Below are 144,179 nucleotides of genomic sequence, written 5' to 3' on the forward strand. Positions count from 1 at the left end.
ATGGTTACTGTACTGGTAACTCCCCAAAAGAATCTGGATTGTGGTGAGGGAACAGAGAAAAAAGCTCATTTAGGACCTGCACTTACGAAGGGGGTAGGCAGCTGTATATCAGGGAGTAAACCTTCTGAGAATAAAAGCAGCTGGAGCTTGTAAGGTAATTACACGGGGAAAAGGTTAATGTACTGGGAACTCCTCAGAAGAATCTGATTTGTGGTGAGGGGAGAGAGATAAGAGCTCATTTAAGAAAGACAGGACATGCTGCGTAGGTAGATGTTTATCAGTAAATAGCTCCACTGAGATTAAGAAAAGCAGTAGCTTAATAAATTAAGTACTTCCTGGTATGGTTACTGTACAGGTAACTCCCGAAAAGAATCTGGATTGTGTTTGAGGGAACAGAGAAAAAGCTCATTTAAGACCTGCACTTACAAAGGGGGTAGGCAGCTGTATATCAGGGAGTAAAACTTCTGAGAATAAAGACAGCTGGAGCTTGTTAAGGTAATTACACAGGGGAAAGGATAATGTACTGGGAACTCCTCAGAAGAATCTGATTTGTGGTGAGGGGAGAGAGATAAAAGCTCATTTAGGAACGACATGAACATGCTGAGTAGTTAGCAGTTTATCAATAAATATCTCCACTGAGATTAAGAATAGCAGCAGCTTAAAAATTAAGTACTTCCTGGTATGGTTACTGTACTGGTAACTCTCCAAAAGAATCTGGATTGTGGTGAGGGAACAGAGAAATAAGCTCATTTAGGACCTGCCACTTACGAAGAGGGTAGGCAGCTGTATATCAGGGAGTATCCCATCTGAGAATAAAAACAGATGGAGATTGTTAAGGTAATTACACAGGCGAAAGGATTATGTACTGGGAACTCCTCAGAACAATCTGATTTGTGGTGAGGGAGAGAGATGAAAGCTCATTTAGGTATGACATGAAAATGCTGCATAGGTAGCTGTTTATCAGTAAATATCTCCACTGAGATTAAGAAAAGCAGTAGCTTAATAAATTAAATACTTCCTGGTATGGTTACTGTACTGGTAACTCCCCAAAGAATCTGGATTGTGGTGAGGGAACAGAGAAAAAAGCTCATTTAGGACCTGCACTTACGAAGGGGGTAGGCAGCTGTATATCAGGGAGTAAACCTTCTGAGAATAAAAACAGCTGGAGCTTGTTAAGGTAATTACACAGGAAAAGGTTAATGTACTGGGAACTCCTCAGAACAATCTGATTTGTGGTGACGGGAGAGAGATAAGAGCTCATTTAGGAACGACAGGAACATGCTGCGTAGGTAGCTGTTTATCAGTAAATATCTCCACTGAGATTAAGGAAAGCAGTAGCTTAATAAATTAAGTACTTCCTGGTATAGTTACTGTACTGGTAACTCCCCAAAAGAATCTGGATTGTGATGAGGGAACAGAGAAAAAAGCTCATTTAGGACCTGCACTTACGAAGGGGGTATGCAGCTGTATATCAGGGAGTTTCCTTCTGAGAATAAAAACAGCTGGAGCTTGTTAAGGTAATTACACAGGGGAAAGGATAATGGACTGGGAACTCCTCAGAAGAATCTGATTTGCGGTGATGGGAGAGAGATAAAATCTCATTTAGGAACGACATGAACATGCTGCGTAGGTAGCTGTTTATCGGTAAATATCTCCACTGAGATTAAGAAAAGCAGTAGCTTAATAAATTATCTCCTGGTATGGTTACTGTACTGGTAACTCCCCAAGAGAATCTGGATTGTGGTGAGGGAACAGAGAAAAAAGCTCATTAAGACCTGCTCTTAAGAAGGGGGTAGGCAGCTGTATATCAGGGAATATCCCTTCTGAGAATAAAAACAGCTGGAGCTTGTTAAGGTAATCACACAGGGGAAAGGATAATGTACTGGGAACTCATCAGAAGAATCTGATTTGTGGTGAGGGAAGACAGAAAAAAGCTAATTTAGGAACGACATGAAAATGCTGCATAGGTAGCTTTTTATCAGTAAATATCTCCACTGAGATTAAGAAAAGCAGTAGCTTAATGAATTAAGTACTTCCTGGTATGGTTACTGTACTGGTAACTCCCCAAAAGAATCTGGATTGGGGTGAGGGAACAGAGAAAAAAGCTCATTTAAGACCTGCACTTACGAAGGGGGTAGGCAGCTGTATATCAGGGAGTACACCTTCTGAGAATAAAAACAGCTGGAGCTTGTTTTCTCTGTTCCCTCACCACACAATCCAGATTCTTTGGGGAGTTACCAGTACAGTAACCATGCCAGGAAGTACTTAATTTATTAAGCTACTGCTTTTCTTAATCTCAGTGGTGATATTTACTGATAAAGAGCTACCTACGCAGCATGTTCATGTCGTTCCTAAATGAGCTTTTATCTCTCTCCCCTCACCACAAATCAGATTTTTCTGAGGAGTTCCCAGTACATTATCCTTTCCCCTGTGTAATTACCTTAACAAGCTCCAGCTGTTTTTATCCCAGAAGGTTTACTCCCTGATACAACTGCCTACCCCCTTCGTAAGTGGAGGTCCTAAATGAGCTTTTTTCTCTGTTTCCTCACCACAATCCAGATTCTTTTGGGGAGTTACCAGTACACTAACCATACCAGGAAGTTCTTAATTTATTAAGCTACTGCTTTTCTTAATCTCAGTGGAGATATTTACTGACAAACAGCTACCTATGCAGCATTTTCACGTCGTTCCTAAATGAGCTTTTATCTCTCTCCCCACACCACAAATCAGATTCTTCTGAGGAGTTCCCAGTACACTATCCTTTCCACTGTGTAATTACCTTAACAAGCTCCAGCGGTTTTTATTCTCAGAAGGGATACTCCCTGATATACAGCTGCCTACCCCTTCGTAAGTGCAGGTCCTAAATGAGATTTTTTCTCTGTTCCCTCACCACAATCAGATTCTTTTGGGGAGTTACCAGTACAGTAACCATACCAGGAAGTACTTAATTTATTAAGCTACTGATTTTCTTAATCTCAGTGGAGATATTTACTGATAAACAGCTACCTTCGCAACATGTTCATGTCGTTCCTAAATGAGCTTTTATCTCTCTCCCCTCACCACAAATCAAATTCTTCTGAGGAGTTCCCAGTACATTATCCTTTCCCCTGTGTAATTACCATAACAAGCTCCAGCTGTTTTTATTCTCAGAAGGTTTACTCCCTGATATACAGCTGCCTACCCCCTTCGTAAGTGCAGGACCTAAATGAGCCATTTTCTCTGTTCCCTCACCACAATCCAGATTCTTTGGGGAGTTACCAGTACAGTAACCATCCCAGGAAGTACTTAATTTATTAAGCTACTCCTTCTCTTAATCTCAGTGGAGATATTTACTGATAAACAGCTACCTTCGCAGCATTTTTCATGTCGTTCCTAAATGAGCTTTTATCTCTCTCCCCTCACCACAAATCAGATTCTTCTGAGGAGTTCCCAGTACATTATCCTTTCCCCTGTGTAATTACCTTAACAAGCTCCAGCTGTTTTTATTCTCAGAAGGGATACTCCCTGATATATAGCTGCCTACCCCCTTCGTAAGTGCAGGTCCTAAATGAGCGTTTTTCTCTGTTCCTCAACACAATCCAGATTCCTTTGGGGAGATACCAATACAGTAACCCTACCAGGAAGTACTTAATTTATTAAGTTACTGCTTTTCTTAATCTCAGTGGAGATATTTACTGATAAACAGCTTCCTATACAGCATGTTCATGTCGTTCTTAAAAGAGCTTTTTTCTCTCTCCCCTCACCACAAATCAGATTCTTCTGAGGAGTTCCAGTACATTATCCTTTCCCCTGTGTAATTACTTTAACAAGCTCCAGCTGTATTTATTTTCAGAAGGTTTACTCCCTGATATACAGCTGCCTACCCCCTTCGTAAGTGCAGGTCCTAAATGAGCTTTTTTCTCTGTTTCCTAACCACAATGGAGTTACCAGTACAGTAACCATACCAGGAAGTACTTAATTTATTAAGCTACTGTTTTCTTAATCTCAGCGGAGATATTTACTGATAAACAGCTACCTATGCAGCATTTTCACGTCGTTCCTAAATGAGCTTTTATCTCTCTCCCCTCACCACAAATCAGATTCTTCTGAGGAGTTCCAAGTACATTATCCTTTCCCCTGTGTAATTACCTTAACAAGCTCCAGCTGTTTTTATTCTCAGAAGGTTTACTCCCTGATATACAGCTGCCTACCCCCTTCGTAAGTGCAGGTCCTAAATGAGCTTTTTTCTCTGTTCCCTCACCACAATCCAGATTCTTTTGGGAGTTACCAGTACACTAACCATACCAGGAAGTACTTAATTTATTAAGCTACTGCTTTTCTTAATCTCAGTGGAGATATTTACTGATAAACAGCTACCTTCGCAGCATTTTCATGTCGTTCCTAAATGAGCTTTTATCTCTCTCCCCTCACCACGAATCAGATTTCTTCTGAGGAGTTCCCAGTAAATTATCCGTTCCCCTGTGTAATTACCTTAACAAGCTCCAGCTGTTTTTATTCGCAGAAGGGATACTCCCTGATATACAGCTGCCTACCCCCTTTGTAAGTGCAGGTCCTAAATGAGCTTTTTTCTCTGTTCCCTCACCACAATCCAGATTCTTTTGGGGAGTTACCAGTACAGTAACCATACCAGGAGTACATAATTTATTAAGCTACTGCTTTTCTTAATCTCAGTGGAGATATTTACTGATAAACAGCTACCTACGCAGCATGTTCATGTCGTTCCTAAATGAGCTTATATCTCTCTCCCCTCACCACCAATCAGATTCTTCTGAGGAGTTCCCAGTACATTATCCTTTCCTCTGTGTAATTACCTTAACAAGCTCCAGCTGCTTTTATTCTCAGAAGGTTTACTCCCTGATATACAGCTGCCTACCCCCTTAGTAAGTGCAGGTCCTAAATGAGCTTTTTTCTCTGTTCCCTCACCACAATCCAGATTCTTTGGGGAGTTACCAGTACATTATCCTTTCCCCTGTGTAATTACCTTAACCAGCTCCAGCTGTTTTTATTCTCAGAATGGATACTCCCTGATATATAGCTGCCTACCCCCTTCGTAAGTGCAGGTCCTAAATGAGCTTTTTTCTCTGTTCCCTCACCACAACCCAGATTCTTTTGGGGAGTTACCAGTACAGTAACCATACCAGGAATTACTTAATTTATTAAGCTACTGCTTTTCTTAATCTCAGTGCAGATATTTGCTGATAAACAGCTACCTATGCAGCATTTTCATGCCGTTCCTAAATGAGCTTTTTTTCTCTGTTCCCTCACCACAAATCAGATTCTTCTGAGGAGTTCCCAGTACATTATCCTTTACCCCTGTGTAATTACCTTAACAATCTCCAGCTGTTTTTATTCTCAGAAGGTTTACTCCCTGATATACAGCTGCCTACCCCCTTCGTAAGTGCAGGTCCTAAATGAGCTTTTTTCTCTGTTCCCTCACCACAATCTGGATTCTTTTGGGGAGTTACCAGTACAGTAACCATACTAGGAAGTACTTAATTTATTAAGCTACTGCTTTTCTTAATCTCAGTGGAGATATTTACTGATAAACAGCTACCTATGCAGCACTTTCATGTCGTTCCTAAATGAGCTTTTATCTCTCTCCCCTCACCACAAATCAGATTCTTCTGAGGAGTTCCCAGTACATTATCCTTTCCCCTGTGTAATTACCTTAACAAGCTCCAGCTGTTTTTATCTCAGAAGGTTTACTCCCTGATATACAGCTGCCTACCCCCTTGGTAAGTGCAGGTCCTAAATGAGCTTTTTTCTCTGTTCCCTCACCACAATCCAGATTCTTTTGGGGAGTTACCAGTAGAGTAACCATACCAGGAAGTACTTAATTTATTAAGCTACTGCTTTTCTTAATCCAGTGGAGATATTTACTGATAAACAGCTACCTATGCAGCATGTTCATGTCGTTCCTAAATGAGCTTTTATCTCTCTCCCCTCACCACAAATCAGATTCTTCTGAGGAGTTCCCAGTACATTATCCTTTCCCTGTGTAATTACCTTAACAAGCTCCAGCTGTTTTTATTCTCAGAAGGTTTACTTCCTGATATACAGCTGCCTACCCCCTTCGTAAGTGCATGTCCTAAATGAGCTTTTTTCTCTGTTCCCTCACCACAATCCAGATTCTTTTGGGGAGTTACCAGTACAGTAACCATACCAGGAAGTACTTAATTTATTAAGCTACTGCTTTTCTTAATCTCAGTGGAGATATTTACTGATAAACAGCTACCTACGCAGCATGTTCATGTCGTTCCTAAATGAGCTTTTATCTCTCACCCCTCACCACAAATCAGATTCTTCTGAGGAGTTCCCAGTACATTATCCTTTCCCCTGTATAATTACCTTAACAAGCTCCAGCTGTCTTTATTCTCTGAAGGGATACTCCATGATATACAGCTGCCTAACCCCTTCGTAAGTGCAGGTCCTAATGAGCTTTTTTCTCTGTTCCCTCACCACAATCCAGATTCTTTTGGGGAGTTACCACTACAGTAACCATACCAGAAGTACTTAATTTATTAAGCTACTGCTTTTTTTAATCTTAGTGGAGATATTTATTAATAAACAGCTACCTAAGCAGCATGTTCATGTCGTTCCTAAATGAGCTTTTATCTCTCTCCCCTCACCACAAATTAGAATCTCCTGAGGAGTTCCCATTACATAATCCTTTCCCCTGTGTAATTACCTTAACAAGCTCCAGCTGTTTTTATTCTCAGAAGGGATACTCCCTGATATATAGCTGCCTACCCCTTTCATAAGTGCAGGTCCTAAATGACATTTTTCTCTGTTCCCTCACCACAATCCAGATTCTTTTGGGGAGTTAACAGTACAGTAACCATACCAGGAAGTAATTTATTAAGCTACTGCTTTTCTTAATCTCAGTGGAGATATTTACTGATAACAGCTACCTACGCAGCATTTTCCTATCGTTCCTAAATGAGCTTCTATCTCTCTCCCCTCACCACAAATCAGATGCTCCTGAGGAGTTCCCAGTACATTATCCTTTCCCCTGTGTAATTACCTTTACAAGCTCCAGCTGTTTTTATTCTCAGAAGAGATACTCCCTGATATACAGCTGCCTACCCCCTTCGTAAGTGCAGGTCCTAAATGAGCTTTTTTCTCTGTTCCCTCACCACAATCCAGATTCTTTTGGGGAGTTACCAGTACAGTAACCATACCAGGAAGTACTTAATTATTAAGCTACTGCTTTTCTTAATCTCACTGGAGATATTTACTGATAAACAGCTACCTACGCAGCATGTTCATGTCGTTCCTAAATGAGCTTTTATCTCTCTCCCCTCACCACAAATCAGATTCTTGTGAGGAGTTCCCTGTACATTAACAAATCCAAGAAGTACTTACTTTACTAAGCTACTTCTATTCTTATTCTCAGAGTAGATATTTACTGATATACACTACCCTAACCAGTATGTTCATGTAGTTCCTAAAATGGCTTTTTTCTCTCTTCACTCACCACAAAGAAGATTCATTTGAGGAGTTTCCAGTACATTAAACTTTCCATGATCTACTTACCTTAACAAACATCAGCTGTTCTTAATCTAGAAAGGATATTCCCTGATATACACCTGCCAACCCCGTTCATAATTGTAGTTCCTAAATGAGATTTCATCTCTCTTCACTCACCACAAAGCAGATTCTTTTGAGGAGTTTCCAGTACATTAACCATTGCAAGAAGTACTTAATTTACTAAGCTACTGCTTTCTTATTGTCAGAGGACATATTTACTGATATACAGTTACCCACCCAGTATGTTCATGGTGTTCCTAAAATCGCTTTTTTCTCTCTTCCCCCAACACAACCTTTCCACGAACCACTTACCTTAACATGCAACAGCTGTTCTTAATCTAGAAGGCATATTCCCTGATAAACAGCTGCCATCGAGATTCGTAAGTGTCGTTCCAAAATGAGCTTTCATCTCTCTTCCCTCACCACAAAACAGATTCTTTTGAGGAGTTTCCTGTACTTTAACAATTCCAGGAAGTACTTAATTTACTAAGCTACTGCTATTCTTATTCTCTGTAGGCATATTGCCTGATATACAGCTGCAAACCCCGTTCGTTAGTGTAGTTCCTAAATGAACTTTCAGCTCTCTTCCCTCACCAAAAAACAGATTCTTTTGAGGAGTTTCCAGTACATTATCCTTTCCCAGAACTAATTTCCTTAACAAGCTACAGCTGTTCTTATTCTCAGAAGTGATATTCCCTGATATACAGCTGCCTACCGCCTTCGTAAGTTAAGTTCTTATATGAGGTTTTTCTTTCTACCCTGACCACAATGTAGATTCTTTGAGGAGTTTAAAGTACATTAACCATTCCAAGAAGTACTTAATTTACTAAGCTACTGCTATTCTTATGCTCAGGGGAGATATTTACTGATATACTGTTCCCTACCTAGTTTGTTCATGTGGTTCCTAAAATCGCTTTTTTCTCTCTTCCCTCACCACAAAGCAGATTCTTTTGTGGAGTTTCCAGTACATTAACCTTTCCATGAACTACATACCTTAACAATCTACAGCTGTTTTTAATCTAGAAGTGATGTTCCCTGACATACAGCTGCCAACCCAGTTCGTAAGTGTAGTTTCTAAATGAACTTTCATCTCTCTTCCCTGACCACAAACCACATTCTTTGAGGAGGTTCCAGTACATTAACCATTCCAAGAAGTACTTAATTTACTAAGCTACTGCTATTCTTATTCTCAGAGGATATATTTACTGATATAGAGTTACCTACCCAGTATGTTCATGTAGTTCCTAAAATCGCTTTTTTCTCTCTTCCCTCACCACAAAGGTGATTCTTTCGAGGTGTTTCCAGTACATTAACCATTCCAAGAAGTACTTAATTTAGGGGCTGGGATTATGGCCTAGTGGCAAGAGTGCTTGCCTCATATACATGAGGCCCTGGGTTTGATTTCTCAGCTCCACATATACAGAAAATGGCCAGAAGTATCGCTGTGGCTCAAGTGGCCTAGTGCTAGCCTTGAGCAAAAAGAAGCCAGGGACTGTGTTCAGGCCGAGTTCATGGACTAGGACTGGCCAAAAAAAAAAGTACTTAAGTTACTAAGCTACTGCTATTCTTATTCTCAGAGGAGATATTTACTGATATACAGTTACCTACACAGTATGTTCATGAAGTTCCTAAAATCGCTTTTCCTCTCTTCCCTCACCACAAAGTTGATTCTTTGAGAAGTTTCCAGTACATTAACCATTCCAACAAGTATGTAATTTACTAAGCTACTGCTATTCTTATTCTCAGAGGAGATATTTACTGATATACAGTTACCTACACTGTATGTTCATGTAGTTCCTAAAATCGCTTTGTTCTCTACTCCCTCACCACAAAACAGATTCTTTTGAGGAGATTCCTGTACATTCACCATTCCAAGAAGTAGTTAATTTACTTAGCTACTGCTATTCTTATTCTCAGTGGAGATATTACTGATATACAGTTACCTACCCAGTATGTTCATGTAGTTCCGAAATGAGCTTTCATCTCTCTTCCCTCAAAACAAACGAGATTCCTTTGAGGCGTTCCCAGTACATTACCCTTTCCACGAACTTCTTACCTCAAAAAGCAACAGCTGTTCTTAATCTAGAATGGATATTCCCTGATATACAGCTGCCAACCCCTTTCGTAAGTGTAGTTCCTAAATGAGCTTTCATCTCTCTTACCTCACCACAAACCGGATTCTTCTGAGGTGTTTCCAGTACATTAACTATTCCAAGAAGTACTTAATTTACTAAGCTACTGCCATTCTTATTCTCAGAGGAGATATTTACTGATATACACTTACATACCCAATATGTACTTGTAGTTGCTAAAGTCGCTTTTTCTCTCTTCCCTCACCACAAAGCTGATTCTTTCGAGGTGTTTCCAGTACATTAACCATTCCAAGAAATACTTAATTTACTAAGCTACTGCTGTTCTTCTTCTCAGAGGAGATATTTACTGATATACATTTACCTACACAGTATGTTCATGTAGTTCCTAAAATCGCTTTTTCTCTATTCCCTCACCACAAAACAGATTCTTTTGAGGAGATTGCAGTACATTCACCATTCCAAGAAGTAGTTAATTTACTTAGCTACTGCTGTTCTTATTCTCAGTGGAGATATTTACTGATATACAGTTACCCACCAGTATGTTCATGTAGTTCCTAAAATCGCTTTTTTCTCTCTTCCCTCACTACAAAGCAGATTCTTTGGAGGAGTTTCCAGTACATTATCCATTCCAAGAAGTATTTAATTTACTAAGCTACTGCTATTCTTATTCTCAGAGTAGATATTTACTGATATACAGTTACCTACCCAATATGTTCATGTAGTTCATAAAATCGCTTTTTTCTCTCTGCCCTCACCACAAACCAGATTCTTTTGAGGAATTCCCAGTACATTAACCTTTCCATGAAGTACTTAATTTACTAAGCTACTGCTATTCTTATTCTCAGAGGTGATATTTGCTGATATCTAGTTACATACCCAGTACGTTCATGCAGTTCTTAAAATCGGTTTTTTTTCTCTTCCCTCCTCACAAAGCAGATTCTTTTGAGGAGTTTCCAGTACATTAACTTTTGGTGATTCAGTTTCAGCCATGAAGGAGGAAGGGCACAGAGCCCCCAAGACGCTGACCTTCCCCGCCAGCTCTGGGGTAGTGTAGGAGGAAGTTCCTCCCACCTTCTGGCCTCCACCGGATAAGAAAGCCTCCGCCCCTGGGAGGTGAACACGTGGGTGCCACCATGATGGGGTTGTCCCGCCCACAAAGGAAGTTTCGTGATATCACTTGATGGACATGGTCCTTAGCCTATGACTGGCCCTTTGGCCAGCCCCCTTTCTTTCCCGCCATTGCCTCTATATAAATGCCTTTCCCTATTAAAGTTTTTGAGATGCATCCCACCACCGCAGCGTTTCCCTGATGCCTCTGTTCCGCCCCCGGTAACATGTGATGGGACTGGGGGTGGGGGAGGCTTCAACAACCTTTCCTCAACTTAGTGCAAGTTCATGATAGTGTGCCTTTGGCATTCTGTCTTCGTAAGGCAAGGCCGAGTGCTGTTTCATAGATTTTGGGGTTCACCATTCTCCCCCGGAGATCGGGGAGAAGGGGATCATTCAGATCCCGACGTCTGGCGCCCAATCGCGGTGCGAATCACACGGCCGGGAATTTCGGGGTACAATATCCCCACAGATTGTGTTAAGTAGGATTTTAGAGGAGGGTCCTGCCCATCCAGATGGGGCAAAAGTATGGAGAAGGCAGGCCAGGCATGGGCTCACAGGACGCAGTGCCAGAGAGAGTTTCCCCGCCGTAGCGATTTGGCGCCTGGCGGGGGAAGGAACAGGGCGTGCCTCCCTTGGAAACATGTCAGTGGAGCAGTGGGGCTGGAGCAAGAGGACGGCGACTCCGGGCTGGGGTCAGTCCTGCGCTGCCTGCCCCAGGCCAGACAGCTCGGCCCCACAGCGGGTGGCAGAGCGCCGGAGCGGTTTGGCTGTGGGCAGCGCAGTGGGAGTCATGTGGTGGGCTGAGCGTGGAGTACAGTCTGGGCTCCGCGTAGCCCTGGGTTTGCGAGCTGCGTGCGCTGGGGCCCACGTGGCCACGGGCGGCACCAGGCGTCTAGTGGGGTAGTGTTTGGACAGCTGAGCGTGGCGGGCTGAGCACGGCGCGGCAGGAGCGCGATTCCGCCACGTGGGAAAACGCGGCATGGCGGCGGCAGAGCTTTCAGGAGATCACTGCTTTTTGACCAGGTTGAGGTGCTTATAGTGGCTGGTCAGATCCAGCAGCCTGCCTGCGGCCCCAGCCTGCGGATGGAGTTAAAATAAAATAAAAAAAGAGGAGTTAATGTTAAAGGAGTTAATGTTAAGTTTTCTCTCGCTGGTCAATGGACACAGTGGGCAGCGTTGAGTGGGGCTTCGCCCCTGGGAAACAGCGCTGGGAAGTCATGTTGCGGGCTAGGCGTGGCATGCAGTCTAGGCTCTGCAGGGCCAGTGGGTGGCAGCAGCAGCGGCAGCAGCCCGGAGTGGCTGTACCTGCTGCAGCCCAGCGACCGTGGTTTGGGGCGGAAACTGCTTTGTGCCCGCTGATGGTCGTTAAGCTCAGAAATTCGGGTGAGTTGGATGAATCCTGATTTCTCTGACTGAACACACACGTGTAGAGCAATGGGGTCTCCCATATTGAAGGCGGCGTCCCACCCATTCCCCCCAGGTGAGGGGCGTGCCAGACTCCCCTGGGATGGGTGGGGACTCGGACTTAACAAGCCTCCAGCGATTGTGATAACTGATGGGAGGGGCTAGCACCCTGCCTGCTTGCCTGCATGTTTTCTCTCTGTGTCTTATGGCTGCAGGCGGGGTTAAAGCCAGGGAAAGCTTCAAATTGGGAACCAAAACAAAATATCAAAGGGAAAAACAAAGTTTTGATAGGGCAATAGGTAATTTGATTGAACTTCCATGTTTACCAGTTCAAAGATACAAAATCAACCAGAGTTTTTCTGAATGGATAAAAGGGTTTGCTTGTCCACTGTGATTTAAAAATTGTCATGTTGGGAGTATGTAATTCATAGAGGTTTCCTTTTTGTTTTTTTATTCAACCACGTGGTTCTATTATGGGCAAATTAATACCATTTGCAGCTGGAATTCCAGAAAATTTAAATGGCCAATCAAAGCAATTTTAAGAGCGCTCAGGTATTTGTGTGTGTGTGTGTGCGCGCGCGCGTGTGTGGTTGTTGGTAAGATTTAAAGCAAGACAAATGGGTTTTCAGCCCAATGTTCGATGCAAACAAAGGTGTCTATAAAAAAAATTCCATAAGGTTCAAATATGCAACATGTGGTAAAATTACAATGGTAGAAAACCAGTGTGTTATTTTATATTCAGTGTGTTAAAAGTTAAGTGTGCATCTAGTCTTAACTCTTTGGCATAAATTAAGATTTTACCTTCCCATTTTTCTCTCCTGTGTTCTCATAAACTCTCAAGATCAAGGAATTGGGATTGCTTCATACAAATGTGACTATTAACCTCAACTTTCCTGACCCAGGATTAATATATTGCTTTATAGGATACAGGTGGACAGATGTGCTAGCCGCATGGACGGTGGCAGCCCGTGGGTACAGGAAGCTGCCACCACAGTCTGTTCCCAAACTGCCTGGTTTCACTACTAACGATCCTTTCCTCTCTCTCCCATTGGAAGCTGCTCGAATGATTTATGAGCCTTGTGAGGATGTGAATAGTCCCATCCTAACAGTTACTCCAGGTTAAATCACCATAGTTATGTTAGTGGTCACAGAGCTAGCCAAGTGAATTTTGTGATTAAGAAAGTCTTTTCGCCCTGCTTAAACCAGAAGGGCATCAATGTACCAGAGCCAGAAGTGCTGGAAAAAATTTTTAAACACCCTAACCAATCTATATAGAAATTTTGCAGGCAACCCAGAGCGAGATGTGACAGTCTATCCAGAGATGCCACTGCAGCCTTGCCTAGATTTCTCCATCGCATGGCATGGAACTTGCTAAATGGGGATGAGGGACGCAGCCACTGCCGAGACTGAGGATTCCACACTGCTATAACACTTTGCCCTTGGTTATCATTTATCTGTATTCTCTTTCACTTCCCAGTGGGGTTAAATGGCGTGATTCAAGTTGATGGCATATAAATCTCATGTTCTCTAACTGTTATAGCAAAACCTTAACAAGCAGTTTTTGGTCAGTCTCAACGAGTTACAAATGGATTATCTCTGTTGTTTTTTCCTTGTTGCTCAATTGGAGATAAAAAAAAGTGCATGTATGACTACGACTCCCTGGATAGTTCAAAGCCAGCCCAGGCAAAAGGAAAAAAATCTCTCCACAATCCCACCTCCCAGTTAAACAGCAAAGAGCCAGATTGAGAGCTCAACCACAGAGAACGAGCAAAAGGCTGAAGCAGCACCGTGACTCAAGTGGTAGAGCACTAGCTTTAAACAAAAGTGCTCAGGGACAGTGCTCAGGCCCCGAGTTCAAACACGGATGGGAAAATGCAATTCCAGCCACAAATGTTGAAATTCCTGGGACTTAGCCAGTCCAGGAGACGGAAAGGTGGAGTGGAGTGAGAGGAGAATTGTGTCATATTATCCTAAAGGGAGCTGCCTTGTTTCACCCTTTCAAAATGGATCAGAGCCGGGAAATCAAGATATATGACTGGCTATGCCAAACCAGTTTTCTATCATTAAACACTTCTTTCAGTCATTTCTCCTTACCTGTTCACTTTACAATTGGGTTTATGCTCCAAAAGGAACCGTTCCTGGCTTATGCCCAGGGTGTGTTCTATGCCATTCATGCCAACAAGCTCTGAGAACTTGTCAATACTTTGCCTGACCTTTTCAAAAGTGTCTTTTGACAGAATAATATCTCTTGCTGAGATCACCAATTGGGAATTTGCCATTCACAGCCGTCACCCTAACACAGGCCTGAACCCTGGAGGCACTAGCCTTGGAAACTTCTGTGTATGCCCAAAATGCAGGAGGGGCTAGAGGAAACCATAGCGCTCTCTGGCCCCAGTGACCATCCTCATGGTAATGATGGGAACTTTTGCCAGCCACACTGGCAAGCTGATTCTTTCGAGGTGTTTCCAGTACATTAACCATTCCAAGAAATACTTAATTTACTAAGCTACTGCTGTTCTTCTTCTCAGAGGAGATATTTACTGATATACAGTTACCTACCTAGTATGTTCATATAGTTCTTAATAGAGCTTTTATCTCTCTTCCCTCACCAAAAAGCATATTCTTTTGAGGAGTTTCCAGTACATTAACCTTTGCACGAACTACTTACCTTAACATGCAAGAGCTGTTCTGAATATAGAAGGCATAATCCCTGTTATACAGCTGGCAAGCCGGTTCGGAAGTGTAGTTCCTAAATGACCTTTTATCTCTTCCCTCACCACAAAGCAGATTCTTTTGAGGAGTTTCCAGTATATTAACCATTCCAAGGAGTACTTAATATAGTAAGCTATGCTATTCTTATTCTCAGAGGAGATATTTACTGATATACAGTTACCTTTCCAGTATGTACAAGTAGTGCCTAAAATCGCATTTTTCTCTCTTCCCTCACCACAAAGAAGATTCTTTTGAGGAGTTTCCAGTACATTAACCTTTACACGAAGTACTTAGTTTACTAAGATACTGCTATTCTTATTCTCAGAGGAGATATTTACTGATACACATTTACCTACTCAGTATGTTCATATACTCCCAAAAATCGCATATTTCTCTCTTCCCTCACCAGAGGCATATTCTTTTAGGAGTTTCTAGTACATTAACCATTCCAAGTACTTACGTTACTACGCTACTGCTACTCTTATTTCTCAGAGGAGATATTTATTGACATACAGTTATCTACCCAGTATGTTCATGTAGTTCTTAAAATCGCTTTTGTCTCTCTTCCCTTACCACAAACCAGATTATTTTGAGCAGTTTCTAATACATTAACCTTTCCAGGAACTACTTACCTTAATAAGCTACAGCTGTTCTTTGTCTCAGAAGAGGTATTGACTGATATACAGCTGCCTACCACCTAGGTAATTGTAGTTCTTAAATGAGCTTTCTTCTCTCTTCCCTCACCACAAAGCAGATTCTTTTGAGGAGTTTCCAGTACATTAATCATTCCAAGAAATACTTAATTTACTAAGCTACTGCTATTCTTATTCTCAGAGGAGATATTTACTGATATACAGTTACCTACCCAGTATGTTCATGTATTTCCTAAAATCGAGTTTTTCACTCTTCCCTCGCCACAAAGCTGATTCTTTTGAGGAGTTTCCAGTACATAATCCTTTCCATGAACTACGTACCTTAACAAGCAATAGCTGTTCTAAATCTAGAGGGATATTCCCTGATATAGAGCTGCGAACCAAGTTCGTAATTGTAGTTCATAAATGAGCTTTCATCTCTCTTCCCTCACCACAATCGAGAAACTATTGAGGAGTTTCCCGTATATTAACCATTCCAAGAAGTACTTAATTTACTAAGCTACTGCTATTTTTAAACTCAGAGGAGATATATAGTGATATTGAGTTACCTACCCATTATGTTCACTTAGTTCCTAAAATCGCTTTTTTCCATCTTCCTTCAAGACAAAGCAGATTCTTTAGAGTAGTTTCCAGTACACTAACATTTCAAGAAAGTATTTACCTTATCGAGCAACAGCTGTTCTACTAGGGATATTCCCTGATATACAGCTGCCAACTCCGTTCGTAAGGGTAGTTCATAAATGAGCTTTCCTCTCTCTTCCCTCACCACAAACCAGATTCTTTTGAGGAGTTTCCAGTACATTAACCATTCCAAGAAGTACTTAATTTACTAAGCTTCTTCTATTCTTATTCTCAGAGGAGGTATTTACTGATATACAGTTACCTACCCAGTATGTTCATGTAGTTCCTAAAATCGCTTTTTTCTCTGTTCCCTCACCCCAAAGCAGATTCTTTTGAGGAGTTTCCAGTACATTAACCATTCCAAAAAGTACTTAATCTACTAAGTTACTGCTATTCTTACTCTCAGAGGAGATATTTACTGATACACTGTTACCTACCCAGTATGTTCATGTACTTCCTAAAGTCGCTTTTTTCATTATTCCCTCACCACAAAGCAGCTTCTTTTGAGGAGTTTCCAGTACATTAACCATTCCAAGAAGTACTTAATTTACTAACCTGCTGCTATTTTTATTCTCTGAGGATAAATTTACTGATATACAGTTACCTACCAACTATGTTCATGTAATCCCTAAAATCGCTTGTTTCTCTCTTCTCTCACCACAAACCAGATTCTTTTGAGGAGTTTCCAGTCCGTTAACCTTTCCACAAAGTACTTACTTTACTAAGCTACTGCGATTCTTATTCTCAGATGAGATATTTACTGATATACAGTTAACTACCCAGTATGCTCATGTAGTTCCTAAAATCGCTTTTTTCTCTCTTCCCTCACCACAAAGCAGATTATTTTGAGGAGTCTCCAGTACATTAACCTTTCCACCTACTACATACCTTAACAAGCAACAGCTGTTATTAATCTACAAAGGATCTTCCCTGATATACTGCTGCCAACCCCGTTCGTAAGTGTACTTCCTAAATGAGCTTTCATCTCTCTTCCCTCACCACAAACCAGATTCTTTTGCTGAGTTTCCAGTACATTAAACATTCCAAGAAGTACTTAATTTACTAAGCTACTGCCATTCTTATTTTCAGAGGGGATATTTATTGATATACAGTCACCTACCCAGTATGTTCATATAGTTCATAAATTCGCTTTTTTCTCTATTCCCTCACTACGAAGCAGATTCTTCTGAGAAGTTTCCAGTACATTAACCTTTAAACGAACTACTTACCTTAACAAGCAACAGCTGATCTACATCTAGAAGGAATATTCCCTGATATACAGCTGCCAACCCCGTTCGTAAGTGTAGTTCCTAAAGGAGCTTTCATCTCTCTTCCCTCACCACAAAGCAGATTCTTTTGAGGAGTTGCAGGTACATTAACCATTCCAAGAAGTACTTATTTTACTAAGCTACTGCTATTCTAATTCTCAGAGGAGATATCTACTGATATAGAGTTACATACCCAGTATGTTCATATACTTCATATAATCGCTTTTACCTCTCTTCCCTGACCAACAAGCAGATTCTTTTGAGGAGTTTCCAGTATATTAACCATTCTAAGTAGTACTTAATTTACTAAGCTATTGCTATTCTTATTCTAAGAGTAGATATTTACTGATATACAGTTACCTACCCAGTATGTTCATTTAGTTTCTAAAATCGCTTTTTTCCCTCTTCCCTCACTATAAAGCAGATTGCATTTAGGAATTTCCAGTACATTAACCTTTCCACGAACTACATACCTTAACAAGCAACAGCTGTTCTTAATCTAGAAGGGATATTCCCTGATATACAGCTGCCAACCCAGTTCATAAATATAGTTCCTAAAATCGCTTTTTCTCTCTTCCCTCATCACAAACGAGATTCTTTTTAGGAGTTTATAGTACATTAATCGTTACAAGAAGTACTTAATTTACGAAACTACTGCTATTCTTATTCTCAGAGGAGATATTTACTGCTATACCATTACCTATCCAGGATGTTCATATAGTTCCTAAAATCGCTTTTTTTCTCACTTCCCTCACCAGCTAGCAGATGCTTTGAGGAGTTTTCAGTACATTAAACTTTCCAAAAACTGCTTACCTTAACAAGCAACAGCTGTTCTTAATCTAGAAGGGATATTCCCTGATATACACCAGCCAACGACGTTCATAAGTGTAGTTCCTAAATGACCTTTCATCTCTCTTTCCTCACCACAAACCAGATTCTTTTGAGGAGTTTCCAGTACATCAACCATTCCAATAAGTACTTAACTTACTAAGCTACTGCTATTCTTTTTCAAAGAGGAGATATTTACTGATATGCAGTTACCTACCCAGTATGTTCATGTAGTCCCTAAAATCGCTTTTTTCTCTCTTTCCTCACCACAACGAAGATTCGTTTGAGGATTTTTCAGTACACTAACCATTCCAAGAAGTACTTAATTTACTAAGCTACTGCTATTCTTACTCTCAGAGTAGATATTTACTGATATACAGTTACCTACCCAGTATGTTCTTGTAGTTCTAAAATCGCTTTTTCCTCTCTTCTCTCACCACAAAGCAGATTCTTTTGAGGAGTTTCCAATACATTAACCTTTCCACGAACTTCTTACCCTAAGAAGCTACAGCTGCTCTTATTCTCAGGAGGGCTATTGCCTGATATACAGCTACCTACCACCTTGGTAAGTGTAGTTCAAAAATGAGCTTTCATCTATCTTCACTCAGCACAAAGCAGTTTCTTTTGAGGAGTTTCCATGACATCAACTTCTCCAAGAGCTACTTACCTTAAAAAGCAACAGCTGTTCTTAATCTAGAAGAGACATTCCCTGATATACTGCTGCCAACCCCGTTCGTAAGTGTAGTTCCTAAATGAGCTTTCATCTCTCTTCCCTGAAAACAAACCAGATTCTTTTGCGGAGTTTACAGTACATTAACCATTCCAAGAAATACTTAATTTACTAAGCTACTGCAATTCTTATTCTCAGAGGGGATATTTATTGATATACAGTTACCTACCTAGTATGTTCAGGTAGTTCCTAAAATCGCTTTTTTCGCTCTTCCCTCACCACAATCCAGACTAATTTGAGGAGTTTCCAGTACATTAACCATTCCAAGAACTACTTAATTTACTAAGTACTGCTATTTTTTTTCTCAGAGGAGATATTTACTGATATACAGTTACCTACCCAGTATGTTCATATAGTTTCTAAAATCGCTTTTATCTCTCTTCTCTGACCACCAAGCAGATTCCTTTGAGGAGTTTCCAGGACATTAACCATTTTAAGTAGTACTTAATTTACTAAGCTACTGCTATTCTTATTCTAAGAGGATAAATATACTGATATACCGTTACCTACCCAGGATGTACATGTAGTTCCTAAAATCGCTTTTCTCCCTCTTCCCTCACCAGATAGCAGATGCTTTTGAGGAGTTTTCAGTACATTAAACTTTCCCAAACCTACTTACCTTAACAAGCAACAGCTGTTCTTAATCTAGAAGTGATATTCCATGATATACAGATGCCAACCCCGTTCCTTAGTGTAGTTTCTAAATGAGCTTACATCTCTCTTCCCTCACCACAAATCAGATTCTTTTGAGGAGATTACATTATCCATTCCAAGAAGTACTCAATTTACTAAGCTACTGCTATTCTTATTCTCCGAGGAGATATTTACTGATATACAGATACATAAATAGTATGTTCATGTAGTTCCTAAAATAGCTTTTTTCTCTCTTCCCTCACCACATACCAGATTCTTTTGAGGCGTTTCCAGTACATTAACCATTTCTTGAAGTACTTAATTTACAAAGCTACTGCTATTCTCATGCTCAGAGGAGATATTTACTGATATACAATTACCTACCCAGTATGTTCATGTAGTTCCTAAAATCGCTTTTTTCTCTCTTCCCTCACCACAAAGCAGATTCTTTTGAGGATATTCCAGTACATTAACCATTCCAAAAATTATTTAATTTTCTAAGCTACTGCTATTCTTACTCTCAGAGTAGATATTTACTGAAATACAGTTACCTACCCAGTATGTTCATGTAGTTCATAAAATCGCTTACTTCCCTCTTCCCTCACCATAAAGCAGATTACATTGAGTAGATGCTAGTACATTAACCTTTCGACGACCTACTTACCTTAACGAGCAACAGCTGTTCCTAATCTAGGAACGAAATTCCCTGATCTACAGCTGCCAACCCCGTTCGTAAGTATAGTTCCTAAAATCGCTTTTTTCTCTCTTTCCTCACCACGAACCAGAATCTTTCTAGGAGTTTCCAGTACATTAACCGTTACAAGAAGTACTTCATTTACTAAGCTACTGCTATTCTTATTCTCAGAGGAGACATTTACTGATATATCGTTACCTAACCAATATGTTCATGTAGTTCCTGAAATCGCATTTTTCTCTCTTCCCTCACCACCATGCAGATACTTTTGAGGAGTTTTCAGTACATTAAACTTTCCAAAAACTACTTACCTTAACAAGTTACAGCTGTTCTTAATCTAGAAGGGATCTTCCCTGATATACAGCAGCCAACCCTGTTTGTAAGGGTAGTTCCTAAATGACCTTTCATGTCTCTTTCCTCACCACAAACCAGATTGTTTTGAGAATTTTCCAGTACATTAACCGTTCCAAGAAGTACTTAGTTTACTAACCTACAGCTATTCTTATTCAAAGAGGAGATATTTACTGATATACAGTTACCTACCCAGTATGTTCATGTAGTTCCTAAAATCTCTTTTTTCTCACTTCCCTCACAACAAAGCAGATTCTTTTGAGAATTTTCGAGTACATTAACCATTCCATGAAGTACTTTATTTACTAAGCTCCTGCTATTCTTATTCTCAGAGGAGATATTTACTGATATACAGGTACATATTCAGTATGTACATGTAGTTCCTAAAATCGCTTTTTTCTCTCTTACCTCACCACAAATCAGATTCTTTTGAGTAGTTTCCATTTCATTAACCATTCCAAGAAGTACGTAATTTATTAAGATACTGCTATTCTTATTCTCAGAGGAGATATTTACTGATATACAGTTACCTACACAGTATTTTCATGTAGTTCATAAAATCGCTTATTTCCCTCTTCTCTCACAATAAAGCAGATTACATTGAGGAGTTTCCAGTACATTAACCTTTCCACGAACAAGTTACCTTAACGAGCAACAGCTGTTCTTAATCTAGAAGGGATATTCCCTGAAATACAGCAGCCAACCCGTTCGTAAGGGTAGTTCCTAAATGACCTTTCATCTCTCTTTCATCACCACAAAGCAGATTCTTTGAGGATTTTTCCAGTACATTAACCATTCCAAGAAGTACTTACTTTACTAAGCTACTGCTATTCTTACTCTCAGAGTAGATATTTACAGATATACAGTTACCTACCCAGTATGTTCATGTCGTTCCTAAAATCACTTTTTTCTTTCTTCCCTCACCACAAAACAGATTCTTTTGAGGAGTTTTCAGCACATTAACCTTTCCAAGCACTACTTACCTTAACAAGCTACAGCTGGTCTTATTCTCAGAAGTGATATTTCCTGATATACTGCTGCCTACAACCTTGGTAAGTATCGTTTGTAAATGAGCTTTTATCTCTCTTCCCTCACCAAAAACCAGATTCTTTTGAGGAGTTTCCATTACATTAACCTTTCCATGAAGTACTTATCTTAACAAGCAACAGCTGTTCTTAATCTATAAGGGACATTCCCTGATATACAGCTGCCAACCACTTTCGTAAGTGTAGTTCCTAAAAGAACTTTCATCTCTCTTCCCTCCCCACAAACCAGATTCTTTTGTGGAGTTTCCAGTACATTAGCCATTCCAAGAAGTATTTAATTTACTAAGCTACAGCTATTCTTATTCTCAGAGGATGTATTTACTGATATAAAGGTACATACCCAGTATGTTCATGTAGTTCCTAAAATCGCTTTTTTCTCTCTTACCTCACCACAAATCAGATTCGTTTGAGGAGTTTCCAGTACATTAACCATTCCAAGAAGTACTTAATTTATTAATCTACTGCTATTGTTATTCTCAGAGGAGATATTTACTGATATACAGTTACCTACACAGTATGTTCATGTAGTTCATAAAATCGCTTTTTCCCTCTTCCTTCACCATAAAGCAGATTACATTGAGGAGTTTCCAGTACATTAACCTTTCCACGAACTACTTACCTTAACGAGCAACAGTTCTTTTTAATCTAGAAAGGATATTCCCTGATATACAGCTGCCAACCCCGTTCCTAAGTAAAGTTCCTAAAATCGCTTTTTTCTCTCTTCCCTCACCACAAACCAGATTCTTTTTAGGAGTTTCTAGTTCATTAACCATTACAAGAAGTACTTAACTTGCTAAGCTACTGCTATTCTTATTCTCAGAGGAGATATTTACTGATATACCGTTACCTACCCAGGATGTTCATGTAGTTCCTAAAATCGCTTTTTTCTCTCTTCCCTCAAAACCAAGCAGATGCTTTTGAGGAGTTTTCATTACATTAAACTTTCCAAATCTACCTACCTTAACAAGCAACAGCTGTTCTTAATCTAGAGGAGATATTCCCTGATACACAGCAGCCAACCCTGTTCGTAAGTGTAGTTCCAAAATGACCTCTCATCTCTCTTTCCTCACCACAAACCAGATTCTTTTGAGGAGTTTCCAGTACATTAACCATTCCAAGAAGTACGTAATTAACCAAGCTACTGCTATTCTTATTCAAAGAGGAGATATTTACTGATATACACTTACCTACCCAGTATGTTCATGTGGTTCCTAAAATCGCTTCTTTCTCTCTTCTCTTAACACAAAGCAGATTCTTTTGAGGATTTTCCAGTACATTAACCATTCCAAGAAGTACTTAATTTACAAAGCTACTGCTATTCTTACTCTCAGAGCAGATATTTACTGATATACAGTTACCTACCCAGTATTTTCATGTCGTTCCTAAAATCGCTTTTTTCTCTCTTCCGTCACCACAAAACAGATTCTTTTGAGGAGTTTTCAGTACATTAACCTTTCCCAGCACTACATACATTAAAAACCTACAGCTGGTCTTATTCTCAGAAGTGATATTGCCTGATATACAGCTGCCTACAACTTTGGTAAATATCGTTTATAAATGAGCTATTATCTCTCTTCCCTCACCACAAACCAGATTCTTTTGAGGAGTTTCCAGTACCTTAACCTTTCCACGAACTACATACCTTAACAAGCAACAGCTGTTCTTAATCTTGAAGTGATATTCCCTGATATACAGCTGCCAACCCCGTTCGTAAGGGTAGTTCCTAAATGACCTTTCATCTCTCTTCCCTCACTACAAAGCAGATTCTTTTGAGGAGTGTCCAGTACATTAACCATTGCAAGATGTACTTAATTTACTAAGTTCCTGCTATTCTTATACTCAGAGGAGATATTTACTGATATACAGTTACCTACCCAGTATGTTCATGTAATACCAAAAATCACTTTTTTCCTTCTACCCTCACCATAAAGCAGATTCTTCTGAGGAGTTTCCAGTACATTAACCATTGCAAGACGTAGTTAATTTACTAAGCTACTGCTACTCTTATTCTCAGAGTAGATATTTACTGATATACAGATACCTACCCAGTATGTTCATGTGGTTTCTAAAATCGCTTTTTTCTCTCGTCCCTTACCACAAAACAGATTCATTTGAGGAGTTTTCAGTACATTAACCTTTCCACAAACTACTTACCTTAAAAAGTAACAGGTGGAAAAAATACTCAATGCTGTTAGGGCAAAGAAAACAATAAAATATAAAGGAAAACAATCAGAATTATCCCAGACTTCTCAGCAGAGACCATGAAAGCAAGGAGAGCCTGGAATGAAGTATACCAAACTCTAAATAAAAATAACGACCAACCAAGAATTCTGTACCCAGCTAAACTCTCCTTCATAGCCGAAGGTCAAATAAAAGTTTTCCACAATAAGGAAAAACTGAAACAATATATCTCCACCAAACTAGCTTTACACAAAATCCTTAAAGATATACTATACAAGGAAAATAATCAAGATCCCAATACAGAGAGAGAAATGAACCCTAATTAGTAAACATCAGATCAAGAAATGGGAAGACACACCTTTAAACAAGACAGTGTAATGAAAGGAACAAATGATCATCTCTCAATCCTAACTGTCAACATTAATGGACTTAATTCTCCAATCAAACTACATAGGCTCATAACTTGGATCAAAAATCAAGATCCATCTTTCTGCTGCCTCCAAGAGACACATCTATCCAGCAAAAGTAAACATCTTCTAAAAGTGAAAGGCTGGAAACAAATCTATCAAGCAAATGGCCCCCATAAGCAGGCTGGAGATGCAATCCTAGTATCAGAAAAAATTGACTTCAAATTAAAAAAGATAAGAAGAGACAAAGAAGGTTACTACATACTAGTAAAAGGATCTCTCCTACAGGAAGAAATAACCATTCTAAATATCTACACACCAAATGCAGGAGCACCCAACTTCATCAAACAAACACTACTGGCTCTAAAAGCACTCATAGACCCAAACACATTGATAGTTGAGGACTTTAACACTCCACTATCACCTCTGGACAGATCAACACGCCAAAAACTGAACAAAGAAACCACAGAAATAACAATTGCATAGGCCAACTAGACTTAATCGACATCTACAGCATATTCTACGCAGAAAGGACAGAATACATATTCTTTTCGGCAGTACATGGAACATTCTCTAAAATAGATCACATCTTAGGGCACAAAGAAAATCTGTTCAAATTCAGAAGTATCAAAACCATTCCCTGCATTCTCTCAGACCACAATGGAATAAAATTAGAGCTCAACTCAACCAGCCACCAGAAATTGCTAAAATTCATGGAGACTAAACAACACACTGCTGAACCATCAGAGGGTCGTTGAAGAAATTAAAACGGAAATTCAAATGTTTATGGACTTCAACCAAGTTGAGGACACAAAGTACCAGCTCCTTTGGGACACAGCAAAGGCAGTAATCAGAGGAAAATTTATATCTCTGAGTGCATACATCAACAAATTAGAGAAACCGCAACTCAATAATTTAAGGAACCACCTTACTTTCCTTGAGAGAGAACAACAAGCCAAACCCCAAGTCAATAGAAGGAAGCAAATAATTAAAATCAAATCAGAAATAAATCAATTAGAGACGAAAAAAACCATCGAAAGAATCAACAAAACAAAGAGTTGGTTCTTTGAAAAAATCAACAAGATAGACAGACCCCTGGAAAACTTGACCAAACAACAAAGGCAGCACGCTCAAATAAACAAGATAAGAGATAAAACAGGTAACATCACCACAGAAATAACCGAAATTCAGAAAATAATAAGGGACTATTTTGCAAACCTTTATGCCAACAAATTCGAGAACTTGGAAGAAATGGACGATTTCCTAGAAAAAATTCATATCCCCAAACTGAACCATGAAGATTTAAACCTAGTAAACAGACCCATATCCACTATTGAAATAGAAACGGCAGTAAAGGATCTCCCATCCAAGAAAAGCCCAGGTCCAGAAGGATTCACTGTAGAATTCTACAAGACCTTCAAAACAGAACTCACACCAATATTTCTCAAACTCTTCAATGAAATTGAAAGAGAACGTTCACTTCAAGACTCATTCTATGAAGCCAGTATAACCCTCATCCCAAAACCAAGCAGGGACTCAACACGGAAAGAGGACTATAAACCGATCTCCCTGATGAACATAGACGCAAAAATTCTCAACAAAATTCTGGCCAATCGACTTCAACAGGTCATCAAAAAAACATACACCACGATCAAACTGGATTCATCCCAGGGATGCAAAGTTGGTTCAATATACGCAAGTAAATTAATGTAATCCATCACATCAACCGCAGCAAGCTAAAGAACCACATGGTTATATCTCTGGATGCGGAAAAAGCGTTTGATAAAATCCAGCACCCATTTATGCTAAAAGCCCTGGAAAAACTGGGATTCCAGGGAACATTCCAGAATATAAGCAAGGCAGTTTATGAAAAACCAACAGCAAGCATAAATCTAAATGGTGAAAAACTAAAGACATTCCCTTTAAAATCAGGAAAAAGGAAGGGATGTCCACTCTCTCCCCTGCTCTTCAACATAGTACTTGAATTCCTAGCCAGAGCAATCAGACAAGAAGAAAATATAAAGAGGATCCAAGTTGGTAAAGATGAAGTTAAACTCTCTCTCTTCACAGATGACATGATCCTATACCTAAAAAATCCCATAGACTCTACCCCCAAACTACTAGAGCTGATTCAAAACTTTGGCAAAGTTGCAGGATATAAAATAAACCCTCAAAAATCAATGGCCTTTCTGTATGCTATCGACCCGAAGACCGAGGCTGATATCAGGAAAGCAACCCCCTTTGCAATAGCGTCCAAAAACATAAAATACCTAGGAATAACCTTAACCAAAGAAGTGAAAGACCTCCTTGAGGAGAACATTAAAACCTTGAAAAACAAAATTAAGTCAGAACTACGGAAATGGAAAAACCTCCCATGCTCCTGGATTGGGAGGATTAATATAATCAAAATGGCAATATTGCCAAGGCCTATCTACAAATTCAATGCAATACCCATTAATATCCCAACACCATTCTTTGATGAAATAGAGGAAGCAATCCAGAAATTCATATGGAATAATAAAAGACCTAGAATAGCAAAAACAATCCTAAGCAGAAAGAACTGTGCTGGAGGAATTACAATACCCAACTTCAAGCTGTATTGTAAAGCTATAGTAAAAAAAACAGCTTGGTATTGGCACCGGAACAGGCCTGAAGACCAATGGAACAGAATTGAAGACCCGGGAATGAACCCACAGAACTATGCCTACTTCATCTTTGATAAAGGGGCTAAAACAATAGTTTGGAAGAAAGATAGCCTCTTTAACAAATTGTGATGGAAAAACTGGCTCAACACATGCAACAAACTAAAACTAGATCCTTATATATCACCCTGCACCAAAATCAATTCCAAATGGATTAAAGACCTCAAAATCAAAACAGACACCCTGAAAACACTAAAGGAAGAAGTAGGAGAAACACTTGGCGCAGGACGGAACTTCCTGAACAAAGACCCAGAAAGGCTACAAATCAAAGAACGGTTGGGCAAATGGGACTGCATCAAACTGCAGAGCTTCTGCACGGCAAAGGACATAGCTTGCAAGATAAACAGAAAGCCCACAGACTGGGAGAAGATCTTTACCTGCCATTCAACGGACAAAGGCCTCATATCTAAAATACATGCAGAACTAAAAAAATTACCTTCTTCCAAAACAAAACCGCAAAGAACTAATACCCCCTCATCGAGTGGGCTAAAGAACTACAGAGACTTCTCTGATGAGGAAATGAGAATGGCCAAGAGACATATGAAAAAGTGCTCTACATCACTGGCCATAAAGGAAATGCAAATCAAAACAACATTGAGATTCCATCTCACCCCAGAAAGAATGTCATATATCAAGAAAACTAACAATAACAGTTGTTGGAGGGGATGTGGCCAAAAGGCAACCCTACTTCATTGTTTGTGGGAATGTAAACTGGTTCAGCCACTCTGGCAAGCAGAATGGAGAGTCCTCAGAAGGCTAAATGTAGAACTCCCCTATGACCCACCAACCCCACTTTTGGGTATTTATCCAAAAAAAAATCACAGTAAAGCCACCAGCACAATGTTCATTGCAGGGCAATTTGTCATAGCGAGAATCTGGAACCAACCCAGATGCCCCTCCATAGATGAATGGATCAGGAAAATGAGGTACATATACACAATGGAATTTTATGCCTCTATCAGAAAGAATGACATTGCCCCATTTGTAAGGAAATGGAAGGACTTGGAAAAAATTATACTAAGTGAAGTGAGCCAGACCCAAAGAAACATGGACTCTATGGTCTCCCTTATTGGGAATAATTAGCACAGGTTTAGGCAAGTCACAGCAGAAGATCACAAGAGCCCAATAGCTATACCCTTATGATCACATAAGATGATGCTAAGTGAAATGAACTCCATTTTATGAAAATGATTGTTATATCAAAGTTGTAACTACTTTCATCATCCCATGTGTATCTGTAGTTTCTACTATTGATGATGTTCGTGTATCACCTTCTTGTGATTGTACCTACACTATCTCTGTAATCTTATCTGAGTGAATGGGAAACAGTGTGTACTGGTAATAGAATTAGGAAATTCAAAGGAAATACCAAAATTGAGAGACATGGGGAAAAATAACAGAAACAACAACAAAAGCAATTCTTGCAAAACTGTTTGGTGTAAGCGAACTGAACAACGAAGGGGGGAAAGGGGAGGGGGGAGGGGGCATGAGGAACAAGGTAACAAACAGTACAAGAAAAGTATCCAATGCCGAACGTATAAACTGTAACCTCTCTGTACATCACTTTTATAATGAAAACTTAAAAAATAAGCAAGAGCTGTTCTTAATCTAGAAGGGATATTCCCTGATATACAGCTGCCAACCCCATTCGTAAGTGTAGTTCCTAAATGAGCTTTCATCTCTCTTCCCTCACCAGAAACCAGATTCTTTTGAGGAGTTTCCAGTACATTAAACATTCCAAGAAGTACTTAATTTACTTAACAACTGCTATTCTTGTTCTCAGAGGAAAAACTTACTGATATACATTTACATACCCAGTACGTACATGTAGTTCCTAAAATCGCTTTTTTCTCTCTTCCCTCACCACAAAGCAGATTCTTTTGAGGAGTTTCAAGTACATTAACCATTCCAAGAAGTACTTAATTTACTAAGCTATTGCCATTCTTATTCTCAGAAGAGATATTTAGTGATATACAGTTTCCTACCCAGTATGTTCATGTAGTTCTTAAAATAACTTTTTGCTCTCTTCCCTCGCCACAAAGCAGATTCTTTTGAGGAGTTTCCAATACATTAACATTTCCACGAACTACTTACCTTAACAAGCAACAGCTGTTCTTAATCTAGAAGGGATATTCCCTGATATACAGCTCTCAACCCAGTTCGTAAGTTTAGTTACAAAATGAGCTTTCAACTCTTTTCCTCACTACAAACCAGATTCTTTTCAGGAGTTTCCAGTACATTATCCATTCCAAGACGTACTTAATTTACTAAGCTACTGCTATTCTTATTCTCAGAGGAGATATTTACTCATATTCAGTTACCTACTCAGTATGTTCATGTAGTTACTTGAATTTTTTTCTCTCTTCCCTCACCACAAAGCAGATTCTTTTGAGGAGTTTCCAGTACATTAACCTTTCCACGAACTACTTAACTTAACAAGCTACAGCTGTTCTTATTCTTAGTAGGGATATTGCCAGATATAGAGCTGCGTACCACCTTGGTATGTGTAGTTCCTAAATGGGCTTTCATCTCTCTTCCCTCCCCACAAAGCAGATTGTTTTGAGGATTTTCCACGACATTAACCATTCCAAGAAATACTTAATTTACTAAGCTACTGCTATTCTTATTCTCAGAGGAGATATTTACTGATATGCAGTTACCTACCCAGTATGTTCATGTAGTTCCTAAAATTGCTAGTTTCTCTCTTCACTCACCACAAAGCATATTCTTTTGAGGAGTTTCCAGTACATTAACCTTTCCCTGAACTACTTACTTAAACAAGCAACAGCTGTTCTTAATCTAGAAAGTATATTCCGATATACAGCTGAAAAACTCTTTCGTAAGTGTAGTTCCTAAATGAGCTTTCATCTATCTTCCCTCAACACAAAGCAGATACTTTTGAGAAGTTTCCAGTACATTAACCTTTCCAAGAACTAGTTACCTTAACAATCTACAGCTGTTCTTATTCTCAGATGGGATATTGCCTGATATACAACTGCCTACCTCCTTGGTAAGTGTATTTCATAAATGAGCTTTTATCTCTCTTCCCCCAACACGAAGCAGATTCTTTTGAGTAGTATCCAGTACATTAACCATTCCAAGAAGTACTTAATTTACTAAGCTACTGCTTATTCTCAGAGGAGATATTCACTGATATACATTTACTTAAGCAGTATGTTCATGTAGTTCCTCAAATCGCTTTTTGCTCTCTTCGCTCACCACAAACCAGATTATTTTGAAGAGTTTCTAGTACATTAACCTTTACAGGAAGTACTTAATTTACTAAGCTACTGCTATTGTTATTCTCAGAGGAGATTTTTACTTATATACAGTCACCTACCAAGTATGTTCATGTAGTTCCTAAAATCGCTATTTTTCTCTTCCCTCACCACAAAGCAGATTCTTTTCAGGAGTTACCAGTACATTAACCTTTCCGTGAACTACTTCCCTTAACACGCAACAGCTGTTCTTAATCTAGAAGGGATATTCCCTGATATACAGCTGCCAACTCCGTTCGGATGTGTAGTTCCTAAATCAGCTTTCATCTCTCTTCCCTCACCAAAAACCAGATTCTTTTGAGAGTTTCCACTACATTAACCTTTCCACGAAGTACTTAATTTACTAAGCTACTGCTATTCTTATTCTCAGGGGAGATATTTACTGATAAACAGCTGCCTACCCCGTTCGTAAGTGTACTTCCTAAAATCGCTTTTTTCTCTCTTCCCTCACCACAAAGAAGATTCTTTTGAGGAGTTTCCAGCACATTAACCTTTCCACGAACTACTTACCTCATCAAACAACAGCTGTTCTTAATCTAGAAGGGATATTCCCTGATATACACCTGCCAACCCCATTCGTAAGTGTAGTTCCTTTAATCGCTTTTTCCTCTCTTCCCTCACCACAAACCAGATTCTGGAGCAGTTTACAGTACATTAACCATTCCACGAAGTACTTAATTTACTAAGCTACTGCTATTCTTATTCTACGAGGAGATATTTACTGATATAAAGTTACCTACCCAGTATTTTCATGTAGTGCCTAAATGAGCTTTCATCTCTCTTCCCTCACCACAAAGCAGATTCTTTTGAGGAGTTTCCACCACAGTAACTATTCCAAGAATTACCTAATTTACTAAGCTACTGATATTCTTATTCTCAGAGGAGAGATTTACTGATATACAGTTACCTACCCAGTATGTTCATGTAGTTCATAAAATCTTTTTTTTCTCTCTTCCCTCAACACAAAGCAGATTCTTTTGAGGCGTTTCCAATACATTATCCTTTCCACGAAATACTTACCTTAACAAGCAACAGCTGTTCCTAATCTAGAAGGGATATTCCCTGATATACAGCTGCCAACCCTGTTCGTAACAGTAGTTCTTAAATGAGCTTTCATCTCTCTTCCCTCACCACAAACCAGATTCTTTTGAGGAGTTTCCAGTACATTAACCATTCCACGAAGTACTTCATTTACTAAGCTACTGCTATTCTTATGCTCAGAGGAGATATTTACTGAAATACAATTACCTACCCAGTATGTTCATGTATTTCCTAAAATCGCTTTTTTCTCTCTTCCCACAACACAAAGCAGATTCTTTTGAGGATTTTCCAGCACATTAACCTTTCCACGAACTACTTACCTTAACAAGCAACAGCTGTTCCTAATCTAGAAGGGATATTCGCTGATATACAGCTGCCAACCCCTTTTGAAAGTGTAATTTCTAAATGAGCTTTCATCTCTCTTCCCTCACCACAAACCAGATTCTTTTGAGGAGTTTCCAGTACATTAAGCTTTCCACGAACTAATTACCTTACCATGCTATAGCTGTTCTTATTCTCAGAAGGGATATAAACTGATATACAGCTGCCAACGCCGTTCGTAAGTGTAGTTCCTAAAATCGCTTTTTTCTCTCTTCCCTCACCGCGAAGCAGATTCTTTTGAGGAGTTTCCAGTACATTATCCATTCCAAGAAGTACTTAATTTACTAACCTGCTGCTATTCTTATTCTCAGAGGAGATATTTACTGATATACAGTTACCTACCCAGTATGTTTGTGTAATTCCTAAATGAGCTTTCGTCTCTCTTCTCTCACCACAAAGAGATTCTTTTGAGGAGTTTCCAGTACATTAACTATTCCAAGAAGTACTTAATTTACTAAGCTACTGCTATTCTTATTCTCAGAGGAGATATTTACTGATATACAGTTACCTACCCAGTATGTTCATGTAGTTCTTAAAATCGTTTTTTTCTCTCTTCCCTCACCACAAAGCAGATTCTTTTGAGGCATTTCCAGTACATTAACCTTTCCATGAACTACTTAACTTAACAAGGAACAGCTGTTATTAATCTAGAAGGGATATTCCCTGAGATACAGCTGCCAATCCTGTTCGTAACTGTAGTTCCTAAATGAGCTTTCATCTCTCTTCCCTCACCAAAAACCATTTTATTTTGAGGAGTTTCCAGTATATTAACCATTCCACGAACTAATTACATTAACAAGCTACAGCTGTTCTTATTCTCAGAGGGGATATTCCCTGATATACAACTCCCTACCACCTTCATAAGTATAGTTCCTAAATGAGCTTTTTTCTCTCTTCCCTCACCACAAACCAGATCCTTTTGAAAAGTTTCCGGTACATTAACCATTCCAAGAAGTATTTAATTTACTAAGCTACTGCTATTCTTATTCTCAGGGGAGATATTTACTGATATACAGTTACCTACCCAGTATATTCATGTAGTTAATAAATGACATTTCATCTCTCTTCCCTCATCAAATAGCAGATTCTTTTGAGGAGTTTCTAGTACATTAACCTTTCCATGAACTACTTACCTTAACAAGCAAAAGCTGTTTTTAATCTAGAAGGGGTATTCCCTGATGTACAGCTGCCAACCCCGTACGTAAGTGTAGTTCCTAAATGAGCTTTCATCTCTCTTCCCTCAGCACAAACCAGATTCTTTTGAGGGATTTCCAGTACATTAACCATTCCAAGAAGTACTTAATTTACTAAGCTACTGCTATCCTTATTCTCAGAGGAGATATTTACTTATATACAGTTACCTACGCAGTATGTTCATGTAGGTCTTAAGGAGCTTTGTTCTCTCTTCCCTCACCACCAAGCAGATTCTTTTGAGGAGTTTCCAGTACATTACCCATGCCAAGAAGTACTTAATTTACTAAGCTACTGCTATTCTTATTCTAAGAGGAGATATTTACTGATATACAGTTACCTACCCAGTGCGTTCATGTAGTTCATAAATGAGCTTTCATGTCTCTTCCCTCACCAAAAAGCAGATTCTTTTGTGGACTTTCCAGTACATTAACCATTCCAAGAAGTGCTTAATTACTAAGCAACTGTTATTCTCATTCTCAGAGGAGATATTTACTGATATACAGTTACCTACCCAGTACGTTCATGCAGTTGCTAAAAGAGCTGTTTTCGATCTTCTATCACCACAAAGCTGATTCTTTTGAGAAGTGTCCAGTAGATTAACCTTTCCATGTACTACTTAGCGTAACAAGCTACAGCTGTTCTTATTCTCAGAGGGGATATTCCCTGATATACTTCTGCCTACCACCTTCGAAAGTGTAGTTCCTTGTTGTGAGTCGAGCTAGCAGCTAAGCTCATCCTGACCTCTGGCCGTGCGGATGTCGCCACGATGTCGGCAGCCAAACTTGCGGCTAAATTCATTCTTACCTCTGGCTGTGCTGTTATCGCTAGGATGTGTTAGATTCAAGGACATTTGTTCAGATCCACTATCCGGAATTGCTTTGCTATATCCGCACCTTGCTATGTCCACTGGAGTAGATTCCTATGTTAATCAACTTTGTCTTGTGTTTACTGCAATCAAATGTTGTAAACTTCAAAGCCTCTTTATGTTCTGGCATTTTAACAATCCTATGCTATTCCCTGGTTCCAAAACTGCATATAAGCTGGGAGTTGGAATAAACTTGGCTGCAGTCTGGAGGTTCAACCATGCGGCTGCAGACCTCCCTTAACCCATCTTTGTCTCTTGTCTTTTTTCTCTTGCCTTATTTTTCCTTTTCCTTAATACTCGCCGCCCTCAGTCAGGATTCCCGTTTCACTGCCGGCTGGCCCGGCAGGTTTGGGGCCTGGAACAGGAACCTGAAAGCCTGGGATCGAAGGCGGAGGACCCCCGCTCAGGTAAGGACGTCCGAGTACTTGGGAAGGAGAGCAGGAGGAGAGAGTATTGTCTGGAGTAAGAAATTATGGGACAAGGTAATAGCCGCATGCTATACGTGCAGGCCCTCATAGGCATTCTACATACCCGGGGAGTGAAAATTGGCCAAAGTCAGTTAGAACGTTTCTTTCATTTTGTTGAGGAAGCATGCCCCTGGTTCCCGGAAGAAGGAACCATTAACTTAGAAACTTGGCGAAAAATAGGAAAAAGGATTCAGGAGTATTATGATGTAAATGGCCCTGAGAAAACCCCAGTGGATTCCTTTATTCTCTGGAATCTGGTCCGAGATTGTTTGGATCCTAGACATGAACGGGTTAGATTCGATCAGTCAATCAGAGAAACTGAACAGGGGCCTGATGAACATCACCCAACCCCCGGAGCTTATGCAGCTGCCCGGGAAGTGCTGAGAAAATTAGCAAGATCTGAACCCACGGGGCTAGATATTAAGAAAGACTCAGATGGCTCAGACTCTGAGAAGAAATTATGCAATGAGCCTACTGTAGATAGATTAACCCATGTTGAGAAAATGCTGGAATCAACCATAACCCTGTTGTCGCAGCTTCAGCCAGGACAACAAGCTCCTGCAAAGTTAGAAACTTGTGGGCACCCGCCCACAATCTTGGCAAACTTTGATCCTTTCCCACCACCCCCACCGCCTGCTATTGTCTCACCGCCAGTACCATCTCAGCCAGCGCTGTTAAAGGCGCCGGGCCCTCTTAGTGGTGAACTCCTTTTTGGGTCAAGTCCTAATCCTTCCCCTAAGCGTAGTGCCCTGCAACTCTTCCTGGTGCAGGCTGCTCATGAGGGGAGGACATTTCTGGTTTTCAATTATTCCCGGTAAGGAGGACTGAAAAGAACGAAGCAGTCCACCAGCCTTTGCCATTTAAACAAATAAGTGATCTAAAGAATGCTTGTGCTCAATACGGCCCTACAGCACCATTTACTCAAGTCATTCTTGATTCCTTGGCTGCTAAAACTTTATGCCCAGGGGCTGGGGATATAGCCTAGTGGCAAGAGTGCTTGCCTCGGATACACGAGGCCCTAGGTTCGATTCCCCAGCACCACATATACAGAAAACGGCCAGAAGCGGCGCTGTGGCTCAAGTGGCAGAGTGCTAGCCTTGAGCGGGAAGAAGCCAGGGACAGTGCTCAGGCCCTGAGTCCAAGGCCCAGGACTGGACAAAAAAAAAAAAAAAAAAAAAAACTTTATGCCCAAATGATTGGAAACAGTTAGCTAAGGCTTGTCTTAGTGGAGGAGATTACTTATTATGGAAGTATGAATTTGTAGATCAGTGTCAGGCAACAGCAGAGACCAACAGAGCAAATAATGTGCCCGCTTCATTTGCGGAGCTCGCTGGGGAAGGTGCTTATGCTAGCACCCAGACCCAGTTAGATTATGCCCCGGATGTTTATGGTCAGATAAGTGCTGTCGCTAAACGTGCCTGGAGTAGACTCCCTAACTCTAGTAAGACTGAAGACCTTTCCAAAATTAGACAGGGGTCAGATGAACCTTATCAAGACTTTGTCTCTCGATTATTGGAGGCAACAAGCCGTCTGATTCGAGATGAGGGTGCCGGCAAGATCCTTGTACAACAATTGGCATATGAGAATGCTAATGCAGCCTGCCAAGCAGCCATCAGGCCTATTAAGAGAAAGGGAGAAATAACTGACTATGTACGGCTTTGTGCAGACATTGGTCCATCCTATATGCAGGGTCTCACGCTGGCTGCAGCGCTCCAGGGGCAGACTGTAACTGAGTTCTTGCGCACCCCCCGCACAGGGGAAAAAGGAAAGGGACATCTGTGCACAGCTGGGCCTCCTGGCAGCTGTTTTCCCTGCGGACAAATGGGCCACTTAATGGCTCTCTGCCCTAATCAGGGTAGGAGAGCAAAGCCTGGAACTATTCCCCGTTGTAATAAAGGGAAGCATTGGGATAAGAATTGTAGATCTACTTTTGTTAACCCTGGCCACCCGATTTCGGGAAACTGGCAGAGGGGCCAGCCCCTGGCCCCACAGAGAAATTTTGGGGTGGCTCCTCCTTCCCCCAACCTCAGGCCCATCCCCCGACAGCTCGCAGCTACAATCAGTTTCCTGTATCCTCCGAGCAATGCCAGGGAGTGCAGAACTTGACCTCTGCTCCTCCACCAGTGCAGTACTGACTCTGGAGATGGGAGTCCAGGCCTTCCCTACAGGAGTCATTGGCCCCCCTACCGAGGGGATCCGTTGGCTTACTGTTAGGCCGCAGTAGCTCTGCACTGAGAGGCCTGCATATTATTCCAGGAGTGATAGATCAGGACTATACTGGAGAAATAAAAATCATGGCTTCAGCGCCTGCTAGTGTTATCTCTATCCCTGCAGGACAAAGAATTGCTCAGCTCGTCCTTGTTCCTTTAATTTCAGTTGGTGCATCAGCCACCACGAACCCTAGGGGAGAAAGGAGTTTTGGGTCCTCAGACATATTTTGGGTTCAAAACATAAAACGGGACAGGCCCAAGCTTACAATTTATATACAAGAAAAGCCCTTCTGAGGTCTGTTAGATACAGGAGCAGATGTGTCTGTGATAGCCAAGAGACATTGGCCTTCCAACTGGCCTCTTACTGCGTCTCTTACATCCTTACAGGGGATTGGCCATGCCACAGACACCCAACAAAGCAGTGCCATCCTTAACTGGAGATATGGTGAGGGGCATTCTGGGACTTTACAGCCTTATGTATTAGATCATTTGCCCATAAATTTGTGGGGCAGAGATATTATGGAAAAGATGGGAGTTAATTTGTTTAGCCCTAGTGACGCAGTCACTCGTCAACTCCTAAGTCAAGGGCTACTGCCTTCGGGAAGATTGGGAGGTCATCAACAAGGAATTAGAGAACCCATTCAACCTCAGCCCTGACCTCCTAGACAAGGGCTGGGATATTTTTAACGGGGGCTGCTGCTCATCCTGTCCCTCATGCCAATCCTATCACATGGTTATCAGACACTCCGGTGTGGGTGGATCAGTGGCCCCTATCAATTGAAAAGATTATTGTTGCCCAACAGCTGGTGCAGGAACAGCTGGACTTGGGCCGCATTGCTCCTACTACCTCCCCATGGAATTCGCCGATTTTTGTTGTCAAAAAGAAATCTGGTAAATGGAGACTCCTGTAGGAGTCCTGTATGAGTGTAAATGCCACTATGGAACTTATGGGGGCATTACAACCAGGTTTGCCCTCTCCTATGGCAATTCCTCAAAATACATACAAAATTATAATTGACTTAAAAGATTGGTTTTATACCATACCCCTTGCTCCTCAAGATTGCAAACGCTTTGCATTTAGTGTTCTCTCTACTAATTTTAAAGTACCCATGAAACGGTACCATTGGCTAGTGCTGCCCCAAGGCATGGCGAATAGCCCCACGTTGTGTCAAAGCTTTGTAGCGCGGGCTTTCTCTTCTACTCGCCAAAATTTTCCTTCTGTTTATATTATTCATTACATGGATGATATTTTATTGGCTCACTTAAACCCTGCAGTAGTACGCCGCCAAGCCTTTGGACAATTGCAACAAGATCTCACCTCTTTTGGGTTAATAATAGCTAGTGAAAAGGTGCAAGAGCATCCTCCGTATACCTATCTTGGTCATATTTTGGGTCCTTATTATTTTACTAGCCAGAAATTACAGGTTAAGACTTCTCATTTACATACTTTGCATGATCTTCAAAAATTTCTGGGAGATATTAATTGCCTTCACCCTTATCTTAAATTGTCCACAGCTGAATTAAAACCCTTGTTTGATCTATTAAAGGGGGACCCTGACCCTACATCTCCCAGAGAAATGACAACTGAAGCAGCAGAAGCCTTGAGCATAGTAAATTCTGCCATTTCTTCCCAACATATAAATTATGTTGATTACTCAGCCCCTTGGGAAGCTTATATTTTAACTACACCTCATTCTCCAACAGTGGTCCTCTGGCAGAAGGGACGCCTTTTGTGGCTTTCCTTGCCTGCTACTCCTTCAAAAGTGTTAACTCCTTATTATGAATTGGTAGCCACCTTAGTTCCATATGTGCCATGTGGAATCTTGTAAGTATCTTGGATGAGATCCACAGGTTATTTATATCCTCTATACTTTACAACAGCAAGAATGGCATTACATTCTTTGTGATTACTGGGCCATTGCTTGGGCCAATTTTGTGGGCACAATTTCACATCATTATCCCTCCAACAAGTTACTTCACTTTGCCTCTTCTTATGCCTTTATATTTCCTCAGATTGTATCTCTATCTCTTCTTTCTATGGCTGCCTTGGTGTTTACAGATGGATCCTCTAATGAAACAGAAGCTCTTACTATTGATGGTGAAACTAGATCTTGGGACACTGGTCCTTCCTCTGCCCAGGAAGTTGAACTTCAAGCAGTTTTAGAGACCCTTGCACTTTTACCTATTAAAGCCTTTAATTTATATTCAGATAGTCATTATGTTATTCGAGCCCTTCAGGTCATTGAAACTGTCCCTTTTCTTGGTACAGCTAATTCCACTATCCAAACTCTTTTTCACCAGATACAACTTCTTCTTCGCTCTCGCACCTGTCCGTGTTTTTTTGGATTTATACGTGCCCATGCTAAGCTTCCTGGACCATTAAGTGAGTGCAATGCTATTACGGATGAGGCTACTCACATTTTTCTCACTCAAATTGACTTGGTAAAGCAATCACATGCTGCCCACCATCAAAACAGCCGTGCCTTACGTCAGCAATTTCATATTACTCATGAGGCAGCTCGTCAAATTGTAAAAACTTGTCTCAACTGTGCTACCTTCCTACCTGTGCCCTCCAATGGCATTAACTCCCGAGGCTTAGTGGCCAACCATGTTTGGCAAATGGATGTTACCCATATTCCCTCTTTTGGAAGGCTCCGCTTTGTGCATGTTACAATAGACACTTACTCTAATTTTATTATGGCTACTCCTCTTAGCGGGGAAGCCGGCAAACATTGTATCTCCCATGCCTTACGCTGCTTTGCTACTATGGGACTTCCTAAACAAATTAAAACTGATAATGCTGGCTGGGGATATGGCCTAGTGGCAAGAGTGCCTGCCTCGGATACACGAGGCGCTAGGTTCAATTCCCCAGCACCACATATACAGAAAACGGCCAGAAGCGGCGCTGTGGCTCAAGCGGCAGAGTGCTAGCCTTGAGCGGGAAGAAGCCAGGGACAGTGCTCAGGCCCTGAGTCCAAGGCCCAGGACTGGCAAAAAAAAAAAAAAAAAAAACTGATAATGGTCTGGGATATGTTGGACGAGCTTTTCAAACCTTTTGCAAATCTTACCAAATTGTTCACTCTACAGGAATTCCCTATAATCCTCGTGGTCAAGGAATTGTCGAACGGGCCAACGGTTTGTTAAAACAACAAATTTCTAAATTAAAAGGCGGGGAGCTATACCCCTTCTCTCCTGTTAATATACTTTCTCATTCTTTATTCGTACTAAATTTTTTAAATTTGGACTGTAATGGCCACTCCGCAGTACAGCAGTTCTGGGAAAAGAGAAAGCAAAGAGCTTTTGCCCAAGTTAAGTGGAAAGATCCTTTAACAAGTGCGTAGCACGGGCCCGATCCGGTATTGACATGGGGTCGAGGACATGTCTGTGTTTTTTCAGAGGATGAAAATGATGCCCGCTGGCTACCTGAGCATTGTGTTCAGATTGCGGAAACTCATCAGAATGGTACAAGCGCTGACCCACTGGGCTTACATGCCAGATCCACCGATCATGCACCCTGCGACCTGGGAGGGAGCTGAGGTGTTTGTCCATGTCAACAGATCAGCATACCGTACAGCTCCAGACCCTTTTGTCCAACACGTTAAGATGAGAGATTTTGCAGCTTCTGGCATTGGAACCCCTTTATATTTTACAACTGACTCCAACAGTTATATTCCAGGGTGTACTGTAATGCAATCCATAAATCATAGAATTTGGATTCCTGATAATAGTCAAGTATATAAGATATGAATGACTTCATTGCCTACTGGGTTTCCTGTACATGCCAATTCTACCTCGTCCTTCATGATACCTCGCTGCATCAACTCCTCTCAAATTGTAGAATCCACGGGCGAACTGCATCCCATAAAGTGTAGACATGATCACCCTTTTATAACCAATATTTCAGGAACTAATTCTCAGCTGATAGACTGGTCTGGAGCGAATCTCACCAACAAGTACAACCCAGGTCTGTGGTGGATGAATGGACACCCTCAACGCCATGTCTGGATGTTAGTGGCTGCCCTGAATAATATCTCCTGGCCCACTTCTACTTCTCTAAAAAATATTATGAGCTGTGTAACACCCCCTTATGCTATTATGTATGGACCTTTTAATATTTCTATAGGAGCCATGTATTTCAATGTTACTTGCACTAACTGTTCTTTTACAAATTGCTTGTATAGTGGTCTTACTGATTCTGTAATTATTATTAAGCAACCAGCATTTGTTATGCTTCCTGTAGACTTATCTGAAGCTTGGTATGACTAAACAGGTATTCAAGTGTTAAAACATTTAAAAGACCTTATGCGCCCTCGACAATTTGTAGGGCTATTAATAGCAAGCATTGTAGCCTTTATTTCCTTAGCTGCTTCTGCTGCAGTGGCTACTGTGGCTTTAAAACAAAATGTGCAGAGAGCTCACTATGTTAATCAGCTTGCTCATAATACCACGCAAGCCCTGCACTTTCAAGGCAGGATTGATTATAAGGTAGAACAAAAATTAGAAGCATTGTATGAATCTGTGTTGTCACTGGGAGAACAAATTCGTGCCTTACAAACTTTGCAACGGGTGCGCTGTCATGCTGGGTTTGACTTTATTTGTGTGACCCTCCATAAGTATAATGGGTCAAGCTGTCCTTGGGAACAAGTTGTAGCACATCTAAATGATATTTGGCACCATAATAAATTGTCCTTAGATCCCTTTCAACTCCATAGACAAATAGCCAGACTAGAACAAACTCCGCCTTTGGACTCTGAAGTGGCAGAAACAGCAAAAGAACTGTTTGAACAACTTCAACAGTATGTACCTTCCTTAACTAACGTTAAGGGGCTGCTAATGACATTGCTCGGCCCAGGGATACTTTTGCTGATCGCTTTCCTATGCCTTCCTTGCATTGTACACATATTGCAAAACTCTTTCATGAGTTTAGCCAGCCAGCTGCATAAGACCAAGCTCCAAGTAAATGAACTTTCCCCCCAGAGGAACCGCAGCCAGAGACGGGTATGAGGTGGTGCCAGCTTGACCGACGTAAGACACGGGGCTTCGGCACTGCTCTGAAGTTGTTCCCTAAGACGGGTAAGGCAGGCTGGGGTACCCACCCCACCTTAGACAGGCGGGTTCACTTCTTTTAATAAAAAGACGGGGAACTGTCCAGAGCCGAGCTAGCAGCTAAGCTCATCCTGACCTCTGGCTGTGCCGATGTTGCCAGAATGTCGGGAGCCAAACTTGCAGCTAAATTCATTCTCACCTCTGGCTGGGCTGTTACCACCAGGATATGCTAGATGCAGGGACATTTGTTCACAGCCACTATCCAGAATTGCTTTGCTATGTCCGCACCTTGCTATGTCCGCTGTATACTGTAATCAAATGTTGTAAACTTCAAAGCCTCTTTGTGTTCTTGAATTTTAACAACCCTATGATATTCCCTGGTTCCAAAACTGCATATAAGCTGGGAGTTAAAATAAACCTGGATGCAGTCTTGAGTTTTGATCTCGAGATGCAGACCTCCTGTACCCCATCTTTGCCTCTTGTCTTTTTTCTCTTGTCTTGTATTTTTCCTTTTCCTTAATCCTCACCACCCTCAGTCAGGATTCCTGTTCACTGCCGGCTCGCTCGGCAGGCAAATTGGAGTGGAATGTGAATGTAATGTCTTCTGCTTGTAGATGGGATTAGGAAAGGACATGAAATAAATTTGTCCTGAGTGAGATTCAGAAACTTACTTCAGCTGAGAAAGAGCTTGCGTAGTCTCCATCATCAAATGCACCACAACATTAACCTGTTGTTCATGGAATTTTGGATAGGCTTACATGAGACACCAAATATTTTATTGCCTTTATCTTTGAGGGACTAGCTCTAGCTATATGAAAAATCTTTTGAGTCACTCACTTTAAGATATATGGTTATATGGCAGGCAAGGCTAACAAATATCCAATTTAAGGCAATCTTTCAGAAGCAAGGTCTCATTGACAAGAGGTTGTATAGGTAGCTCTGCTCACTGACCCAACATATTGAACAGCTCTTCCTAGGATATCAACCAAAAAAAGAGCTCAAATACCTGGCAACGGAATTGTATTCTTATTTATGTAACAACCTAAAAAAGATGCAGCCAATTCTAAGGAACTCAATATGAACAGAGGAATCTTCAACAAAGGGCATGACGAATGAATTATGAACAAGCTTTACATGGAAATCTCCAGTACGCCATGATAAATACCATGGTATACAATGGTAAAATACCAAGGTAAAATGCAGTGGCCACTACCATGTTCTCAGTATTTTTAGACTGAGATCCTAGAAAGACAAGAACACAAAGGACTAAGGAGACTTAAAGTACTTTTCTTTCTCTCTGTTATGTCTGTATGTGCAATAGTGTGTGTGTGTGTGTGTGTGTGTGTACATTCAAAAGAAATTAATCTGAAATCATAACACATTGTTTGAGAAAGGAAACAATGGAAGCAAGATAGAAATACAAATAAGACGATGAGTTTGTTCTACATATACTGCATGCATATCTAAAACTCTACAGTGGGAGCCTACCATGTTGTAAATAACTTCTAAACAGAAGAAAATAGTGATATTAAAGAAAATCTAATTGATCATACACATACGAAGGAGTAACCTGAAAGCAAGACTAAACCCATGTGGAAAAGGTTGACGACAGTATTTAATAAAGCAAATATTGATGGGTGGGAGCTTTGTTTAATGGTTGAAAATGCCTAAAAGTAATAATGCTTTTCCTAAGAAATGCAGGAAGTTCTGCCAATACATGCTAGAGTGGCTGAATGATTAAAATCTCAAGGTCACAGGACAGGTTGATGCAAAGGAACTCAATTTACTGTCAATGGTAAGCAAACTTTAAGGTAGTCCTGAATACAATAATAGCTGGAGTTTTTATGGAATGATGATGGAGACAAAATCAACAGGGAGGCACCAGAATTAAATTTCACACTATTTTAGGATAGCCTGACACCCACCAACAGAAGATTTCATTCAACTTCTGAATAAAACTTTTCTCATCAACATACTAATGTACTCCAGGAGAAATACTGGGATGGGACACAAAGCAACCAGATTTTTCAAATGTTGAAAGTATATTGAGCCCTTGCAGACACACACTGTGGTAAAGCTAGAAATTAACAAGGAAAATATGCACATAACATGAAATTCAAATGAATTATTCATCAATAATAATTAAATAGTATAATACTAACTAAAAAGTTTGCAATTTAATTAAATGATTAACACATGATAACGTGAATTGTTTTCTCTAGACAAATTCCAAGAAATAAACAGACCCCTGGCACAAATGATACTGAAAATCAGATGGATATTGAAAACAGGGAATAAAAGGAAACTAACCTTTCTTTAAATCAAGACCACAGATACTGAACTAAAGAACTTGCACTGCTTCTCAAGGAATGATATATGAGCTTATTTTTTCTGTAGTGTTTGTTGTTCTTCCTTTCCCCTCTTTTTTCTGTTGTTCTTTTTTCTTTCTTTTATTGCTTTCATTTTTCCTTGATTTATTCACTCTTCTCACTGGTTTTGATTTCTCTATGCTTTCTCTAGCGTAAGCCTGTCTGATTGGGGGATGGGAATGGGAAGCACAGAAAGGAAGAGACAATGGTGAATCAATTCAGCATTGGTAATTATTAGACAAGTTGGTGGAGAGAGAAGTCAGGATGGGAAAAATTGAGAGAATGATGAAGTGACATTGTTCAAGAGTGTACCCATTAGCTGAGATATGTAACTGTAAACCCTCTGAAACATCATCTTTACACTGAAATTTTAAAAATGGAAAAAGAAATACTAAACTAATAAATGAAAAAATGATCTATAGGGACAGAAAATGTAACAAGCTTTGCTTAAGTTAAGGGGGTAGATATTGCCTCTCAAGGAACTAGAAATGACAAACCTCAGTTTAGTAAAAGGAATGAAAGAATCAAGGATAAATAATGGGACAAAGGGTGAACCAATTCAATCGTGATACTCACCTGACACTGTATTGGAAATGAACTTCACAACATGGAGGGAGGGCTGTTGGGAGTTTATGAAGCAGGAGAATATGAAGGAGGGGATAACATTGTTCAAAGAGAAATGGACTCATTGCCTGACTTAGGTAACTGTCACCTCTCTAGAGATCGCCTTTATAATAAGATTTAGATGACGAAAATGAAAAAGAAATAGAATAGGAAAACACAGTAACTATGATCAATAAAGCAAAGAGTAGGTTCCACAAAAACAAAAGTGGGCTAAGACTGAAGTAAAAATCATGAAGATCTTACTGTTAGGAAAAGGAAGAACTACATGGCAGGAAAGCACAGTCCTCTCCTACTAGCAAGCAGAAAATCACTCAAAAGAAGATGCAAGGGCCGGGGATATAGCCTAGTGGCAAGAGTGCCTGCCTCGGATACACGAGGCCCTAGGTTCGATTCCCCAGCACCACATATACAGAAAACGGCCAGAAGCGGCGCTGTGGCTCAAGTGGCGGAGTGCTAGCCTTGAGCGGGAAGAAGCCAGGGACAGTGCTCAGGCCCGGAGTCCAAGGCCCAGGACTGGCCAAAAAAAAAGAAGATGCAAAATAAAATAATGAACCTGCAGTGTTTATCTTGCATGGGGATAGGAGATCAGGGTAGAGCATTCATGTGAGCAACTAGACTTCCTTCAGACATAGCCCATCTCGAGAACAGATCAGTAAATGGTAATAAAATGATGAGATACATTACCGCATTTCCTTTTTATGCTCACGAGTATCATTGTCACAGGTTGGTATGCTCAAGGCGTAGAGAGGGAAATACGCATCAATCATCACATCACCGTCGATGTGCAAATTCTTCTTCATGGTAGAAAAGAAGCTAGTGGCAGCCAAGGATCCAACAGGGAGGAGAAGCTGGAGAAGGAGTGGAAAAAACAAAAGGAACATCCCTGAAGCATCTGCTAATGTGTGGTACCTGAGCAGCCGGTGCAGCACTATCTTGTAGCTTGGGCCAGACCTGGCCCTGAAGCTTCCTGGAATAACTGCAGAACATGTCAATGTGGAAGGTCTGTACAAAATGCAGTCCACAATAATGAAGGTAGCCAGAGAGACTTCATTTGACTTGAGGTCAGTTAAAGTTAGAAAGCTCTACCCATTGTGGCACAAAGGAAATGTATTGAGGTGTGGCCTGTGTGTTTTGTGTTCCTGAAACATGGTTAATGTGTCCCCTCGAACTAAGTATGATTTGGGCGACACCCTTGCGACCCAACCCAGATCATTTGTCTAAACCAATCATTTTTAACCCATAAGCTTTCCAATCACCTTCACCAAGCCCATTCCTGCCATTGATTAGGCCAATCATTCATAGGAATTATTTTCTTAGTTTCCCATGATAGGAAATGATTTGCTGTGAGTTGCTATGCTGTTTTGAGATTTTCCCGTGGTGTGACCTGATGTGCTGTGTGATGATGTGATGCATGGAATTTACCCCAAAACCCTATAAAACCCCTGCTGAATGGTCGGTCTCTCAATTCAGATGCACAGTACTGGTGACAATTGTGAGACCAGGCTCGAGCTTTCAATAAAGACTCTCATGTGATTACGGCAGCTTTTGGTTCCTCGGTGGTCTTTGGGGACGCAAAAATCTGGGCACAACATTGGAAATGTGGAAACCAAGCGAAAGATGTAGAGGAAGCCTCTTTTGAGTCTCAAGCAAGGGAAGGCGTAGGCAAGTTAGCTGGCCTGGGAAAGGGAAAACCAAGGCCTAATAACAGGACCCCAAAGCAGCTTGACCTAGAGCTGCTTGAACTTTGCAAAAGAAAAGAATGAGGAAGACCACTCAGTTGCATGTTTTACATTAGGGGGAAGTTCCAGAAGGAGAAAGATCTAAGGTTAATGATGAGAAATAGGCAGACACAAGTCACACACAGAACCAAGAATAGTATTGTAGTAACTTTTCAAGAGGCTGAGCTGTGATGCCTAGATTCAGGTTAGGAATCTAGTGTGGTACAATGACGTGGGGGGTGGAGGGGGCTGGTCCTGGGGCTTGAATGCAGGGCCTGGGCTCTGTCCTTGAGCTTTTTTATGCAAAGTGGTTGTTCTACCACTTGAGCCACAGCTCCACTTCTGGCTTTTTTGGTGGTTAATTGGAGATAAGAGTTTCATGGAAGCTGGGCACTGGGGGTTCATGCCTTTAATCCTAGCAACCCAGTAGACTGGGATCTGAAGATCGCAGTTCAAAGCCAGATGGGGCAGGAAAGACCATGAGACTCTATCTCCAACGAACCACCAGAAAACTGGAAGTGGCACTGTAGCTCAAAAGTGGTAGAGCACTAATTAGCCTTGAGCAAAATCCCTAAAACTAATTTTAAATAAAGGTTAGGAATCCATTGTTGTACAGTAACTTGGGGGGGGGGGCGTTCTGGGGATTGAACTTAGGCCCTGGATGCTGTCCCTGAGCTTTTTTATTTTTAATTGAATTTTTATTGTAAAACTGAGGTACAGAGAGGCTACAGTTTCATATGTTAGGCTTTGGAAACATTTCTTGTACTGTTTGTTACCTCTGTTGTGCCAAGTCACAAGACCACCCCCAAGAAGACCACCGAGATTCAGACACTCCAAAATGCAAAAGCAAGGCAAGGCTTTATTTAATGAGCTGCCAACTCGGGCCTCGTCCTACCCACCGACACAGCGGAGGTTAGGAGGAAGCCCCGAGCTGTGATTACACAGGGCTTATAAAGGCAAAGAACAAGGTTACAACAATCAGGTGTGCAAGCAAGATTAGGACACAGGTACAAATCTGATTGGCTCAGGGTTTAATTCTAAAATGGGGTTCACATGTCTGGCACTTCATTTCCCCCTTTTTCTTTTTGGTACCTTGGGAGCCAATCATGGCTCCATTCTGTCCATTTCAATAGCTTGCATGTCTAGGGGATGATATAGAGGTAAGGCATGGGCCAGTAGGGCCCAATGTAGTAACCAAAGGGCCTGTCACCATTTCTTACAAGAATAGTCTCTGTACCTCTGATTTGCATGCCTCTAGTTTATCCTGCCTCATCTTCCCAAAAACAACTCTGATCCCTTGATTTTAAAGGGGGTCTGATGGGTGAAGATCATCCATCTTCTGTAACTTCTTCAGGCTGACTCAGGGGCGTAGACCTTACCTAGCCAGGAACCTATAACCTTAGTCTCAGTCTAACTTTCTTTTCTTGAGGCGAAGGCAAAGCGGCTGAGTTGGGTGCTTGGAGACCTCCCATGTTCCGTCACAGTAGTTGTCATCCAGGGCAAAGGGGTCAGCTGGCCTGCATGGAAGCAATGAACCCAAGTGGCGATGCCGTCTAGGGTCCCTTCCACCGTGGTTCTTAGGATTTCAGTCCCCTGGTCTGAATAAATGGGGGGTAGGGACAGAAGCAGAATCATATAATACCTTAAGTTGGGGTCACATTCTTGTACACGAGCTGCAAATAATCGAGTTTACACAAAAATTCAGCATTATCCAAATCAGCAAGCAATTCAGTCTGAAGGCTAGGGATAATGGGCGGAGGGTACCCGTACATTATTTCAAAAGGAGTAAAGCCAAGCTGATAGGGATAATTTCTTACTCTAAGCAGAGCAAAAGGAAGGAGTGACACCCAGTCTGCACCAGTCTCTAAGGCCAATTTAGTTAAGGTCTCTTTTAGAGTCCGATTCATTCTCTCTACCTGTCCAGAACTCTGGGGTCTATAAGCACAATGCAATTTCCAATCCCTCCCCAGTGCTGCAGCTATTCCCTGACTTACTTTTGAGACAAAAGCCTGCCTGTTGTCTGACCCAGTGGTGGATGGGAAGCCATAACTGGGTAGGATTTCTTTCAGGATCTTCTTAGCCACTACATTCGCAGTCTCATGCTTTGTTGGATAGGCTTCAACCCATCCTGAAAAGGTGTCTACAAAAACTAGCAAATATTTGTAATTTCTGTGAAATCTACTTCCCAATACACGCCTGGCCTATTCCCACAGAGGCGAGCTCCTTTAGTAATCTGTTGATTGGGGGCATTGGCAAGCTGACAGGCCTTGCAATTTTTAACAATATACCTTTGCAGGCCTTTAACAGATCTCAATAAGGACACAATCTCAGGTCTACAAGCTTTCTTTACTAAACAGATGTATGAGCTTAAAATTCTCACTGCCAGTCAGGGCTTTGAGTAAATGCGGGGGGTGAGATTTTAATCTATCATCTCATTTGACAAACTTACCCTTACTAACCACTATCACAGATGACTGGCAAATTCCTGCCCAGTAGACAGACATGGGCATTGGAAAGGCATGCTTATGAACTATTCTTCTAGGACTTCCCGGCTTTAACTTTTGAAAGGCCAACAGTAGTGACTCTGGGATCTGACACCATCTCTGCCATCCAAGCAGTGGCTTACTGCCTCTGGATGCTCCATCACTTTTGTCCCAGGAGGAGTGACTTTCGACTTGGACTCAGGGCCTGAGTGCTGTCCCTCAGCTCTCCAGCTCAAGACTAGCACCGTACCACTTTTGAGCTCCACACCACTCCGTTCCCAGCACTCTGCTGGCTGATTAGAGACAAGTCTCTCACAGGGACCTTTCTTTGCCAGGGCTGGCTTCGAACCGCAGATTCAGATCAATTAGTCTTATAAGGGGCCACTTTACTCCAATTATAAGCAACAAGGTGGTCCACACAGAAGTAGTTTTTAAGCATGCTCTCTTACCTGGAACTTATTAAGGGTCAGTATTAGATCTTGACAAACTTGTAGGAATCACCTGTGCTTCTCTGTGGGCCTGCTGGAAACTGTTACAAAAAAACTACAAAGAAGAAACAACACAGAGATGACAGTGCAGCATGGTGAGGTCACTCCCTGCCACCTGTGGGTGGCTTGGGCTGGCCCTACATCTACCCCGTCGGCGACTGCAGGTCAGGACTTGGGGCTGATGCGTCCATGTCCTGGGCTGTCGGCGCCGGCGAGTTGACTGGGCAGGACCCTCTGGAGCGGAGGGCACAGCTGAAACATTTTCCTCAGAGTCCTCCTCTTGTAGAGTTAACTGGGGTGGGGAGTATGGAGCGGGAAACATTTCCTCCTCCGTGCTTCCTCCCTGGAGGACAGGTGAGTACAATTTCTTCTCTTCCTTCTTGGTTTCTCTCTTGTCTGGATGGCCCGAACGAGGGGTGTAGATTAGGCGTTGCAAAGTCCTGATCTTTACCTATGTCAAAGCTCCCTCAATTAGCTCCCTCAAAGGTGGGCCATTCTGACTTGCACAGGGTGATCCACTTTTCCTTCTTAAGGGCCACACCTTGGTTCTGAGCTATCTCCTTAACCTCCCTCCAATGAGCTAGGATCAAGTCTAGGGGGCTAGATGGAGGTCCTCAAGATAGAACGTTATCCATAGCTCTGATCAGATGTTCAGTCCAAAAGGCTACAAAAAAACAAAACAATTAATACAAAAGGAGGAAAACACACAGGCCTAAGAAAAGCTATGAGTTGGAGATCTCCCAAGCTGGCCCACAACCTCCTACAAGGGTGCAGAAGGAATGGACCCGAGTTGGCCCACAACCTCCTGCAAGAAGGAGTGGACCCGAGTTGGCCCACAACCTCCTGCAAGGGCGCAAAAGGAGTGGACCCAAGTACAAGGTGGGTGGGTTGAGTCTCGTTTAGGAGGCCCTCCTGGTCAGTTCCGGCCAAAAACCAAACTGACTCGCGCCCTACAAGTATAAGCAAAAGCAAAACAGACAGACAAATTACAGGACAAGACAAACGAACAGCGCTGTTTTCTTACCTTCAGAGTCTGGGATCTCGGGGTCTCTGGGGCTATCCCGGATGAAACCCCAAATGTTGTGCCAAGTCGCAAGACCACCCCCAAGAAGACCACCGAGATTCAGACACTCCGAAATGCAAAAGCAAGGCAAGGCTTTATTTAACGAGCTGCCAACTTGGGCCTCGTCCTACCCACCGACACAGCGGAGGTTATGAGGGATCCCCGAGCTGTGATTACACAGGGCTTATAAAGGCAAAGAGCAAGGTTACAACAATCAGGTGTGCAAGCAAGATTAGGACACAGGTACAAATCTGATTGGCTCAGGGTTTAATTCTAAAATGGGGTTCACGTGTCTGGCACTTCACCTCCTTCCTGTTTCTCCCCTCCTACTCCCCCTTTCCCTTCCCCGCCCATGAGTTGTTCAGTTCATTTACACCAATCAGTTATGAAAGTATTGTTTTTGTAGTCATTTGTCTTTTATTTCCCTGTGTCTCTCAATTTTGGTATTCCCTTTCTATTTCCTAGTTCTAATACCAGTATACACGGTTTCCAATGTACTAAGATAACATACAGAGATAGTGCAGGTACAACCATAAGAAGGGGATAAAAGAGGATCATCAGTAATAGAAGCTACGGTTTCACATCACATGTTGAAAGTAATTTCAACAGTGATATAACAGTCGTTCCATAACATAAAGTTGATTCCACTTAGGATCAACTTCTGTGTTCAGAAGGGCTATTTGGATGTTGTGATCCTCTGCTGTGACTAGCCTAAACCTGTGCTAATTATTCCCTATGAGGGAGACCATAGAGTCCATGTTTCTTTGGGTCTGGCTCACTTCACTTAGTATAATTTTTTCCAAGTCCTTCCATTTCCTTACAAATGGGGCAATGTCATTCTTTCTGAAAGAGGCATAAAATTACATTGTGTATATGTACCACATTTTCCTGACCCATTCATCTACTGAGGGGCATCTGGGTTGGGATTCCAGATTCTAGCTATGACAAATTGTGCTATGATGAACATTGTTGTGCTGGTGGATTTAGTGTATTCTTGTCTGTGGTCTTTTGGGTAGGTGACCAAAAGTGGGGTTGTTGGGTCATAAGGGAGCTCTATGTTTAGCCTTCTGAGTAATTTCCATACCACTTTCCAGAGTGGCTGAACCAGTTTACATTCCCACCAGCAATGAAGTAGGGTTCCCTTTTGGCCACATTCCCTCCAACATTTGTTATTGTTAGTCTTCCTGATATAGGATATTCTTACTGGGGTGAGATGGAATCTCAATGCTGTTTTGATTTGCATTTCTTTTATGGCCAGTGATGTAGAGGACTTTTTCATGTGTCTCTTGGCCATTTTCTTTTCCTCATCAGAGAAGTCTCTTTTTAAGTCTTTAGCCCACTTGTTGAGAGGGCTATTGTTTCTTTGCGGTTTTGTTTTAAAGCAATGTGATTTTTTTAGCTCTGCATATATTTTGTATATGAAGCATTTATCCATTGAATGGCCAGTAAAGATCTTTTCCCAATCTGTAGGCTATCTATTTATCTTACGAACTATGTCCTTTGCACTGCAGAAGCTCTGCAGTTTGATGCAGTCCCATTTGTCCATCCTTTCTTTGATTTGTCGCATTTCTGGGTCTTTGTTAAGGAAGTTGCATCCTCTGCCAATGAGCCCAAGTGTTTCTCCTATTCCTTCTTTTAGTGTTTTCAAGGTAGCTGTTTTAATTTCGAGGGCTTCGATCCATTTGGAATTGATTTTGCTGCAGGGTGATATATAAGGATCTAGTTTTAGTTTGTTGCATGTGTTGAACCAGTTTTGTCAGCACCATTTGTTAAAGAGGCTATCTTTCTTCCAGACTATTTTTCAGCTCCTTTATCAAAGATTAAGTAGGCATTGTTCTGTGGGTTTATTTCTGGGTCTTCAATTCTATTCCATTGGTCTTCAGGCCTGTTCCAGTGCAAATACCAAGCTGTTTTTATTACTACAGCTTTATAATACAGCTTGAAGTTGGGTATTGTAATTCCTCCAGCACTGTTCTTTCTGCTTAGGATTGTTTTTGCTATTCTGGGTCTTTTATTGTTCCATGTGAATTTCTGGATTGCTTCCTCTATTTCATTAAAAAATGATGTCGGGATATTAATGGGTATTGCATTGAATTTGTAGATAGCCTTTGGCAATATTGCCATTTTGATTATATTAATCCTCCCATTTCCTTAATTCTGCCTTAATTTTATTTCTCATGTTTTTAAAGTTCTCATTATAGAGGTCTTTCACTTCTTTGGTTAAGGTTATTCCTAGGTATTGTATGTTTTTAGAGGCTATTACAAAAGGAGTTTCTTTCCTGATTTCAGCCTCAGCTTTTTGGGTCATTAGCATATAGAAATGCCATAGATTTTTCAGGGTTTATTTTATATCCTGCAACTTTACCAAATTTTTGGATCAGCTCTAGTACCTTGGAAGTAGGGGTTCTTTAGGTATAGGATCATGTCACCTGCGAATAGAGAAATTTTAACTTCATCTTTTCCTATTTGGATCCTCTTTATATTTTCTTTTTGCCTAATTGCTCTGGCTAGGAATTCTAGTACTATTTTGAAGAGAAGGGGAGAGAGTGGACATCCCCGTCTAGCTCCTGATTTTAAAGGGAATAGCTTTCGTTTTTCACCATTTAAAGTTATGCTTGCTGTTGGTTTGTCATAAACAGCCTTGATTATATTCAGGAATGTTCCCTGGAAGCCCAGTTTTTCCAGGGCTTTTAGCATAAATGGGTGCTGGATTTTATCAAACGCTTTTTGGCATCCAGTGGTATAACCATGTGGTTCTTTACCTTCCTCCGGTTGATGTGGTGGATTCAAGTAATTGATTTGCGTATATTGAACCAACTTTGCATCCCTGGGATGAATCCAGTTTGATCGTGGTGTATGATGTTTTTAATGACCTGTTTTAGTAGATTGGCCAGAATTTTGTTGAGAATTTTTGCATCTATGTTCATCAGGGAAATCGGTCTATAGTTCTCTTTCCGTGATGAGTCCTTGCCTGGTTTGGGGATGAGGGTTATACTGCCTTCATAGAATGTGTCTGGTAGTGAACTTTCTCTTTCAATTTCATTGAAGAGTTTGAGAAATACTGGTGTGAGTTCTGTTTTGAAGGCCTTGTAGAATTCTGCAGTGAAGCTGTCTGGACCTGGGCTTTTCTTGCATGGGAGATCACTTAGTGCCGTTTCTATTTCAATGCTGGATATGGGTCTGTTCAGAAGGTTTAAATCTTCATGGTTGAGTTTGGGCATATCAATTTTTCTAGGAAATCAACCATTTCTTCCAGGTTCTCGAATTTGTTGGCATAAAGGTTTGCAAAGTAGTCCATTATTGTGTTCTGAATTTTGGTTGTTTCTGTGATAATGTTACCTGTTTCATCTCTGATCTTGTTAATTTAGGTTTGGTGCTTTCGTTTTTTGGTCGGGTTTGCTAGGGGTCTGTCTATCTTGTTAATTTTTTCAGAGCCAACTCTTTTTTTATTCTTTCGTTTTTTTTTGTCTCTAATTGATTTTATTCTGATTTGATTTTAATAATTTGCTTCCATCAATTGACTTAGGGTTTGGCTTGTTGTTCTCTTTCGAGGAGATTAAGGTGCTTTCTTACGTTGGTGAGTTGCTGTTTCTCCAGTTTGTTGGTATAGGCACTCACAGATATAAATTTCCCTCTGAGTACTGCCTTTGCTGTATCCCAAAGGAGCTGGTACTTTCTGTCCTCATCTTGGTTGAATTCCATAAACATTTGAATTTCCGTTTTAATTTCTTCCATGACCCACTGATGGTTCAGTAGTGTGTTGTGTAGTCTCCATGTATTGTAGGATTTTCTGCGGTTGCTGTTTGAGTTGAGCTCTAATTTTATTCCATTGTCTGAGAGAGTGCAAGGAATGGTTTGATACTTCTGAATTTGTGCAGATTATATCTGTGCCCTAAGATGTGATCTATTTTGGAGAATGTTCCATGTGCTGCCTAAAAAAATGTATATTCTGTTGTTGCTGGATGGAATATTCTGTAGATGTCGGTTAAGTCTAGTTGGTCTATGCAGTTGTTTAGTTCTGTGGTTTCTTTGTTCAGTTTTTGGCGTGTTGATCTATCCAGAGGTGATAGTGGAGTGTTAAAGTCCCCAACTATCAATGTGTTTGGGTCTATGAGTGTTTTTAGAGTCAGTAGTGTTTGTTCAATGAAATTAGGGGCTCCTGTATTTGGTATGTAGATATTTAGGATGGTTATATCTTCCTGTAGAAGTGATCCCTTTATTAGAATGTAGTAACCTTCTTTGTCTCTTCTTACCATTTTTAATTTGAAGTCAATTTTATCTGATACTAGGATTGCATGCCAGCCTTTTACTTTTAGAAGATGTTTACTTTTTCTGGTTAGATGTGTCTCTTGGAGGCACCAGAATGATGGATTTTTGATCCAACTTATGAGCCTATGTTGTTTGATTGGAGAATTAAGTCCATTAATGTTGAGAGTTAGGATTGAGAGATGATTGTTTGTTCCTTTCATTATAACTATCTTGTTAGAAGCTGTGTCTTCCCATTTCTTGATCTAATATTCTGGTTTTCTATTTAGGGTTCATTTCTCTGTCTGTATTGGGATCTTGATTATTTTCCCTGTATAGTACATCTTTGAGGATTTTCTGTAAAGCTAGTTAGGTGAAGATATATTGTTTCAGTTTTTCCTTACTATGGAAGATTTTTATTTGACCTTCGGCTATGAATGAGAGTTTAGCTGGATACAGTATTCTTGGTTGGTAGTTATTTTTATTTAGGGTTTGGTATCCTTCATTCCAGGTTCTCCTTGCTTTCATGATCTCTGCTGAGAAGTCTGGGGTAATTCTGATTGCTTTTCCTTTATATGTGATTGTTTTCTTCTCCCTAACAGCTTTAAGGATTCTTTCCTTGGACTCTATTGATCCTGTTTTGATCACAATGGGTCGGTGGGATGTCCTGTTCTGGTCTGGTCGGTTTGGGGTTCTAAATGCTTCTTGTATCTGTATAGGCCTATCCTTCTGGATATTTGGGAAGTTCTTGGCTAATATTCTGTTAAGTAGTTTGCCTATCCCATTAACTTCTTACTCCAGGTTTTCCTCAATACCTGTTATCCTTAAATTGGGCTTCCTGTTTGTGACTTGAAGCTCCTGGAGTGATCTGTTTTGTCGATTGAATTGGTTTTATATTGATTTTTTATCTTTCCCTTAGATTTTAGGGAATCTTCAGCTGTTGAGATTCGATCCTGTGCTTTAGCTAGTCGGGACTATAGGCTACCTACTTGATTTCGAATCTCTTTTCCTTCTGACTGATCTTTCCTGATTATTTTCATGTCATCTCTTAAGTCCTGCATGGACTTCTTTACTTCATTAACTTCATTAATTTGGTTTTGAGTATTGTCTCTCAAATCTTTTAGCTAGGTAACTATATTTTCGTTTGACTCTTGACGTTCATTCATCTTTGTATTTCTGGAGGCCATAAAATTCTCCATGAATTTTTGCTTTGCCTCCTCACACTCTAGAATAGTTGACTTAAGAGATTCAAACTTTTCATTTATCATTTTTATCAGTAGACTTTGTAGAGCATTTTGAGGGTTCTCTTCTATGTCTTTGATTGACTGCTCTGCTTCCTGTTTTGAGTGGGAGATGAGACTCCATTGTTTACCATCTTTCTTGTGTTTCTTCTGCCCATTTGAGTTGGGAATGCCAATCTACAAACACCTGTGAGCACTGTTTAAGATGCAAAGCAGACCTTACCAAGCACTGTTGTGTAAATCTTAGTTCACAATTATATACAGATACCTTGTATACCTGTATATAATATTATATTTGGTGTTCCTAAAGAATACAATTTTGATATAACAACCAATCCTGCACCCTGTGTCCAGTAGTTACTTATTTACTGTTACAACACTATGAGCAATTTTTGTTCTTATATTAAGTTCTTTTTGGACTGGCTGGCTCTGTCTTTGAACCCCTTTGATTCACTCGGATTGAGCAGGGATACCCTCTATCCAATAACCAGGAGTCAACGGAATCTGGAGTTCCTGGAAGTAAGTCAGGAGGGTAAGTTAGAGGTAGTAAAGAGAATACAGTAAAATATATGGGGGGGTGATGATTTTGGTTTAGTTTCAGTGACTTGGAAATGTGGAAAAGAGTAGAGTCGGTAGAAAGAAGGTTAAAATGATAGACAATGGAGAGTTAGCAGAAAAGAGTGGAGGTGTTATTCCTAGGAAAGCAATTTTTAAAAAAAAAAAGAGAATGTGAAGAGAGAAATAAAGAAAAAATACTGGAAGACATATGTACAAGAGAAAAATTATTTTTAAAAAGAGAAGAAAAGAAAAAAGAACCACCAAAACAAGAAACAAAAAACACTTGATAAAACAAAGAGGTGAAATTGGAAAACAAAAAACCAACGATGTTTCAGAAATGGAGAGACAAAAAAGCTTAACAAATGTTTGAGGGGAAAAAAATGGAGTCTTCCTTGTTTGGGTGGGCTTTCTACAGTCTCTGGTTTCTTTGCAATTGTCTGCAGTCTATTTTGCTGCTTGGCTGGTTTGTCTTGCTTTCCATTTGCTGGGGGTGGATCTGTTCTGGTCCTCCTCCCCTGTTAGTGAAATCCTGGGGCTCTGTGGTTCACACAGCTTGCAGGTAAGACTTGGGCATCCTCTGTAGATGGGGCACGTGAACAGTCTCAGGAACTGTGGCTCCTCTAGTCTGCTGTCGGGCCGCTGCCTTTAATGCCTTTGAATAGACTGAGGACTCAGCAGGGAGGGGAGCCTATGGCCTGGTTTATCGGGCTGAGAGTTGCTTGCCTGGGGAAGGTTCCTCCCTCCTGGGAAGGGTGGCCTCTTGGGATTCAGCTCCGTTTCAGGCTGGGAATTGGGCTTCCTCTGGTAGGACCATTTAACTGTCTCAGGAACTGTTTGTTCTCCCATCTGGTCGTTCCATGCTGCTGGTAGCTGCTTGCAGCTTTTGCTTTTAATTTAGAAATTCCAGCGGGCAGGGTGAGGCACCTGTGGATCAGCCACAGCCCAGGACAAGCTTACTGCTTGGGCAGGTGTCCTTCTCCTGGGCAGAGCTGGCTGTCAGTGATTTGTCCATCTTGCCCTTTTCTAAGATGGCCCCTACGTCCTAGCTTTTCCCAGGCCTGCTTTAGTTCCAGTCTGGTCTGACCCTATGCCAGTGTCAAAGATGGCACTTTGATCAGGCAGTGGGGGAAAGGCTACGTTCCAGATGATGCTCTATGGGCGCGAATGGGAATGTCTTTAGTTGGGTACTCATGCTTTCTCTGCAATTTCTCCCCATTGGTGCTCAGCCTCCAATCTGCGTCTGTCTGCCACCATCTGGAGGATTTCTTCCTGGTTGCTTCTGTGTGCTTTTGGTGAGCGGAGTGCTGGGCGCTGTGAGTGCCACCGGGTCACCGCCTGGAGCACACAAATCTCTGTTTTCAGGCCAGCAAAGTAGATTTTTTCTTCCTGGCCAGAATCCCTGTACTGTTATAACTTACTTGGGATGTCTTTCTAGGAGTAAAATTTTCTCTGGAGTGGTAAAACTGTGATGTCGGAAGGAGCTTAGTTAGGGCTCTGCTGCTCCTTCACCATCTTCTCAGAAGTCCAACAATAAAAATTTTTTTTAATTTAAAAAATAAGAAAGAGTCGGTTCTTTGAAAAAATAACAAAATATAGCAAATCTGACCAAAAAACGAAGACAGCACAACCAAATACATGAAATCAGAGATGAAACTGGAAACATCACCACAGAGAAAATGAAGATTCAGAATGTAATGAGGGAATATTTTGAAAACCTTTATGCTAATAAATTTGAGAATATGGGAGAAATGGATGAATTCCTAGCAAAAATTGATATGCCCAAACTTAACCATGAAGATTTAAACCTACTAAACAGACCTATATCCCACAATGAAATAGAAACTGCAATAAGAGATCTCCCATCCAAGAAAAGCCTGGATTCACAGTGGAATTCTATAAGGCCTTCAAAACAGAGTTAAACCAATATTTCTCTAATTCTTCAGTGAAACTGAAAGTGCAAGTTTGCTACCAAACACATTCTATGAAGCCAGTATAACCCTTATCCCAAAACCAGACTGGGACTGATCAAAGAAAAAGAATGATAGACCCATTTCCCTCATGAACATCGATGCAAAAAGTCTTTTAAAATTTCTGGCCAATTGACTTCAACAAGTCATGAAAAAAAATCATGGACTGTGACCAAACTTGATTCATTCCAAAGATGCAAAGCTGGTTCAATATATGCAGGTCAATTTACACAATCCACCACATCAACAGGTCAAAAATTACAATTTTTTTTCTTTACTTGGGGAAAAAAGCGTTTGATAAAATTCAGCACCCATTTATGATAAAAGCATTGGAAGAACTAGAAGTCCAGGAAACATTCCTGAATATAATAAAGGCTGTGATGACAAACCCCCAGTGAGCATTATTCTTAATGTTGAAAAGTTAAGTCATTTCATTTAAAATCAGGAGCAGAACAAGGTTGTCTACTAGATCCTCTCCTCTTCAACATAGTACTATAATTCCTCACCAGAGAAATAAGGCAAGAGGTACACATACAGGAGATCCAAGTAGGAAGATGAAGTTAAACTCTCTCTGCAGACAAGATGATCCTATATCCAAAGAATCCCCATAGACTGTACACAAAGTACTTGAGTTGACCAAAAACTTTGGCAAAGTAGCAGGATATAAAATAAATACTGAAAAATCAATGTCTTTTCTAGAGGACAATAACCCAAAGAGTGAAGCTGAAATCAGGAAAACAACTTTTGCAATAGAATAAAGAACATGAAATACTTAGAAATAACCTTAACCAAAGAAGGGAAAGACCTCTATGATGAGAACGTTAAAAACCTGAAAAAGGAAGTTAAGGTAGAACTAAGGAAATGTAAAAACCCTCCCGTGGTCCTGGATTGGTTGGATTAATATTGTCAAAATGGCAATATTGCCAAAGGCTATCTACAAATTCAATGCAATACTCATCAATATCCCAACAACATTCTTTAATGAAATAGAAGAAGCAACCCAGAAAGTCATGTGGAACAATAAAAGACCGCAAATAGAAAAAACAATCCTAAGTAGGAAGAACAGTGCTGGAAGACTTTCAACACCACACTTCAAGCTGTATTACAAACCTATATTAATAAAAAAAAAGCCTAGTAATGCCACAAAAACAGGCCTGAGGAACAATAGAACAGAATTGAAGACCCAGAAATGAACCCACAAACTTAATCATTGATAAAGGAGCTACAAAAATAGGATGGAAGAGGGGCTGGGGATATAGCCTAGTGGCAAGAGTGCCTGCCTCGGATACACGAGGCCCTAGGTTCGATTCCCCAGCACCACATATACAGAAAACGGCCAGAAGTGGCGCTGTGGCTCAAGTGGCGGAGTGCTAGCCTTGAGCGGGAAGAAGCCAGGGACAGTGCTCAGGCCCGGAGTCCAAGGCCCAGGACTGGCCAAAAAAAAAAAAAAAAAAAAAAAAGGATGGAAGAAAGACAGTCTCTTCAACAAATGGTGCTAGAAAAACTGGTTCAACATCTGTAAAAAAAAAAAAACTACATCCTTATATATCACACTGCACCAAAATCAATTCCAAATGGATCAAAGACCTAGATATCAAAACAGATACCCTGAAAATAATACAAGAAGGAGTAAGAGAAATGCTTGGGCACCTTGGCACAGGATGAGACTTCCTTAATAAAGACCCAGAAATGCTACAAATCAAAGATAGGATGGACAAATGGGACTGCATCAAATTGCAGAGCTTCTGCAGGGCAAAGGACATAGCTCACAAGATAAACAGAAAGCCCACAGATTAGGAAAAGACCTTTACCGGGCATACAACAGACAATGGACTCATATCTAAAGTATATGCAGAGGTAAAAAACTAAATTCCTACAAAACAAAACCTCAAAGAACCAACAGCCCCATCAACAAGTGGGCTAAAGACTTAAAAAGAGACTTCTCTGAGGAGGAAATGAGAATGGCCAAGAGACATATGAAAAAGTGATCTACATCACTGGCCATAAAAGAAATGCAAATCAAAACAACATGAAAAAGTGCTCTACATCAAATCAAAACAACATTGAGATTCCGTCTCACCCCAGTAAGAATGTCCTTTATCAAGAAAACTAACAATAACAAATGTTGGAGGAGATGTGGCCAAAAGGAAACCAGACTTCATTGTTGGTGGGAATGTAAACTGGTTCAGCCACTCTGGAAAGCGGTATGGAGATTCCTCAGAAGGCTAAACATAGAGCTCCCCTATGACCCAGCAGCCCCACTTTTGGGCAACTACCCAAAAGACCACAAACAAGAACACACTAAAGCCACCAGCACAACAACGTTCATCACAGCACAATTTGTCATAGCTAGAATTTGGAACCAACCAGATGTCCCTCAGTAGATGAATGGGTCAGGAAAATGTGGTACATATACACAATGGAATTTTATGTCTCTATCAGAAAGAAAGACATTGCCACATTTGTAAGGAAATGGAAGGACTTGGAGAAATTTATACTAAGTGAAGTGAGCCAGACCCAAAGAAACATGGACTCTATGGTCTCCCTCATAGGGAATAATTAGCACAGGTTTAGACTAGTCACATCAGAGGATCACAAGAGCCCAATAGCTATACCTTTATGAACACAAAAGATGATGCTAAGTGAAATGAACTCCATGTTATGGAAACGACTGTTATATCACTGTTGTAATTACTTTCAACATGCGATGTGAAACCATAACTTCTATTGTTGATGATCCTCTTGTATCCCCTTTCTGTGGTTGTACCTGCACTATCTCTGTATCTTATCTGAGTACATTGGAAACTGTGTATACAAGTATTAGAACTAGGAAACTGAAAGGGAATATAAAATCGAGAGACACAGGGTAAAAAAGACAAATAATTACAAAAGAATACTTGCAAAACTGTTTGGTGTAAATGAACTGAACACTCATGAGGGGAAAAGGAAAGGGGTGTGAGGAGCGGAGAATGAGGGAGGAGGTAACAAACAGTACAAGAAATGTATCCAGGGCTGGGGTATAGCCTAGTGGCAAGAGTGCCTGCCTCGGATACACGAGGCCCTAGGTTCGATTCCCCAGCACCACATATACAGAAAATGGCCAGAAGCGGCGCTGTGGCTCAAGTGGCAGAGTGCTAGCCTTGAGCGGGAAGAAGCCAGGGACAGTGCTCAGGCCCTGAGTCCAAGGCCCAGGACTGGCCAAAAAAAAAAAAAAAAAAAAAAAAAAAGAAATGTATCCAAAGCCTAACATATGAAACTGTAACCACTCTGTATATCAGTCTGACAATAAAAAATTTTTTAAGAAATGCAAATAAAAACAACATTGAGATTCCATCTCACCCCAGTAAGAATGTCCTTTATCAAGAAAACTAACAATAACAAATGTTGGAGGAGATGTGGCCAAAAGGAAAGCAGACTTCATTGTTGGTGGGAATGTAAACTGGTTCAGCCACTCTGAAAGATATGGAGAGGCTAAACATAGAGCTCCTCTATGACCCAGCAGCCCCACTTTTGGGCATCTACCCAAAAGACCACAAACAAGTACACACTAAAGCCACTAGCATAACAATGTTCATCTCAGCACAATTTGTCATAGTTAAAATATGGAACCAACCCAGATGCCCCTCAGTAGATGAATTGATCAGGAAAATGTGATACATATACACAATGGAATTTTATGCCTCTATCAGAAACAATGACACTGCCACATTCGTAAGGAAATGGAAGAACTCGGAAAAATTTACACTAAGTAAGCCAGACCCAAAGAAACATGGACTTTATGGTCTCCCTCATAGGCAATAATTAGCACAGGTTTAGGCTAGTCACAGCAGAGGATCACAAGAGCCTAATAGCTATGCCCTTATGAATACATAAGATGATGCTAAGTGAAATGAACTCCATGTTATGGAAACAAGTGTTATATCTTTGTTGTAATTACTTTCAATATGCCATGTGAAACCGTAGCTTCTTTTGTTGATGATCCTCTTATATCCCCTTCCTGTGGTTGTACCCGCACTATCACTGTATTTCATCTGTGTACCCTGGATACTGTATATACTGGTATTAGAACTAGGGAAGTGAAAGGGAATATCAAAATTGAGAGACAAAGGATAAAAAGACAAACGACTCCAAAAGCAATACTTGCAAAACCATTTGAGGCAAACCAACTGAACAACTCGTGGGGGGAGAGGGGAAAGGGTGGAGGAAGGGGAATAAGGGAAGAGGTAACAAATAGTACAAAAAATGTACCCATGGCCTAACGTATGTAACTATAACCCCGCTGTAGATCACTTTGACAATAAATAAGTAATTTTTTGAAAAAAAAATCATACTATGTGACGTGAGCCAGGCCCAAAGAAACATGGACTCTACGGTTTCCCTCATAGGAAATAATTAGTACATGTCTAAGATAGTCTTAGCCAAAGATCACAATAGCTCAATAGCTATGCCCATATAAACACATAGATGAATGCTAAGCAAAATGACACACATTTTTCTGGCCCATTACACCATGCACCTGACCTCAAATCCTCTGATGAAGTCCAGTTGCATCATCTCAGATGGTTTTCATGCATAGTTTCTTGACAGACATGTTGGACCAAATCTATCAAAGTTAACTTCATCCCTAGGGCCTCATTATCGGTGTTCTTAGAGGAAATCATAGCAGCTGGGATGAAGAAGGAGAATCTGAAAACATGTTTTTTTAACTTAGGTTTTCCTTCTGGATGCAAGGCCTCAGGTGCAGGGTCCAGGGAAGAATTTTACACATTCTTAGTAGAGATTTAAAAGATGTTTGCATGAACGGTGGGCCACTACTACATTTCTGTCGCTGAAAAGACACATGTGCACATGTACAGAGTTATGAGAATATATATACCCAAAACTGTGGGTCTCACCTCCAGCCTGGATTTCAGCTTGGCAGAGGTGTCAAGGATGTGTCCTTTCAATTTCTCATTCCTTCTTCTGCAGCTTCTCCTCCTTGTCCAGTCCTTGGCTGGCCCTAGCTGCTTTTCTACAATGAAGCCCCGAGCACACAAGGATGGAGATGCAATGATTGCTGCGTTTTTCCCTCTCTACACTTTTGGAGTAGATCACAGAAATAGTGATACTTCTTGGAATGAAGAGAAAACCCTGTAAGTAACTCGTTAATTTTTTTTTTCCATTTACTGTCTTGTTCTCAGTATAAGCAATGGCTGAGGGAACTCTGGGTGCACAGATGAGAATTCTCTGTCTTCTCTACCCTGCCAACTCATCCTTATTGGACCAGAAACACCTCGGTTTCATTATTGTATTTTCGATCTACTGTTGAGGATATTTCTACCTGCTAGTAGGAAAGGACTGTGTTTTTCTTCCTTATAGCTTCTCTCTCCAGGGCAGTAAGCACTTCACTTAGTATATCTATGTATAGTATATCCTTCTATCTTCTCCATCCAAGCTATCACTGCAGAGAATGGAGTGATGTGATTACAAACACCTGAGTCAGTGGCAACAGTTCTGTCCTTATAGCCTGCAGACACATTTCGTCCCCCACAGGCCAGTAGTCTCAGAAGTTCTCTTTGGTAACACATATATTTTAAGGACACTGAAAAACATCCTCATTGTAGATGATGAGGTAATCATAACTATTCAGGAGGCTGATGATTAAAGCCATCCTGGGCATGAAAAATGCTAGTATCTTATCTCCATTTCAGCAGCCAAAACTGGAAGTGCAGCTGGGCTAAAGTGACAGAGTGCTAGCCTTGAGCAAGAAAACTAAAGGACAGTGTCCATACTCTCATTTGAAGCCTTAGAACAAGACATATGAACATAGACTCTCTCTCCCTATCTCTCTCTCTTTCTCTCTCCTCTCTCTCTCTTTTACCAAAGAAAATAGTTACCTTTAAAAGAAAAGAAAGAACTTTGTAACTATTTCATGTCACATATACTCTACAATCCAGATGTTATCAAGCAGGTCAGCATCATCAAAGATCCCTTATTTTGTCTGCACAAGATGAGACTTCCTTTACTAGTGCACAAGCAGACTTGGACTTTGGTCTATTCCAAAGGGTCTTACTCATAAATTGCTAAACAAAAAAAGAAAGAAAGAAATGTGGCTATACAAAACTCCAAGAGACTGTAGCCAGGAAATGGATACATACTTCAAGAGAAAATGTCATTACTCTATCATGTGTACTCCTTTTCAAGTGCTGACATAACAAGTGTCACTAAGACAGCTGCCAACAGATTGGAGCAGAGATGGCAGGGGTAGAAGTACACTCTTCCTTGCTATAGAAGATATAGATAGATAGATAAGTAGATAGAGATAGAGATAGAGATAGAGATAGATATCACTAGCATGTTTGCTTATCTTTTTTTTCTTTGATACTTCATCTGGAAGCTCAGGACCTATGCACTGCCTATGACCTCTTTTCATCACCTTTGAAGTAGCTACTTTTTCCACAGGGAAGCAGCATTTAAATACCATGTGTCCAGCATGCATCTCCAGTTCTGACTCTTCACCTTAGTTTTTATGTGTTTGATATCATCATTTAAAAAATGCATATTCCTTCTTCCCACACTGTCATCTTGCAATTCAACTTAAACTTCTCTGGCCCTAAATGTTCCTATCGATATTTTCCATTCCCTCATTGCCCAAAACCACTCTCCAGTTCCAGAAAACTACAATTTCAGTCTGATGGGTAATTCATTGTAGCTTTGATTTTTCTGTCCTGATTGCTCAAATGGTTTAACATTTTTTCTGTTTTGGTTTTCCATTTGTAATTTTAAAGTGTCTCCTTATATGTCTGTCTCTTCATTGGATTTTTCCTACTGGAATACACATTTCAGAATTGTTTCACACTATTCTACCAATATTCTGAGAGATGAATAAGTAGCAATAATTTCAACCATACATTTGGCTGTCCCACTCTTTCATTCACTGTGCTGAAACTTTTTAATCTGATATAAGCAAAGCTATTTTGCATTTACAGTGTTTCATGGAATTTAGAAATCCTATCACCTAGACAAATTCATAACTAATGCTTTTTATTATTTTATGATGGTTTGACTTCCATTGTAGTTACTGGAATAGATATGTTGACCCTCATTTTCTTTACTACTTGCAGAGTTCTAATAATTTTTTCCTGACCCAAAGGTCAGGTTATGCACTGCTGCATAAAAGAAAGACAGGTATACTGATGATTCAGTATAGTTTTTGTGTCTTAAGATAGGTCCACCTGATTGACAATAGTTTCTCATGAAATTTAGTCTTGACTGTTCTGTGTCTCTGCAGGAAGTGATAGGAAATGGGATGGAGACTACACTGAACTTGTACATAATTTTCAGTAATATGCCTTTATTAACCAAACTGTTTAAGTTCATCCAGAGTCTGGGAGATATGTGTTGATAGGTGTAATTGTGTTTATCTCTGCTGTGATTGTTCATGGTATTTACTCCAGTCATATCACCTGTTGATTCCTTGCTTATGCTATTGTGATTTTATTTTGTATTTCTTTTTTTCTGATGGATTTCATTCTTTCTACTTTCAGTATCTACTTTTTTGATTCAACCAAGGTTGTGATGATATTTATAGTCCTCAATTTTCTATATCCATAGAATTATTCTGTGCTCACATCAAGGATTATCCTAGCAGAAGAGCACACTAGTTCAATAGCTATGTACATATGAACACATAAGATGATGCTAAGTAAAATGAACTCCAAGTTATGGAAACAAGTGGTTTAACACTGTTGTTGTTTTCAACATGCCATGTGAAATTATGCCCTATTTCTTTTGTCTTTCTTTCCTACGGTTTAACCTTGATGTCACTGTTTACCCTGGATATTGTATATACATGCTTTGGAACGAGGGAAGGGAAAGTAAATATCAAAACCGAGAGGCAAGGGATAAAAAGTCAAACCAAGGCAATAGCAATACTTAAAAAAAAACTATGTGGTATAAACCAACTGCACACCTCAAGGAGGGGACATAAATGGGGATGGGGATAGGTGGGGGAAAATGAGGGAGGAGGTAACAAGTTGTATAATAAATGTATATACTGCCCTGTGTATGAAACTGTAAGCCTCTGTACATTGCTCTCACCATAATGAAATAAAAAAGAAAAACATTTGAAATGTAAAATAAAGTCATTACTTTAAAACTTAAAAAAGTGCTAAGGATACATCCTACTTACAAAAAGGAATTATTCTATGCTGCTATTATTTTCATTTTTCAAAGGATCAGTTTATTTCTTGTAATTTGCCTTGAAAAACAATTCATATTATCATGCATTAATGTTTAATTACAGTGAATACTTTTACTTTAATTTTTATCTATTTATACTTTTGTAAGTATGGATGTTTCATTGGTTCATCTTTTACCTTTGTCTCTCCATTTTGATGTTCCCCTTCATTTCCCTAGCTCCAATAAATGTATATAAAATACTCAGGGTACCGAAATCAGTAATGGTGACATCACCATGGTGACCCTGGAGAAGAAAGACAAAAGAAAAGAGCATAACTTCACATGGTATGTTGAAAATAATAACAATAATAAACCATTTATTTCCATAACTTAGAGTTCATTTCACTTACCAGCATAGTATGGTTTTAATTTAATTTTTATTTAAGTATTTAGTAATGGTTAAGAAAAATTTCATTTGATTTTCATGTTATGTGGCTACTTTCCTTCTTAATCTGTAGCATTCCTACAGTGTGATCTGCATGTGTGCTCAATATACTTTTAATAAAATTAAATTTTACCAGGTGTTCTGTCCTATCATCTCTCTTGGACTATGTTCAGTATGTTGATGATCAGTGTTTTATTCAAATGAATTTGGTTGAAATTATCTCTTTGTACATGTGGTGTTGATCTGATTAAGGGCAAAAAAATTCTGATGCCTTCTTGATGATTTTGTTGAGAAGATCTCTCTGTGAAATCTTCACCTGGTGTTGTACTGTGGACTATCTTAAACTCTGCTAATATAGTTGGTTGGTTTGTGTGAGAAGAAACAATTAATGTCATCTTGCTGATTTGACCCCTTCATTGCGGCATTAAAAAATTGTCACTTTTTGTTTCTTTCATTGAAGTCTATTTCATGTGATTTGATATAGATACCCATGCTTTAAAGAAAAAAAAACTTCCTCTACTTAGAGTGCCTTGTTCCAATTCCTTTTTTTTACATTTTTTAAATTGTCATTTTAAATTTGATGTACAGAGGGATTATGGTTACATAAGTCAAGTAATGAGTACATTTCTTTTTGAATGGTGACACCTCTTCCCTCATTTTTCTGTTTTTCCCTTCTAAACCCCTCCCCAACAGGTTGTATATTTGACTATCAACCTAGTGCCTAGTATGAATCACTGCTGCATTCACTCATTTGTCCCACCATTTCTGTGCTCACCCTTAACCTCACCAAAACAGATAAATTTTACAGACAAGAAAGAAATCAAACCCAGTGACAAAAGAGAAAACAAAGAAATAAAATGAAACAGCAAAATACAAAAATCTCCTTTTCTTGGGAGTTTATGTCAATAAATGTGATTTTAAGATCATATGCATATAGCTATTGAGCCTTTATTATCCTTTCTTGAGAATATTCTCCTTTGGACTCCCTATGTGGATATGGAGAACCCTGTATAATTTGTCATGTCTAAGTGTAAGTTTTTATCATTTACCAAGCAGTGCTGTTACTTGTAGATATATTTTAGATATATACTATGGACACATTTTAGTTACAACAATGAGAGAAACCATGCAACCTATGTTTCTTTGGATCTGGCTTACTTAGCTTACTATTACATTTGCAAATATTTCTATTTCCTTATGAAGGTAGCATTATCATTCTTTCAGATAGACTCATAATGCCATTATGTATATACACCACACTTAGTTTATCCATTCATCCTCTGAGAGGCATCTGGGTTGATTTCACATATTAGTTATAGTAAACAATGCTGCAATGTATGTGATTGGGTGATCCTTTTACTGTGGCCTCATTTGTGTTCTATTGGATGAATGCCCAGGATGGGAATTCCTGGGTCATGGGGAAGCTCTATGTTTAGTCTTTAGAGGAATCTTCATACAACTTTCAAGAGTGATCGAACAATTTTACATTCCTACAAACAGGGTGGTAGTGTTCCTTTTTGTCCACATCCCTGCCAGCATCTATAATTGTTAGTTCCCTTCATAATGGGCAGTGTAACTGGGGTGATGTGGAATCACAATGTTCTTTTCCTTTGCATTTCTTTTGTGGCCAGGGTTATCCATTATATCTACGTGTATCAAGTGGCCTTTCTTATTCCTTCCTCAGAGAAATCTCTTTAATTTTTAGCCTATTTATTAACTGGGTTGTTGTTTCTTTGAGGGTTGGTTTTGTATTGAGTTTAATGTTTTGACCTCTGAGTAGATTTTAAGAATGTGGCTGTTGTCTTATACAGTTATTAAAGACCTTCTCCCATTTAAGGGCCTACTTATCTTGGTTGGTATGTCCTTTGCCATGCAGAAACATTTCATTTGGAAGCAATCCCATTCATTTAGATGTTCTTTGACTTGTGATTCTAGGTCTGGACTCCACCCTCTTAATGGGGGCCATTTTCTTGAAAGATGTTATTCCAGGCTTTCAGTTTGAGCATGTTAATTTTAGTTAGCAAGATGAGATTCTTGTAGACAATAATGGATGAGTTTTGCTTTTTTATTCAATTCCCTAATTTCTGCCATGTATTTGCAGATTTAAGGCCATTAAGAAATGAGAGGATTTGGTAAGTCCTCACATGTTACCACTTATTTGTTTTCTATGCCTCGTATTTTCTTATTATATTGATCTGACTCTCTAATTATGGGCCTTTTCTAGGCCACAATCAAGTTCTGGTTGGTTTTCTATACGTAGGATATCTTTACCTTTATTTATGATTGCTGGTATAGTGGAGAAAGTTATTTCAATTTTTCTTGTTATGTGGTTTTGTATGTGTCCCTCATATGTGAAGGAGTGCTTTGCTGGGTACATTCTACTGGGATGTTATTTGCCTACAAGCTGTGGCATACACCATTTCAAGCTCTCCTGGCTTTTATGATCTTAGATGAGAAATTTGTACTTCTTCTGACAGCTTTTCTTTCATAAGAAATCAATTGCTTCTTCCTGATAACTTCCATAATTATTTCCTTGGGCTCTACTGAGGCTGTGTGAATTACAGTGTGGCAACAGGATGTTTGATTTTTCTGGTCTGGTGTGTTTGGACTTCTATGACTTCTTTTACCTGAATGTTTCTATCATTTTTCATGCACAGGAATTTCTCTGTTAGAATTCTGTGAAATATGTTACCTCTTTTTTCATTGCATAGTCTTCTTCTTCCTGAATACTTACTCTTAAATTAGGTCTTTTGATTGATCCATGGAGTTCTTGCATACTGCTTTATTCTTTCTTATATTTGTTCTAGAAAAGTGTCCCCTTTCTATCTATTCTGTCTTCTATGTCCTATTTTCTGTTGTCAAGACTTTCTAATTTATTTTTTATTTCTTTCCCTCATACTTGATCATTATTGGGAGCTTCTGTCACTTTACTGTCATTTTCTTTTAGGTATTATATGGACTCCTATACTTCATTGGTTTATCTGTGTCTTCTCATATATCATTTTGCCAGGAGACAATATTTTCATTGGACTCCTTTCCATCTTCTATTCTTCATTTAGGTTTATTTGCACATGCCATGAATTATTCTACTTATCTTCACTTAGTCTCATCATGCTCACAAATAGCATTGTGTATGATTTTTCCTTTCATAAGCATTTTATCATTGTGTTTTTAAAGCATATTGAAAACCGTCTGCTAGCTCTTCACTGTCTGCCGTGTAGCCTGATTATTTTCTATAAGAACTAATCTTCCTCTAGTGCCATTTTTCTTGTATTTCTGTGAACTCTTTCAGTCCATTTTCAATCCATCTTTGAACAACGTGCGTTTATTTCATTATATTCATTTCTTTATAATGTCCACACACACCCACATACCATTGCACACATAGATATGACAAAACATAAAGAAAAATTCTATTATCCTCTTTACTCCTCTATGTTCCTTCTTTCTAGTATCTCAAGCTAAATATATTGGGAAGAGAGTAGTGATTAGTGCAATTTCCCATGGTGGCCTTGCAAGATAGATTTCAATGTAAACCTTCCTTACAATTCTTTACATATCCCCCTTGTTGGAAGATCCTCTCTCAACAATGAGTGCTTTGGATTTGGTTTATTTAATTTGGTTTCCCCATAAATTAAAAATAATCCTCACCTGATATTCAAGCCTATGTTCTGTTACAATTTCAGGAATAGCTGTTCTTTGGATTGGACTAGTGAACACAGCTTCCTATAGAATCTTCATTAAATAAGGCTTTACTTCTGAAAGATGCTATTGAATTGAAAATATCTTATTAGTTAGCTCGACCTGCAATATAACTACATAACATAAACTGGGAGACTTGAAACACAAACTTTCACACAGGTGGAGATAGTTACCCAAGGTGAAGGGAACAGGATATTGGGTGTCTCATGAAAGCCTTCTCTATGATTAATGGAACATTTTTGCTATGCTCCATATGTGTGTTAGTGAAGATAAGGAAAGCTCTCTGTCACTTAACTAAATTTCTGAAGAGGATTGACAAATTCCTTTCATGTCCTTAAATAAGCTTATATAAAGCACAAGACATGACATTCATATTCCTTTGAGACTGATGATAATGTTTTAACATATTTATTGGCAGAGTAGCACACAGTCTATCGAAGTCATAAGTTTGAAATATTCCTTCAGATTTTCCATTTTCATTATGCAGGTTTTCCATCAAAAACTACCAGCTCGTTTTGACCCTGGCTTTTGCTATTGAAGAGATCAACAAAAAACCTGACCTTTTACAAAACTTGACTCTAGGATTTGATATCTATGATATTCAATGTGGACAATGGACATTTAAAAATCCCTTCACTTGTCTCTTTGGGAAGTACAAGATTCCAAACTATAAGTGTATGAGAGAGAGCAAGTCTATAGCAGTACTTACAGGAACTTCAGGAGCAATATCTTCCCAGATTGGGACACTGCTGGACATCTACAAGTTTCCACAGGTAAGAGTGGCAGGGAAGCATGATATTTAAAATGTCTAAGAGTGTTACTTCAGTGTTAGAAGAGAATGTTGAGAAGAGATTGGATTTATGAACCTGTCAAATTTTTTCATATCAAAGAGTAAGTATTCAAAGATAATTATATATCTATAGTCCCATTGCTTTGGGAAAAAAAGTATGGAAAAGTTAGAGCAGACAAAGGGACTTTTCTGGAGTTTTCAGTTTGATCATTAAATTTGTTAAGGAATCAGGAAATGGAAATGTACTTGAAAATGTCAACATATGTTGACCTGAGTGCTGGTTTGCTCACATTTGTAATCCTAGTGACACAAGAAAATTATTTCCAATTAACAAGAAACAAAGCGGGCAATAATGTGTGGTTCAAGTAGTAGAGTGCTGCCTTCGAGGAAAAAAAGGCAATAAATACATGAGGCCCTGATTTCCTTCACCCGTCTTGCCATACACTTACAGCAACACACACACACACACACACACACACACACTCACACACACACACACACACACACACACGAACGTTTATCTGTAAGATATTTTGAATGAAGGAAGTCAGGCTCAGAAAGAGGAAGGATGTATGTGTTCTCTCATGTATAATGTCAGGTCTAGAATATGAACATGAAATATTAAAAATATCTATGGAAAACACATATTCACTTACATGTATACATGATTACCCTGACTAAGTTATGGTACCTAAGGGAGTAGAATTTTATGGGGCAACTTCTCTGAAAAGTAGACAGTATTAAAATAAATGAACATTCGAATCCTGAAGTAGACCTTCTCACAGAGGGATTTGAAATTGTGGTATGTGGATAGTGGCAGAGGAAGAAGGAGTAGATAGGTGGGCAAATAAAATATAAGATTCAATGTACATAAGTGAAAATTGAATTACTAAAGTCAAGGAGTACCAGGGGTGGAGATAAAGGACAGGACTTGATGGTAACTGACAAAAGTGAAGAGGCATCATACAAACAAATTGTTATTTGTACAATAATTTGTAAATTTAATTCTTTTTCAAACCAAAGTCTACGTTTCACCTACATCACATGGCTATATAATATACACCTTATATGGGGTTATGATGGATGGAAATAATGTCATTCATGGTGTTCTAATTTCATTCCCTTTAGATTACGTCTGGGAACTTTGATCATTCCCTGAGAGACAAGAATAAGTTCCGTGGTCTCTATCAAATGGCCCCAAAGGACACATCAATAGCAAGTGCCATAGTCTTATTACTGCTTCACTTCAGCTGGAATTGGGTGGGACTGTTAACCTTACAAGATGAGAATGATTTGTGGATTCTTCCTTCATTGTAAGAAGAGATGGCCAAGAACAAAGTTTGTGTAGACATTGAGCTAACATTTCCAAAACAGGTCATCTTAAATGTTTTGAAATTCATGGGAAGTTATAATGAGATAAATAAATCTTCAGCAAATGTCTTCATCATATATGCTGATAGTAAATTCATACATCATGTTGAGCAATTTTTAATAAAAGGCAAAGTTTTCATCATGAACTCAGAGTGGGAGTCAACCTTGAGGAAAAGATATTTTATTCTAGGTTCATTCCATGTACATCTCATTTTTACACAGTATCATCCAGAAGTTTCTGGAATCAAAAATTTTGGCAAGGAAGTTAACCCTTCAAAATACCCAGAAGATTTTTTCCTTGCCCAGCTGTGGTTTCTCTCTTTTAATTGCTCACATTCTGAATTCGACTGTGTAATGTGGGAGAATTGTCCTCATGATGCCTCCTTGGGTTGGTTGCCTAGGCACATGTTTTATGTGACTATGTCTGGAGACAGTTACAATATATACAATGCTGTGCATACTGTGGCCCAGGCTTTCCATGAGAAGCTTCTTTATCAAACAGAAGTACAAACACTGGGAAATAGGAAAGTGGCAGAGTCTTCCCCTGCACAGGTAAGGCATTCTATGTTGGATGGCACACACCAAGAAAAAAGTCACTTCATAGAGAGGTTTCTAACTGTATGAAATCAACTATTTCAGGAATTTTTCAAAAACTCAAGAACCTATATTCCTTAAATGTTTGAAATATTCTAGTCATATGTTCATATACTCTTCAGGAAAAGCAGGCCACTAACAAGGACAACTTGTATTCCATGTTTCTAAAATTTCTTTTATTTACAAATAACATCACCATACCAATACATAATGTTTAATCACCATTTCCCTCTGCATTTCTCAAGTAATTGCAAATGATGACCTCCTATACGTAGCTATCTGTATTTTCATAAGTAATAAAGTTGTGTTCTACTTTACATATTAAAAATTTACAAAATTCAAAATACAGACATTTACAGAATTAGTGGTTGTGGGAAAGTGTAGATAGGTGACAGAAAATAGTCTCACTCATGACTATTTACATAGAATTGGTTTCTCTTGAAAAGTGGCCTTCTATTTCCTTGTTGAGTAACAAGGATTCAGAAAAATTATTTTTATTCTTCCCTTGATTTTCTTATGAGATACTTCATGACATGCCTTTGATATTCTTGAATTCTGAACCAGAAATTGAGGGCAATCTGGGGCTTTCCTTAGTTCAGGTCTTCAATCTTTTTTTTTTTTTTTTTTTTTTTTGCCAGTCGTGGGCCTTGGACTCAGGGCCTGAGCACTGTCCCTGGCTTCTTCCCGCTCAAGGCTAGCACTCTGCCACTTGAGCCACAGCGCCGCTTCTGGCCGTTTTCTGTATATGTGGTGCTGGGGAATCGAACCTAGGGCCTCGTGTATCCGAGGCAGGCACTCTTGCCACTAGGCTATATCCCCAGCCCCACTCAGGTCTTCAATCTTAACACTGAGATGTACTTCATCCTAATCCAATATATCTCTTTTAGCTGCATCCTTTTCTGAAGAACATCTAATTTCATAATCCTGCTGGAGATCAAGTGATTTTGCATGACCAAAGGAAATTGGAAGCAGAATACGACATTGTGAACATTTGGAATTTTCCAGAAGGTCTTGGACTTAAAGTGAAAGTAGGAAAGTTTTCTCCATATAGTCTACAAGGCCAACAACTATCTTTATCTGAAGAGATGGTACGGTGGGCCATGGAAAATACAGAGGTGTGTTGGATATCTTTGCAATGATTTTCAGAATATATTAGAAAGCAATATTCATCCTTAAATTCTTTACCTGGTTGCATGCTAGCAGCTGACTCCTGTAGGATTTCCTACTTACCTGGCTGAGATCTGAGTATCATATTTTCCACACAGTCATAGCATGAAAGCCTGTGAGATACATCACCAATTAACTATCAATAAGATAGGAAGTGGAGCTGTGCATCAGTCATTAGGGCAAGCCATAAGCAACAAACCTCAGACACACAGCCTAGGCTCTCAGGTCAAGACTTAGTTCTGGTACACACATATACACAGACACACACACATGTATGTACACACATGTGCAAATTTATACCCTATGTATTTGTTAACAACCAAGTATTGTACCTTTAAATATTTCCAACTTAAGAAACTGTAACCTCTCTGTAATTCAGTTTGATAATAATTATATATATATGAAAAAAGAAAAAAAGAAATTACATGAATGGATCATTGTATAGGAGAGGAACTGAATATTTTAATAGGGCTAGGCACTCGTGGCACATGAGTATAATTCTATCTTCTCAGGCAGCTGTCAGCCTTAGATCTCATATTTCAGGTCAGGTCAACTCGGTAGAAAAATCTGTGAGACCCTTATCTCAATTAGATACCAAATACCACAAGGGGAGATTTGCCTCAAGTGGTAGAATCCTAAACTTGAGAAAAATCTTCTCAAAGGCAAGGCCCAGACACTGAGTCACCAGAAGAAAGCCAGAAAACCAGCAGAAAGCCACAATGGAGCTATGATTCAAGTGTCATCACACAAGCCTTGAGAAAAAACAAAAACAAGAAAGAGCACAAGACTTGGAATACAAGCTCCAGTACTAGCACAACACAAAGCCAAACAAAAACCTGAAGACTTAGGAAAGATTAAGCAATAGAATTATTCTGATTAAAGTGTAATGAATGTCATTAAATGCCACAATTAATTATACAATTAATACAGTCAAAGAATGACAGGAAAGCCAAACAGGCTCTCTATGAAAAATAATAGCTGGAGTAGATGGGCAAATGGAAACAGTGAATGAAGATATATATAGTCAGGAGGTATGGAAGTGCTAGAGAATGATAAGAGGTATGAGTTTGGTAGGAACATATGGTATGCACGTATGAAAATACTACAAAGAAACTCTCCCTTGTACAACTAATGTAAGTTAATAACAAATCATAAACTGGAATGCTTCATGCCCATATTCTTAACTGCTCAGGAGGTTGAGACCTAGAGGATCATGATTTGAGGCAAGCCTTAGGCAGAATTGTTGACAAGGATCCTTCTCCAATTAACAAAAAGAAAGAAAAAGTAGTTACCCATGTGTTTCTCAGTGTTTGTTGAGAATGTTATCATTAAGAATGAATTACATATTTTTGTCTATCATAGAGCTTTAACTCTGAGGCTGGGTGCTGTCCCTGACCTCTTCAGCTCAAGTCTAGTGCTCTACAACTTGAGCCACAGCACCACTTTCAGTTTTTCTGTTGGTTAATTGGACATAAGAATCTCAAAGACTTTCCTGCTTAAGCTGGCTTTGAACTACCTTGCTTATATCTCAGCCCCCTGAGTAACTAGGATTACAAGCCTGAGCCACCAGTGCTCAAATTTGGATTATTCTGAGCAGGTTTCTATGCTGTAACAAGGTATCAGAGCAATCATTTTATGTTTTAAAAGTTTATTGTGCTCCATTTCATGGAAGTTTCATTCAGTGGTTAATTGCCTGCTACTTAGGCACCTTTGGTGAGACGAATCAGTGAAGGAGCATGAGCTGTAAAAAAAAAAAAAAGATTCTCACCACATGGCCACTGGATGAATAAGAAGAAAATATGATGAGCCTGGGGTTCAAATAACCCTGAAAATGGGAGGCTTGTGCATTACCATGCAGCTTACTTTTAATGCTGCAAAAATAATTATTCCTCCTTACTGTTCATTAGTCACAAATGAGTAGGAGATAACAAATAACATGGATTCAAGAAACTCCATAGGGCTGGTCACTAGGACTTACTTTCTTACCATAAATCTCCACAATTCTCAATATTTCAACAGGTTAGATAGAAATCACGGTTACAGGACATAAGCCTTGGCTGGGAATATGGCCTAGTGGCAAAACTGCTTGCCTTGTGTACATGAAGCCCTGGGTTTGATTCCTCAGCACCACATATATGGAAAAGGCCAGAAGTGGTGCTGTGGCTCAAGTGGCAGAGTGCTAGCTTTGAGCAAAAGGAAGCCAGGGACAGTGCTCAGGCCCTGAGTCCAAGCCCCAGGACTGGCACAAAAAAAAGAAAGAAAGAAAGAAAAGAACTTAAGTCTTTTATGGTATGAGATAGAATCTACAGCAGCGCTCAATGAAATGACCAGATATATGTGCATAAAATACTGTGCTTAATAATACTATTCTTTAAATAATGGAATTTTTAGAGTTTCAAGTAAAAGTTTGATGCGGGCTGGGGATATGGCCTCGTGGCAAGAGTGCTTGCCTCACATACATGAAGCCCTGAGTTCGATTCCCCAGCACCACATATACAGAAAATGGCCAGAAGTGGCGCTGTAGCTCAAGTGGCAGAGTGCTAGCCTTGAGCAAAAAGAAGCCAGGGACAGTGCTCAGGCCCTGAGTCCAAGCCCAGGACTGGCAAAAAAAAAAAGTTTGATGGGTTACTGACACACACCTGATTTTCCTCAGCCACCTCACTCTGTGTGCAGTGCGAGTTGTGGTCCTGGATTCAGGAAATCCCCTCAGGAGAGAAAGGCTGCCTGTTGTTTTGATTGTACTCCTTGCTCAGAGAATGAGATGGCTAATGGGACAGGTAAGATCATGACTTCAGGAGAAAATTCACAATCTCTTAGTGTCCCCCAATCCAGGCTATGCAAACATTGTGTATTAGAACTGCTGCACAAAAGCTTTTCTTCCTTCACTTAATAATATAAATTTGACCAGAGTGATACTGCTCTTTGGAAAAGAAATCAGGGGCTCTGAATTATATCCTTAATTATTTCCACATTGTTGCATGCATGTTGAGTTAAGTAATCACTTATGCAAGTTTAATATTTCTGATATTAAATGCAAAGCCTTTTAAAGATAAGGTCTCCATTTTCTTCAAAATGAAATTTAGAATACAAAGAAAACAGAGATCTTGCATATCTTTGTTCCTTACAGGCCAGAAATGTTTTTGTAACAGATCAAGTGTGGTGGGTTGAGTTCTATATAAGAAGCAATCACAAGGTTAGTGCATAGCATGACTTTATGTCTCCAAAACTGATTTGATTTTCAATTGACCAGCCCTTTACAGGTAAGTAGGAGAGACAAATATATCAAAAGCAAGGAAGGGCTATAGGGCCCCTATTTATTTTCCACAGAGACTTTTGATGAGGTGCAAGCTTACTATACACAACTCTGGATGAGTGGTTTGACTAGTGTATACAAGGCTAAGAATAACTATGGCAGCATGAAGTGGTATAAGAAATTTTTATTGGGATATTAGAAATGGCAGTAAATAATATGTCTGATATGTGAGAAAAAAGAGTGAGAATGTGTGTCAGAGTAATATCTGGTAATAGTTACTTTCTGATAATAAGTACTGATAGGTTAGAATTATCTCTATGCATGGTTTTCTTAAGGGCCTAATGGTTATCTGACTTCTTCACCAGACATGGAGCAGTGTGTGAACTGCCCAGATCATCAGTATGCCAACTCACAGAGAAACCAATGCCTCCAAAGAGAGGCAAGTTTCCTGGCTTATGGAGAGCCCTTGGGGATGGCCTTGTCCTGCATGGCTATTTGTTTATCTACACTCACAGCATTTGTTCTTGGAGTCTTTGTGAAGCATCATAACACACCCATTGTCAAGGCTAATAACCAGGCTCTCAGCTACATCCTACTCATCTCCCTCATCTTCTGTTTTCTCTGTCCCTTGCTCTTCATTGGACTTCCCAACACACTTACCTGCATTCTACAGCAAACCACATTTGGAGTTGCATTCACGGTAGCTGTTTCTTCTGTCTTGGCCAAAATAGTAACTGTGGTTCTGGCCTTCAAGGTCACATTCCCAAGGAGAAGGATGAGATGGATGCTGGTATCCGGGGCTCCTAACTTCATCATTCCCATTTGTACTCTGATCCAGGTGACTCTCTGTGTACTCTGACTAGGGACTTCTCCTCCCTTGATTGACACAGATACACACTCAGAACATGGCCACATCATCATCCTGTGTAACAAGGGCTCCCTCACTGCTTTCTACTGTGTCTTGGGATACCTGGTTTTGCTGGCCCTGGCCAGCTTCACTGTGGCGTTCCTGGCCAGGAACCTGCCTGACACCTTCAATGAAGCCAAATTCCTGACCTTCAGCATGCTGGTGTTCTGCAGTGTGTGGCTCACCTTCCTGCCTGTCTACCACAGTGCCAAGGGGAAGGTCATGGTAGCTGTAGAGGTTTTCTCCATCTTGGCCTCCAGTGCAGGGCTCCTGGGTTGTATCTTTGCCCCCAAGTGCTACATCATCTTGTTGACTCCAGATAGAAATGTTCTGCATGGCTTTAGGGACAACGTACACACTGGGAGAAATGATTCCTCTTAACATAAAATTTACAAGTACAGTTACATCTTTATTTCCATGCACACATCTGAGATATTCTATATTCCTTAATCTGTTTTGTTGGATCAGTCTCCCAGATCCTCTTTGATTCCATTCCATCCCTCTTTGCTTCCATTCCCTTTATTCTTCATCATCCCTCTCTGCTATCCTTATATTGTTTCAGAATATCAAATATGGGTTTTATATGCTAGAAAAATGTTCAATTATATATCATAAGGTACTAGCTTTATGCAGTAGTACATGAGGAAAAGTAGAGATTCATAATAGTTTGCATCCCCATGGCTGAATATACTTTTCAACGTATTCTTCTTCAATCACTTAAAAAATATTATATATACAAAATTATATACTTTTTTCTGTGTACATATGTGTTGGGAGCCGAGCTAGCAGCTAAGCTCATCCTGACCTCTGGCTGTGCCGATGTCGCCAGAATGTCGGGAGCCAAACTTGCAGCTAGATTCATTCTTACCGCTGGCTGTGCTGTTATCGCTAGGATGTACCAGATGCAAGGACCTTTGCTCACAGCCACTATCGGGAATTGCTTTGCCATTGTCTGCACCTTGCTATGTCCACTGGAGTAGAATCCTATGTTAATCTACCTTTTCCTGTGTTTACTATAATCAAATGTTTGCGAACTTCAAAGCCCCTGTATGTTCTTAAATTTTAACAACCCTATGCTATTCCCTGGTTCCAAAACTGCGTATAAGCTGGAAGTTAAGAATAAACTTGGCTGCAGTCTTGAGTTTCAATCTGGAGATGCAGACCTCCTGTACCCCATCTTTGCCTCTTGTCTTTTTTCTCTTGTCTTGTATTTTTCCTTTTCCTTAATCCTCACCGCCCTCAGTCAGGATTCCCGTTCACTGCCGGCTGGCTCGACAGGCATATGTACATTCTTTTTATGTTATCAATTGATGTTACATCTGTTGGTAACATGTAAATGTTGAGTTTCTATATTTTATTTGTATAACAAATGTATTATTCAATATTAAACAGCCTGAATTACTGAGTTCTATATGATGTTTTGTATTTTTTTTTAGTTGTTTTGTCTTTGTTTTTGCCAGTACTGGGCTTTGGACTCAGGGCCTGAGCACTGTCCCTGGCTTCTTTTGCTCAAGGCCAGCACTCTGCCACTTGAGCCACAGCACCACTTCTGGCTGTTTTCTATATATGTGGTGCTGGGGAATCAAACCCAGGGCTTCCTGTATACGAGGCAAGCACTCTTGCCACTAGGCCATATTCCCAGCCCCTCTATATGATGATAAAAAGTACATGACTGTGCTGGGAATATGGCCTAGTGGCAAGAGTGCTTACCTCATATACAGGAAGCCCTAGGTTCGCTTCCTCAGCACCACATAAATGGGGGGGGGAGTGCAGGGCGGGGGGAGAGGCCAGTAGTGGCGCTGTGGCTCAAGTTGGGAGAGTGCTAGCTTTGAACAAAAAAGAAGCCAGGAACAGTGTTCAGGCCTTGAGTCTAAGCCCCAGGACTGGCAAAAATAAATGTACATGACTATTTAAGACATAAGATCACATAATGGCATGCTATTCTGCTCTCTCCTATGGTTCATTGCACATATCTTCTGAAATATACATTCCTTATTGAAAACTTATTTATTATTACCATTACCTAGTTCTACATTGGTTTTCAATTGGATATGTTAATTTATGAACTAACATTATGCTTCTATTGCTTTAGTTTTAAATTAGAATTATTGGCCATAATAAAACCCCACATTTCAAAAAGGATACTACTTAGCAAATATTTCTAAATTATTACTACAATTTGTATTTTTATCATGCAATCCAAATATTTCTGTTTCTATTACAGTTCATACTTTATCTTTCTTCATGATTTTAGTAATTTCATCAATAGAATTGGATTACTATTGGTGAATAAAGTACTGATAAGCCATCTAGTTGCAAACAGTTAACACTAACTGCAAAATAAGAGATCACAAACTATCTCTTATGCAGTCCTGAGATTGAATTTTGGCCATCAGGAATGACAGCAAGTTATCAAGTCTGAATAAGAAGAGATGAGAAATTATTTTTATTAATCAAATTTTATTGACAAGGTGTTATGCAAAGGGGACACAGTTACATAATAAGACAGTGAGTACATTTCTTGTGATATCTGTAATAAACTCATTTTTCTTTCCCTTCCCTAGTTCATGTAGGCATATATACAATATCCAGTGTACCAAAATCAAATACAGTAACCACATAGGGTATGCCAAAGGAAATTCGCCTAGAACATTAAATGTAGTAACAACAATAGAATCCTCCTGAGTCCTTCTGTTGGAGTTGTTTTTGCTTATCCTTGTCTTATATAATCATGTGTACATAGCTGTGGAGCTGTTGTGATCCACTTATAGGTCTATCCTAGACCTTATGTTTGTTTAGTAGTTATTTAGTTTTAGATATCATAATGTAAAGTCTCTGACCCAAACATGTGAAAATACCATTTGAAAAAAGTTTGTTATTTTGGGGCTGGGAATATGGCCTAGTGGCAAGAGTGCTTGCCTCCTACACATGAAGCTCTAGGTTCGATTCCCCAGCACCACATATATGGAAAACGGCCAGAAGGGGCACTGTTGGGGTCCATCTTCCCCCCCTAGATGGAAGGGGCCTGATGCACCTCCCCCAGCTGGGGAATGCGGCCTTTCCATCCTCTATACATTGGAATCCGGAGAAACCGGTCGGGCAAAGAGACCCCCGACCTAGCTGGCAGCCAGCCTGGCGCCTACCAGCCCCGCCCTGGTTTGGCACGCTCAGAGTGACGTAGCCCCTTGGAGGTCAAGTGACCAGCCCCTTGGAGGTCACCTGACAGCTCATGGCCTATGGGAATCCTGGCCAACCCCCTTCCCCCGATCATCTACCCTTGTCCCTTTCTCAATAAAGTTAGTTCGCTCTCAGAAGCTGACTCCGTGGTCTATGTCCGTAGGTAGGAAAACGGTCACATTGCCACGCGGGTCGCGCACAGCCAGGACGGAGACGCCCCTACGTCTCACCCCGACAGACCTGCAGGCCGAGGGTTGGGGGAGAAGACGATACGAGGGTAATAAGAGAGAAAGGAATAAGCATTTGAGCCGGAGCAGAGAAAGCAGTCCCCACAGGGCACTGTGGCTCAGGTGGCACTAGTGCTAGCCTTGAGCAGGAAGAAGCCAGGGACAGTGCTCAGGCCCTGAGTCCAAGGCCCAGGACTGGCCAAAAAAAAAAAAAAAGTTTGTTATTTTGCAGACCTGGTCTCTACTGTTCCCCCCTCCAACAGTCATATATGGAGGAGACCATGCCCCTTTGTTCTCTGTGCTCTAGGCTTGTCTCGCTCAACATTATTTGTTCAATCTCTGACCATTCCCTGCAAATACCAATATTTTATCATTTTTAATCACTATGTAGTATTCCATTGTCTATAGGTACCACATTTTTGTATCCATTCATCTGTAGTAGGGCATCTGGGTAGCTTCCATATTTTGGCTATTGTAAATTGTGCAGCAATAAATATGGATGTGCAGATGTCTTTATGGTATCCTGAGACCTGTTGTTCAGGATAGATGCCTAGGAGTGGTATGGCTGGGTCACAGGGTATGACTATGCTGAGCTTTTTGAGGACCCTCCATACTGTTCTCCAAAGTGGTTGTACTAATTTGCACTCCCACCAACAGTGGAGAAGGTTCCTCTTTCCCTGTATCCCCTCCAGCATTTGTTTTTGCCTGAACTCAGAGTATAGACCATTCTAACTGGAGTGAGTGGTATCTCAGGTTTGTTTGTATTTGCAAAGAAATGATTCTTAATACATCATGTGATGGTGTACAAATGTTACAGTCAATTATAGAGGTGAAGTCCTGGAGTTGACATTGTTGATAATAAGACAAAGAAACAATGACTAATTATTAATACCCACTTAAATGAGTTATAAGATCAGAAAGGCACTCAAACTGGTAGCAGAGTTGGGTAGTACATATTAAATATGAACATATAACATTTATGTATCTGTAGCAAGTATTCACTTATTGGGGCAGAAGTGTGGGTGCTCTCAGTCTCCTTAGAGCTCCATAGGCTGATGTCCCCAGGCTTTTAATCACCTTATCTTCATTTGAGGCACAGAAACTCTGCTACCATCATGGGGAAATGATGTCACTTACTTTGACTTCATAGTTTCTACTGGAAGGATACAGAAGGCCATATTCTCAATCACCCACAAAAAAAAAACAAATAATAATAATAAAGATGAACAACTCTTAAAGATCAAAGAATTAAGGTAAATACAATCATAGTATCCATGTTGGTGATAAAAACAAATTTCAGCTGCCACTGGTGACTCAGCATAATTCTAGCTATTCAGAGGTCTGAGATCTGAGGAAGGTGGTTTAAAGCCAGCACAGGCAGGAAATCCAAAAGACAGTTATCTCCAATTCACCACCAGAGTACCAGAAGTGGAGCTGTTGGTCAAACTGCTAGGGTGCTAGCCTTGGGCAAAAAGGAGATAAAGGACAACACCTATGCCATGAATTCAAGCTCAACAACCCCAAGCCCCACCAAATAGGTGTGTGTGTGTATGTGCATACATATATATTACTCAGATGAACAGTATGTTTGTTGCATGTAATTCCTAAAAGAAAGATAGGAAAATCAAATGTGTTCTGCTAAAGGCAGAGAGAAAATGAAATTCAAAACACTCCAGGAGGCTTGGTGGTATTTTTTAAAGACTTGAAAAATTATAAGACCTATACTAGAGCATAGTAGCACTGGAAGATTACAGGTATGAACCACCGGCAACTGGCTTATGTTGTCTTAAAGGCTGCAACACAGAGATTTAAACACCACTGATCTTAAATAGAATACTTTCATAATAAGGCAATAAAAGAACTGACATAAAAATTCCCTTAACTACTTCTAACAAAGAGCAGAGGTAAAGAATCCAGACTGAAACTCTGGGGGTTTGCATAACTTCTGCTGTTAAACAAACAAAAGATGTTTCCCAAATGCCTAACCACCTCAGAAATTTCCACAGCCAAATATTGCTACATTGGAAAAAAGTGAAAGTGATGTCAGAACATGTGCTGTTTTACTATGCAAATGTCCCAACACCAATGACAACGAAAATTTAAGTGTGAACATAAAGTGTAAATATAAATATCAATAATGAAAAGGGGAAATACTACAGTGAGAAAAACCTTAGGGACAAGAGGAAAATAGTTTTGTATAAGAAATATCAACAGGGTGGGCTGGCGATATGGCCTAGTAGCAAGAGAGCTTGCCTCGTATACATGAGGCCCTGGGTTCGATTCCCCAGCACCACATATACAGAAAACGGCCGGAAGTGGCACTGTGGCTCAAGTGGCAGAGTGCTAGCCTTGAGCAAAAGGAAGCCAGGGACAGTGCTCAGGCCCTGAGTCCAAGGCCCAGGACTGGCAAAAAAAAAAAAAAAAAGAAATATCAACAGGGGCTGGCTTAATGGCAAAACTGATTGTCTTGTATACATGAAGCCCTGGGTTCGATTCCCCAGCACCACATATATACAATAGACCAGAAGTGGCACTGTGGCTCAAGTGGCAGAGTGCTAGCCTTGAGCAAAAAGAAGCCAGGGACAGTGCTCAGGCCCTGAGTCCAAGGCCAAGGACTGGCAAAAAAAAAATTTAAAAAAAAAAAATATATATATATATGTATATATATATATACATACATATATATATACTTAGAGATCCTCAACAGATCCACAGAGAAATTATGTATGTATAATGTCACTTAAATGAAGCCCTTACTATAGTTGGTCAATGGAGCACTAGAGCATGAGGAATTTAAAAAAATATATATGTGCAAGAGTTTACATTTGGTGAGCTACCATATAAACTTTTTCTGCATGGAATAGATGAGAAACAAAACTATCTCAGAATGCAAGGTAGTCAAAACTATGAGAGATGGTAAAACTATAAGAAATTAATTAGCCTAGCACTAGTGGCTCATGCCTGTAATCCAAGCTACTCAGGCAGCTTAGATCAAAAGATCATGGTTCAAAGACAGCCAGGAAGGAAAGTCTATAACACCCTTATCTTTAATAAACTACTCACAAAAATCCAAAAGTGGTGCTGTGGCTCAAAGGGTTCAGTGCTACTTTTAAACAAAGACAACCTCAGGGACAGCACTCCAGCCCTGAGTTCAAGTCCCAGGACCAGCAAGAAGGAAGGAAGGAAGGAAGGAAGGAAGGAAGGAAGGAAGGAAGGAAGGAAGGAAGGAAGGAAGGAAGGAAGGAAGGAAGGAAGGAAGGAAAGGAAGGACAAACCTGTAGTGTTTTTTAATCCAACATCATTCTCCAACACCAACTGGATGTCCCACAACACAATTCTGACACAGCCTAGAGTTAGCATAGTCCATACATGTTAGGATCTCATTCTCACCACACTGCTTCCAGTGCAGATACCAGTACAAAGCATGGGTTCTCTCTGTCTAGTCACCTATCACCTTCCTGAAACGAGAGAGGGCTGGCACCTAGGTCACCTCATTAACATCAGTTCTCACCAGCTGGAAGATGATTATGGAAAATAAGATGTTCCTATTGCTCTCAACATACTAGACCTTCCACATAGACCAGTCCTTAAAAATCATACCACACATCCTCATCAACTATCAAATTCATTGTCTAACTGGCAGAACCTAACAATGTCATTCAAAGGGCTCCATCTCAGGTTTTCTCAATTTCAACAAATTACACTGTTTGAAACAACTACAAGGAAACAAAACACAACAGGTGAAATAGTTTTCCCAACTACCGCATTCCACGCGGGTAAATAGCTGACGTCAGAACTGACTCCAGCCTTTCAGTTTAGAAAATGTCATGAAGCCTGCAAAAATCCAACAAAGTTTCAAGAAACTCCTCTCTCCAAGCCCCCACCACCCCTTATCGCTATGTTTTGCAAATTCCCAGCTTTTCTTATATGAACTGAAGATTGAACTTATCAATGGAACAACTGTGCAGTTAGCTTTCACAAAGCTCAAAAGTTAGTTTTTTTTTTCTAATCTCCCCTTGATGGACATTGTCATTCTAGTCTACAGTGCTTATGAACTCTATGATTATTAACAATAAAACAATTTCTTCCAGGTCAAGTGATATGTACATTTCTTTCTTTTTGCTTAGTGTAATCTGCTCCTTTTTTCTCTCATTTCCTTCCTCCTCCCCACTAACTTTGAGTTGCTGAGTTTGCTCTCAACCGTGTCCATTGCAAAAATGATGAAAGCAAGGGGAAGTGTTTGGAGAGAGGGAAGGTGGAAGTAAAACATGGAAGGAGGTGACAAGCATGTAAATGACAAGCAAGAAATGTATATGTATTCACCGCCTTAAGTATGTAACTGTAACCCCTCTGCACATCATACTGACAATAAAAAAGAAAAAATCATTTGAACTGTTTTACATAGTATTTTTATTACCAGTCCTGGGGCTTGGACTCAAGGCCTGAGCACTGTCCCTGGCTTCTTTTTGCTCAAGGCTAGCACTCTACCACTTGAGCCACAGTGCCACTTCTGGCCTTTTCTGTATATGTGATGCTGAGGAATCAAACCTAGGGCTTCATGTCTACAAGGCAAGCACTCTTGCCACTAGGCCATATTCCCAACCTTTTACATAATATTCTAAAAGGTAGTTTTATTAATCTTGCTTCTAACTTTATAATAACTGGTCTCTACCTCTACCTAAAGCAGCAAACCTCTCCCTTACTGTGACTCTAATCATAGGATTATCACAGGGGCAATTGTTTTCTGGACTTAAGAATAGCTGATTTTGCCACATTCCATCTTATGGGATTAATAAATATTTTGTTTTTTAAAAACTATGTCTAGGACTTCCAGGAAGACGGCGGAGGAGCTGCAGAGCCCTAGCTGAGCTCCCTCCGACATCGCAGTTTTCTAACCCCATAGAAACTTTTACTCCTAGAAAGACAGCCAGAGAAAGTTCTACCAGTACAGGGATTCTGGCCAGGAAGGAAAAATTGACGTTGCTCGTCTGAAAACACAGATTTCAGCTCTGGGCGGCGTCCCACTACTGCGCCAGTGCTGGCGCCGGCACAGCACCGGACACAGCAACCCACACTCTGCACAGCTAAAGCACACAGCGTAGACCAGGGAGAAATCCTCCAGATGGCAGCTGAGCACAGACGACCTGAAATCGCAGAGAAAGCGTGAATACCCCACGAAAGATATTCTCACTCGCGCCCACAGAGCAGCTTCTGGAAGGCAGCCCTCCCACCACTGCCAGAGCAAAGCACCATATTTGCCACTGGCATAGGATCAGACCAGATTGGAACTAAAGCGGGCCTGGGGAAAGCGAGGTCAAAGTAGCCATCTTTGAAAAGGGCAAGAGGGACCGACCAGTGAGAGCCAGCTCCGCCCAGGAGAACGGCTCCTGCCCAGGCAGGAGGCTTGTCCTAGGCCTCGGCTTAGCCAGAGGTGCCCCGCCTTGCCCACCAGAATTTCTAAATTTAAAGCAAAAGCGGCAAGTAGCTCCCGGGAGCAAGGAAACACCAGATGGGGGAACAAACAGTTCCTGAGACAGTTAAATGGTCCCATCACAGAAGAAGCCCAATTCCGAGCCTGACACGGAGCTGCATTCCATAGCCACCTCCACCAAGGAGGCTACGCAGCCCAGGAGGGAGGAGCCTGCCCCAGGCAAGCAACTCTCAACCGGGTAAAACAGGCCAGAGGTGCCAAGCCCTGCTGAGTCCACAGCCTACTCAAAGCCAAGCATTAAAGGCAGCGGCCCCACAGCAGACAGAGGAGCCACGGTTCCCAAGACTGCTCAAGTCCCCATCTACAGAGGATGCCCAAGGCCTACCTGCAAGCTGTGTAAACCACAGAGACCCACGATTGCACCAACAGGAGAGAAGGATCAGAACACATCCACCCCTACAAACTGAAATCAAGTCAAACCCAACCAATCAGGAAAATAGACTGCAGACCATCGCAAGGAAACCAGAGACTGGGGAAAGACCACCCAAACAAGAAGGACTCCATTTTTTTTTCTTTTCAAACATTTTTTAAACTTTTAAAAAAATTTTTTTTCACTTCTGAAATGTCACTGGTTATTTTGTTGTTGTTGTTTGTTTTGTTTTCCATTTTTACCTGTTTGTTTTATCAAGATTTTTTCTTTTTTTGTTTGTTTGGATTGTTCCTTTTCTGGTTTTTTTCCATTTTATTTTTTTTCTTTTTAAATAATTTTTCTCTGTTTTGTGCACCTGTCTTCCAGTATTTTTACTTTATTTCTCTTTTTGCATTCTCTTTCTTTAAAAATTACTTTCCTATGAATAACACCTCCACTCTTTTCTGCTAACTCTCCATTGTCTATCATTTAAACCTTGTTCTTTCTACTGATTCTACTCTTCTCCACATTTCCACGTCACTAAAACTAAACCAAAATCACCAACCCCCCCCCCCAATACATTTTACTCTTTTCTCTTTACTACCTCCAACTTACCCCTCTGACTGACTGCCTGGACCTCCAGTTTCCATTGACTCATGTTATTGGATAGAGGGTATCCCAACTTAATCAGAGTGAATCAAAGGGGTTCATAGAGAAAGCCAGTCGTAAAAGAACTTAATATAAAAACAAGAATTGCTTATACGGTTGTAACAGTAAATAAGTAACTACTGAATACAGGGCCCAGGATCAGCTGCTATATTGAAATTGTATTCTTTAGGAACACCAAATCTAATGTTATAAACAGGTATACAAAGTATCTGTATATAATTGTGAACTTGTAAGATTTACACAACAGTGCTTGGTAAGGGCTGCTTTGGGTCTTAAATGGTGCTCACAGGTGCTGGTAGACTGGCATTCCCAATCCAAATGGGCAGAAGGAACACAAGAAAGAAGGCAAACAATGAAGAATTATCCCCCACTCAAAACAAGCAGGAAGCAGAGCAGTCAATCAAGGACATAGAAGAGAACCCCCAAAATGCTCTACAAAGTCTACTGATAAACATGATAAATGAAAAGTTTGAATCTCTTCAGTCAATTATTCTAGAGCATGAGGAGGCAAAGCAAATTAATGGAGAATTTCATGGCATCCACAAATAGAAAGATAAATGAACTTCAAGAGTCAACTGAAAAGATAGCTAACCACCTTAAAGGTTTGAGAGACAACACTCAAAACCAAAGTAATGAAGTTAATGAAGTAAAGAAGTCCATACAAGACCTAAGGAATGACATGGAAATCATCAGGAAAGACCAGTCAGAAGGAAAAGAGATTCGATATCAAGTAGCTAGCCTACAGTCCCGACTAACTGAAGCAGTGGATCGAATTTCAGGAGCTGAAGATTCCTGAGATGCTATGGAAAAAGATCAAAAATCAATTCAGATCCAGTCTAATAAACAAAACGGATCGCTACAGGAGATTCAAGACACGATCAGGAAGCCCAATTTAAGAATAATAGGTATTGAGGAAAACTTGCAGAAAGAGGTTAATGGGGTAGGCAACCTATTTAACAGTATATTAGCTGAGAACTTCCCAAATATCCAGAAGGATACGCCTATACAGATAAAAGAAGCATTTAGAACCCCAAACCGACCTGTCTAGAATAGGACATCCCACCGACACATTGTGATAAAAACAGGATCAGTAGAGTACAAGGAAAGAATCCTTAAAGCTGTTAGGGAGAAGAAAACAATCACATATAAAGGAAAAGCAATCAGAATTACCCCAGACTTCTCAGCAGAGACCATGAAAGCAGGGAGAGCCTGGAATGAAGTATACTAAACACTAAATAAAAATAACTACCAACCAAGAATTCTGTACCTAGCCAAACTCTCATTCATAGCCAAAGGTCAAATAAAAGTCTTCCACAGTAAGGAAAAACTGAAACAATATATCTCCACCAAACCAGCTTTACAGAAAATCTTCATAGATGTTCTATACAGGAAAAATAATCAAGATCCCAATACAGACAGAGAAATGAACCCTAAATAGTAAACTTCAGACCTAGAAATGGTAAGACACAGCTTTAAACAAGACAGTGATAATGAAAGGAACAAACGATCATCTCTCAATCCTAACTCTCAACATTAATGGATTTAATTCTCCAATCAAATGACATAGGCTCATAAGTTGGATCAAAAATCAAGATCCATCTTTCTGCTGCCTCCAAGAGACACATCTATCCAGGAAAAAGTAAACATCTTCTAAAAGTGAAAGGCTGGAATCAAATCTATCAAGCAAATGGCCCCCATAAGCAGGCTGGAGTTGCAATCCTAGTATCAGACAAAACTGACTTCAAATTAAAAAAGGTAAGAAGGTTACTACATACTAGTAAAGGGATCTCTCCTACAGGAAGATATAACCATTCTAAATATCTACACATCAAATGCAGGAGCACCCAACTTCATCAAACAAACACTACTGACTCTAAAAACACTCATAGAGGGCTGGGGATATAGCCTAGTGGCAAGAGTGCCTGCCTCGGATACATGAGGCCCTAGGTTCGATTCCCCAGCACCACATATACAGAAAACGGCCAGAAGCGGCGCTGTGGCTCAAGTGGCAGAGTGCTAGCCTTGAGCGGGAAGAAGCCAGGGACAGTGCTCAGGCCCTGAGTCCAAGGCCCAGGACTGGCCAAAAAAAAAACACTCATAGACCCAAACACATTGATAGTTGGGGACTTTAACACTCCACTATCACCTCTGGACAGATCAACACCCCAAAAACTGAACAAAGAAACCACAGAACTAAATAATTGCATAGACCAACTAGACTTAACCGACATCTACAGAATATTCCACCCAGCAACAACAGAATACACATTCTACTCCGCAGCACATGGAACATTCTCCAAAATAGATCACATCTTAGGGCACAAAGAAAATCTGTACAAATTCAGAAGTATCAAAACCATTCCCTGCATTCTCTCAGACCACAATGGAATAAAATTAGAGCTCAACTCAAACAGCCACCACAGAAAATCATACAATTCATGGAGACTAAACAACACACTGCTGAACCATCAGTGGGTATTGAAGAAATTAAAACGGAAATTCAAATGTTTATGGAATTCAACCAAGATGAGGATACAAAGTACTAGCTCCTTTGGGACACAGCAAAGGCAGTACTCAGGGGAAAATTTATATCTCTGAGTGCATACATCAACAAACTGGAGAAACAGCAACTCAATAATTTAAGGAAGCACCTTAATTTCCTTGAAAGAGAACAACAAGCCAAACCCAAAGTCAACAGACGGAAGCAAATAATTAAAATCAAATCAGAATTAAATCAATTAGAGATGAAAAAAACCATCGAAAGAACCAACAAAACAAATAGTTGGTTCTTTGAAAAAGTCAACAAGATAGACAGACCCCTGGCAAACCTGACCAAAAAATGAAGGCAGCACACTCAAATAAACAAGAGATGAAACAGGTAACATCACCACAGAAATAACCGAAATTCAGAAAATAATAAGGGACTATTTTGCAAATCTTTATGCCAACAAATTCTGGAACTTGGAAGAAATGGATGATTTCCTAGAAAAAATTCATATCCCCAAACTTAACCATGAAGATTTAAACCTTCTAAACAGACCCATATCCAGTATTGAAATAGAAATGGCAATAAATGATCTCCCATCCAAGAAAAGCCCGGGTCCAGACGGATTCACTGCAGAATTCTACAAGGCCTTCAAAACAGAACTCACACCAATACTTCTCAAACTCTTCAATGAAATTGAAAGAGAATGTTCTCTACCAGACTCATTCTATGAAGCCAGTATAACACTCATCCCAAAACCAGGCAGGGACTCATCACGGAAAGAGGACTATAGAACGATTTCCCTGATGAACATAGATGCAAAAATTCTCAAAATTCTGGCCAATTGACTTCAACAGGTCATCAAAAAAATCATACACCACGATCAAACTGGATTCATCCCAGGGATGCAAAGTTGGTTTAATATACACAAGTCAATTAATGTAATCTACCACATCAACCGAGCAAGCTAAAGAACTACATGTTTTTATCTCCGGATGTGGAAAAAGCGTTCGATAAAATCCAGCACCCATTTATGCTAAAAGCCCTGGAAAAACTGAGATGCCAGGGAACATTCCTGAATATAATCAAGGCAGTTTATGACAAACCAACAGCAAGCATAACTCTAAATGGTGAAAAACTAAAGCCATTCCCTTTAAAATCAGGAATAAGGCAGGGACGTCCACTCTCTCCCCTGCTCTTCAACATAGTACTAGAATTCCTAGCCAGAGCAATTAGGCAAGAAGAAAATATAAAGGGGATCCAAATAGGAAAAGATAAAGTTAAACTTTCTCTCTTCGCAGATGACATGATCCTATGCCTAAAGAATCCCATAGACTCTACTCCCAAGCTACTAGAGCTGATCCAAAACTTTGGCAAAGTTGCAGGATATAAAACAAACCCTCAAAAATCAATGGCGTTTCTCTATGCTAACGACCCGAAGACCGAGACTGAAATCAGGAAAGCAACTCCTTTTACAATAGCTCCCAAAAACATAAAATACGTAGGAATAACCTTAACCAAAGAAGTGAAAGACCTCTTTGAGGAAAACTTTAAAAGCTTGAAAAATTAAATTACGTCAGAACTAAGGAAATGGAAAAACCTCCCATGCTCCTGGATTGGGAGGATTAATATAATCAAAATGGCAATATTGCCAAAGGCTATCTACAAATTCAATGCAATACCCATTAATATCCCAACACCATTCTTTAATGAAATAGAGGAAGCAATCCAGAAATTCATATGGAACAATAAAAGACCTAGAATAGCAAAAACAATCCTAAGCAAGAAGAACAGTGCTGGAGGAATTACAAAACCCAACTTCAAGCTGTATTATAAAGCTATAGTAATAAAAACAGCTTGGTATTGGCACCAGAACAGGCCTGAAGACCAATGGAACAGAATTGAAGACCCAGAAATGAACCCACAGAATTACGCCTACTTAATCTTTGATAAAGGAGCTAAAACAATAGTTTGGAAGAAAGATGGCCTCTTTAACAAATGGTGCTGGCAAAACTGGCTCAACACATGCAACAAACTAAAACTAGATCCTTATATATCACCCTGCACCAAAATCAATTCCAAATGGATTAAAGACCTCGAAATCAAAACAGACATCCTGAAAACACTAAAGGAAGGAGTAAGAGAAACACTTGGGCTCCTTGGCACAGGACGGAACTTCCTTAACAAAGACCCAGAAAGGCTACAAATCAAAGAAAGGTTGGGCAAATGGGACTGCATCAAACTGCAGAGCTTCTGCCCGGCAAAGGACATAGCTCACAAGATAAACAGAAAGCCCACAGACTGGGAGAAGATCTTTACCGGACATTCAACAGACAAAGGCCTCATCTCTAAAATATATGCAGAACTAAAAAAATTGCCTTTTTCCAAAACAAAACCGCAAAGAACCAGTAGCCCCCTCATCAAGTGGGCTAATGACTTACAAAGAAACTTCTCTGATGAGGAAATGAGAATGGCTAAGAGACATATGAAAAAATGCTCTACATCACTGGCCATAAAAGAAATGCAAATCAAAACAACATTGAGATTCCATCTCACCCCAGTAAGAATGTCATATATCAAGAAAACTAACAATAACAATTGTTGGAGGGGATGTGGCCAAAAGGGAACCCTACTTCATTGTTGCTGGGAATGTAAACTGGTTCAGCCACTCTGGCAAGCAGTATGGAGATTCCTCAGAAGGCTAAATATAGAACTCCCCTATGACCCAGCAGCCCCACTTTTGGGTATCTATCCAAAAGACTACAAACAAAATCACAGTAATGCCACCAGCACAACAATGTTCATTGCAGCACAATTTGTCATAGCGAGAATCTGGAACCAGCCCAGATGCCCCTCAGTAGACGAATGGATCAGGAAAATGTGGTACAAATACACAATGGAATTTTATGCCTCTATCAGAAAGAATGACATTGTCCCATTTGTAAGGAAATGGAAGGACTTGGAAAAAATTATACTGAGTGAAGTGAGCCAGACCCAAAGAAACATGGACTCTATGGTCTCCCTTATTGGGAATAATTAATGCAGGTTTAGGCAAGTCATAGCAGAGCATCACAAGGCCCAATAGCTATACCCTTATGAACATATAAGATGATGCTGAGTGAAATGAACTCCATGTTATGGAAACAGTTGTAACTACTTTCAACGTCCTATGTGTATCTGTAGCTTCTATTATTGATGATGTTCTTGTATCACCTTCCTGTGGTTGTACCTACACTATCTCTGTAATCTTATCGGAGTATATTGGAAACTGTATATACTGGTATTGGAAGTAGGGAATTGAAAGGGAATACCAAATTTGAGAGACACAGGGTAAAAAAAGACAAACAACTACAAAAGCAATACTTGCAAAACTGTAGGGTGTAAGTGAACTGAAACCTCCGTGGGGGGGGGGAAGGGAAAGGGGGAGGAGGGAGGGGGGTATGAGGGACAAGGTAACAAACTGTACAAGAAATGTATCCAGTGCCTAACGTATGAAACTGTAACTTTTCTGTACATCAGTTTGATAATAAAAATTTGAAAAAAAAAAAAAGCTTGAAAAAGGAAATTAAGTCAGAACTAAGGAAATGGAAAAACCTCCCATGCTCCTGGATTGGGAGGATTAATATAATCAAAATGGCAATATTGCCAAAGGCTATCTACAAATTTAATGCAATACCCATTAATATCCCAACACCATTTTTTAATGAAATAGTGGAAGCAATCCAGAAATTCATATGGAACAATAAAAGACCTAGAATAGCAAAAACAATCCTAAGCAAGAAGAACAGTGCTGGAGGAATTACAAAACCCAACTTCAAGCTGTATTATAAAGCTATAGTAATAAAAACAGCTTGGTATTGGCACCAGAACAGGCCTGAAGACCAATGGAACAGAATTGAAGACCCAGAAATGAACCCACAGAATTACGCCTACTTAATCTTTGATAAAGGAGCTAAAACAATAGTTTGGAAGAAAGATGGCCTCTTTAACAAATGGTGCTGGCAAAACTGGCTCAACACATGCAACAAACTAAAACTAGATCCTTATATATCACCCTGCACCAAAATCAATTCCAAATGGATTAAAGACCTCGAAATCAAAACAGACATCCTGAAAACACTAAAGGAAGGAGTAGGAGAAACACTTGGGCTCCTTGGCACAGGACAGAACTTCCTTAACAAAGACCCAGAAAGGCTACAAATCAAAGAAAGGTTGGGCAAATGGGACTGCATCAAACTGCAGAGCTTCTGCCCGGCAAAGGACATAGCTCACAAGATAAACAGAAAGCCTACAGACTGGGAGAAGATCTTTACCAGTCATTCAACAGACAAAGGCCTCATCTCTAAAATATATGCAGAACTAAAAAAATTACTTTCCTCCAAAACAAAACCACAAAGAACCAGTAGCCCCCTCATCAAGGGGGCTAAAGACTTACAAAGAGACTTATCTGATGAAGAAATGAGAATGGCCAAGAGACATATGAAAAGGTGCTCTACATCACTGGCCATAAAAGAAATGCAAATCAAAACAACATTGAGATTCCATCTCACCCCAGTAAGAATGTCATATATCAAGAAAACTAACAATATCAATTGTTGGAGGGGGGCTGGGAATATGGCCTAGTGGCAAGAGTGCTTGACTCCTACACATGAAGCTCTCAGTTCGATTCCCCAGCACCACATATATGGAAAACGGCTAGAAGGGGCGCTGTGGCTCAGGTGGCAGAGTGCTAGCCTTGAGCGGGAAGAAGCCAGGGACAGTGCTCAGGCCCTGAGTCCAAGGCCCAGGACTGGCCAAAAAAAAAAAAAAATTGTTGGAGGGGATGTGGCCAAAAGGGAACCCTACTTCATTGTTGCTGGGAATGTAAACTGGTTCAGCCACTCTGGCAAGCAGTATGGAGATTCCTCAGAAGGCTAAATATAGAACTCCCCTATGACCCAGCAGCCCCACTGTTGGGTATCTATCCAAAAGACCACAAACAAAATCACAGTAATGCCACCAGCACAACAATGTTCATCGCAGCACAATTAGCTAGAATCTGGAACCAACCCAGATGCCCCTCAGTAGACAAATGGATCAGGAAAATGTGGTACAAATACACAATGGAATTTTATGCCTCTATCAGAAAGAATGACATTGCCCCATTTGTAAGGAAATGGAAGGACTTGGAAAAAAATTATACTAAGTGAAGTGAGCCAGACCCAAAGAAACATGGACTCTATGGTCTCCCTTATTGGGAATAATTAGTACAGGTTTAGGCAAGTCACAGCAGAGGATCACAAGAGCCCAATAGCTATACCCTTATGAACACATAAGATGATGCTAAGTGGAATGAACTCAATGTTATGGAAACGATTGTTATATCACAGTTGTAACTACTTTCAGCGTCCCATGTTTATCTGTAGCTTCTATTATTGATGATGTTCTTGTATCACCTTCCTGTGGTTGTACCTACACTATCTCTGTAATCTTATCTGAGTATATTGGAAAGCGTGTGTACTGGTATTAGAAGTAGGAAATTGAAAGGGAATACCAAAATTGAGAGACACAGGGTAAAAAAAGACAAACAACTACAAAAGCAATACTTGCAAAACTGTTGGGTGTAAGTGAACTGAACACCCCATGGGGGGAAAGGGAAAGGGGGAGGAGGGAGGGGGATATGAGGGACAAGGTAACAAACAGTACAAGAAATGTATCCAATGCCTAACGTATGAAACTGTAACCTCTCTGTACATAAGTTTGATAATAAAAATTTGGAAAAAAAAGAAAATGTCATATAGACACCCAATGGAATTTTACTCACTCATTAGTAACAATGATATTTTAACATCTATAAGGAAATGGAAAGACTTTAGAAAAACTGCAATAAGTAAAGTAAGCCAGGCTCAGAGAAACAAATGTTGTATGGTTTCCCTCATTTGTGGTAGGTAGTATATGCATACAAATCTGTAGGTCAACACAGCCTTTTGCAGCAGACATGATTCAATCCACAGCAAACATGAAAGTTCACCAGCAGGAAAATGGAATTTCACATTCCTACAGTGGGACACTCTGTAGTCAAGAGAAGCGAGGGAGGGGAGAGAGAACAGACATAAAGGAGATGATAGAAAGACAGATACATATACAGACGATAGAGGATGGAGAGGGATGCAGAGTCAGAGACAGCCAAGAGACAAAGGGAGAGAAAGGAATGAGAGAGAGACAAAGACAGTGACTTAGAGAGATAGAGACAAAGAACAAGAGATGGAGAAAGACAGAGAAACATAGATAAACAGTCAGAGACAGTGTGAAACAGAAACAGCAATAGGCACAAAAACCACAGATGGAAAATAAAAGAGACAGAGAGAGAGAGAGACAGACAGAGAAGCAAAAACAGAAAAGTAGAGATAAAGAAACAGAGAAACAGATGCTGACTCTTGATTGTTAATAGTGATGCTTCCGCAAGTGAGAGAGAGGGAGAAAGAGAGAGAGAGAGAGAGAGAGAGAGAGAGAGAGAGAGAGAGAGCTGAAAATATCCAGGACCTATCATTTTCCTCAAGGTGAGCCAAGGCAAAATGAAAAGTGTGAATGTTTTAGATAATATAATATATATATATTGTAAATGTATTATATATATTGTCTAAAACTGGCTATATGGTCCTAATCTAAAATATATTTTTTTGTCTTGACATACACTATTTTGAACAAAGCTTTTCACAAAATGTGACCACTTTGAAGAAATGGATTCATACCTCACACAAAACGAATTACCACATTCACTTTACTAATTTTGACAGCTAAAATATTTCATGGAATTAAATTCATAATTTAGCTCTCTAATCCCTAGATTTGGGGCCATGTCACACAATTATCCAAATAATAGAACTTAAATAATGAAAGATTTTTACATGCCCCCTCCAAAAAAAAAATTTTTACACATCTTCAAAAGAGATTCACAATGACTACATTAAAATGTTTAGAATTGGGCTGGGAATATGGCCTAGTGGCACGAGCGCCTGCCTTGTATACATGAAGCCTTGGGTTCAATTCCCCAGCGCCCACATATATAGAAAATGGCCAGAAGTGATGCTGTGGCTCAGTGGTAGAGTACTAGTCTTGAGCAAAAAGAAGTCAGGGACAGTGCTCAGGCCCTGAGTCCAAGCCCCAGGACTGGCAAAAAAAAAAAATATTTAGAATTTATTAGCGCAAAAGTTGCTGTCATCATTTTTGTCATTTGTTTTATCCTGATTTGTGTGTAGCAAATGAATTTTGAATAGGTTCCCAAAATCATGACACATAAAAAGATGTTCCTCTAGCATTTCTGCCTGAACCGAGGCTTGGCAAATACAAAACTCTCAAGTAGGGGCTGGGATTATGGCCTGGTGGGTAGAGTGCTTCCCTTGTATACATGAAGCCCTAGGTTCAATTCCTCAGACCACATAAGCAGAAAAAGCCAGAAGTGGTGCTGTGGCTCAAGTGGTAGAGTGCTAGCCTTGAGCAAAAAGAAGCCAGGGACCACAGTGCTCAGGCCCTGAGTCCAAGCCCCAGGACTGGCCCAAAAAAAAAATTGCAAAAAACTCTCAAGTAACCAAATTGAAGTTTTAATTAACCACTTAGTATCTTAAATGAGTTTGGGATCTGGCCATAGTTTTAAATTAGCACTCTAGGATAAGCTACCACTTGCTTTTAAAAACTATAAATTCTAGGGCTGGGAATGTAGCTTAGTGGTAGAGTGCTTGCCTAGTATGTATAAAGGCCTCGGTTCGATTCCTCAGCAACACAAAAAAAACCAGAAGTGGTGCTGTGGCTCAAGAGGTAGAGTGCTAGACTTGAGCAAAAAGAAGCCAGGGAAAGTACTCAGGCCTTGAGTTCCAAGCCCTCAGGACTGGCCAAAAACAAAACAAAACAAAAACTATAAATTCTAGCACACTGTCAGCACTTGAGGATTCATGAAGCTATCAATATTCTTTTATTAAACACATCTGAATTTTGGACCCTACCATCACAAATCAAATAATTATATCTCTAAGTCCTTCTGAAAGTCAAACAGCTCTTTTCAAATTGAAGAAACAAACTATAAACTTTACCAGATCACATAGACTTTAAAAACAAAAGTAGTTCCATCTTTTAAAATATATATAATATAGATATTAGAACTAATAATGTGGTTCATACCCACAATCTTATCTACTGGGGACACTGAGAAATGAAGATCATGGTTCAAGTCCAGCCTAGGCAGGAAAATCTGTAAGACTCTTATCTCCAATTAACCAGAAAGAAGCCAGAAGTGGACTTACGGCTCAAGTAGAAGAATGTCAACCTTGAGTGAAAAAAAAAAAAACTAATGGCACCCAGTCCCTGAGTTTAAGCCCCAAGACTAGCACATACACACAAAAAATTTAGAAATAACAGCTTAACACTACTATGTCTCACAAAGTACACTTTAAGTATCAAAGTACATAAACTATTGTATAAAAACAAGTTTCCTCCCCCCTGTGTGTGTGTGTGTGTGTGTGTGTGTTGATTGTTAATAGTGAATTAACAATTAAGAGTCAGAGAATAGCCTGGTACTGATGGCTTGTGGTATAATTGTAGCTACTCAGGAAGTAGAGATTGGAAGGACAAAGTTCAAGACCAGCCTGAGCAAAATGTACATGAGAACCCATCTTAAACAATAGGGGAGGTGGTGAGAGACACCTAACATCCCAGCGAGTAGTGGTAATAGTATCATGGTTCCAGACCAGCTAGAACAAAGTTCCATGGACCTTCATCTCAACAGAAAAAGCCAGGTGTGGGGGAGACACATATTGTCATCTCAATTACATGGGAACTATAAATAGGATAACAGTCTAGCCAGCCTGGGCAAAAAATAAGATACTATATTTATTTATTTATTTATTTATTTATTTATTTTTTTGGCCAGCCCTGGGCCTTGGACTCAGGGCCTGAGCACTGTCCCTGGCTTGCTTTTTGCTCAAGGCTAGCACTCTGCCACTTGAGCCACAGCGTCACTTCTGGCCGTTTTCTGTATATGTGGTGCTGGGGAATCGAACCCAGGGCCTCATGTATACGAGGCAAGCTCTCTTGCCACTAGGCCATATCCCCAGCCCAGATACTATATTTAAAATAACCACAGCACACAATTCACAATAGCCAAATTATGGAAATAACCCAGATGCCCCACTACAGATAGATGGATACAAAAAATGTGGTACCTATACACAACGGAATACTACATAACAATTAGAAATGATTGGGGCGGGGGATATGGCCTAGTGGCAAGAGAGCTTGCCTCCTATACATGAGGCCCTGGGTTCGGTTCCCCAGCATCACATATACAGAAAACGGCCAGAAGTGGCGCTGTGGCTCAAGTGGCAGAGTGCTAGCCTTGAGCAAAAGGAAGCCAGGGACGGTGCTCAGGCCCTGAGTCCAAGGCCCAGGACTGGCTAAAAAAAAAAAAAAAAAAAGATAAAAAAAAAAGAAATGATAAAATATTGGTATTCGCAGGGAAATGGTCAGAACTTGAACAAATAATGTCGAGTGAGACAAGCCTAGAACACAGAGAACAAAGGGGCATGGCCACCTTGATATATGACTGTTGGGGGAGGGGAACAGTAGAGAACAGATCTGCAAAACAACAAACGTCTTTTCAAATGGTATTTCCACGTTTGGGTAAGTGGCTTTACATTATGTATCTAAAACCAAAGAACTACTAGACATAAAAAAGTCTAGAATAGACCTATCAGTGGAGCACAATAGCTCAACAGCTATGTACACATGATCATATAAGATGAGGATAAGCAAAAACAACTCCAAGAGAAGGATACAGGAAGATTCTATTGTTGACATTACACTTAAAGTAGGTGAATTTCTAGGTGAATTTCCTTTGGCATACCCTACGTGGTTACTGTATATGACTTTGGTACACTGGATATTGTATATATGCCTACCTGATCTAGGGAAGGGAAAGAAAAACGAGAGTGTAAGATATCACAAAAAAATGTACTCACTGCCTTATTATGTAACTGTACACCTTTTGCACAACACCTTGTCAATAAAATGTAATTAATAAAATAAATAAAATAACCGCAGCAAAGCAAGGCACCATGGCTCACATCTATAGTCCTAACTACTTAAGAGGCTGAAATCTGAAGATCACAGTTTAAAGCCAGTTGGGGCAGGAAAGTGCATGAGACTCTTATCTCCAATTAAGCACCAAAAAGCTGGAACTGGAGATGTGGCTCAAGTAGTAGAGGAAAAAAAGAGCCTTGAGCATCAAAGCTCAGGGACAGTGCCTATGCGTTGAGTTCAAGACCTGAGACAGACAAAAATGACTGATAATTGTCATCATCATCAATAGTAAAACATATTAAATAATGTGTCCCTGGAATCATATGCAAAGAAAGGTGTATTGTTTCTAGAGTGTTCTTATCAAAAAAGAGAAGAAATACTGTGTCATTTGGAGAAAACAGCAGACAATACCCAATTGAGAGTGTTTGTGCTGTTGTGAAAAGATACTCGGGAAAGAAGCAAGCAGCACTCAGAATACTGGAGAATTGAGGTTTATTACGCCAACAGGACCAGAGATCCTACTTCAGTGTATGACCCCAACCCACAGGAATACAAGCCTTTTAGAAATCACAGGTGTACCCCCAATGGTTACTGTTTTTCAAAAAATTACTTATAGGCATTCACCAGTTGGAGCTAGTTCTGACCATGGCAGGCTTTCCTTATCAGTAACAAAAGCCTCATTCATTACAAGTGTTGAGGTCCTTACAGACTAGGAAGGAATGAGAAACTGTCAGAGATTACTAGAGACTACGAAATTCAGTGTGGGCTCCTAAAAATTAAACAATGGAAACTTGAAGGGGAAAATTGGTTAGGAAAGAAAGAAAAGAAAAAGAAGGAAGGAAGGAAATAAGGAAGGAAGGGAGGGAGGGAGAGAGGGAGGGAGGGAGGGAAGGAGAGAGAGAGAAAAGGAAGGAAGGAAGGAAGGAAGGAAGGAAGGAAGGAAGGAAGGAAGGAAGGAAGGAAGGAAGGAAGAGAGGGAGGGAGGGAGAGAAAGAGAGAGGGAGAGAGGGAGGGAGGGAGGAGGGGGAGAGAGGGAGGAGGGGGAGGGAGGGAGGGAGGGAAGTCTGACAGCAGTGGTTTATGCCTGTAATCTTAGCTACTTAGGAGGCTGAGATTTCAAGATTGTGGTTTGAAGACAACCCTGGCAAGAAAGTCTGTGAGACTCTTATCTCCAATTAAATCACAGAAAATGCTGGAAATGACCATGTGGCTCAAGTGGTAGAGTGCTAGCCTAGACCAAAAGGAGTTCAGGAACAGTGCCCAGGCCCAGAATTCAAGCCTATCCAATGAATGTTTAAAAAGAAGCATCGCTACAAATTACCTTTTAAAATAAAATTGTGCCAAGTAATAGGTTTCTTTATGACATTTACATACAGGTAAAAAATGAATTTATATAAATATAAGAAATTATGTAGACCCTTAAATAACATGCATAGACACTTATATAGATACCACCATCATTCTTTATAATTGACTTCTATGATAAAGAGAAAAGTAATAAAATCTCAATAGATCTATAAATTGGTGTCATCACTGTAGTTTAAACCTGAAATAAACATACTCAGGTCCAAGCACTAGTGGCTCACACCTGTAATCCCAGCTAGTCAGAAAGCTGAGATCTGAGGATCACAGTTCAAAAGCATCCTACCAAGAAAGTCCATGAGATTCCAATTAACTACCAAAAGGCCGGAAGTGGAGGTGTGGCTCAAGTGGTAAAGCACCAGCTTTTGAGTAAAAAAAGCTAAGGGAAGGCATCTAAACTCTGAGTTCAAGCCCTAGTACTGGTGGAAGATAGGAAGGGAGGGAGTGAACATCTTGACTTGGCTTGTAGTCATATGTTCATAATTATTAATGCTTCCCCTAATGTACACTAGGCCGTGTACATTTTATTTTATATAAACTATATCACAAGACACCCTATTTTTTAATTGAAAAAAGATAATACAGATCTGGCCTAGGGTTGCAGGAACTTTATGATCATACATTTGAAAAATACACAGTTACTGCTCCATTAACTGAGAAAAGAATGTTGTCTATGAGTTCTCCCAGGTCTCCGATACCAAAGAACCACTGACTCACTGACTTAAACAACAGAAATTTATTTGTCCATTGTTCTGGAGATCAAAGGCGAGGATCAGGGTGTCAGATTTTGTTTCTCCAAGCCTCTCTTTCTATATACCTGTATTAGACACCTTATAAAGACACCATCCATATTGTATTAAGCCCCAAAATTAAACCCTCGCCTATCTTTAATTATTTCTATGAAGGTCCTCTGTAAATACAGTCATGCTTTATCATACACAAATGGGGGGAATTGAACATGTGAACAGAGATGGGGACATAATTCAGCTCACAGCAAGGTCTAATTTATGGACTAGTAGGAATACTTAGCCCTTCTTTATGAGCCCAGGCTCAGATGGACAATGGTAGCTCAAGCCTGTAATCCTAGCTACTCAGGAAGCTGGGGTCTATCGCAGTTCAAAGCCAACCTGGTCAAGAAAGTCTATGAGACTTATCTCCAATTAACCAGCTAAAAAATCTGGAAGTGGAGCTGTGGTTCAGGTGGTAGAGAGCCAACCCTGAAGGAAAAAGTTAAGGAACAATGCCCAAGGTCTGAATTCAAGCCCCAGGACCAGCACACCAAAGAAGGAAAGAAAGAAGGGAAGGAGGGAAGAAAGGAAGGAAGGAAGGAAGGAAGGAAGGAAGGAAGGAAGGAAGGAAGGAAGGAAGGAAGGAAGGAAGGAAGGAAGGAAGGAAAAACGGATACATTGAGAATCACTGTTTTCTTACTAGCCATCTTTTCATTTCTGTGAGGTTTAAAAAGTAGATTACATTTGTTTGTTGCCTCATTCATTCCTGAAATAAAAAATATATTTTTTAAAACTCCAAGTAACTGTTAAGTAAAAAACTATTTTGTGTGTGTGTGTCAGTACTGGGGCTTGAACTCAGGGCCTGGGCTCTGCCTCTTAGCTTTTCAAGGCTTGTGCTCTACCACTTCAGCCACAGCTCCATTTTGCTGATTTGTTGAAGACAAGAGTCTCCAGGTCTTTTCTGCCCAGGCTGGCTTTGAACTTTGATCCTCAGATCTCAGCCTCCTGAGTAGGTAGGATTGCAGAAGTGAGTGACCACAGCAACAGCCTTTCAAGATTGATTTAAAGTATAAACTGGTTTATATTATTGTAGAATGAGAAAGACAATATTTGTAACTGAAAAATCACACTCGGCAGTAACAATTAAAATGACAGGTTAGATGCTCTCAATAAATATCCTAACCCTCACACTTGCCCAGTTTTTCAGATTCTCCATGAAGACGTTCAACACCAGAGGGCGCTTGTAGGCTAAAATCCTGGCTCTTATTCAAACCTGGGGGGGGGGGTGGAATTCAGGTCTGGTGTCTAACACCTGTAATCCTAGCTACTCAAGGGGCTGAGATGGGGGGGGGGGGGTCATAGTTCAAAGCCAACTCAGGCAAAAAAGGGAAAGTCATGAAACTCATCTCCAATTAACCACCAAAATTCCAGATGTGGAGCTCAAGTGATAGAGTACCAGCCTTGAGAAAATAAAGTTCAGAGACAGCACCCTAAGTTCAAGAGGGGCGGCAGGGGGGGGGGGGGGGAGACCATTTAATTAATTTTATTTAGAAAAGGGTATCAAAATAGAACATTTATGAAGTAAAATTCAATATGATCTTTGCATTTGTGGCACTTTCTTAGTCTCTTCCAAATAAATATATTTAACTGATTGATCCCACTAAAAACATACTGTATTTAAAACACCAACTTATTCTTCCATTCAAACCTGGCTATCAGTACAGGAAATTGTGGATCCCTGTAATACACTTTTGCTCTAACAGCAGAATACTTTTAAATTCCCACACTCGGGGAATTGAAAAGTCACATTGGATTCACTCCAGAGAAAAGAATAAGCTAAACACAGATGTCTCACATCTGTAATCCTAGCCACTCAGGAGGCTGAGATCTGAGCTTTAAAGCCAGCCTGGTCCGAAAAGTCATGACTGTTTATCTCCAATTAACCACCAAAAAGCTGGAAGTGGAGGTGTGGCTCAAATGGTAGAGTACCAGCCTTAAGCAGAAAAGGCTGCGGGACAGTACCCTTGAGTTCAAGCCCCAGTACTGACACTAAAATAAAGAGGGAGAGAGGGAGAGGGAGAGAGGGAGAGAGAGAGGGAGAGGGAGAAAGGGGGAAGGGGAGGAGGAGGCGAGGGGGAGGGAGAGGGGGAGGAGGGAGAAGGAAAGAAGGAAGGAAGTGAGTATTCAATGTTGAGCTAACTGCACAAACACCCTGGGTGTGCACGCTGAGGAGATAAATGATTTTGTAACAACTGAACGTTAGTATATGACAACACCGCCCCTATTGGAACAGAATCCCAGGTGTCAATACCGCACCTGTTTCTGGGTGCCCGCCGTCCGAGTCTCAGGCTTGCCAGCTGAAAAACACAATTAGCTGCTAGGGAAGCTCGGCCGCCCAAGCCTGCCCCGGGGGAAGCTCCGGCACCCACCCCACCCCACGGGCTCCTCGGGGTTTTTGATTTTTAAATTCATCACGACATCTTGCTGGCACTTTGCGAACCCTGCAGACTTCATCTTCCTGCTGGCTCGTTGGTGTCTTCCCTTTCTTGTAGTTGTTTTCCAAGACCCCAGCTTCAGCTTCAGCCTGGTGCGAGGGGCCCACGGTTGACACGCACCGCGGCTCTTCTGCTAGGATGCAACCCTCAAATATTTTGGGAAAAAAGGAACAAAACAAAAAAAAAAAAAAACGAGTTTACACTGTGGGTGGGAGTTTCTCGGCTGGGAGGGGGATAGTGAACAGCGGGCAGCAGCGTCTCCCGCCCCGGACCCCCGGCTCCCGAACCCCCCCCCTCCCCACCCCCACCGTCCCCGCCCGCCCGCCGCAGGGCGCGCGGAGGGCTGACGTCACCACCCGCTTGTGCAATCTGATTATGCAAATGAAGCCTCCGCTGACCAATCGCACGGCGGGCCCCGCGGTGACGCGCGCGCCGTGCACGCCGAGTATTTATAGATCGTATTTAAAGAGCCCTTGGGAGTCTCCGCGCTGGGCCGCGCCGGGGCGGGGTGCGGAGTGCGGGATGCGGGCCCCGGCGCCGCTCCTCCGGGCTCGGTGACTGCGGGCTGGGGCAGGCAGGGGGCGGGGGAGAATCTGCACACGGTCCAGGGTGGCCTTGGCCGTCCCCTGCCTACCTCGGTTTCTGCACTGGGGGGCGGGGAATGTTCCCGCTTGGACCGCAGATCCAAGAATCTGGATCTCACAGGATGATTGGGGGGAGGGTGTGGAAGGTTTGGAGGTGTCACCCCTCTCCTCCGCCCCCCCCCCCCGACCCAGGTCCCCCTGTGAGCCCCGCGGTCGGCGTTTCCGGGTGTGGGCCCAGGCACCCCGGCGGCGGCCTTCCCGGTGGAAGCGAGGAGAACAAAGCCTGTGGGGCCCAGGGCGGGGCAGCGGCCCAGGGCGGGGCAGCGGCCCCGGGCGCTGCGGATTCTAGGACCGTAGACGTCGAGGTCGCGGTGCTGCATCCCGCTCTCGCCATCCACGCTCCCCGCCTGCCCGCCCTCGGCGGCTGCATTGCTGGCTGCAGAGCCAACGCCGGCCGTCGTGCCCAAATCCCCACCTGTGGTGATTTCCCTGGAAACTCAATGAGGTTTTGTTTTTTGGTGCCAGTCCTGGGGCTTGAACTCAGCCTAAATGAATGCTTGCTCTCCCTTACCTTTTTGTTTTCCCTTTGCTCAAGGCTAGGGCTCTGCCATTTGAACCAGCTCCACTGCTGGCTTTTTTTTTTTTTTTTTGCCAGTCCTGAGCTTGAACTCAGGGCCTGAGCACTGTCCCTGGCTTCCTTTTGCTCAAGGCTAGCACTCTTATCACTTGAGCCACAGCGCCACTTCTGGCTTTTTCTGTATATGTGGTACTGAGGAATCGAACCCAGAACTTCATGTACACAAGGCAAGCACCCCACCACTAGGCCCTATCCCCAACCCCACTGATGCCTTTTTACTGGTTCATTGGTGGGCTTTCCTGCCCCCTGGCTTGGAACTGTGATCCTCAGGTTTCAGCCTCATGAGTAGCTAGGATTACAGATGTGCACCACTGTGGCTGGGCCGAACTTTATAGACAGCCCAACTCTTAGATGGATTTGCAAGGGGGAAAAATCCAGAAAGTCGGGTAAGGGGAGCCGACCCACGTGCCCAGCAAGTGACTTTAGTGAGGCTTCTTGGGAAATTCAGATAAACAGGTGGAGGATGGGGAGAAGGCCCCCGCTGTGTATGGGAATTGGGCGATTTCCCTGCCATCTTAATCCTAGGTATTGAACCATGGTCACATTGTTTCTGCCCAGGGCCTGTCTCCTGCGTCCTTGTCACTCTCAGCCTTTTACAAGTCTTGAGGACAGCCATCAAGCTGGAGAATGAATACTGTTGCATCTTGCAAAAACAGAAGTTTGACAGGATTCGCTCTGCCAGGATCAAGGGTCATTATAAGGTTACCTTGGTAACCAGTTCACACACACACACACACACACACACACACACAGTCTCCACCCTCAGCAAAGCTTAACACCAAAGAAGGTGGTAACAATACTGAATGATTATTGACTGCTCTATGCCAGCTGACATAATAAGTGCTTGGTCCGGTGGACTTAATTCATTTTCACAGCTGGGGAATGTGGGCATGGCTATGGCTGTGTTCATTTATCTGTACTGTCTGGTTAACTGCAATAAACCCAGACCCTGGCTCAGTACAGTAGGGGCCAGGTTGGCATAGTTTTAGTCAAGTAAGACACTCTTCAAGGTAGGCTCCTATCTGTCGTTCTGTCTGCTCAGAAGGCTGAGATTTGAGCAGCCTGGACAGAAAAGGTCAATGAGATTCTTCAGTGAACCACCAAAAAGCCAGAAGTAGAGCTGTGGCTCAAGGGGTAGAGCTCTAGCTTTGAGCAAAACAATAAAAAGAAATAAAAGCTCCAGAACCACATTTAAGCCCTGAATTCAAGCCCCAGGACCAGCAGCAAAATAAGTAATAAATAAAAGAAAGAAAAGAGAAAGACGAATTTTTAAAGAGGAAGCTTCCTTATTGGCACACTAGAATGAAACTTACAAGGGTGTTATGATTTCTCATTGCGGGATGGAGCTTGAACATTGCTGTCAGCGTTGTTTTGCTCTTTATCTCCTGGCTGAGCTCTTTCCTTCTCTCCTATATTGGGAAGAAAAATGATGGCCTTCTACCATTCCACATTCACACAGTTTACTCTTTGGTGGTCCCAAAAGGACAGGAACCCCTTGTTTCCAAAAAGCCACCTGAGGTCCAGCTGGGGCCTATTGTCACCTAGAGTCAGGAGCTGTCTTCTGATTTGACCAGTTGTCAGCAAAGTAATGGAATGCTGAGCTGTCAGCCCGTTTCCCTGCTCAGTACAAACTTGATAAGTCCTGTCTGCTTTCTGTAAGGCATCTGTCTTGTTCTTCGTCTAAAGAAGAATCTTATTCATGAGACTGGCTTCTAACATCCATTAGACTAAGGGGGATTAAAGATGGCACAATCAAGGAGTGCTGATATCAAATGCCACTTGCTACTTCTTTTGCAACTATGAAATTGTGTGTGTGTATGTGTGTGTACATGCACACACTAGTATTGGAGCTTGAACTCCAAGACCTGGGCAGTGTCCCTTATTTTTTCTGCCCCAAACTGGTGCTCTACCACTTGAGCCACACCTTCAATCCTGGCTTTTTGCAGGTAACAGTCTCATGAACTTCTCTGGCTTTGAACAGTGATTCTCAGATCTCAGCCGCCTGAGTAGCTAGGATTACAGTGTGAGGTAGGATTATAGAACAGCAGCTCCTGGCCTGAAACTGAAATGTGTTGATAATTAAATTAGCATGTTTAGTTGCTTACCACCACCACCCTCAATAAAACAAGACAATAAAATCCAGGAAGCATTAGGCCTTAATCACATAAATAAAAGGACAAATAGAGTAGTATAAAATAAGAAATCAGAGCCAGGTACCAGTGTCTCACACCTGTAACTGTAGCTACTCAGGAGGCTGAGATCTGAGGATCACAGTTAAAAGCCAGCCTAGGCAAGAAAAACTTGAGACCCTGATGGGGGTGGGGAGGGAGGGGGGAAGCCTGGGAGCCTGGAAGTAGAACTGTGGCTCCAATGGTAGAGCACTAGACTTGAGTGAAAATGCTCAGGGACAGCTCCTAGACCCTGAGTTCAAGTCTCAGAACTAGTATGCACGCGCGCGTGCACACACACACACATGAACACACACAAACACTCACAAAGCTGATAGCTTGTATAATTCCCCCTGACATGTATCCTGGCTTTAAAGGATTTCCTGTTACTACTGGGATTTGAATCTGCTAGGACATGTTAGTACACAGCATACCACAACGTGTATTCTGACTTGATAATACAGCAAGCTGAGTGAGTCTTTGTACTTCTGAAAATGTCTACCTGGTCCTGAAATCTCCATACAACACTTTCTCCAGTATAAATAATAGAGTATTTCTAGGGAAAAAACCTAGCTCAATATCAAAATTTCATGATCCATAGACAACCCAGGGTTTTGTTGAGGCAGCCAGACTTCCATTTCCACATATTTTCCCATTGTGGAGATGTCATCAGCTGAGGTATCTAGCTATTTTGGAATCAAAAGATAGAATCGGTTTACACTGGAGGAATTATGATTACAAGGCTTATGTTCCTGTTTATTTAATTCTATGGTCTTACTATCTGGGTAATTAGCAATTTTAGATGTAATTTGTCCATTTTATTTTATTTATTTATTTGTACCAGTCCTGGGGCTTGAACTCAAGGCCTGTGCACTGCCCTTGAGCTTCTTCGGCTCAACGCTAGGGCTCTACCACTTGAGCCACAATGCCACTCCCAGCCTTTTATGAGTAGTTTATTGGAGATAAGAGTTTCACAGACTTCCTTACCTGGGCTAGCTTTGAACCTTGATTCAAACAGCCTCCTGAGTAGCTGGGATTACAGTTGTGAGCCACTGGAGTCTGGCTTGTCCATTTTACTTTTACACCAAGAATACTATTACATGTAAAGACCATGTAACCTTCCCAGCTCCAAATAAGACCAACTCCCTTCCTATTTTCTGTGCTATTTTCTAGTCTTTTCCCATCCTGATACTATACTCCATAACTTTACTAGCATCTCCACATCCTTGAACAAAATATGAAGTCTCCCTGGATGTCAGCGGCTCATGGCCATAATCCTAACTACTCAAGAGGCTGAGATCTGAGGATCATGGTTCAAGGCCAGCCCTGGCAGGAAAGTCAATGAGACTCTTATCTCCCACAAACCAGCTCAAAGCCAGAAGTAGAGCAGTGGCTCAAGTTATTAGACTGCCAGCTTTGAATGTCAAAGCTCAGGGACAATGCCTGAACCTTGAGTTCAAGTCTCAGGACTTACACAAAATTATTTAATTAATTAATTTAAAAATAAAAATATAAAGAAATCTCACACTGCATGTGAGTCTCCCACAGGGGTCTGGGAAGCCCTGTGTATATTGGGAAGATTATTTCATAGTTGTGTGTGTCACATTTCAGTGAGTACACTATAGACTCCTTGCAGCTCTTTTTCAATGTCTATGATGTTGACACATTCAGGATGACATAACCAGTACCTACCCAGTCCTGTACCACTTCTTTGTAGCTATTTTAAGTCACAGCATGATGAAAGTTGTTGTGGTAGCTATAATTAGCACTCAAGGAAAACATCCTTCAAAAATAGATGATTGCATTTTATATTTTGGCTAATTTTGTTTTCCTTTTGAGCTGAAAATCCTCCCCAAAAAAGTAAAAATAGAAATATCACAGATGTTGTCAAATACAATAAGTTGTCTGACAGATTTATTAACAGGGTCCAAAGTAATGGTTACAGTTGCAAAAGTAAACCAGAAATGGTACTTATGCCTGTAATCTTAGCTACTCAGGAGACTGAGATCTGAAGGTCACACTGTTGAAGCTAGCCTGAGCACCAGAGTCCATGAAACTGATTTCCAATGAAACACAAAAAGCTAGAAGTGGAGCTGTTGCTCAAGTGGTAGAGCATAAGACTTGAATGTAAAAACTAAAAGACAGCACTCAGGCCCAGAGATCAAGTCCCAGAACTGACAAAAAAAAAAAAAGTATAATTTTATACTTATTTGCTGTGTTTAATTTTAGACTTACAATTTTAAGACTTACAGAAGGAGGGGCAATTGCTTCTTTTCAATTTAACGTTTTCTTTTTTTGGGGGGGGGGTGTCAGCCATGGGGCTTGAACTCAGAGCCTGGACACTATGAGCTCTTTGTTCAAGGCAACTGCTCTACCACTTTGAGCCATAGTGCTACTTTCGGTTTTCTGGTGGTTTGCTGGAGATAAAAGTCTCACAGACTTTCCTGCCCAGGCTGGGTTTGAACTGCAATCCTCAGATTTCAGCGTTCTGAGTAGACATGATTATATATGCATGAGCCACTGGCACCTGGCTTTAATATTTGCTTTTTAATCTAATGTTCCCTGTTTCAACTCAGGTGAGGGAAATTTTGTGTAGGGGATTTTCAGGCACCACAAGATTTATGGTTATTTCATATGACTAAATAAAAGTCAGTGGATTTTCATATACTTAGCATTTCTTAGAAAAGTTTATTTTCTAAAGCATTAGTTTGCCTTGATTCAGGCTCTAGTTTTCCTCTTCTCTGACTTAATTATGTCTAATCACTTTTATCATCTTTTTTTTTTTTTTTGCTTTTGCCAGTCCTGGGGCTTGGACTCAGGGCCTGAGCACTGTCCCTGGCCTCTTTTTACACGAAGCTAGCACTCTGCCACTTGAGCCATAGCGCCACTTCTGGCCTTTTCTGTATATGTGGTGCTGAGGAATCGAACCCAGGGCTTCAAGCACTCTTGCCACTAGGCCATATTCCCAGCCCCTAATATCACTTTTAAACAGGGCCATCAAAAGGAAACAGAAGCCCAGTTCTGGTGGCTCATGCCTCTCAGAGGATCAAGGTTTGAAGCCAGTGTGGACAGGAAAGTCCATGAGACTCTTATCTGCAAGTAGCCAGCAAAAGCTGAAAAAGAAACAATGTTAGAGAACTAGCCTTGTGCAAAAAATACCGTCAGGAACAGTGCTCAGGCCCTGAATTTAAGCCCAAGAACCTGCACAAAATATAAAATAAATATAGATGCATACATTTGCATTTGTATAATAAAAAAGAATCTTGTCTTGCCTTAAAAATGTTTATACTATAGACAGTCAACAAAATATAGTCAACATACGTTTCCTTGTTAGATTGCCAAAACTTACCAAAAAAAAAAAAACAAAAACAGCTAAAACAACCACCACTTAATAAACGTGAATAAGAATGACTCTTTGCATAGTAAGGTAAGCTATGGCACAGATTTTCTTTGTAATCCTTGGAAAGAATTGTAATGCAAAATAACTGACCAACTTTCTTGTGCTTACTCTCTATTTTTTAGAAAACATTCCTTTTCCATTTGGCTGGGTTGCAGTTTTGCATTGCTAATTTGCCTTAGAGGTAACTAATTTTCTCTTTTGTTATGTATCAAAAGTGCATCAAATTCATTGTGTAAGTGAGAGCCAAAGTAAACATTTTAAGCTTAATGAACACTCTTAGTTGTGTTTATTGTTAAAGATTTTCAAAGCAGGGCTGAGGATAGGGCCTAGTGGCAAGAGTGCTTGAAGCCCTGGGTTCAATTCCCCAGCACCACATATACAGAAAATGGCCAGAAGTGGCGCTGTGGCTCAAGTGGCAGAGTGCTAGCCTTGAGCAGAAGGAACCCAGGGACAGTGCTCAGACCCTGAGTCCAAGGCCCAGGACTGGCACAAAAAAAAAGAAAAAAAAAAAAAGATTTTCAAAACATCCTCTTAAAATTTCTTACAATTTTATTTCCATTTTTGCTTTGCTAGGAAGCAGAAACACAGTTTATCACAGCGACTTCTTTCTATATATTGCAAAACCTTTAGTTGAATGTCTTCATGTTCATCAATTATAGTATTTAAAAATAACGTTCTTTGCTGGGCAGGAGTAGCTCACACCTGAAATCCTAACTACTCAGGAGACTGAGATCTGAGGATCGCAGTTCAAAGCCAGCCTGGACAAGAAAATCCATGAGACTTTTATCTCCAGTAAACTATTTGCCAAAAAGCCAAAAGTAGAGCTATCATTCAAGTGGTAGAGTGTTAGCCTTGAGCAAAAAAAGCTCAGGGACAGCACCCAGGGCCCGAGTTCAAGTCCCAGGACTGGCACACACATATACAAAAGTTTTATTTGAGATATTTGTTTTTGTTAGTTGTGGGACTTGAACTCAGGGCCTGGACACTGTCCCTGAGCTTCTTTTGCTCAAGGCTAGCACTCTACCATTTGAGTCAAAGCACCACTTCCAGCTTTTTCTGTGTATGTGGTGTATTGAGGAATCAAACCCAGGGCTTCAAGCATACTAGGCAAGCACTCTACCACTAAACCGCATTGCCAGCCCTTGAGATATTTTTGGTCATCACAAAATTCACCCATTAACAAGATACTACACAACCACATTTAATAGATTGAGAAGGTATTATACAACCAGCTTCATAGTCTAAACTTTGAACATATTTGTCACCCCCCAAAAAGAAGCCTTGGACTCATCCAATCACTCCTTAACCACTCCAGTCCCAGAAAAACAAAAATCTACTTCATAAATCAAAATCACTTTCTTATGCATGTACTAGGTACAGTACTAGGGCTTGAATTTAGGGCCTTCTTCTCTTCAAGTCTAGTTCTCTACTACTTGAGCCACAGCCCCACTTTTGGCTTCCTGATGGTTCCTTGAAGAGTCTCACAGACTTTCTCCTGCCTGGGCTGGCTTTGAACCATGATCCTCAGAACTTGGCCTACTAAGTAGCTAGGATTGTAGGTTTGAACAACTGGCACATGACTGGGCAATAATTTTTAACTTGGTAAACTTTTTTAAATGTAGCTACAATTAGACCACCCATAATACTCATAGTAAAGTCTGTAATTTTAGGCCGTTTATTGTTTTCATTCCTACAGTACCTAAACTAACTTAAAAATTTTCCAAAAATAGTATTTGTTTGTTGTTGTTTTTATCCTTCTCCCTTTTTTCCACCATTACCATTTTTAAAGTTATTTCTGGGAATCTTTTGAAACAACAGCTGCTCAGCAAATATTAGCTTAAGTAGTTCTGAAAAAAATCCCTTTCTTCAGCAATTAAAGGAAGGAGAGTTTGCATAGCTAAAAATATTCCAGTGGCTATGAATTTTCTCAACAAGTGACTTAGTGAAGGTAAATACCAAAAGCTCTAAAATCTATAATAGCACTTTTGTGAAATGTGTTCTCTAAGGGTTAGGTCAGTTTAGCTTTTAAAGAAAACCCCATTGGGTGGGGAAAAGAAAACCTTGGGCTCTGACATTTCAGTCTTTTTTTTTTTTTTGCTAGTGACCTCAGCTCTCTTTCCTGAGTTTTTATTATTGATTTTTTAAGCAGTGTTTCTAATTCTCTCTCTTTTTATTCCTTACCTTTTCTCTCTTTCCTTTTTGTGCTAGGCCTGGGTCTTGAACTCAGGGCTTCATGCACTACTCTTGGCTTTTTCACTCAATGCTAGTGCTCTACCACTTGATCCACAGCTCCACTCTCAGCTTTTTTTGCTGGCTAACTGGAATAAAGAGTCTCCCAGATTTGTCTGCAAGGGTTGGCTTTGAACCTTGATCCTCAGATCTCAGGTTTCTGAGTAGCTAGGATTATAGGTATGAGCCAGTAGTACTTGGCCAGCATCTCTTAATTTTCACTGTAGTTTAAAAGCTCACTAAGGGGCCTGGGAATATGGCCTAGTGGCAAGAGTGCTTGACTCGTATACATGAAGCCAATTCCCCAGCACCACATATATAGAAAATGGCCGAAGTGACGCTGTGGCTCAAGTGGCAGAGTACTAGACTTGAGCAAAAAGAAGCCAGGGACAGTGCTCAGGCTCTGAGTCCAAGCCCCAGGAATGGCAGGAAAAAAAAAGGTTACTAACTGAAAACAAATGTCTAATTATTTGAAATAAGAACACTTTGGAGATATGTATCTCTTAGAAGGGTAAAGTCAACAGGAAAAGGAAACCAAACCATATACTCCATTTCTGATCATGTGATCTATTTCAACATCTTCATTATTGACTTCATATTTCAGAAGAATAGGTGGCAAAGTTTGCTCAGACATGCTGGTTAAATTTAATTTTCTTGTTAGTTTCTGTGTTAGCTATACTGAGCTGTGTAACTAACAGTCCCCCAAAACTTAGTGGTCTGAGGCAGTATTTATTATTTCTCACAGTAAACCCAAGCCAGGAGTTAAGGAATGAGTTGGCTGAATTTTTCAAGATCCCCCTTCTTACAAAGCTCACCCAAATATCCCCTGAGTTAGACCTCATGAATATCGTGAATGATACAATTAGACAAAGGCCAGCTACAAAGTCCCCTTGTTTCAGCAACCCTCTGTCTTTTTTTCCAAACTCCAGAGCAGCTCTGGCTCCTCAAGGTGATATCAAGTTGATCAAAAACACAAACTCCAGGGACATAAAAATCACTAGCCAATATGAACTTAAAATTTTCAAATTGCTTCTGTCATTGTTACCTGGTCCCTTGTCATTATGTGACTATATGAAAAGAGTTTTTGCTTGAAAAAGAAAGAACTCACAGATAATGTATGTGTGCGTGCAAGTGCACGTGTGTGTGCACCCACACGTTCGTACTTACATGCATGCATGGCGTGTGCTGGTCTTGGGGCTTAAACTCAGGGCCTGACCACTGTCCCTGAGCTTTTATGCTCAAAGCTACTACTGCTCTACCACTTGAGCCACAATTCCACTGCCAGATTTTTTTGCTTTTTTTGTTTTGTTTTGTTTGTTTTCAGTTGTTTGGTGGAGATAAGAGTCTCACAAGCTTCCCTTCAAACCACAATCCTCAGACCTCAGCCTTCTCAGTAGCTAGGATATCTGACATGAGGCAGGAGTGTTCAGCTTTATATGTAATTTTTTTAATCTAAAAAATCTCTGGGCATTTTTCCAACAAGGCTATGGTAAAGCTCTGAAGCATGTTTATTGAAGTACTATTTACCATAGCCAAGATATAAAATCATCCTAGATGCCCCTCAATAAATGAATGAATCAAGAAAATATGGTGTCACCAGGCACCTGTGGTCCATACCTTTAATCCCAGCTACTCAGGAGGCTGAAATCAGAGCAGCACAGTTCAAAGCCATCCAAGGCAGGAACGTCTTGTGTGCCTCTTATCTCCAATAAACTACTCAGAAAAAGCTGGTAATGGTGCTGTGGCTCAGGTGGTAGAATGCTGGCCTTGTGCACAAAATGGCTGAGGGACAGAATCCAGGCCCTGAGTTCAAGCCCCAAGACCAAAAAAAAAAAAATGTGGTATGGATGTACAATGGAATTTTACTCATCCATTAGAAAGAATGATATTGTACCATCCATAAGGAAATGGACAGACTTGGAAAACATATTAAGTGAAGTAAGCCTAGTCCAGAGAAATAAAGGTGGCATGGTTTCCATCATTTGTCACAGTCAAAATGTGCCGATAACTCTACAATCAAACAGACTGGGAGGTAGACAAGGGGTTAGAAATGAATGAATTGAAGTATATAGATTCTATGGAGAAAGACTAAGTCAAAGACCATCAGAATAAGTTCTAGAAAATAGATACTTGCAAAGGAGGGGGTTGATTGGGGCCAAAGGGAGAGGGGTAGATGAATGAAGAGGGGAGAATGCAGTCAAGAATTTATTGTATAATGAAAAAACAGAAGTGGGGATGAGAATGGTGAAGGGGATGACACAGATCAAGATGCATTGTATTCATAAATTGCTTTGTTAAATAGTTTTTTAAAAATCCAATTCAAACCTAAAGATTAAAAAGAAGGAAGGAGGGCCAAGAATGTAGCTCAGTGGTAGAGTGCTTGCCTAGCATGCATGAAGCCCTGGGTTCAATTCCCCAGTACCACAGAAACAGAAAAGGCCAGAAGTCGTGCTGTGGCTCGAGAGCTAGAATGCTAGCCTGGAGCAAAAAGAAGCCCGGGACAGTGCTCAAGCCCTGAGTTCAAGCCCCAGGACTGGCAAAAAAAGAGAAAGGAAATTAGTGCCTATTTTTGATTCCAAGACAATTAACCATCCATTCATTGAGAATATGTTGAATTCTCAGAACAGTGCTGGGAGTAAATCTCTGAATTTTATCTTAAGGGTAATGTTCAGAATGACACAATATCCCACCCCAGTCCCCAGTGCCAGCACCAAGCCTGTATCTTCACTTTGTGTGGGGGTGGGGGAGAGGGTGTCAGTCTTGGGACTTAAACTCAGGCAGGGCTTGAGCTCTTCTGCTCAAAGCAAGAGCTCTATTATTTTGAGTCACTGAGCCACTTCCAGTTTTCTGCTGGTTCATTGGAGGTAAGAGTATCACTGACTTTCCTGCCCAGGCTGGCTTTGAACCACAATCTTCAGGCCTCAGCCTCCTGAATAGCTAGGATTACAGATGGAACTGGCTTGTATCTCTGTTTTTCTTTGGGAAATATTACTGTTATTTTTTCTTGTTACTAAAGCAGGAAGATTGCTACCGACTCAAAACAGAGAAACTTAGATTCAAGTCACATCGGTTGGTTTGGTTGGTTTGTTTGGTTGGTTTGATTGTTTGGTTGGTTTGTTTGGTTGGTTTGATTGGTTGGTTGGTTGGTTTGATTGGTTGGTTGGTTGGTGCTGGAATGGAACCCAGACTCTAGTGGTACCTGCTTAGCCACAAACTCTACCATGAAGCTATATCCACAGAGTACCATAACAAATTTCACTTCAAATACTGAAATATGTGCAGCATAAGAAGACACATGGGTATTTTCTGTTTTTAAATTTGCTCAGAATAGAAAAAAGTCAGGAAGGATATACAACAAACTGTCAACAAAGGAAAACAAGATCAATTATTATTTGTTCTCCCCGCTCTATCTCTTCTCTCCGTGTCTCTGTCTGTCTGCCTGTCTGCCTGTCTGTCTGTCTGTCTCTCTTTCTCTGTCTCTGTCTCTCTGTCATGCTGATACTGGAGCTTGAATTCAGAGCTTTATGTTCTTGCTCTGCTTTTCCACACAAGGCTGGTACTCTACCACATGAACCACACCTCCACTATCAGCATTTTTCTGATTAGGTATAAGAGTTTCACAGATTTGTCTTGCCCAGGCTGGCTTCAAACGCCCATCTTCAGATCTCAGCCTCTTGAGTAGCTGGGATTAAAGGTATGAGCCACAGGGCCCAGCTTAAACTTTTCTCTTGAATAGCAACTCTGTCTGATAAACTGCATTTTTTCTTACTTTTTTGTCAATGGACCTAGCTAGGACAGCCATCTTTTTTTCAATGTTATTCACCAGCTGCAGGAATTGGCTGGTTGTGCCTGTGAGTCTTTCTGACCATGGGGATTTATTAGCCTATGACCCAAAGTAAGAGCAAGAGGACTTTGTGAATGTTTTGCTAAGTGGCCAAAGTAAAGGAGAAGGCCTCTCTTTTCTCTGAAGTCACAAAGATGATTCTTGAACTCTGACCTCAAGCTCTTGCTTGGCTTTTTGGCTCAAGACTAAGAAAGGTGGTTCTTGACCTATTATAGGCCATTCCAGTGAAGAGAGAGCTACACAGATAAAAGCACAGCTGGCATACACCCCTATTCATAATTACTTGATCCCCAAAGTTTGCACAGCCAGAACCCCTATACTTTGCCTTTCAGAAATAAAGAAATAAATCTCTCTGTAGAAGTTCAATCAAACTTGACCTCTGTTGCTTACCATCATAAACCCTAATTAGTACACTTGGAGAAAGAGCTGGGGAACTGTGCTTTGAACTTTAGAGAATAATTATAATAATCAGAACTTTTGCCTGTGTGGGGAAGAAACTATATTGAGCCAGCATAAACAAAGATGGGGTAGTTTGTTTGTTCACAAGCAAGAAGGGTGTGAGAATAAGAATTATTATATCGCAGCTGGATGCTGGTGGCTCACACCTGTAATCCTAGCTATTCAGGAGGCTGAGCATCATAATTCAAAGCCAGGCAGGTCAGGAAAGTCCATGAGACTCTTATCTCCAGTGACCCAGCAAAAGACTGGGAATATAGCTGTGACTCAAGTGGTAGAGCACCAGCCTTGAGGGGGAAAAATTACTCAGGGACAGAGCTCAGGCCCTGAATTCAAGCCCCAGGACCTGAACAACAACAGAATAGCCAAATGCAAACCCAAGGCTTCAAGTTTCAATAAGACACCCCCGCCCCCCATTTTTTTTTATTTCTCAGAATTTTCTCTCTCTCTCTCTCTCTTTCTCTCTCTCTCTCTCTCTCTATCTATCTATCTATCTCTCTCTGATATACTTGGTCAAAACCATACAATTAAATATGCAACTAAGTTTACATTTACTGTAATATCTGTAAGAAACCTTAGAAATCATACTGTTTCTCTTTCTCTCTCTCTCTCTTTTTTTTTTTTGCTTTTTTGTGAGTTAAAGTAGGTTTGTTTTAAATCTTTAAGTAGTTGTACAAGGGAGTTGCCATTTAACAAAGCAGTTTATGAATACAGTCTATTTTGGTCAACATTCTCACCCATCCTCCCTTACTACCTTCTACCTTACTACCTTACTACCTCACTCCGATTCTTATTTTTGTAGGATAGATATTGCATTCTTGGCTTGTCTATTTCTAATGCATGTCATGAGGCGGGAAAAGTCATGGCATATAAGCTCCTGTATGTAAAGTGCTCAATCTGCCACTCCATAAAACACACTTTCGTGGGGGTGTCAGTACTGGGGCTTGAACTCAGGACCTGGGTGCTGTTTCTTAGCTTTGTCACTCAAGCGTGGCGCTGTACCACTTGAGCCACAGTTATACTACCACTTTTCTGATGGTTAATTGGAGGTAAGTGTATCATGGACTTTCTTTCTCTGGCTGGCTTCGAATCTAGATCCTCAGATCTCAGCCTCCTGAGGAGCTAGGATGACAAGGATGACCATAGTCACCTGACTCGTTTTAATTTCAGTCATTTAATTTACTAGTGTCCTCTTCCTTTAGCAACTAATGGCAAGAGTTCTGAACAAAACAGGCGTGTTTTAATACTCCTGACCGAGTTTGTGCTAGCTTCTTTTCTAAGTTAAAACCCCACCTCTCAAGCCGGGCATTGGTAGCTCATGCCTGTCACCCCAGCTACTCAAGAACTTGAAATCTGAGGGTTGAGGTTCAAAGCCAGCCTGGGCAGGAAAGTCCATGTGAGACTCTTATCTCCAATTAACTAACAAAAAAGCCAGAAGTGGAGCTGTGGCTTAAGTGATAGAGTGCTAGCCTTAAGCAAAGAAAAAAGTGTCAGACCCTGAGTTCAAGTCCTAGGACTGGCACCAAAAAATAAAATAAAATAATCCTCTTTTTAGGCAAAGATACTGTCCTCTAGTTCTGAGATGCCATTCTTTATAATTTCACAACAAAGCTAGAATCACTAAACCTCCCACATATCTAGAGATTAAGTTGTTGGTTAAAGAATACAATAAGAGGCTGGGCACTGGTGGCTCACACCTGTAATCCTAGCTACTCAGAAGGCTGAGATCTGAGGATCATGGTTCAAAGCCAGCCCAGGCAGTAAAGCCCATGAGACTCTTATCTCTAATTAATCACCAGAAAACCGGAAGTGGCATTGTGGCTCAAGGTGATAGAGTGCTAGCCTTGAGCTGAAGAGCTCAGGGACAGTGTCCAGGTCCAGAATTCAAGGCCCATGACTGACCAAAAAAAAAAAAGAACCCTAAATTGCAGCACCCAGGTCAATTCACATGGATTTTCGTTATATGAAATGCCTATGCTCTGAGAGCTGGAACCCTGAAAAAAGCCAATCTACCTCCATGACTCTAAGTTTCTAAATGAGGAATTGAAGGTGCCTGATTTTCAGGGAGAAATGAGCCATTGAAGGGCTCAACCAGGTCCTTGCTTCTCAATATCTTGTGAGTTGGATTCAAATTATTTTTTATTTTCTTGGCAAAATAAATTTCAGGGCTTTTATTTACTGACAACCAAACACATCCAAGTGGTGACAAGAATAGCCAGGGGTGTGTGTGTGTGTGTGTACTGGGACTTGAACTTAGAGCCTGGGTGCTGTCCCTTAGCTTTTTTTTTTTTTTTTTTTGGCTCAAGCCTGGTGCTCTACTACTTAAAACATACCTCTATTTATGGCTCTATGGTGGTTCATTGGATCTAAGAGTCTCATAGACTTTCCTGCCCGAGCTGGCTTTAAACCATGATCCTCACATCTTAGCCTCCTGAGTAGCTGGGATTACAGGGATGAACTGCAGCACTAGGCTTTTTTCTTCCTTTCTATCTTTAAAATCAAGATTTGGCCAGGTACCAGTGGCTCACGCCTGGAATCTTAGCTACTCTGGAGGCTGAGATCTGAGGATCACAGTTCAAAGCCAGCATGGATAAGAAATTTTGTGAGGCTAGCTCCAATTAGTCACAGAGAAAGCCAGAAGTGGCTCTGTGGCTCACATGGTAAAGCAATAGCCTGGAGCAAAAGGAGCTTAGAGTGCCGAGGCCCAGAGTTCAAGCCCCAGGACTGGCAAAAAAAAAAAAAAAGCTTATGTGAGTGTGAAACATTTCAGATATTACTAAATATATTCATCTGTCAAGATTGAGCCCACAGACATATTTTTATAGGCAAGCTACATACCCCTGAAAAATGACAGTGGTACACAAAAATGTTCATGTCTCCAACCACACCCAAAGGTATTTTATCCAAGTGAAAAGAACTCAGAAAAAAATCTCAATAATGGAAACATCTTTTTCTAAAAAGAAGCAAAGAACACTCCAGTTCCATGAGGAGCGAGACAACACACACCAAGAATATTTATTGAGGGCTGGGGATATGGCCTAGTGGCAAGAGTGCCTGCCTCATATACATGAAGCCCTGGGTTCGATTCCCCAGCACCACATATACAGAAAATGGCCAGAAGTGGCGCTGTGGCTCAAGTGGCAGAGTGCTAGCCTTGAGCAAAAAGAAACCAGGGACAGTGCTCAGACCCTGAGTCCAAGCCCCAGGACTGGCCAAAAAAAAAAAAAAAAAGAATATTTATTGAGCTCAATTATGTTTATTGTATTTATAAATAAAAATATCCTGCCATGTATTGTACGCATACACGCACCATAAATATTGATTGGTATTTGCTCAGCAGAGGTAGAGCTTTCTCATTTGTGTTTATATATTTTAGTCTCTGTGGACTCAAGTTATTAACCACATGGTCACGTCTGTGATTTAAAATGACAGCCTAGAGAAATGACTGCTTCCATCATTCTAAACCATCATGTGTTTACAACACACACTGTGGCCATGTGCAAAGTAAAAAAAAAAGTCCTTTCTTAAAAAAAAAAAACAAAAAACACCTGAATCCAACCAGCTTGGAATCCTAGCTACTCAAAAGCCTGAGATCCAGAAAAATCACAGTTCAAAGCCAGCTGGGGTAATAAAGTCTACAAGATCTGAGCTTCAAAAAGTAGCAAAAAGTAGGCCTAGAGGGCTGGGGATATAGCCTAGTGGCAAGAGTGCCTGCCTCGGATACACAAGGCCCTAGGTTCGATTCCCCAGCACCACATATACAGAAAACGGCCAGAAGCGGCGCTGTGGCTCAAGTGGCAGAGTGCTAGCCTTGAGCGGGAAGAAGCCAGGGACAGTGCTCAGGCCCTGAGTCCAAGGCCCAGGACTGGCCAAAAAAAAAAAGTAGGCCTAGAGACGTGGTTCAAGTGGTAGAGCGCCAGCCATGTGCTAGCAAACTGAGAGAGCCTGAGGCTTAGAGTTGAATACTAACAGAGATAAAATGAAATACACATTATTATGATGTGTTTAATATGACATAAGACTGAACTGGGTGGGTGGGAGTTTGAGGAGAGGATTTTTTTCTTTTCTTTCTTTTTTTTTTTTTTTGTGCCATCTTATAGAGCTTGAACTCAGGGCCTGGGCGCTGTCCCTGAGCATTTGTGCTCAAGTCTAGTGCTCTACCACTTGAGCCACAAGCTCTACTTCCAGGTTTTTGGTGGTTCATTGGAGATAACTCTAATGGATTTTCCTGTCAGGGCTGGCTTTGAACTATGATCTCAGATCTCAGCCTCCTGGGTAGCCTGGATGACAGGTGTGAGCCACCAGCATTGGTCATGCTTCCTGAATTTTTTAAATAGTTCTTTCTTTCCTTTGCTCATGCTGGCCTGGACCATTACCCATGATTTGTTTTTCCAGTGTAGCTGGGAAGATAAGCTCACCTCACCATGTCCAGATATTGGTGAACAAAGAATCTCATCAATTGTTTTACCCAGGCTCCTCTGGAACAATGAACTCCTCACAAGTCTTTAGGATTACAGGCATCAGTGAGCTACCAGGACTAGACATCGTCAAGCCTGTTAATGTGGTTATATCATCTCCCTAACAATACAAGCATTTTGTGTGTGTGTGTGTGTGTGTGTGTGTGTGTGTTGTTGTTGTTGTTGTTGTTGTTGTTGTTGTTTCTGATTATTTTTTCCCCATCACTTCTAATCTCTAAGGAAACCTGAGTTTGAATCACCTTTCTCTTCCCAGGAGACAAGAAAGTCACATTTGAATTTTCACAAGATTTTCCCCCCTTTGGTTCTTCACCCAAAACAATGAAAACGAATTGTGTTTTCAAGTAGGAATCCATCTCTCAGCGCTGAGCAGTGTGGCATCCTGGAATTTTAAGGCTCCTGTTTGCAATCCCACACAGGATTGGCAGGTGACAGGCTGCCTGTGGCTCAAGCAACAGTTCCCAGCAATTTGATAGAAGAGAGGCAGGAAAGCCCAAGGATTACAATTAGCTAGGTGGATGGCAAAGTTGTTGAACTCAAGAAAAGGGTCATAGCTGACATTTGCCTGCAGCCAGAGTCTGTGGCATCTAGACCTGGGTGTATGTTTCAACAGTTTCTTAAACCAGGAGCCAGTAGCTTACACCTTTAATCCCGACTACTCATTTGGCTGAGATCTGAAAATCATGGTTCAAAGCCAGCCCAAGACAGGAAAATCCTTGAAATACATATATATGTAAATTAATATATAAATGTGTATTTATATATTTTCTATATTAGTAAATATATGGTATATTCATATATATTTGTTATATTAGTGTATATATATTTGGTATGTATATTTTATTTCCTTTGGTTTTGTTTGGTTTTGTTTTTTTTGCCAGTCCTGGGGCTTGAACTCAGGGCCTGAGCACTGTGCCTGGCTTCCTTTTGCTCAAGGCTAGCACTCTGTCAACTTGAGCCATGTTACAGGATTAGAAATGTTATGAGGCTTGAGGGAGGGGATTCCCTGTCCCTCCAAGAGTCCTCCACTCAGAGACAGTCTCAAGCAAAAAGATGGATTGGGGGGGGGAAGCAAAAAGCGAACTGACCGGCCAGGGACACAGTGTAGACTCAGGAGCTGCCACCATGACCCCAAGCAGTCCTCAAATTGGAGTTTATAAGGGTAAAAGCATAGCACAGATGTAGGGGCTTGACACAGGGGGTACAGTACACAATAAGTTTGTAGATGTAGGAGGTTGACAGAGGGGGTGGAGCAAATAACAAACAAGTTAAGCAAGCCATTTACAGAAGCAGAATTTTGGGGTCAGGTTGACCTAATAATCAAGATGGAATCAGCTCTCTTCCCCCCAACATTTCCTACCATGTTTCCCTAATCAAGATGGAGTCAGCTCTACAACAAGCCACAGTGCCACTTCTGGCTTTTTCTATATATGTGGTACTGAAGAATCGAACCCAGGGCTTCATGTATACAAGGCAAGCACTGTACCACTAGGCCATATTCCCAGCCCTCCTTTGGTTTTGATTTACGAATTTTCCTTGACTTCATTGTCCCATGTGAGCCATAATAATTAAGAATTTTTCTTGTTTGCTATTTGTGTGTACTTTTCATCAATACTATTTATTTAAGTCCTATAGTTGGAGTTTTCCCCTTCACTCAATTTTAAAATATTGGCACCATCCCTTATTGGGAATAATTAGCACAGGTTTAGGCAATTCATAACAGAGCATCACAAGGCCCAATAGCTATACCCTTATGAACACATAAGATGATGCTAAGAGAAATGAACTCCATGTTGTGGAAACAATTGTTATATCACAGTTGTAACTACTTTCAACATCCTATGTTTATCTGTAGCTTCTATTATTGATGATGTTCTTGTATCACCTTCCTGTGGTTGTACCTACACTATCACTGTAATCTTATCTGGGTATATTGGAAACAGTGTTTATGGGTATTGGAAGTAGGAAATTCAAAGGCAATACCAAATTTGAGAGACACAGGGTAAAAAAAGAGAAACAACTACAAAAGCAATACTTGCAAAACTGTTTGGTGTAAGTGAACTGAACACCTCCGGGGGTGGGGGGGGAAGGGAAAGGGGAGGAGGGAGGGGGGTATGAGGGACAAGGTAACAAACAGTACAAGAAATGTATCCAATGCCTAACGTATGAAACTGTAACCTCTATGTACATCAGTTTTATAATAAAAACTTAAAAAATAAATAAATAAATAAATAAAATATTGGCACCAGGAAGGGTAGCTCACACCTCTAATCCTGACTACTCAGAGGCTGAGATGAAAGGATTGTGAGTTGAGGCCAGCCTGGGCAACCAAGTTCAGGAAAGTTCATCTCAATCAACAAGCCAGGCCTGGCGGGTCAACCTTGTAAACCCACATACACTGGAGGTGCAGGTAGGAGGGTCAAAGTCTGAGGTTAGCTCCGGGGTAGATACCTGAAAAAAAATAATAAAACAAAAAGCGCTAGTGGCATGACTCAAACGGCAAAGCATCTGCCTATGGAGTGCAAGGCCCTCAGTTTAAATGCCAGTACTACTAAAAAACGTTTAACTCATGCAGTGAAAAGGAATTTGAAGTTGGAGTTTAAAAAAACAACAACAAAAAACCTTGGTATCAAACTCAACATTCACACAGAATCTCAGTGAGAACACTGCTAGCTGGGTGTCAGTAGCTCTTGCCTGAAATCCTAGCATCTCAGGAGGCTGAGATCTAGGGATTGCAGTTCAAAGCCAGCCCAGGCAAGAAAGCCCAGGAGACTCTTATGCCCAATAAACCAGCCAAAAGCTGAAAGTGGAGCTGTGGCTCAAGTGGTAGAGCATCGGCATTAAGCAAAAGAAGCTCAGGACCAAGTCCCTGAGTTCAAGCACCAGGACCAGCATCAAAACAAAACAAAAACCCACTGCTGCCATATAATAGAAATTATTATTTCTAATAGGAATTAAGTAAGTAGTTGCTTGATGTTTAGTTTTAACTGGTAATGATACTCAAAATCTGCAGCTTGGCTAGGCATATGGCTCCTGCTGTAATCCTATGTCAGGGGCTGAGCTTGAGAAGATTGTGCTTCTAAGTCAGTTCATGCAAAAACTTGACAAGACCACTTCCCTCAACAGAAAAGGCTGGGCATGGTAATACATGCCTACAATCCTTGCTAGCAGGGAACATAAATAGGGGATACATAATCTGAGTTGATCAGGGCAAAAGCAAGATTCTGTTCCAAACATAATTAGAACAAAGGGGTCGGAGTTGTGGTTTAAGCGGTAGAGTGCCTACATAGCATGAGACCTTGAGTTCAAATCCCAGTACTCCACTCAAAAGAAATCAGAAACTCTTTTAAGTTTTTATAGCTCAAATCCAAAATTTTATTTTCTACTAGACTACTTAAGACAGTTGAATTAGAGAACAAAGATAATTGGTCTTTAAAAACACACACACACACACACACACACACACACAAATAAAAAACAGCTGCCAGTCAGTGACTAATGCCTGTAAACCTGATGGTCAGGGTAGGAAGCCAGCCTGGTCCGGAAAGTCTGCGAAAATCTTATCTCCAATTAAGCACCAAAATGCTAGAAGTGGAGCTGTGGCTCAAGTGGTAGAGTGCTAGCCTTGAGCAAAAAGGCTCAGGGACAGCGCCTAGGCCCTGAGTTCAAGTCACAGGATCAGGACATACTCTCTCTCTCTCTCTCTCTCTCTATATATATATATATGTATATATATACATACATATACATATATACATACATATATATGCACATACATACATACACATATATTTACAGGGGAACTCAAATTATTTTGATTCATCCCCATAAAGTATAAAGCAATCCCAAATGGAGGGCTGGGGATATAGCCTAGTGGCAAGAGTGCCTGCCTCGGATACACGAGGCCCTAGGTTTGATTCCCCAGCACCACATATACAGAAAACGGCCAGAAGCGGCGCTGTGGCTCAGGTGGCAGAGTGCTAGCCTTGAGCGGGAAGAAGCCAGGGACAGTGCTCAGGCCCTGAGTCCAAGGCCCAGGACTGGCCAAAAAAAAAACAAAAAAACAAATGTAGACTTCTCCCCAAATAGCATTAAATAAATAAATACTGAATATTAATTTTTTTTTGAGACAGGATCTTGCTTAGCTCAGGCTCAGGCTGAATTCAAACTCATGCTCTGCCCACATTAGCCTCCTGCTGCTGCGATTGCAGGTCTATGCTACCACAGTTTGCTTAAATCAAATTCTCAAAGGTTGTCTTGTCTCATGTTAAGAATCCTAGTTCACGAAACAGCTGTGTTACACAATATCTATGGTTTCATGTCTCTTATTATTGTGTAGATAGGAAAATTTGTTTATAAAGAAAATTTGTTCATAAAGAATTTATCAGTATTCTTTTTGTTTGTTTGTTTTGCCAGTCCTGGGGCTTAGACTCAGGTCCTGGGCACTATTTCGGCTTCTTTTTGCTCAAGGCTAGTGCTCTACCAAGTGAGTCACAGTGCCACTTCCAGCTTTTTCTGTTTATTTGGTGCTGAGGAATCGAACCCAGGGACTTATGTACACAAGGCAAGCACTCTAAAGCTAAACCACATTCCTAGCCCCCCTAGAGGAAAGCATTTGAAAACGGTATCATGTACTGAAGACCTTAACTCACTCCATTCCTCTCAATGAATTTTTCCTGAACTTTCTGAAACCAAAAGAAGCTCAGATACCAGGTACCAATGGCTCCCGCCTGTAATCCCAGATACTCATGAGTCTGAGGTCTGAGGATCACAGTTTGAAACAGGAAGGAAAGTCCGTGAGATTCTTATCCTCATTTAGCCACCAAATGCCCAGATGTGGAGCTGTAGCTCAACTGGTAGAGAGCTAGCTTTGATCCCAAAAGCTCAGGAACAGAGCCCTGAGATTAAGCCCTATGACTGACAAAAAAAAATACATAAGTAAAAAAGAAATCTCTAATATTGTATTTTTTTTCAGCTTAGCTTTCATTTCTTTGTTGCTACATATATATACTTTTGGTTGTTGTTTTTCTGCCAGTCCTGGGGCTTGAAGTCAGGACCTGAGCACTGTCCCTGGCTTCTTTTTGCTCAAGGCTAGCGCTCTACCTCTTGAGCCACAGTGCCACTTCTGGCTTTTTCTGTGTATGTGGTGCTGAAGAATTGAACCCAGGGCTTCATGCATGCTAGGCAAGCACTCTACCAGTAAGCCACATTCCCAGCCCCTAAATATGTATACTTTTAATTATTTGTTTGTTAATTGTGCCAGTACCAGAACTTGAACTCAGAACCTCACACTCTTGCTTAGCTTTTTCCCCCTCAAGGCTGGTGCTCCACCATTTGAGTCACAGCTCCACTTCTAGTTTTTTTTTGGGGGGTGGGGTTGGTGGGTAGTGGTCAATTCAAGTGAAAGTCTCATGGACTTTTCCACCTAGGCTACCCTTGAACTATGATCCTTAAATCTCAGCCTCCTGAATAGCTGGGATTACAGGCATGAGCTACCAGTGTGGACTTCATGCCTAAACCTAAGTCTCCAACGCTACACAAACTAGTCTTTTGCACGTTTCTAGTGTTCTCCCTGTATGAAACCCATTGGCCTGGGTTCTTCTTCCCCAGTGTGGCCCTGTGTTGCCTTTGCCTGGCCCTATGGTACCCATCTCTCTAGGTTCTCACAGAAAATAATTTGAGGACACATCCAAATAGAAAGCAAGGAAGTTTATTCTTAAAACAAAGTGCAGGGGGCTGGGGATATGGCCTAGTGGCACGAGTGCTCGCCTCATATGCATGAAGCCCTGGGTTTGATTCCTCAGCACCACATACATAGAAAACGGCCAGAAGTGGCACTGTGGCTCAAGTGGCAGAGTGCTAGCCTTGAGCAAAAAAGAAGCTAGGGACAGTGCCCAGGCCTTGAGTTCAAGGCCCAGGACTTGCCAAAAAAAACAAAAAACAAAGTTCAGAACACACAGAAAAATAGCCCACAAACCAGACATGGGCAAGGCTATGTCTGATAAACAAGTGTGGTACCACTGTAGTTTTTTTGGGTTTTTTTAACAGTGAAGAGGAAATTGGGGTTCAGCTCAAATTTATTTGCTTTTTGAAGATCTAATACCTGGTACATTTAATCACTCTTGATGTGACACTTTCATCAATTGGGCTCTGACACTTTAAGACTGCCCTGGCTGGGCGCCGGTGGCTCACACCTGTTATCCTAGCTACTCAGGAAGCTAAAATCTGAGAATCGTAATTCAAAGCCAACCCTGGAAGGAAAGTCTGAGACTCTCATCTCCAACGAACTGCTTAACTACTTGTTAATCGTTGGTCATTGATGTCTTAGCATCTCTTTAAGAATGGATGCATTTTGTCACAGACTTCCTTCAAGACAGGTGTCTAGCTTTGAGATAAGTCAAAGTGTGTGTGTGTGTGTGTGTGTGTGTGTGTGTGTTTCACGCTGGTTTGAGGGCTAGAACTCGGTCTGGGTGCTGCCTCTGAGCTTTTGTGCTCAAGGCTAGTGCTCTACCACTTGAATCACAGCTCCACTTCTGGCTTTTTGCTGGTTACTTGGAGATAAGAGTCTCATAGACTTACCTTCCCAGGTAGCTTTGAGCCGCATTCCTCAGATCTCAGCCTCCTGAGTAGCTAGGTTTACAGGTGTGAGCTATTGATGTTCAACCAGAGCCTCTCACTTGCTAAGCAGGTGCTCTACCACTTGAACCACACCTCCAGTCCCTTTGTGTCCACCTTTTTTTCCCTCTCTCTGGCTCTCCTTTGGAGCTCATATCCATTCAAATTATTCTGCTGCCTACAAATGGTTTTTAAAATGTTTCCAATCCTGCTTTTTCTCCTGATTCAGTGTATCTATTGCTAAGCTAGAGAAATCCCACTATATTCCAAAATTGACTTAAAAGTCAATATTGCAAAGCAAAATGAAGCACTGAATCTGCAAAGCAACTCATCTTGATGGACACATTTGTCATCATCTTCCAAGACAGAAGTGGACAGTCTGTTCCTCCTCTGCCTCATTCCTAGCACACTTGAAACTGGACAAGTGACAGGCTTCGGTTAAGTCTTTGTTGCAGAGCTTTCTAGACTTCTAGACCTCTGTGAGTCTTTGTTGCAGAGCTTTCTAGAATTGTAGACCTTGGAGGAATTACTTCATTTCTCTAAATTTCTTTACTGGAATAAATCAAGAAGCCATATTTAACCTGCCCTTGTAATGTACCAGTTACAGATCTTATTTGTAGCCAGACACTGGTAGCTCACGCTTATAATCCTAGCTACTTAAGAGGCTGAGATCTGGGGATTGTGGTTAGAAGCCAGCCCAGGCAGGAAAGGCCATGAGCCTTTGATCTTCAACAAACCACCAAAAGGTCAGAAGGGAGGTATGGCTCAAGTGGTATTATAGTAGTCTTGAGCAAAAGAGAGAAAAAGAAAAAGAGAGAGGAAGAAAGAAGAAAAGAAAGAAAGATAAAGGAAAAGGAAGGAAGAAAGAAAGGGAGGAAGGAAGGAAGGAAGGAAGGAAGGAAGGAAGGAAGGAAGGAAGGAAGGAAGGAAAGAAGGGAGGGAGGGAGGGAAAGAGGGAGGGAGAGAAGAAGAGAGAGTGAGCTCAGGGACAGTGCCCAGGCCATGAGTTCAGATGCACACACACACACACACACACACACACACACACACACATCCAATTTGCAAAGCAAGCCTGGGACCTATGAGAGATATGCCAAGCATCTTTCTGCATTTGACTTTTTTAGTCTGTCTTCCAAATAACTTTATCTTAGAATCTTCTTTCTCAGGGTTTCTAATGTTGTCATCCCCTTGGTTTCTTGTTCTACTACTACTTCCTTAGATGACTGCGACATTTCTAGAAATAACATATGGTATACACCATTCCTCCATCGCCTGACTCCTTACTACTGTTCATCCTTGCTTTGGCCTACCACACCCCTGCACTGTCATGTAGTATGACAAATGCAAGCCTTTCCATGGCAACTCAATTCCTTCGTAATTCCTTTTTTTATGGAGGGGAAAGGAGAGGGTCTTGAGGTTTGAACTCAGGTCCTTGAGCTTGCTGAGCAAATACTCTAACCACCCAGGCCACAGTCTCACTTGTTTATGCTTCAGTTATTTTTCAGTTTTTGCAAGACTAAGACCCCAATTTTTCTATCTCTGCCTCTGATAGAGCCCAATCACCATGTGGGGTGCTTTTGCTTTCATTTATTTTTGTTGTTGGTCATGGGGCTTGAACTCAGGGCCGTACCACTTTGAACCACAGCTCCACTTCTGGTTTTCTGGTGGTTCATTGCAAATAAGAGTCTCATGGACTTTCCTGTCTGGGCTGGCTTTGAACCACAATCCTCAGATCTCAGCCTCCTGAGTAACTCGGATTATAGGGATGAGCCACAGGTGCCAAGCTAACCTGGTCCTTTTTTAACTTGTTTAAAGCATCACTGTCTACAGCCCATTGAGACCCATGCATGCTTTGAGCCACACTGGCCTCTATTTGACATCCTTTTGTTGTTGTTGGTGGTGGTGGTGGTCATGGGACTTGAACTCACAGCCTAGGAACTGCCCCTGAGCTTTTGTGCTCAAGGCTAGTGCTCTGTCACTTGAGTCACAGAGCCATGTACAGTTTTTTGGTGGTTAATTGGACATAAGAGTCTCAAGGACTTTCCTACCTGGGTTGGCTGTGAACCGAAAACTTCAGATCTTGGCCTCCTGCATAGTTAGGGTTACAGGTATGAGCCACTGGCATCTGGAAGATACTTAATTTTTTTTTGCCAGTCCTGGGGCTTGAACTCAGGGCCTGAGCACTGCCCCTGGCTTCTTTTTGTTCAAGGCTAGTGCTCTACCTCTTGAGCCACAGCGCCACTTCTGGCTTTATCTGTTTATGTGGTGCTGAAGAATCAAATCCAGGGCTTCATGCATGCTAGGCAAGCATCTACTGCTGAGCCACATTCCCAGGCCAATACTTAATTTTTTATGTGAAAAATGAGATCAAAGAATGCAACAAGGATATTTTTCATCCGCTGTGAGATAATATGTACTCACTAAACCTGATTATTTCTGTGTCCAGTATAAAACCCCCACACTTTTGTCCATTTCTACCATAGTTTTCCAAAAATCTTCATCTTATTTCAAAAGCTCCCTGCACTCATGGTAGAGCAACTGCCTAGCAAGCATGAGGCCTGTGAGTTCAAACTCCAGTACTGCTGAAAAGAAATTAGAATGAAAACAAGAGCTCCTGTCCCCATGTTCCTTTGAGAATGAGAACATATAGGTTTATCTATAGTACAGCATGACTCCATTCTCACAGAAGGGGAAACCTAGTTTTGGGGCCTACCTTCTTCTAGGTGCAGCATTTCTAAGGGCAAGAATTCTTCTTTATTAATATTTATAACCCCCATTGTCTGTGTAATGCTCAATAGCTCATGCATAAATATATAGGTATGGGGCTGGGGATATGGCCTAGTGGCAAGAGAGCTTGCCTCATATACATGAGGCCCTGGGTTCGATTCCCCAGCACCACATATATACAGAAAACGGCCAGAAGTGGTGCTGTGGCTCAAGTGGCAGAGTGCGCTAGCCTTGAGCAAAAAGAAGCCAGGGACAGTGCTCAGGCCCTGAGTCCAAGGCCCAGGACTGGCCGGAAAAAAAAAAAAAAAAGAATCTCAATGAGCCAGGCGTAGACAGCTCACACCTGTAACTCTTTCTATTCAGGAGATTGACAAATAAGGATTGCAATTAGAAGCCAGTCAGTCAGGGAAGTCCACCAGACACTTATCTCCAATTAGCCACCAAAAAAATAAATAAAAAATAAATAAATAAATATATAGGTATGTTTGTGTATGTATGTGTGTATATGTGCATATGTATATTCCTGTTTATATTTCCTTATATGTGTATATGTATATACATATACTTCCATATATATGTATGTGTATATATATATATCCCTAAAGTTGTCATTGAATTATTTGTAAGTCAATGTCTTCATGTTAAGCAATTAACTTTCAAGAATTTATGTACAATGAATAACTAGCAACTCTCACCTTTAAATGCACAGAAAAATATTTTCCCTTCCTGCTTCCCAAATACACCATCAGAAATATATCATCAGAAGCCAGGCACTGGTGGCTCACATCTGTATCTTGGCTACTCAGGAGGCTGAGACCTGAGGTTTATGGTTCAAAGCCAGCTCAGGAAGGAAAGTCTGTGAGACTTTTATCTCCCATGAGCCACCAGAAAACCAGAAGTGGAACTGTGGCTCAAAGTGGTAGAGTGCTAACCTTGAGCAAAAGAACTCAGGGACAGTGCCCAGGCCCAGTACTGACCCCCCCCTCAAAAAAAAAGGAAAGAAAAGGAAAGAAGTTTATCACTAGAAAAACATTTTAGTCACAAATCAGTTCCCAAATTAAGTAATATAACATCTCTTAAATCCTAGAAGCAATTCTTTGCCTTGAAACTATGTGTTTATTCTAAAAGGAAAAAAATATGGATAATTACATAGAGCAGGAAGATTAATTATTTAATTCAAAACCAGTAATATGTTTCAAAACAAGGAATCAAAGAACAGTGAAATGGCAAATAGTTAACTCCACGCACTTAGCTAAAACATTTGAAAAACATAAGGCCAATTATGTGAATGCTAGACTGAGAGTAACAATTATGTAAGTTGTAGAAAAAGAATAACTCTGTTCCTTGTCAAGGCTTCTAGACTCGAGTTCCTGTGAATGCCTGAAATATTTGATGCTGTATTTCAGGAGGGTTTGAGTGTTGCTGCCACTTTAAGAGCAAATATTCCCTTCTTAAACTTGCCAATTTTTTTCACACTGCTATCTGATTTGAAGTAGTTGTAGCAAATGTATGAATTTAAGTTAACAATATGATGTAAAACCTTTCCATTGAAGATTCAAATGCACCCTCCCCCCCCAAAAAAACAGAAAAAAGTATTAATAAGAAAATATTAGTGTTCAGCCAGGAGCTGGTGGCACACACCTATAATCACAGCTACTCAGGAGGCTGAGATCTGAGGATCATGGTTCAAAGGCAGCCTGGGCAGGAAAGGCCCTGAGACTCTTAGCTCTAATTAATCAGCAAAAAGCCAGCAGTAGATGTGTGACTCAAGTGATAGAGCATCTGCACTGAGCAAGAAGCTCAGGGACAGCACCCATGTCCTGAGTTCAAGCCCCAGGACTGGCGCGCACACACATACACACACACACAAGCATGCACACATGCATGCGCATGCACGCACACACACAAACAGTTTTGCCTGTCATTTTAGATACTGTCAAAAGAACTCCTGAGGAGTTGGAAGTATGGCTCAATTTGGTAGAATGCAGACCAATGAGCAAAAGCATCAGGTACTGAGTTCAAGTCCTGCTCTTCGCTAATTTGGGATCTGATTTGTGATAAAATATCTTTCTAGTGATAAATTTCTTTCCTCTTTTTTTTTGGGGGGGAGTCAGTCTTGGGCTTGAACTCAGGGTCTGGGCACTGTCCCTGAGTTCTTTTGCTCAAGGTTAGCACTCTACCACTTTGAGCCACAGTTCCACTTCTGGTTTTCTGGTGGTTCATGGGAGATAAGTCTCACAGACTTTCCTTCCTGAGCTGGCTTTGAACCATAAACCTCAGGTCCCAGCCTCCTGAGTAGCCAGGATACAGATGTGAGCCACCAGTGCCTGGCTTCTGATAATATATTTCTGAGGGTATATTTGGAAAGCAGGAAGGAAACTATTTTTCTGTGCATTTAAAGGTAGTATAATGAGTGATGAAAACTTTCTGTCCCAAAGTTCCTTGTGGATGGGCAGAGGGTGGGAGAATGTACAATCACACCGTGTCCCTGGCAAGCACAGCCTGTTCCTGGCATGAGCTACACAAGGCCTCCAGACTCAACCTGGGAAATGTCGGCTCCATCATGGAGCCCCTGCTCCTGATCACAAATGCAGGAAGCCCTTTGCTCCTTCCCAGCTACAGAGAATATGAACTTCAGAGCTAGATGATAGACATTCTACCCAAGAGAGAGATTCTTCTCACAGGAAGGGGGGACCTTCTGATTACTGATGGCTTTTCAGAAGCTTCTGGAAACCCCTGGATGTCATCTCATGCTTAGTAAGCACTAGTGACATTAAAGCAAGGTTCAGCCATGTGGTGGGTTTTAACTAGGAATCTACATTTAAATTAGTGTGTGCATATGCACGCACGCGCGCGCGCGCGTGTGTGTGTGTGTGTGTGTGTGTGTGTTAGGACTTGAACACGTAGAGCCTTGTGCTCTTGCTTGGCCTTTTCAGGTCAAGGCTGGCGCTCTACCACATAAGCCACACCTCTGCTTCTGACATTTTGCTGGTTCGTTGGAGACAAGAGTATCACAGATTTGTCCGCGTGGGCTAACCTCAATCCACAATCCTCTAATATAGTCTCCTAAGTAGCTCGACTTACAGATATGAGTCACTGGTGCCCAGCTATACTTCACTTTTGAAAGTTATGTCCTGTTAAATTTACTACTAATCCTAGTAAGTTAAGTTATGTACCAGTAATGGAATAGATGTCATAGTTATTTTCTGATTTCTCCTAGAAATTATGTTTTTTTTTTTCCTATCATGTATCGGACAAATCAGGAATCACATTTTAAAGATGAATATAATTGTACCAGGTGCTGGCGGCCCACACGAGCTACACGGTGGGCTGAGATCTGAGGATCACAGTTCGAGGCCAGCTTGGGTAGGAAACTTGGTGAGACTCTTATTTCCACTAAACTATCCAAAAAGCCAGGAACTGAGCTGTGGCTCAAGTGGTAGAGCACTAGCCTTGAGCAAAAGAAGCTCAGGGACAGTGTCTAGTCCCTGAGTTCAAAGCCTAGGATTGGCACAAAAACAAAGAAGGAAAAGAAAGAAAGAAAGAAAGAAAGAAAGAAAGAAAGAAAGAAAGAAAGAAAGAAAGAAAGAAAGAAAGAAAGAGAGAGAGAGAGAGAAAGAGAGGGGGGAGGGAGGGAGGGAGGGAGGGAGGGAGGGAGGGAGGGAGGGAGGGAGGAAAAGAAGGCACTGGCAGCTCACACCCTGTCATCCTAGCTAATCAGGAGTCAGAGATCCAAGGATCAGGGTTCAAAGCCAGCCCAGGCAGGAAAATCTTTGAGACTCTCATCTCCAACAAACCACCAGAAAACCAGAAGTGAAGCTGGGGCCCAAAGAGGTAGAATACTAGCTTTGAGAGAAAGAGCTCAGGGACAGCACCCAGTCCATGAGTTCAAGCCCCATGACCAACAAAATGGAAGGAAGGGAGGGAGGGAGGACTTCCAGTTTCCAAATCACTTATGTGAATGTTGGGTTACTGTGCTTTCTAGGAAATGAATATCAGGTTAAGGCTGATCAGGGCAACGCCACAGTGTTCTGGATTTTTTTTCTACCTTAAGGATGAAAGGATCTGTCTCAGCCATCCCAGGGGACCATATGGAAATAGTCACGGACAGGAGAAGGTTCATAAGGAGGTTTACTAGTGGGGCCATATCTCCCACGGGAGAGGGAGCAACATGGTGGCTACACCTTATCCAGGTGGCAGCTGCTCTGGGGTTAAAGGGGAAGTAGGTAGGTCTTAATGGTGAGTAGGAGTGTCCCATTATAGCTCTAGGGCAGGGAGTTTAGGATGGGTGGATCAGGGGGCTAATGGGAGGAGCTGAGGACCTAAGGCAGGGGAAATGCTAACAAAAGGCAAGTAGTGTCTCTCTTCCTTAGTATAACACTGAGAAGTGGTCCTTCCTGAAGCAGAAAATCAGGCCATTTCAGTGGCTTTTAGATGAGACATGTAGCCCCATTCCTGTTACTTGACAAAGACTCTGGGGTATTGGAAAAAGAGGTCCTATTGGTTGGGATTGACACTACTTTCCTCAAGTGGGCTCTGGAAGGCAGCTGAGGAGGGTGTACCAATTCTTCAACATGGAGCACAAGGTGACCCTCTTCATCTATTTGATTGCCTCCATTTTCTCAAAAAAAAAATTACTCTTAATTGCTATTGTTATGGGGTTCAAGGGAGGAGATTCCCTGTTCCTCCAAGAGTCCATCACTCAGAACCAGTCTCAAGCAAAAAGATGGATTTATTGGGGAAGCAAAAAGTGAACTGACCAGCCAGGGACACAGTGTAGACTCGGGCTCTGCCACTGTGACCCCAAGCAGTCATCAAGATGGGGTTTATAAAGGTAAAAGCATAGCACAAATATAGGAGGTTGACGCAGGGGGTAGAGCAAGCAACAAACAAGTTAAGCAAGCCATTTACAGAAGCCGAATTTTGGGATCAGGATGACCTAATAATCAAGACAGACTCAGCTCTATTCAGCTCTATTCTCAGCTCTATTCTCCCCATGTTTCCCTAGAGCTCAGCTCTATTCTCCCCATGTTTCCCTAGTCAAGATGGAGTCAGCTGTACTCCCTACAACACTATGAATCAATAAATACAAAAAGTTCAATTAAATCATAGTAAATAATGCCATCTATAAATTCACAGAAAATGAAGTCCAAACAAGCAATTAAAAATTTTGTCCTTTCAATAAAACGTTGAACAGTATAACTAAAGAATATAAAGAGAAACAATAGAATTGGGAGCTGGTGGCTCATGCCTGACATCATAGCTACTAGGAAGCTGAGATTTGAGGATCATGGTTCAAAGCCAGCCCAGGAAGCAAAGTTTGTGAGACTCTTATCTCCAATGAACCACCAGAAAACTGGAAGTGGAGCTGTGGCTCAAGTGGTAGAGTGCTAGCCTTGAGCAAAATTGCTCAGAGACAGTGCCCAGGCACTGAGTTCATGCCCCATGAACAGGAGAGAGAGAGAGACAGACAGACAGACAGACAGACAGATAGACAGACAGACAGACAGACAGACAGAGACACAGAGACACAGAGACAGAGAGGGGGGAGAACAGGTGAAGGTATTAGAAATGATGAAGCTTTAACACCAGAGGGGCATTTTATCAGAGATACTGCAGGTGGACCTATTGATTCTACATAAAACATAAAACTTCACTAGGGACAGAATCCTAAGCCAAAAACAACTCAAGGAATTAAATCAATCCAGTCCCTGTGATTAAAAATAAATAAATCTATAGCTTTAAGCTGTTAAATTTTGGAATACTTTATTATACAACGAAAACTCAAAAATAAAAGTATGAAGTCCAAAAGGAATACTAAGTGTGTGTTTGTACACGTCACATACATGCATGCTCACATGTGCGCACGCACACCAGTACTGGGTCTTGAACTCAGGGCCTGTGTACTGTCCCCAAGCAAAATCTTTTCCTCAAGGCTAGTTCTTTACCATGTGAGCCACAGCTCCCCTTCTGGGTTTTGTTAGTAATTGGAAATACAGTCTCATGGTCTTTTCTGCCTGGGCTGTCTACAAACTGTCATCATCTGAGCTCAGCCTTCAAAGTAGCTGGGATTACAGGCGTGAGCCACTAGTGCCTGGCCCACAAGTAATTATCTTAATGCCTTGATCTACACATATATGAACACCTTAGTGCATGTATATTGTCGTACACATGGAAGGGCTTAAACTTTACAGAGCCTAATTTTTCCAGCCTGATGTCAATTATCTGTCAGGGGATTACTGAGAAATGCAAAGGCATTTGAAAAGTATAATATATACAGCAGGGCTGAACTGTTGTTATCTCTCTGAAATATGTTAGGAAAATGCTTATAAAGGACAAAAACACTGCCTGCAACCATGAAAATATTGGAGTCACATTTCCACAATTGACATAGACTTCCCAATGCGGGATGGCCATTGGCTGAAAGCTCTGTTTCAATGAACTCAGCCTGTCTAGACCAGCTCAGCATCCAAAGTGAAAACAGATGACTGAGCTATTTCCTTTTCTGTGAAAATTTGACCTGCAATGTTCATTGATATGACTTCAGAGCTAAATATATGAAAGTTAATCAGGAAAGTCAAGGAAAGAATTGCAAAAGCCAGAAGCACTTCTTTAGATTAAAGATTTAAAAGAATTTAGCTCACACCTGTAATCCCAGCTACTCAAGGGGCTAAGATCTGAGGACCATGGTTCAAGCCAGCCTGGGCAGGAAAGTGGGTAAGGCTCTTAACCCCAATTAACTACAAAAAGCCAGAAGTGGAGCTGTGGTTGAAGTGGTATAATTCTAGCCTTGAACCAAAGAAGCTCAGGGACAGTGCCCAGGCCCTGAGTTCAAACCCTAGGACTGGCACACACACACACACACACAAATATCTAACAACTTAAACCATGGTGCTGCTGGCTTCTTATATATAACTGAAAGTACTTTAAAGCAAATATTTTTAGTTATTAATGCCATTACAAAAAGAATAATATCAAGAAAAAGAATTATACAGCATATGCTGCCAGGTACCGGAGGTTCATAGCTATAATACTAGCTAAATAGAAGGCTGAGATCTGAGAACTGCAGTTCAAAGCCAGCTCAGGGAGGAAAGTCCAATTAATTATCCCAAAGCCAGAACTGGTAGTGTGCTAGCATTGAGCTAAAAAGCTCAGGGACAAGACTGGTACTTAAAAAAAGAAAAAGAAAAAAAAAGAATTTTGCATGCTGAATTTCAGAGAATGTTTTATTTGAAATCATTCACTTTCCAAGCTTAGTAGGAAGAGCTCCTTTAATTCTTTGAACCCTACCATGTGTAAAGTGCTCTTATCTATCATTATTTATGAATTAACAGATTGATTTCATAATTCTTGTCTCTCTTCAATGATTTAGTAACTTATGGAGACAGGATATTTTATAGACATCAGTTCTAGGCATTTTTGGACCTTTGTGCATTAAACCCAGGAGATAGTTGCCCTGCCCATTACTCCTTTTCCCTCTACATACTGCAGCTCTTTATTTGCACTTTTGTATTTTTTTTTGTTGTGGTTGTTTATTTTTCCTTTTGGCATTGCTAGGGCTTGAACTCAGGGCCTGGGAAATATCTCTTAGCTCTTTTTGGCTCAAGGCTGGTGCTCTACCACTTGAACCACAACCCCACTTCGGGCTTTTGCCGATTAATTGGAAATAAGAGTCTCATGGCTTTTCCTGCTTAGGCTGGCTTTGAACTGTGGTCCTCAGTTCTTAGCCTCCTAAGTAGCTAGGATTACATACATGAGCCACCAGTACCCAGCTTTTAATACCTGAATACTACCTAGCATATCGTTAGTGTTCAATCAAATAAATATAGCCCCCTTCTTCCTCTTCTTCTTCTTCTTCTTCTTCTTCTTCTTCTTCTTCTTCTTCTTCTTCTTCTTCTTCTTCCTCCTCCTCCTCCTCCTCCTCCTCCTCCTCCTCCTCCTCCTCCTCCTCTTCCTCTACCATCTCCTCCTCCTCTTCCTGCTCCTGCTCTTCCCCATTTTTCTCCTTCTAATTGTAATTCTAACCTTTCCCCTTCTTCTTCACCTTTATATGCATAGAAACAACACTTCAAACCAACACTTTTGGGGAAGCTGGTGATGTTGAATGCCAAAGAAGCCATCATTTCATTGTGCCTTTCAACTGCATAGATATTCAATAAATAACCACTGGCCAGCTGCCTGTGATTCACATCTGGTACTGAGCCAACAGAGTACTGGTAAAAACAAATTGTGATTTCTTCCCCATGGTGCACTCTACCTGGTAGAAAAAGCATTCTAGGAAAGTATTCATTACTCTGTGCCTTCACTCATAGCAAATGCTTAGAATCTCCCATGCAGAAAAGATCTGCTTTGGCTTCTTTCTGTTATGTTTAAACTGAGCCTTTATAATAACTCCTTTCATAATAAATGCTAATAAAAAGCATTTCTAAGCTCCTCTGTCATTTGACTTAAGGTTTTCAAAATATTCCCACCAAAAAATCTGAAGTGGAAAGAATTCTTTTGATGTGATTGTGTAGAATCAACCCACTGTCCCATGTTCTAGAGATCTAGACCTTGCTATTAACCACTGTTCAGTTAAATGATGCCAGTTATATATGAAAGTTCTCCATAGACAAAGACCACTCTCCCTGCACCACAACTTTTCAATGGTGTTCTTCAGACTTACAAGCTGTATGGAAAGAAAGTAAGCACCTAATGTAAAACCAGCTAAAGCCAATAGCACAACCATGTTCATTGCAGCATTGTTTACCATAGCCAAGATATGGAATCAACCCAGATGCCACTCAGCAAATGAATGGATCAAGAAAGTGTGGTATATGTACATGAAGGAATTCTATACTTCCATGAGAAAGAATGGCATTGCCTCATTTGTAAGGAAATGGAAAGACGTGGAAAAAATTATACTAAATGAAGTAAGCCAGACCCAAAGAAATATAGGCTACATGGTTTTCCTCATTTTTAATCATTAGAATGTGCCTATAAATCTACAAGTAAACCCAATGGATAGTAAAAGATGAAAAATTAAACTTGGACATGATTAATTAAACAGCACTCGAAACATGCATACAGTGAGAACAAAGGAGGATATTCTCAGGAGAGGATCACGAGGGTTCAATTGCTAAGGGCATATAATCATATAAAATGATGCTTATCAAAATGAACTCCAAAAAATGGAAACAAGAGGTTTTTATTGTACTGTTTGCAGTTCTTTTTTCTTTGTTTTCTTTGTTTTTTTTCCTCCTTTTGTCACTGTTTTTTTTTTTTTCCTTTTGTCACTGTTTTTGTTTTCTGTACCCTTTGCCTTGTATGTAAGTTTATCTGATTTGGGGAGGGGAAGAGATAGCCAGTCCAGGTAGACAAAACAGAGAGACTCTTATCTCCAATTAACCAGTGAAAAGCCAAAAATGGAGCTATGGCTCAAGAGATGGAGCACCAAAGCCAAGAAAATGTGAGGCCCTGAGTTTAAGCCCCAAGACTGAACTTGAACACACAAGAACACACTCACACAGGTCTTTAGAGAAATACTTCATGTTAATTATTTCATATACACATAGATTAAATTCTCACCTCCCGGGCTGGGAATATGGCCTAGTGGTAGAGCACTCGCCTCGTATACATGAAGCCCTGGGTTCGATTCCTCAGCATCACATATATAGAAAATGGCCAGAAATACTTCACGTTAATTATTTCATATACACATAGATTAAATTCTCACCTCCCGGGCTGGGAATATGGCCTAGTGGTAGAGCACTCGCCTCGTATACATGAAGCCCTGGGTTTGATTCCTCAGCATCACATATATAGAAAATATCCAGAAGGGGCGCTGTGGCTCAAGTGGTAGAGTGCTAGCCTTGAGCAAAAAAGAAGCCAGGGACAGTGCTCAGGCCCTGAGTTCAAGCCCCAGGACTGGCCAAAAAAAAAAAATTCTCACTTCCCTGGGCATTTAAAAAATGAACACCAGGTAGGGAGGAATGGAGGAGAATAATAAAACAGGTGACATTGATCAAGATGTACTTATAAACATCCATGTGACCATAACTATGCTTTTAGCACTAAAGCAAAGTTAAGCTGCATAGTTTTGTTGAGAAAACATCAGTTAAAATTGGCTTTCTGCCAGGCACCAATGGCTCACACTTATAATCCTAGCTATTCAGGAGGCTGAGACCTGAGGATCATGGTTCAAAGCCAGCTCAGGCAGGCAAAGTCTGTGAGATGCTGATCTCCAATGAACCACCAAAGAGCCAGAAGTGAAGCTGTGGCTCAAATGTTAGAGCACTAACCTTGATCAGAAAAGCTCAGGGACAGCACCTAAGCCTTGAGTTCAAGCCCCAGGACTGGCATAGGAAAAGTAAAATGGTTTTCAGAGGTAAAATAGGCCCTTTCTCAGCTTCTTGGCCACCCTCCTCCTCCTCCTCCTCCTCCTCCTCCTCCTCCTCCTCCCCCTCCTCCTCCTCCCCCTCCTCCTCCTCCCCCCCTCCTCCTCCCCCCTCCTCCTCCCCCCTCCTCCTCCTCCCCCCTCCTCCTCCCCCCTCCTCCTCCCCCCCCTCCTCCTCCTCCTCCACCTCCTCCTCCTCCTCTTCTTCTTTTTTGCTAGTCTTGGGGCTTGAATTCAGGGCCTGGGCGCTGTCCCTGAGCTTCTTTTGCTTGAGGCTAGCACTCTACCACTTGTGCCACGGCATCTTAACTTTATTCTTAGCCCTCTAACAAAAAGTCACAATTCCAGATGTCGACATCAGGCACAGATCAACACAAGCCAGACATGAAGCATGTGTGTGTTTGTGTGTGTGTGTGTGCGTGCGCGTGTGTGTGATGCAGATGGCATTTCCTGAAGCCCAGAGGCAGATTGAAGAAAATGGCATGGCAAACAGGAGCCTGGTCCAGCTTCTGATTGGGGGAATGAGAATGTACTGGTTGTTCTAGGCCCTCAGCCTTTAGGCCCTGCTGCTAAACTGGTGTCTCAATACCCCTCAAAGCTCCTAGACCCTAAACAGGGAGACCAGCTGAACAACACTGGAGTTTTGATGTGAAGAGAAAGGGGAAAGTTGTTTCTTGTGTATTCTGTGCCAGCCTTGAGACTTGAACTCAGGGCCTTACACTCTTGCCTGACTTTTTTCACTCAAGGCTGATGTTCTACCAATTGAACCATACTTCTACTTCTGGCTTTTTGCTGGTTAAACGGTAATGCAAGTGACATGGACTTTCCTACTGAGGCTGGCTTTGAACCACAATCCTCAGATCTCAGCCTCTTAAGTAGCTAAGATTATAGGCATGAACCACTAGCTCCCACAGAAACAAGTTAGTGTATCAGTGTTTGCATTTGGTGGCTTGGAAGAGTTCCCAAATGCACTCTAGCTTCAAGTGTGTCTTTAATTGGCACCTTTTATCATTTTGCATCAATCATAGAAACACCTTCCAATAAAG

The 144,179-nt window shown here is 40.9% G+C and overlaps 1 pseudogene; it reads left to right on the top strand.

Moving 5' to 3' along the window:
* Nucleotides 1-11,890: 11,890 nt before the first annotated feature.
* On the top strand, nt 11,891-78,971 carry LOC125342726 (annotated as a pseudogene).
* The last annotated feature ends 65,208 nt before the right edge of the window (nt 78,972-144,179 follow it).

Source organism: Perognathus longimembris, chromosome 27 (genome assembly GCF_023159225.1).
Source record: "Perognathus longimembris pacificus isolate PPM17 chromosome 27, ASM2315922v1, whole genome shotgun sequence".
Classification (NCBI taxonomy): Eukaryota; Metazoa; Chordata; class Mammalia; order Rodentia; family Heteromyidae; genus Perognathus; species Perognathus longimembris.